A 144,179-nucleotide genomic window follows, 5' to 3' on the forward strand; every position below is an offset into this window, starting at 1 on the left:
TCGAATACAAAGTACAAATCTCCCAGGAGTGCTTTCATGTGGAGGCTGCAGATGTGTTACTCCCTAGAATAAAACCCACCCTTTAGCCTATAATACTCTATCTCTACGCAATTACTGTGTCGCATCCTATGTATAGTGGTGCGTGGGCTGCAGTAAATGGGCAGTAGTGCGTCGAATACAAAGTACAAGTCTCGCAGGGGTGCGTTCATGTGTAGGCTGCAGCCGTGTTACCCTCTATAATAAAACCCGATCTGTACCCTATAGTACTCAATCTCGACGCAATTTCTGTGTCGCATCCTACGTATAGGGGTGCGTGGGTTGCTGTAAATGGGCAGTAGTGCGTCGAATACAAAGTACAAGTCTCCCAGGAGTGCTTTCATGTGGAGGCTCCAGCAGTGTTACACTCTACAATAAAACCCGATCTTTACCCTATAGTACGCTATCTCGACGTAATTTCTCTGTGGCATCCTACATATAGTGGTGCGTGGGTTGCATTAAATGGGCAGTAGTGCGTCGAATACAAAGTACAAGCCTCCCAGGGGTGCTTTCATGTGGATTCTGCAGCCGTGTTATTCTTTAGTTTAAATTCCGCCCTTTGGCCTATAGTACTAAGTCTCTACGCAATTTCTGTGTCGCAACCTACGTATAGGGGTGCGTGGGTTACTGTAAATGGGCAGTAGTGCTTCGAATACAAAGTACAAGTCTCCCAGGAGTGCTTTTATGTGGAGGCTGCAGCCGTGTTACTCTCTAGAATAAAACCCGATCTTTACCCTATAGTACTCAATCTCGACGCAATTTCTCTGTGGCATCCTACGTATAGTGGTGCGTGGGTTGCAGTAAATGGGCAGTAGTGCGTCGAATACAAAGTACAATTTTCACAGGGGTGCTTTGTTGTGGAGGCTGCAGCCGTGTTACTCTTTAGTTTAAATTCCGCCCTTTAGCCTATAGTACTCAATCTCGACGCAATTTCTGTGTCGCATCCTACGTATAGGGATGCTTGGGTCGCAGTAGATGGGCAGTAGTGCTTCGAATACAAAGTACAAGTCCCCCAAGAGTGCTTTCATGTGGAGGCTTCAGTCGTGTTACTCTTTAGTTTAGAATCAGCCCTTTAGCCTATAGTACTCAATCTAGACGCAATTTCTGTGTCGCATCCTACGTATAGGGGTGCGTGGGTTGCAGTATATGGGCAGTAGTGCTTCGAATACAAAGTACAAGTCTCTCAGGAGTGCTTTCATTTGGAGGCTGCAGCCGTGTTACTCTCTAGAATAAAACCCGATCTTTAGCCTATAGTACTCAATCTCGACGCAATTTCCGTTTCGCATCCTACGTATAGGGGTGCGTGGGTTGCAGTATATGGGCAGTAGTGCTTCGAATACAAAGTACAAGTCTCTCAGGAGTGCTTTCATTTGGAGGCTGCAGCCGTGTTACTCTCTAGAATAAAACCCGATCTTTAGCCTATAGTACTCAATCTCGACGCAATTTCTCTGTGGCATCCTACGTATAGGGGTGGGTGGGTTGCAGAAAATGGCAGTAGTGCGTCGAATACACAGTACAAGTCTCCCAGGAAAGCTTTCATGTGGAGGCTGCAGCCGTTTTACTCTCTAGGATAAAACCCGCCCTGGAGCCTACAGTATTTAATCTCGATGCAATTTCTGTGTCGCATCCTTATTAAAAGAGTGTGAGTGTTTCAGTAAATGGGCAGTAGTGCGTCGGATACAAACTACATGACTCCCAGGAGAGCTTTTATGTGGAGGCTGCAGCCGTTTTACGCTCTAGGATAAAACCTGCTCTGGAACGTATAGTATTTAATCTCGACGCAATTTCTTTGTCGCATCCTTATTAGAAGAGTGCGGGGGTGTCAGTAAATAGGCAGTAGAGCGTCGGATACAAACTGTATGTCTTCGAGGTGGGCTTACATTTGGAGGCTGGATCCGTGTTTCTCTCTAGTATAAAAGCCTACCTGTAATCTATAGTAATTAATCTGTACACAATTTCTGTGTCGCATCCTTAGTCGAAGGGTGTGAGGGTTTCAGTAAATGGGCTGTAGTGCGTCAAATACAAGCTACATGTCTCCAAGGAGGGTTTTTCATGTGGAGGTCGCAGGCGTTTTTCTCTCTAGGATAAAATCCGCCCTGGCGCCTGTAGAATTTAATCTCGACCCAATTTCTGTGTCCCATCCTCAGTACAGAGTGTTAACTGTATGATTGGCGAGTTGTGAGGGGAGAGGAGGAAGTAAGCATTGGCTGGCGTGGTGAGTTGAGCCTTTTGGGGGGGGGGGGGGGGGTGACAAGGCACGCTTACCAGTTGCAGTGCTGGCACTACAAATTGCGCGTCATTCTTATACGAAAGGAGACGAAAAGCTTGGAAGTAAAACTCGCTTTAAATGTTGTCCGTAAACGAAACTGAAGTCGTCATGTACATTAAAATTATATATATATATATATATACATACATATATATATATATATATATATATGTATGTTTGTCTACTATGCGCTCCCCCATCTTGTGACACCAACGACACTCTCTTCACGTAAGTCACTCTTCCTTTGCCAACATTTATTAAACGTTAAGTTATTATCGATCCACGATTCTTCGAGATAAAATATTTCTCTGCCTGCTTCCCTGAAGTTCGTCATGTCAACAATGAAACGAGATCGCCAGTGCACAGTGTCTGTACATTCTAGCAAGACATTCCTCTTGCTTTCCACCCTACGCTATATGAATCCGATAGACAAGAGTACTATTCTCAGCGAGACAATACTCCACTTCCAGCCTATTTTGTCGTGCAAAACTGGAAGCAGTGTTCGCAGGCTCGGCACAATCTTCCACACTGAATAAAATTCCGTTATCGTGTCGCGAATGACTCGCTGGTTGAAATCATCGATCATTACTTCGATTTCTCCACTTCTTTTCCTAAGTTAAGAGAGAGAGAAAGATTTATAAGAAAATGCCTTCTGCACTGCATGTATTTTTTTGAATTTGGAAATGTACTGTAATATGAATGTGTTTCGAAATAATACAGTAACCAGTGATGTTTACATACAAAGCAATACAGTAGCAAGGAAAAATGAAATATAAGGTAATGCGGACGAAATAGGGGGCTCCTTCAAAGTGATTGCGAACAAAATATCTGAAATGGAAACTCACCTTTTCTTGCCAGGCGTTTGTGGTGATACGCCAGGATCATTCTTGGAAAACTGTTTGAATCTTCCAATGCTACGCATGCTTTGTTCTGTGTATGTAGCAGCTCTCACTGAAGATTTGTAAATGGGATGAAGCAATCTTTTCCGCTCCCTTTCCCTTTCGCATCATTCAATCACACGCAATATAATTTTGCGAGCATCGCTACGTAATACTGGTTTCCTGGGGTGTAAAGTTAGTTCGCCTCCACGTGGTGCACCCTGGGTAACGCTAAATGAACTAACACAACTGGCGGCAGACCGAACGAAGAATTCCTGCCCCACATCACAGTGAAACAGAACGACAGACAAAGCGCTATGCAAGATACATACAACGGTCCTTTTAGGGACCAACTGACAAAGGATCTCGGACCATGCATCCGAATCTGCCATTTCAACATTGAGGGCATAAGCAGAGCAAAATGTCAAGTATTGCAGAGAATTTTACACGATAACGACATTGACCTGGTAGCCATACAGGAAACTCATGCTGAAAATAGAGCCCAACTTGAAGCTAGAGGAAGGATTCTGGGATATGATCTACTTGGAGCCACGTATGACAGACACTATGGCGTTGCGACATATGTGCGTGGGGACATAGAGGACGCCTTTCCAGTTGAAGCCTCCATTGCAAATGATATCCATGAAGTTGTCATCAAAATAGGAGAAGTTACAGTAACTAACATCTATAAACCTCCTGCTACTACATGGCCAGCTGAGGTGATAAAGATCCACCCACACCCAAGCGTATACGTTGGGGACTATAATAGTCACCACGAAATGTGGAAATATAGTACGAATGATAGCAATGGAGACATGCTGGTCGATTGGTCCGAGGAACAAAATACATATCTGGTCTTTGATGCCAAGGACCGAGGGACATTCAGATCAGCCGCATGGAACTGCGACTATAACCCGGATCTGTGCTTTGTTTCGAGGGATACAAGCGATAAACCACTGACAGCCTCTAGAAGGGTCCTGACAGACTTCCCTCATAGCCAGCACCGCCCTGTGCTTATTAATATCGGTCTATCCATCCCGATAATAAGGTCTTACCCTCGACCAAGGTGGAATTTTACAAAAGCTGACTGGACAAAATTTTCTGTACAACTTGATTATACCTTGAGCTGGATCCCTCCAACCAGCAAGAGCTATGAGAGGTTTGTGGGAGCGGTCATTAGCTCTGCGAAAACAGCGATCCCAAGAGGGTACCGCAAAAAATACATTCCCGGTTGGACAGGGATATGCGATGACCTGTACGCGGAGTTCCTCAAGAATGGGGACCAGGAAATAGCGGATGAACTATTACATAACATCGACTTTATTAGACGGCAAAAATGGGAGAATACTGTTGAAAATCTAGACTTTTCAAAGTCAAGCCGACAAGCCTGGTCCCTACTACGTAAACTTGGAGGCGCAAATCCACCTGAACGTAGAAAGGACGAAATATCTCCCAACAAGGTTGCATCCCGCATAGTTTCTGCGTCTAGAGCCCCACGAAATAGAAAGCACACAACAAAAGTGAAGAAAGACTTAAAAACATTAAAAAGGACCCGTGCAATGGACTCAGAATATTCATCAGATATTCGCATCGAGGAGGTTACCAATGCCCTGAAGAAGGTTAAATCAGGCAAAGCTCCGGGTTTCGATGGTATCCACCCTGAGTTCCTCAAACATGTTGGAGCCTACACAAAACAATGGCTGGCTAAGTTCTTTACGGACATTCTCCAAGTGGGTAACATTCCTCCCTCACTTAAACGAGCAAAGATCATCGCAGTCCTGAAACCTGGTAAACCAGGCGATAGACCAGAGAGTTACCGCCCCATTGCCCTTCTCAGTATGGTATATAAATTACTAGAAAGACTGCTCCTCAACAGAATAGGCCAGACTATACTAAAAAAAATCCCTATCGAACAAGCAGGATTCCGTCCATATCGCTGCTGTACAGATCAAGTCCTATCACTGACAACATATATAGAGGCGGGGTTCCAGAAGAAAAATAAAGTAGCTGCAGCATTCATAGACCTAACAGCAGCCTATGATACAGTTTGGAAACAGGGGCTCATGTACAAATTAATCTGTGCCGTCCCCTGCAAGAAGATAACCAACCTCATTGATGATATGTTGTCAAATAGAACCTTCCAAGTAATAATGGGGAATGAGAGAAGTAAACAGATGAAACTCAATAATGGACTCCCACAAGGCTCTGTCCTTGCGCCCCTTCTTTTCAGCCTTTACATCGCTGACATGCCTGCAACCAGATCGCGCAAATTTGGTTATGCTGATGACTGGGCTCTAGCAACAGCCCACAGAAATATAGAAACTGCCGAAGATATCCTTACGAGTGACCTAGGGATTCTCAGCGAGTACTTTAAAAAATGGAGGCTACAACCTAGTGCTACAAAGACGGAAGTATCTGCCTTCCATTTGAACAACAAAATGGCCAACAGAGAACTACAAGTCTATCTAGACGGGAAATTACTAAATCACAACAAACACCCAAAGTACCTTGGGGTTACCCTAGATAGGACACTAACATTCAAAGAACACCTGACGAAAACTGCAGCGAAACTTAAAACACGCAACAACATATTGCAGAAGCTCTGTGGCACCACTTGGGGCTCCACAGCATCTACCTTAAGAACATCCGCACTTGGCTTGGTGTATCCAGTGGCAGAATACTGTGCCCCAGTGTGGCTCAACAGCAAACACACACACATGGTAGATAGCCAACTTAATGCAACAATGCGTATTATATCAGGCACAATCAGGCCAACTCCTACAGTGTGGCTGCCCGTTCTCAGTAACATAGCCCCTCCTAACCTGCGCCGTGAACACGCTCTGGTTAGAGAATTTCAAAAAATCATGACCAACCCTCTATTACAAATCCATGAAGATACTCACGACATCCAAGGAAACCGACTCCGGTCTAGGCATCCTCCACTAAAGACCACACAGGCTCTGCACCAAACCAACTTCAAAATAAATGACCGATGGAAAGAGGAATGGGAGAGCAGAACAGTAGTAAACTGCCACAGTATGCCATGCATCTTTAGTAAACCAAAAGGATTTGATTGCCCTCGCAAAGTTTGGTCAACTCTTAATCGTATCAGAACCAACTGTGGGAGATGTGCCGACTCCTTACACAGATGGGGTAAACTTCCTTCGGCCGCTTGCGACTGTGGCGCTGAGAGACAGACGGTCAAACACATCGTGCAGGAATGCCCACTAAGGGCATACGAGGGTGACCCACAAGATTTCCTAATGGCGACCCAAGAGGCAATCGACTATTTACTATCTAAGCTGGACGTCTGCTTGTGACTGGTCTTCTGTGAGTGTAACTTTACAATTGGCGGTGTCCTTATATACAAACTGTTATTTATTGCTCTGTTTATACATATGTGATTTTTTTAAAAAAAATCGTGTTGTTTCTGTAATTTTTACTGTGATGTTATGAGCCATACGCTAAATAAATAAACTGGTTTCCTTTTAGCCGTAGGCCTACCGATAGGGGTTGTTGGCCGACTCCCGAAATGGGCCAGCAACTGCCTCTAAACTACTTTTGATAATGTTTAGCACAACTGCACAATAAACACACACAGAACAGTACAGCGCAAAACAATAACGAAGCAGACGACAATGGCTACCTTGTACAACACAGTCAGCTACGTAATGTTGGCAGCAGTCGAAACTGCGTGCCTTCCAAAGCCTCCCGACGTTTACCGACTTCTACCGATTCAGGACTAGGGAGGGGTCTGCCATCTAAAAGTTTACACACTGTAGAAGAGTGCGAGGGTTTCAGTAAATGGCCTGTAGTGCGTCGGATACAAACTATATGTCTCCGAGGAGGACTTTCATGTTAAGGCCACAGCCGTGTTACTATCTAGGATAAAACACGCCCTGGCGCCTATAGTATTTAACCTACACGCAATTTCTGTGTCACATCTTTAGTAGAAGAGTGCGAAGGTTTAAATATATTGGCAGTAGTGCTTCGGATACAAACTATTTGTCTCCGAGTAATGCTTTCATGTGGAGGCCGCACCCGTGTTACTCTCTAGGACAAAACGAGCCCTGTAGCCTATGGTATTTAATCTTGACGCAATTTCTGTGTCGCATCCTCATTAGCAGAGATCAAGGGTTTCAGTAAATGGGCAATAGTGAGTCGGATACAAACTATATGTCTCCGAGGAGGGCTTTCATATGGACGCCGCAGCCGTGTTACTATCTAGGATAAATCCGCCCTGGAGCCTACAGTATTTAATATCGATGCAATTTCTGTGTCGCAACCTTAATTGGATAGTGCAAGGGTTTTAGTAAATGGGCAGTAGTGCGTCGGATACTAACTATATGTCTCCGAGGAAGGCTTTAATGTGGAGGCCGCTGCCGTTTTACTCTCTAGGATAAAACCCGCCCTGGAGCGTACAGTATTTACTTTCGACGCAATTTCTATGTCGTATCCTTAGTAGACGGGTGCGAAGGTTACAGTAAGTGCTGAATATTGCGTCAGATAGAAACTATATGTCTCTGAGGAGGGCTTTCATGTGGAGGCCGTAGCCGTTTTACTCTCTAGGATAAAACCCACCCTGGCGCCTATAATATTTAATCTCGACGCAATTTCTGTCTCACATCCTTAGTAGAAGTATGCGAGGGATTCAAGAAATGGGCAGTTGTGCGACGGATACAAGCTACAAAACTCCCTGGAGAACTTTCATGTGGAGTCTGCAGCCATGTTACTCTCTAGGATATAACACGCCCTGAAGCCTATAGTATTTAATATCGATGCAATTTCTGTGTCGCAACCTTATTAGGATAGTGCGAGGGTTTTAGTAAATGGGCAGTAGTGCGTCGTATACAAACTACACTCCTGGAAATTGAAATAAGAACACCGTGAATTCATTGTCCCAGGAAGGGGAAACTTTATTGACACATTCCTGGGGTCAGATACATCACATGGTCACACTGACAGAACCACAGGCACATAGACACAGGCAACAGAGCATGCACAATGTCGGCACTAGTACAGTGTATATCCACCTTTCGCAGCAATGCAGGCTGCTATTCTCCCATGGAGACGATCGTAGAGATGCTGGATGTAGTCCTGTGGAACGGCTTGCCATGCCATTTCCACCTGGCGCCTCAGTTGGACCAGCGTTCGTGCTGGACGTGCAGGCCGCGTGAGACGACGCTTCATCCAGTCCCAAACATGCTCAATGGGGGACAGATCCGGAGATCTTGCTGGCCAGGGTAGTTGACTTACACCTTCTAGAGCACGTTGGGTGGCACGGGATACATGCGGACGTGCATTGTCCTGTTGGAACAGCAGGTTCCCTTGCCGGTCTAGGAATGGTAGAACGATGGGTTCGATGACGGTTTGGATGTACCGTGCACTATTCAGTGTCCCCTCGACGATCACCAGTGGTGTACGGCCAGTGTAGGAGATCGCTCCCCACACCATGATGCCGGGTGTTGGCCCTGTGTGCCTCGGTCGTATGCAGTCCTGATTGTGGCGCTCACCTGCACGGCGCCAAACACGCATACGACCATCATTGGCACCAAGGCAGAAGCGACTCTCATCGCTGAAGACGACACGTCTCCATTCGTCCCTCCATTCACGCCTGTCGCGACACCACTGGAGGCGGGCTGCACGATGTTGGGGCGTGAGCGGAAGACGGCCTAACGGTGTGCGGGACCGTAGCCCAGCTTCATGGAGACGGTTGCGAATGGTCCTCGCCGATACCCCAGGAGCAACAGTGTCCCTAATTTGCTGGGAATGGCGGTGAGGTCCCCTACGGCACTGCGTAGGATCCTACGGTCTTGGCGTGCATCCGTGCGTCGCTGCGGTCCGGTCCCAGGTCGATGGGCACGTGCACCTTCCGCCGACCACTGGCGACAACATCGATGTGCTGTGGAGACCTCACGCCCCACGTGTTGAGCAATTCGGCGGTACGTCCACCCGGCCTCCCGCATGCCCACTATACGCCCTCGCTCAAAGTCCGTCAACTGCACATACGGTTCACGTCCACGCTGTCGCGGCATGCTACCAGTGTTAAAGACTGCGATGGAGCTCCGTATGCCACGGCAAACTGGCTGACACTGACGGCGGCGGTGCAAAAATGCTGCGCAGCTAGCGCCATTCGACGGCCAACACCGCGGTTCCTGGTGTGTCCGCTGTGCCGTGCGTGTGATCATTGCTTGTACAGCCCTCTCGCAGTGTCCGGAGCAAGTATGGTGGGTCTGACACACCGGTGTCAATGTGTTCTTTTTTCCATTTCCAGGAGTGTGTATGTCTCCGAGGAAGGCTTTAATGTGGAGGCCGCTGACGTTTTACTCTCTAGGATAAAACCCGCCCTGGAGCATACAGTATTTACTTTCGACGCAATTTCTGTGTCGTATCCTTAGTAGACGGGTGCGAAGGTTACAGTAAGTGCTGAATAATGCGTCGGATGGAAACAATATGTCTCCGAGGAGGGCTTTCATGTGAAGGTGCCAGCCGTGTTACGCACTAGGACAAAACTCTCCGTGTAGCCTATAGTATTTAATTTCGCGGTAATTTCTGTGTCGCATCCTCATTAGAAGAGTCAGAGGTTTTCAGTAAATGGGAAGTAGTGCGTCAGACACAAACTATATGTCTCTGAGGAGGGCTTTCATGTGGAGGCCGTAAGTATTGGGACAGGGCCTGTCCCATTCCAGGCCGGTACCATTCCAAAATACCGTTATCCATGATGGAGGCCATGACGTCAGAGTCATTATGAACTGTTTTCATAACACCGTCACCCTTCCAAAACATCGTTAGTCGACAAGGTCGCACGCAATGTATCCGGTACGTGTTGCCTCTCTAGTCGTTATTACCGTAGCGGGTTGTGACATAGAGTGAGTCCTTTCCTAAGCATCGTTAGTAGACAACAACAAGGTCGCACGCAGTGTATCCGGCGCGTGTTGACTCTCTAGTCTTTATTACCGGCGCGGGGTTGTGACATAGAGAGAGAAACCCTTTCAGGAACTCGAACCCTGCTCCTCCTGGGTGGAAAGGCCAAGTGCTCCCACCTAACACAATTAAACCACCAGACACACATGGAATTGATGGGAAATTAAAAATGCCGGAGCCCTTTCTCGGACTCGAACCCTGGTGCTCCTGGACGGAATGCTCAAGTGCACCCCCAACACATGAAACCTGTCTAGATGCGGGAGAGGAAGGTTAGGTTAGTGTACTTTATTTATTTTGGTCGAGAAACTGACGCAAAAATCGATCCTAATTGCGTAATTAATCACAAAGATAGGTCCTAATTACACAACTATATGCAAAGCACTACAGAAGGACGGCATAAAATCGCAATACGCCGCGAAAACTGACGATACCATACAACTGGTGTTATCCTGCCAAGAAAAAAATTCGCAGAACCACTCGAAACCAGCGACAGAAACATCGAAACTCTACCCTACACCTACAAGCTGCCAGAGTCGATATTAGCTAACTTTGAGACGAGTGTATTTCCTGCTTTTCATGTATGCGTGTTTCTACTGCATTACAGAGAAGTTATTATCAGAGTTTTTTTTTCTTTGTATACGTCTACGGCATTGCATGTTTCGAATTCTTTAAGTTCAATGGGCTCCATGTACAATTAATCTTAAATAGAGTGATGGTAGTACTGCTGTCTGGACGCTTCCATATGAGGTCTACTTTTTTCGTATTTGGTCTTCGTGGTCCTTATGCGCAATTAATGTTAGCTGCAGTAGAGTCGTTTGGTAGTTACCTTGAAATGAGGGTCTCTAAATTTTGTGTTTACAGTTCCTAGGAAAGAACACCGTCCTCCAAGGACTTCTGTTTGAGTTCTGAAAGCAGCTCCATGGCACTTACAGGTAACAAATCTAGAAGCCATTCGCCGAAATTCTTCAACATGACCTGGAACGGATCAATCCCACCACTGAAGTAAGCAGGACGATAGTAATACTTCACCTGAAAGTTACTGGTTTATTATTCCTACTCATCAGCATTAACTTGCATTTTTTCCGCATTTAAGGCTAGCGACCATTCATCACACCAAATGGAAATTTTGTCTAAATCGTCTTGTGTCCTCCTACAGTCACTCAGCTTTGATGACTTATCGTAGACCGCTGCATCGTCGGCAGACTACTGACCCGCCAAATCATTTAAGTATAAAGAGAACAGCAGCTATCCAATTGCACTGGGCTGCATATTGGATATAGCCACTCTCTTATCTCTGAGCCTGTTACATATGCTCGTGCCTTCGTTAACGGGCTGCGATGGGAGATCGTGTCATATACCTTCCTGAAATCTAGAATATGTAATCCACCTGTTACCTTCCTTTATAGTTCTAGATATATCATGTGAAATAAAGGCATGCCGAGTTTTGAACGAATGATGCTTTCTAAAATCAGGCTGATTCATCAACATAAACAGCTTAGCCTCAAGAATGTTTATTATATTCGAACTGAGAATACGTACAAAGATTCGGGAGCAGTCCGAAGTTAGGGATATTGGTCTGTAATTTTGCGGTCTGTTCCTTCATCTTTCTTGTATACTGGAGTGACCCGCACTTTCTTTCTTTCCTTTATACCATTCGTTTCGATCTTCGTGTTGGACGAGAAAGAAAGAGAGAGGGAGAGAGAGAGAGAGAGGCGGGGTGATGGACCAATTCCCTGGAGTACTCCTTCTAAAATCTAACAGGAATGCCATCCGGACCAGATGATTTGTCTGTTTTTCAAATCTTGACGGTGCTTCCTTATGTCAGTTACACATCTTCCATACGGGGGTCCGTCCGAAGGTCAAGAGACTGCATGTTTGTACGGTTTTCATGCTTGAACGATGTCTTAAACGTGAAATTTTAAACTTAGGTTCGGCTTTTGCTATCTTCAACTGCCGCACCAGACTGGTCAACAAGGAACTGATTGGAATCCTTAGACTCGCTTACCGATTTTACACACGGCCTGAAAGTTCTCGGCTCCCTGCCAAATCTTTTGCTAAGTTGTGACGGTGGCAGTTACGTGCTTCACGCATTAATATTTCGGCAGCCGGCTAATGGCTTACGAGGCCTCGATTCAATCTATTAAACGTGCTTGATTCGATTATTCTATTCCCTACAGCTTACAGCCATGAAATATCGGTCAAATTATACATCATCTTCGTTTTCCATTAATGTCGATGGTACTTCATTCCTAAATATACGTCTTACAAGTAGTATTGTTTAGTGCTCGTCGCAGTTATGAGTACCGGTAACTACAAGCGAGGTTCATTACAAAAGCGATTCATTACAAAAGCGATACTGTCTGACTCGAAATAGCCAGGTATCTATGACAGGGTATGCTAATACACAGAAAATTCGGTGCATAACTGATTCTTTGTCTATGTGATGCACAAAACTAATTTCATTTTGTTTTGATGTTATTTATTTATTTATTGATTTTAGTTTCAGAAGCTATCCCCGATAGCTCCGCATCGCCGTCACCACTACCATCACTGCCAAGATGGTACTTACTTCCGGAGGAGGGGTATGGAAAAGATGATAATGATGACGATGATGATGATGTAATATTTCTCTGTGAAATAACAAATATCGACTAAAAGCACTACATATTTTGGAAGACAACCTACGAGCAGCTTAGAGACAGAAGTGATGACACTTTCTGCGGGACCTGACCATCATTTTGCAGAACAATGCTCAAGCACGTAGAGTGCAAACTGTTACTGATTTGTTTGACTGATGGGACTGCTGAGTGCTGTACCACCTACTGCGGTCCCCTGACGTAAGTCCTCGTGAGTTCAACTCGATTTCTGACTGAAGGAAACACTTCACGGCATTTGCTTGACGACTGCTGCAACTCATCGATTAACAGACCGCGCCACTCGAACTGTCGACACATGTGACACTGCAAAGAGCATCACTGGCAAGGGTTATACACTATGCTGGAGACTACTTTGAAGGTCAATAAAACTTTGAAAGACATATTTATTTTGTACGAGCTGTAAGTAAATAGTTTCCACTGTTAAATTTCCAATCCTCGTATATAAACTCTCTCCTAGTATCCACCATCTTCTACAAGACGAGTCCCTTACAACAGAGTATACCACAGAGGTGCATGTGTGTTTGATGCTTTAGAAATACGCAGTGTGTTGCCTCTACAGTTGCTAAATTCATCATAGCATCCACAGTGAGTAAATGATACACTGTCACTGTTGCGGTCAAAGATGCCAATACAGAGATAGAATGTATTGTACTTAAACTGCCAACAGCCTCGATTTTTTACATCAGTCTATCGCACACCCTTGTTCAGTCTATTTCAGTAATGTCCAGCCTCGTACCTATCCATATATCCTCAATTTACACTATAACTTTGATGCCACTGGCTGATCTCCATGACAGCAGCAATATCTCCCTCCCTGTAATACTATTACTTGGAGTGCAATAAGACTCTCTTCACCAACTGTTCGGTGTTGTAATCAAGGAAGAAATTAACCGCATATTTACCTTCTCAGAGGAACCGAAAGTATAGGACCACTCGGATTACGTTTCGCAGACTCATCCATCATTCAATTTGATTTCGTTTGGCTCCCATACAGCTCAGCTGATGACGCCATTCTTACGTGCTCTCCGTCCCACTCAGCAACTTGTGTGATGAAGACGCTCGATCTGCTCACCACACAACGAATTCAACCACTGATGGTGTTAAAGATTAATATGTTTTAGAACAGTTAGTCTAATTCTGAAGACGACGCTAGTTTGACTGATTATGGCATTGGTCTTCCGCTCCTAGTCTGCTTCTGTCTGTAACGGCAGGCTCAATTCAACGTCATGCTTATCTGTTGAACAAAACAAGAGTTAGTTTTACGCGTTACAACAAGTAAAAATCAGTGATAGTGGTCAAGGTTCATGGCTGGACTTAAGAGCATCTATCTTTTGTGGTGACCTTCATTATCATCCTTTAAACTGACTGGCGTGTTGTTTTAGCGTCTCTGCTTAACTCAAATAGTTAAGCCTAGACTCGGCTAGCGTCGCTAATACGTCTCTACAACACTCCTACGGCCCAAATCATCAATAAGCTCTGTCGATCACGCTATTGCGTGCGACCAGCCACCTGATTTACGTCTTTCTATGACGGCTCAAAACTCGTCTTTTCACACAACATCCTCATCGCACCGATTACGAATTATCCATGTTTGATGCGTCCCTATCGCCTAATTTCGATTGACTGGCCACCGGATAGTCGTTTTGATCACCGTACTCACACTATCAACACAATTGAGATAACAGGTGCGTCTCGAACACTACTGCGTCGGACAGACCACCTCATAATTATCACCCGGAACACCCACAATCGCCATACGCCGATAACGCAACGGGTGGGTCCTGAACACTACCGCATCGGACGTCATACCCTGCACTCGTCTCAAGAAACGCAACACATTCGGTGGGACGCAATATCCACCTACCACATCACAACACGCTCAACACACCCCAAATCCATCCACCACAGAGCCAGATTTTATCCTGAAAGCTCTCCTGTCCAATAGCCTTGCCATAAAATTTTGTATAGGAAGTTATCTACATAAGATAACCCCTTCTATAATTAATCTAATACTTCTAAATATTGTTTGTGTCATAGCTGAAGCAAATTTTCTATACTAAGCGACCCAGTAGTCCCCATACAACAAAATTTAACATCAAACACATAATATACACACAATCCATACCAAAATAAGACAAGCACATGAAAATAGGAAAATAAATACACACAATATAAAACAAATAATCACAAAACACAAATAAAACACTGCCTATACTAATACAAATAAACATCGCCAACAAATCACAAAAATCTGATCTAATTATACACTACTTTGTTCCCGGCCGCGTTCTTCCGCTGCCGAGTGTGCCGCCCTAGTCATTCTTGTCTGTTTTGCGCAGTTTGCGTACGGCCAGGGTTCGCCGGACGTATTTTGATTATTTGTGTAGGTTCTGGATTGTGGTCTTCACTCGCTCTCCAGTTCTGCACTGGTTGATCCCTTCCATTTTTATTGGTTGGTTTCCAGTTATTATTACCCTGGTTCCACCTACGTTCCTGTGGCGGATAATGTTTGTCCTCTATTATCGCGTCACTGTGGATTGTTTCTTCAAGTTGCATGCTTTGTGGGCTGCACCGCGGAACTTACCCGTAAGATGACAATGGTCTCTACGAGGAGTCTCAGCTTTTCTATCTAAGGCCAGCCCGCAAATATGACAATTAGCAGCCTTTTCATACAAGTCATCATTTTCCTTTGATTTGGTCATGGGAATATTGATGCTTAGGGTAGAGCCCCCCCACGGGCAAGGGGGCAGGAGGAGTTGTACTACTCATCGATCTGGCCAGAATTCTCGAAACTGATGGGGCTAGCACAGCTGTTGTAGCAGCGGCGTAGGAAGATGTCAATCTCACAGTATGTAGTCGGTCATATTTCCTTTTGCCCTCAGTATAGGTCAGTCGGTCCAGGGTGTTATATTCCACGATTTTGCGCTCTTTCTGGAAGATTCTGCAGTCTGGCAAGCAAGATGAATTATGCTCTCCGCAGTTTACACAGATGGGAGGCGGGACATATGAAATATTGGAATGTGATGTGCATCTGCAATCTCGACATGTGAGGCTGGAAGTGCAGCGGGATGACATATGGCCGAACTTTAAAGCACCGCATCGGGAGAGGGATATAGGGCTTGACGTCACATCAGTAGACCATCACCTTGACCTTCTCCGGTAACGTATCACCCTCGAAGGCCAAAATGAAGGCACCGTTACCAATCTGATTATCCTTCGGACCACGATGAACGTGCTGGACGAAATGTACACCTCGGCACTCTAAATTGGTGTGCAACTCGTCATCAGACTGCAAAAGAAGGTCCCTATGGTAAACAACTCCCTGGACCATATTTAAACTCTTATGGGGTGTGATTGTAATGGCACCATCCCCCAACTTGTCACAAGCAAGTAACCATCGTGACTGGGCAGAGGATGCCGTTTGTATCAGTAGTGACCCAGAGCGCATTTTAGACAAGCCATCCACCTCCCCAAACTTGTCCTCTAAATGCTCGACAAAGAACTGAGGCTTTGTGGATAGAAAAGACTCCCCATCAGCTCTCGTACAAACTAAGAATCGGGGCGAATAACTGTTACTGCCATCCTGAGACTTACGCTCCTCCCACAGTGTGGCCAGGGAGGGGAACGTTTTCGGATCGTACTGAGCATTAAATTGAGCCCGAGAACGGTTAGAGACTGCGGGTGGCTGGCCACCAGCGAGAGATGATGTACCACACTTCAGTGCGGGTCATCCGCCCTGATGCCACCTACTCCGACCAAGGGCCCTCCCTACGGGCGCCACCGAGCCTCAGAAAGGGCCACCTGGCAGGATGGCCATTGCCGGGAGTCCCGATACCCCAGGAGGATAGGCATCTACTCCTTGGCATACGTGGGGAGTTAACGGTGCAGGCATCAGTAGAGCGATCCCTGTGTTGTCAGGGGGCTACAACCAACAGGGTACATGGCGGCCCCACCACAATGGACTGGCTACCGTGTTGGATCTTAGGTGGTAAAATGTCCAAGGTCATCGTCTCAGCAAAAAGCAACACTGCACGGTGCATAGGTGTAATCGCACCCAGGAACGTATCCTCCCCCAAGAGGGGGAAAACGAGCGGGGCAGCATTGTGACAACGAGAAAGCCGCCTAAAGGTATCATCACATGATGGATACAGTGCACCATGTAAGGCGCCCTTCCGCAATTGGCTCGCTCTTCGGAAGAATTTAGAAAGATGGAGGTCAAACCCGGGAGGGGACCATCATGTAAGACCAAACCGTTTGAGACTCCTTTTAGTTGCCTCTTATGACAGGCAGGAATACCGCGGGCCTATTCTAACCCCCGAACCCAAAGGGGGGGGCGGGGGGCATGAGAATGATTTCCAGAATCGTGTACAGTTCTGTCAGTGGGCACAGCAGCCAATCCTCAACGACCCGAACTTCTTCTTCAGTGTTCTACTTACCGATGAATATTCCTTCTCAAAAAAAGGACAGGTAAATACAAGGAACATGCATTATTGGTCCAGTGACAACCCATGGCTTAGATAGGTGGAACATCAGTGTCAGTGGAGAGTTATTGTCAGGTGGGATGTTTGGTACTAAAATTATTGGCCCTTATTTTATCAATGGTAGTCTAAATGGCACAGCGTATGCCAACTTCCTCATAGGAATTCTTCCTCCTCTTCTGGATGTAGTGCTGCTAAGAACCAGAATGCTTATGTGGTATCAACACGATGGATGTCCAGCACATAATACCTTGTGTGCACGTCGTGTTCTGAACCAATGGTATCCTACCAGATGGATTGGTCGAGGAGAAACAGTTACTTGGCCTGCTAGGTAACCTGATTTAAATCCTCTGGAGTTTTTTCTTTTGGGGGTGCACTAAAGATGTTGTCTATAGCAATATTCCAACGACTCCAGAGGACACGCAGGAACGTATTGTGTTTGCTTGTAATTCTCTTCAGCAGGCAACACTGGAAGCAGCAAATAATTCTTTCATTCAACGAAGGCACCATTGTATGGGTATCCAGGGTCACCACTTGGAGCACCTTTGAAAGTTCTACTCCTGGGCAATGGTACTAAGTTAATTTTGTGTTATGTTTTTACTTGGTTTTCATGTCTGCCCCCGGTAGCTGAATGGTCAGTGTGACAGATTGTCAGTCCACTGGGCCCGGGTTCGATTCCCGGCTGGGTCGGGGAATTTTCTCCACCTAGGGACTGGGTGTTGTGCTGTCATCATCATCATCCTAATCGATTGCAGGTCACCGAAGTGGCGTCAAATTGAAAGACCGGCACCCGCCGAACGGCCTGCCCGACAGGGGGGCTTAGCCATACGTTAAATAAATAAATCTTGGTTTTCATTTGTTTTCTGACAAGTCCAGCAAGTGGACTAGTTTGTGATCCCGGGCTCAAAGTCAATGTTGTGTTATGTAATTAATAAGGTTGTGTTTCAGTGAATGGAACACTGTGACACATTTTTGAATAGGTCTTTAGGAGAGGAAATGAATCACTGAATAAAAGACACAGGGTGCCATTTAAAAAAAGTCATACTGCTGCACATATCATTTTAGAAAACAAAGCTACAACGAAGGCAAACATGCTGATTGATGTCCCCCTGATGGCTAAAGAACATTTGCTTGAAACATTTTGTAATTTGCATCTAGACAAACAGTTATTTAGGGTGGTCAAGATAAATGGGACACCCCGTATACATTGTACGCGAAAGCTCAAAAGGAGAGCCTATGGAAGCTTGCATCCTGGAAGTTCCAGCTGATTGAAATGGAGAATCTCTAAAATTGTTATGATTAACCTGCTTTAGCATGGGAACAAAAACCCACGTCTTGAACAACATTAAGCATTCAGTGTGCAGTGTAAGATAATATGCTCTTCTGATTAATCTTTAAAGATATAATACTTGTCTTAAGTTAAATTCTTAGTTTAGGAGGAAGGGAATACAGCCTGGAAAGTGGAAGTAAAAATGATGAATTATCACATGAAGGTTAACTGGAAACAAATTTAAGGTTTCAAGAATTTTATTTGCATTTAACTTAACCTACAACACAATGAGGTTTGTATGAACTGGCTAAATTTAATTTTTTACTTTTAGGAGACAAAAAAGGAGTGACATAATATTTGTATATACTGTGGAAAGTGCAATTTTGTTCACTTGTACGAAATGGCAAATAGGAAAAAAATATAAGGGAACAACTACAAATTAACAATTTTCAGTAATGCATGAGGCAAAGGCAAGAAACAAGAATGACATAGAAGTTCAGTAGGGATCTAAACTAACCATAATTCTCAAAATCAGCAAATCTGTAGCAATTGTTTAGCTGTATATAGAATACAAATAATCAGGTTCATGAGTGGATCCTCATCCAGAAATTTCTGTTTAAACTGTCTAAGCTGTTTCAAAAACTATGCAACAAGGAGAGAAATATTCATGCAAGTGTGTGACTGGTGTGCTATCCATCACAGGTTAAATTACATTTGGCATGGTCAATAGATTGCCTCCACAAACATTGCCAATATTTCCATCTGGACTTATTATTCAGTAGTACATAAACAGACCCGTCACTGCACACAGTCATTTTTATGAGCTCTGCCCACTCTTTAGCAATAGACTAGACCAAATTCTATCCTGCTGCTCAAGCTTTCCAGGAAATGAGTTCACAGAAAAGACATGGAAGACAAAGTGGGGCAGATAATTTCTCTTACTCAGCAGGATGGAATATCACTCTTGCCGTTATTTATCTATACTATAAGCTTCACTTTCTCTTGTGCTATCGAACGTAGCCTGTTTCTTCTTCCAGTTACTGAACGAAAGAGACAATTAGCACAGTTCTGGTGACGTCTTGTAAAATTATTCCCCTCCTGGAAAGCAGTACACTGAGAGTGAAGTTTCAGATACTCTGAATCAGGATAGAGTTCAAATCTTTCAATTCCTGCAATTCCCACTTGGAAATACACATGCTGATGAAAAAGTTATGCACCTGGAAGAAATAGTTTGATGTAGATACAATTCTTACACATATGTACCAACAGCAGGTATGTAAATGGTTACTGTTCCAATCATCTTTGACTGTTATCACAGCAATCATGCTTCAGTGTTGTCACCACACACGATATTATCAGATCCGACAAGGCATGTAATGGTTAGTGTGCACTGTGGAAGACAACAAAGACTACCATATGCTCATGCAAGATATTACCACAGAGTTTAAAAGGGCTGTCATTCTGGGTTTGCATCTGGCTGGCTAGTCAAATCTTGAAACATCCTTGCATTTATGTGTTCACCTAAGACAGTGGTGTGATATTAGACTGAATTTGAATAAGACGAAAAAAGTGTGTTGTCAAGGTTCTGGCTGACTGAACCTGAGTGCACCAACGGAGGAATTCCCTGTCACACAGCAGCACACTGTAGTGCTTCCACATCTGCACCTTTTACAGCGTAAAGTCAAGCACCAGCATGTCAGTTGGGAACGACAGGTAAGAGAAGGTTGTGAGAAGAGATCAGCCAATCGCTCCACTCACTGACTGACCTTCCTTCCAGGACAACAACACAGTAGCAGAAGTCCCTGTGTGAAGATGACGTAAGTTCCACGCCTGACTGGTGGCAGCCCACTTGCATAGCAGCTTCAAGATTGGCCACTTCGACAGCAGTTCAGGAAAAACTTTTGTCAGTTAAAGATCAGCATACACTGCAAAGACTGATTATTTCGTATGTCACCCTTTGCTTGCAACATGTGTGTAATTGCCAAAGTTAAGTATCTGTAATTTTCTTATTGTAATAAAACCCATTAATATGAGTTGTTTGATTGTCTAGTGAACCAAGTCAGTAGTATTCCTAGAAACAACAAGACTGACACCGAGGATGAACGAATAAGACTGGCCGGCAGTAGGCGGGTGATGTTTGGTCACTGTAGCATGTAGATATCTACTAATACCAGTATTGCTGGCCCCTGCTTCTATTACAAGTGAGGTAGATTATTCCTACACGTCAGTCACGGCCCTGTGCCAAAACTGGTTGCCAAATAAAATAAGGTTGAAAACTGACGGATGGAAGGTGTTTAATTTGACTTTATTTCCTATGATCAGGATGTAGATTCTTTAACTAATTATTATGACCAATAAGTGAATGTGGTGGCAGCTATTCTAGTTCAGTATGATTTAGGTGCTGTAGCATCTGATAAATTTGAATAGCCACCAATTTTTCAGGTTCCCTAACCAGGCAGCTACATCAGTGAACAGAATTAAGTCATGCCCTCGGTGCTATTCATGGCAAAAACGCCAAGACTGCCCATCCAGGCAAGCACCGTGTTACGCTTGAGGCAAGAAAGGTCACGTACAATGCATATGTTTGCAATGGAACAAACACAAGAATTCTGCCCGCTCACACAAATCTAGTCACAAGGCCCAAGTAATCAATGCAATGTAGTCAAAGCCTGCTGCAGGCATTAGCAAAACTAGCACACAAACAGTTTCTTTAGTGCTATGCCAGTCCCACAAACTTTTTGTTCATTTGCATCTTGGTGGAAAATGGGTGAAATTTCAGTTGGACACAGGTGCCTCTGTTACAGTGCTGAATCATAATACATATGAACTGTTAGGCTCCCCCACCTGTCTAAAACTAGCACGCACCTGACAGCTTATAATGGACAAGACATTCTTGTTCTCGGAAAATGTACTTTGCCTGCCATGTGTCACTCACATACGTGAACTGTGACGTTCACTGCGCTACAATCAGGCAATTTTGAGAACGTATTTGGTCTTGATTCACTTGATCTGTTTGGCTTTCAAATTCAGAACAAGTTGTTGTCAGTGACTGCATTCAATGCCACAGACAGAGTAGCTAAATTGCTGAAAGAATTCCCTGAACTCTTTTCTGAAGGTTTAGGTAAGGCTTACAATTTTGTTGCACATATTATAATGAAAGACAATGTTCAGCCTAAATTTTGAGAGGCCAGAAGTGTTCCCATTGCATTACAGGACAAAATGGCTGCTGAACTTCAAGAATTGCAAGATAGCGCAGCTATTGCACTCATACAAGCTAGCCAATGGGCAGATCAACTGGTTTTGCTCCCCAAACCTTCAAGTCGCATGTGCCTCTGAGTTGGCTTTAAGTCTACAGTCAACCCACAAACTGTGATTGATACTCATCCAGTGCCACGCCCAAAGGATCTCTTGGACAGACAAAAATTTATTTGTGCGATGCATATCTTCTAATACCCCTAGATGTAGAATCTCAAACTGTGTGTGTTGTGAACACTCATTTGGGCTTGTTTAAATATTTGCATTTGCCTTTTGGCAGTGCTTCCGCACCTGCCATTTACCAATGGTATTTGGAACAGCTGACTGGTTATGTACCAAACTGTTTCGACAATATTGCCATAGCAGGTCATAAACCTGAAGAACACACTGCAAATTTGTGTGCTTTGTTTCTTGTGTTATCTGACACAGGACTAAAGTGTAGATTGGAGAAGTATGATTTTTTTTAAAGCTGAGTTGCAGTATCTTGGTCATGTCATAAACAGTCAAGATGTGCATCCTCTTCAGTCACCTTTGTTAGCCATACGTGACCTGCCAGTTACTCACATCACAGAATTGCAGTCAGACTTAGGGAAACTGGAACTATTATATTCAGTTCATACCAAATTCTGCACAAATCGCAGCCCCAGTGCATCGTTTGAGTCGCAAGAATGTCCCCTTTGTTTGGACAGAGGAGTGCCAAGAAGCTTCTCAAAAACCTAGAGATATATTGCTCAGTGATCGACACCTGGTTCACTTTCAGTTGTGTTGCAAGTTGACACTTCTTGTTATGGAATCAGCGCAGTGCTTTTGCACAGAACTGGTGATAATGACAGGTCTATTGCTTTCGCATTTAAAGTGTGGTCCAAAGCTCGTTTAACTATTCACAAATAGAGAAAGAGGCTTTGGTTATTGTGTATGGTGTCACCAAATTCCACGACTATTTGTATGGCAGAAAATTCTACTTAGTAACAGATTACAAGCTACTGCAGTCCTTGTTTCATCCGATGAAGCCAGTTCCTGTATAAACTGCCCAAAAATTGCAAAGATGGGCTCTGTGGTTGTCTCAACACCAGTACGAGGTTGTGTATGTGCAACATCTCAACATGGTAATGCGGACGCACTTTCATGTCTTCTGATTGGCCCTGATACAGACTATGACGCTTCTGATGCACCTTCTTGTCACATCGATGCTCACGACTCTGAATTTCTTCAATCCTCACCTCTGAACAATAGGAAAATTGCACAGGTAAGGAAGCTGATTCAGATTTGGACATTTTGCTAAAATACATTCACACATCTTGGCCTCACTCACTGCATATCATAAAGAACTCTGTAGTGCGCAGATACTTTGCACGTTGGCATAGCCTCGCTATACGTCAAGGTGGGATTCTTGTTTAAAATAACAGTGGACCGTCACATGTGTTGATTCCTAAAGTTTTGCAAAAAGACATGTCACAGTTAATTCACGAAGGACACTGGGGGATTGTCTGTACAAAACTGTTAGTACATTGACACTGTATGTGGCAGAGTATGGACACCCAAATGGAACAGATGATGTCACAGTGTCATGCAAGTGCAGAAACACTTGCCATTTGTCCCTTTCCACACATGAAACAAAACATCAATATGTCTTTTTTCCAGAATAACCTAACAAATGATACCACACTGATGGTGACAAGTGTGTAAGGGAAACATAACAAAAGTAAGAGACTTAGTCTATAGTAAAAATATAAGTACAATTCATTTTTATTTGATATATACAAATTAAATTACAAAATATCTTACAGTATTTACAATTATTTGCACTGTCCAAGTCTTATTGATACAGCTTGACAGCACATTATTCAGTATGGTGATAAACTCCTATGGTGCAGTCATTTCAGGATAATTAACCTGCTCAAGCTCTATTACATCTCTCTCTCTCTCTCTCTCTCTCTCTCTCTCTCTCTCTCTCTCTCTCAACCCCCCCCCCCCCCCCACACACACACACACACACACAAAGATGATCTTTTATAATACAAAGATACTGGAACAAGTACTGTGTAGGATGACAGCTCTACTCTTGGTTCTAATAGCAGCACATTTCAAATTTTCACAGACTACTTCTGAAATCTGCCACACATAGCGACACTGATGCCACAAAGATGTGACATTATGTTCTTCTATTCAATGTCTACGACCGGCTTCCTTTTTCCTCTTCAGAAGATTAAGTTCACCCTGTTGCATAGCTGCACTTCCAAAAATTTCCTTAACCTTCTCTTTGCGTTCCAGGTCACTGCAAACAAACATTTTTCATTGAAAGCAACTTTTATTAGAAATCTGTTAAAATACACTGCACAGAATCCATATGATAAATAATCAGAAAAGCAATCTAGTAAGTGTTCACAACAGAGGCAGCAAGACTGCAACAGTAAGATTACAGCTGTCCATAACACTCAATTATCATCATCATAGCTCACTTACAAAGATGATTGAGCTGCAAAGTTTCTCTCACATAATATGATCAGCACTTGCTAACATACTACAGCAAGTGCATGAAAACATACACAAATGTAAAATGGTAGCCACATGTAGACAAAATATGTATGTATTGTACCATTTACTACGCTGTGATATCGCTTAATATTATTAAATCAGAAAACAAACATCAGGGTCAAAGAGGGAAATGCAAACACTAAACAATGATTTACTGGGAGGATTCTAGGAAGGCATGGCTGCTCAATAGGTACATAACTTACAGGATGCAAATGAGATGCCCACATGATACATCAACAAGTAGTACTCACCTGTCTGGCATCTACATTGCAATGGATTGACAGAAGAAGTCACAAAAGTTTAATCTAAAATTTCAGGATTTGTGACACCTTTATTTGGTAGAAACACACATATTGCACAGCAGTATCATACTGTGTGTTAAGGATTGATCTAAATATTTTGAGCATCCACATTTCAAGAAATTCTGAAAGCACATTGCTTGCACCTCACATAAGCTATTGTGATAAAATTACAAAAATTGTGATATGTGGAACCATACAACAGTTACACACCTACGATAACTGTGAACAGACTGAGAATGGAGAGAGTATCTACGAGTATGAGGTACCCAATGCCATACATCAAGTGCTTACTGTGTATGAATTCAGATGAAGGAGTTACACTTTCTAACACTACAGTCAGTGTAGAAAACCTAGTACATGTGGGGGGAAAAAAAGACAAAAATTTCGTTTATTATCGCAAAAGGAGGGGTAATAAAAAAAACATCAATAACAGAAGGTAATTCTTAATGTTTTGATCTTTGCACCTTTTCTTCACAAGCTCAGAGAAAAATGTATTTATTATTTATTTAATCTTGTAAATGTTTATCTAAGTAAATGTGGATAAACATAAGATAATGCTTATCACAAAAAGAAAAAAACCCAACTGTTTCTGATTACATGTTTAGTAGCAAATCTTTTGAGCACCTTAAATCAAGTAGATACTTAGCAGTACTACTAAGAAGCAAATCACATAATATCAGTAACAGAGAAGGTGAATGGTAGGCTTGGATTTCTTGGAAGAACTGTGGAAAAATACAATGCATCTGTAAAAATAACCATATACATGATGCTGGTGTTACCAATTCTAGGGGACTGTCACAGTGTTTGGGAGTTCTTATCAAATAGACTTAACAGATGTTGAATGAATTCAGACATGCGACTAGGATATTAACAGTTTGGCAAAGACTATATGAAAGAGTAACAAAATTGCTCAGGGCACTTAAATGGGACTGCTTGGAAGAAAGACGATGCAGTTCTCGAAACACCCTGGTAGGTAAATCTAGAGAACTTGTATTTGAAGTAGATGTGTGATCATTATGTTGCCACCATTACATATCTTGCACAGGGATTATAAGAATAAGATTAGAGAGATTAGGGCATGCACAGAAGTACATAGGTAGTGATGTTTCCATCACTGAATATGCGAGACAGCACCTCCTGAAATGTAAATTACATGGTAAGTATTTTCTTGATACAGAATGTTGAAAATCAAGGAAAACCGAGTTTTCAAATTCAGTTAACATGAATGATGCAATGGCAAAAGACACTACTGCAACCTTAACACCACACCTCCACCCCATCCTCCAGCCAACCAAAGCAGTGCAAAACACCTTCATCAAAGCCAAAGACATCACACAAAGTACGGTAATGTAGATCTGATGTATCAAGTGAATGTTCTGGAGATTGTGTGAAACTGTGGAGCACACAGGGCAATGCCATTAAACAAGTCTACGACTTTAAAAGTACATTTCATTGAGTGAAGAAAACATTGTCTTTCACGAGCTGTCAAAAACTGCTGTTTTTGTTGGTATTAAAAATTAAATATCATTTAAATTCATTTAAATACTGTGCTTTATTATGAATACCTAGAATGGTAACGAACGGACATAATATGTAAACTTAACAGAAATGTCCCTTCTCTGCCAAAAGCTGTGGCTTGCCCAAATATTTTAAGTAAGGGTTTTTATAAGCTTTTTCTTTCTTACCATGTCAAAGTATACACTGACAGTTGTGAAAGAATGCTTACTTATGTGCCTTAAGAATCATCGCTTATTAACAATAACAATGTCACCATTATTATGCTACATTATTCATTTTCTTTTTAATTTCCAACCCGAAGACAGCTTTAACAGTACCATTGCTCTAAAGTACAGAACACCCTTCAGCAAACCATAAGGGTACTTTTTATGTCTTATATAGTGAGTGTGTGAGATGTAATTAAATTGAAACAAATTTTTATTAATAGCAACAAATTCCACAAAGAAATAAAGGTCTTTGAAGAGGACTTTGTAAGAGGTCAGGTTATCTACTTCACAGAACATTCTTGCTGCTTGCTCGACTTAAGCCACAAAATTAAAAAAGTTAATTCTGCAAAATAACAGGGAGTGAAAGAATACCAAACCAGATAACATTATTTTGTTTGCAGGGTAACATGAGAAGAGTACAAAACATGCCAAATCATGCTTTGTGATCAGCTTATGTGTGTACTGATTCCACTTTAGCTTGTAATCCACCTGAAAAAAGATAACATTAGAGTCTGGTGTGATACTGGTCATTATATGGACCACACGGAAAGACAACAACTGATAGTGACAGCAAGCTACATCAACCATGCACTGTTTTCGAAGGAATTGTCCCAGCAACAATGTAAATGGTTTGGAGAAGCAGCACAAAATCTAAACGGTGATGGTTATTTGAGGATTTGAACTGCACTTCCCCTGAAAATGAGTCCAATGCCTTAAACAATGTGGCACCTTGTTCAGTGGGGCCTCCCTTCCATCTCATGTCCTCTTTGTTTAGATTTTGTATGGCAAATTTACCCCAATTATTTCCTATTCCTGAAAAACGAACCTATCATTCTAAAGGTGAAGAGAATGCTGTGAGTTATGCCTCCTTAAATGTAATATGCAATTTGGAAAATTATGTAAATTATTTTTGTTAACAAGAAATCATGCTGCACAGCCTTTCATTTGTTGGGTTAAAATATCCCATTATTATTTTGCATTCAATACTGCATAGCTTTGATTATGCAACAATTTTAAAGTGATTGTCTGAAAGACACATCAAGTGTGAGACAGAGAAAATATAAAACACAAAACAGCCATTCGTTGATTAGCTGAAAGAATAAAAAGAGGACTAACATGCTACGCAGTAAAATGTTTTATTCTATGATGATGATGATGATGATGATGATGATGATGTCCTTCATTACACACCAAATTTTTTCTTTATTTTATTTAATTTTGTTGAATGTCAGGCCAGCCCTGTATGTAATGTCATAAATGCTTGGCTCTATCCGAAGTCTCTCCTCATAGTGGGCTATACTATGGTAAGTCATCTTTTTCTTCTTTCAACCAAATATCAATACAAAAACAACAAAAATATTAATTTTAACACAGACAAAATTACACAGTAGTGAATGCAAAATAAAGGCATGTATTATCCAACCAATAGCAGCTGGTCTGGCAAAGTGCTGTCATTCAGCAAATTTGTTGGCCCTTAATTAATATGGCTGGTTGTTCATCATTACAGTTTTGGAACAGTTCTTTAGTATCTTTGGAAGGCCATTTATGCCGACCAAGTAGTGAATATTGCAGGTCGCAATATTAACCTCATTCTGCCTTAAAGTCAATTTTGAAGGCAAAAAACTAACCACAGAAGGGAATTATATTAATGTCATAAGATCATAGTTTCCCAAATAGAATCTTATGACCAAGACCATCATAAAATTCTCATAGTCATTAATTATGATTCTGTTATGTGTATATTCTTTTATTGTCAAAATCCAAAGAACAGGGAAATTTTATCATAAATTTTTCATCACCATTAATTATTCCTCTTGCGTTCAAATCACTGAAAAGGATTGAATTAAAAAACAAGTTTACAACAGTTGCTGTAGTAGTACAGTGCTATTCCACTGCAGCTGCTTGTAGAGAATATGGTACAGCCTTCCCTAACCACATTTACATTATGTTGGTGTATAAGTTTGTAGTGTTTCTGTTTTGTATGTTGGTATTCCATTTCTTAGGGGTTTATTTATCAATTTTCATTTTTTTATTTGTGGTTCAATGTTGTTATTTGAGTTTATATTGTCATCTGGAGATAGCGGGTGGAGCTGTGGACCCTAGAATATGGGATGCAAAGTGGAGATCATGACATTTCCAACAGCAGGGAAGAAACATTTGCACTGTGTATGGAGATAATGCCATTGGTCTGAGCATGGTGAGATAATGGTTTTCTTGTTTTAAGGAGGGTCATATTGACATTAGTGACTCCTGAGATGTTCAGGAAGGTCTCTGAGATTTGATGAAGATTATTTAAACATATTAATCCACAATGATCCACATCAGTGTACTCAGAATTGGCAAATATAAATGAACTGTGATCATTCCAGCATTGTTACTTGCAATGAGGAAGGTCTAAAAATCAAGCCCTAAGTCAAAATCACAAAAATCTGTGCACCTCTGCTTGCTTGTGGTCAATTGGCTCATGAACAACACCAGCCAATCCTATCCTCTATCATCACCGGTGACAAGAAATGGTGTATTTATGTTAATGTGAGGTAAAGAAGAGAATGGTTGAGCCCAAACAAAGCACAAATTCCCCATATAAAGACTTGATCAGATCTAAAAAGATAAGGTTACACATCTAGTGAAACAGCGACAGTGTGGCATGTCCAAAAACAACAACCAGGAAGACTGTGTGAAGTTATGCTTTTCAACAATATTGCCTACCTGCACTCTGCTGGACTGACAAAAAACACTATATAGGAGTTGGATTGGGAAATCATTCCGCAAAGATGTTATTCACTGGATCTTGCACCCTCAGATTTTCACCTTTCCTGCTCTCGATTCGACAACCTTCAAGGAACTTCCTTTCCAGATGAAAATGCATTCCAAAAGTGGCTTGATGAGTTCTTTGCCTCAAAAGCATGTGAGTTCTACAGCGTGGAATCGGAACGTTACCCCAGTGTTGGCAGACTGTTGCAATTTAGTGAAGAAGAATGTATTACTGATCATTAAATCCTCTGTTATGGATGCACAAAAAGTGTTTACCATGAATGAAAAGAAACAGTTGCGTGAACACAACTGTCAGAAAACATGTGAGGGAATCCGTGGAGGAATAGAAAGTGCCTAGCTGTGAAGATCTTTAGCAATCTCAAGAACAACATGTGGTTTGCTATGCTAAATTCATTGGTGATTGTGATTCCTATCAATTACTAACACTACAAACATTAAAATACATCTGTCATGTACAGTAAAATCTGGCAGAAGTTTTCAACTGAAAAAACTGAAGATGGCAAGACTATTAGAGGGCATTTGACAGATAAAACAATCAATCAGCTAAATGAATACTATGGCAAAGCCATTAGAAAGAATACAAATAACCTGGATGGAACAAGTAAAGCAATATTGGCAGTATTATTTTTCCACAATACATCAAGCGATGAGAAGCCACTATACAACTTGTATTCAATTGACTGGTGTACATACCACAAAGCCGAGGCAACAGGAACTGAACATACCCATAGAAACACCATCTGTCAAGCTGTCGGGGTAATAATAAAGCCAGTATGTAGAGATCTAGCGCATCCCCCCATCTTCTGAATAAATGTATTTGTGGGCTTGAAAACACTGAAGATACGGGTCACTTATGCTGTGATCACCTTAAATGATGAAAATGCAGGCAAAATAAAGGATCTGATACAATTTGGAATTAAGTCTGGCTACAACACAGAAGCAATCTTACAAGAACCGGAGATACAGTGAGTCTCCCAGGCAGAAATTATGGTCAAAAATAGAACAGAAGCAGCAAGATTCCTCAGATGATGAAAGGGATTACATTTGGTGGATCCTCAAGAAGATAATACATGACAAAACTGGAAAATTTCAGGCTGTCTCTTCACGCAATATTGGGTTTTCCTTTACTGCAACTTTCAAGTGCTATTTCTGAAAAACTACTTTTTTTTGCAAATGTTTCCCATTATCTCCGAAACTACTTAAGCTCAGCAGCCAGAAACAGTGTCATGTGAGGCTTAGTTGCATCTGTGTGTGTGTGTGTGTGTGTGTGTGTGTGTGTGTGTGTGTGTGTTTTGTCTAGTTCCAATGAAAGCCTTTATGACTGAAAGATTACTTGTTTGGCAGTCTTTTTGTTGTACCTATCTGTGAATCAGCATCTCCACTTTATGGTAAATAGCAATCTATACTTTTCATAATATTGTCATTCAGTTAGTCTGATAGTTTTACCTCTTATTGACTGTGTGTGTGTGTGTGTGTGTGTGTGTGTGTGTGTGTGTGGGCGCGCGCGCGCGCGCGCGTGCCCACACACACACACACACACACACACACACACACACACACTTTCAGTGCTCAGGTTATCAGCACCTCTTACACTCATTAAAAGAAACAAATGTGGAAAAAATTATTAAAATGTGATCATACACGCTACAACGGGAAAGAATAAAAGAACCTATACAGGAGACTACAACACCAGTAAAATGACAAAGAAGCTAAAAGGATGGCACAGGAAAATGTCACTGGCTGTACACTTGTGCAAAATATGGGTGAGCCAGTCACCTTATGAACATATTAAAATCATGTCCCAAAAATCTTGGTAAATCCTTGGACATTTCACAAAACTTTACAATTCTAACCACACTTATTTGATCACTGCCTAAAATGGATTGCAGATCCATCAGCAAATCATCCACAGCCCACTGATCAGAAAATAAAACACAGTCCAATAAAACGTGACCAACAGTGATCTGTACACAAGTGCCACACATTGACCGGTCCTCTCGCCGGAGCCATGTGTCATAGGACTGTGGCCTATGTAAAGATGAGTGAGGAGGACCTCGTCCCATCGACATGGCTGGAGGGAGGTACGCCACAGCTGAGTTGTGGGCTTTAGCACACAGCGCTTATTCTGTCACTTCCAATCAACTTTATTCGGTCACTTCCAGCCAATCATCCATTCACTGATGCAAGACTCTTGATCCCAACAGTGAGGTCATAGCATGCAGAGGGATAGCACACTAAAGTACCTGAGGATCAAGACGTGCCCCCTTGCCTGCTAGATCCACCCTTTGTTTCCCCACAATTCCCATGTGCCCTGGTACCCAACAGAAAGGCATCTCTGTTCCCAGTCATTGTAGTAGGAGGAGGACATCCTGGACAGACTTGACTGCTGGGTAAAAATGTTTCAGCGAGCGAAGGACATTCAGAAAACCGGAACAGACAGAAATTTAGCATTGGAAGAACATCTCATCTGCTCCAGTTACTACAAGATTGCATATAATTCTGTGTCAAAGACAGTAAAGGCCTGAGGCACTCAGACCTTGAGGACACAATCTGGGAAAACAACAGAGCAACCAACAGACTCCTTGTTTCGACCAATCTGTAAGAACAGCTATATAGTTGTGGTGCCCAGCTAAAATATCAAAAAATATCGCATTAAAACAAAGGCAAGAGTGCAGTCTCCCCTGTATTGCATCAACTCTAAAATCACTCTGGGCCTCTCCAGTAAACAGGGCGGCAGACATTTAAAACCCTGGATTTGGGGTTGTACTTGCTCCTCATCGAGTGACTCCAGCACACACTGCATGCAGATCCCAAACGGCATTGTGGCTCGTAAACAAAAGGTTGGAGAAAAGGCATTCCAGAAGTGGACGAGCAACAGTATGGTGTGTGGGTGAAGTGCAAGGAACTTACAAGCCTGATGCACCAAGAGGAGCTGCTGCCGGATGGTACATACTGGTTTGCTGGCCTCTGCACAGAGGCTGGGTATCGGACTGGTCCTATATGAACCCGTTGCTAGCCAAATGCCCTCATGGTGGACAGCGTCAATGTTCGTCAAATAAGAAGACACTGCCAATCCATACAGAATGCACCTGTAGTCGAGCCATGAATGCATGAAAGCCCTATAAAACTGGATGAGAGGCACCCTGTCAGCTCCCCAAAACCTGTGGCTGAGGCGACTTTCAGGTCTTCGCAGGTGTGGCAACCACGACAATTTGGAGTAAAAAATGAGGCTCAGAAATCTCACTGAGTCTCTAAAATGTAGCATACTGTCCCTATTTGCAAGTCAGGCACATTAAAAATACAATGAGAATGATTAAAATGAATACACACACACTCATTAGCAGAAAACTGAAAACACGTCTTTGCAGCCCACTCCTCTAACTCCGCACTGTAAGTTGCAACTACTGGCTCACTGTTGCAACACTAGAGGAGAAACAGAAAACAGAAAAGTCATCCACAAATAAGGAGCACTGTACAGGACTCCTTACAGTAGACGTGATACTGTTTATGGTTATGACAAAGAGGGTAATCCTTAAAACACTCACCTGAGGAACACCATTCTCCTGCTCGAAACAATCTGACAGACAGTCACCAACTCGGGTCCTAAGAAACTGCTGAGACAGGAAAGATCATATGAAAATGGGGAGGTGGCCATGTTGTGCGAGAATGCAGTGTCTCCAAGTAGTATTGTGCACCTTACTGATATGAAGAATATACCAATACAGGGATGGTTACATAGGAAAGACTACTGAATAGCTGCCTCGAGCAGAGTCAGGTTGTCAACAGTGGAATAAAATCTCCAGGATCCACACTAAGACTGGTTAAGGAGTTGCCTCGTCTCTAACAGCCACACCTGACGATGGTTAACCATTAACTCCAGTGTCTTTCCTATGCAGTTCATTAAGGCGATACTCCTGTAATTAATGGGATATGTGCAGCTCTTTCCTGGTTTTAGGAGAGGTATCAGAATTGCCTCCCTCTACAAGTTGGGGAAATTGCCTGTCTGCCATATAAGATTAAAACATTTGAGAAGGATTTCCTTTGACACCACTGGCAAATATCGAAGCATGCAGCACTGGATTTGGTTGTGACCGGGTGCAGTGTCACGAGTCTCAGACAGGCCGATTCGAGCTTCCACTTGGAGAAGGAAGAGCTGTAGGCCTCAGAACAGTCGGATCTGAAGTCCAGCTTGTCCCTCTCTATAGCTGCACAGCAGCGACAAAATGCCAAATCCTGCCTTGCATCAGCTGTATTTTGTGCAAAATGTTAGGCCAGTGTCTGAGCAATGTCTCTTAAGTGTCATTTGGAGACATCCCTGTTGCAGCACAGCTGCTGTCAGTAAATGACTGTTAACTGGAAATCCTCTGGATGGCTTCCCATACTTTTGTAGAACAAGTGAAATGGTTGAAGGAGTCCAGGAATGCTTGCCATGGCCATTTTTTGCTCCCCTTAATGGAGTGTTGAGCCTTGGCTCTCGCGAATTGATCGGCTGTGAGGTTGTCTGCTGTTGGGCAACATTTAAACTGTCAAAGAGCCACACGCCTATCCCAGATGGCTGAATGACACGCATCTCTCCACAAAGCTACAGTTTGCTTCCTCCGATGACCTAAAGACAGTGGCATGGATAGGTCGGTGGCACGAGGTATCACACGCGTGATGTGGTCTACGCATTCCTGGACGCTGGCGTGTTCAAACACACAGCCAAAGGCTGAAGAAAGCCCAATTAGCCCTGCTGATCATCCATTTTGGTGGCTTCCATTCCAGCAATCCCCCACCCTGTAGGTGGATCCACAGTGGGAAATGATCACTGGAATTAAGGTCTTCAGTCGCTTCCCACTGTGCTGTATGTGCAGGGGCTGGAGAGCGGAAAGAGAGGTCAGTGGTGGAGGATGACCCAGTAGCAGCCAAGAAATGTGTGGGACTGCCTGTGTTAAGGCTGTATAGTTCCTGAAGCATGAGATTCTCCAACACTCGACCCCTGGGGCAAGTAAAGTGTGAGCCCCATAATACATTATGGGCACTGAAACCATCCAGTAGGAGAACCAGGCAGGGGCCCGCAAGAGCCTCAGAGTCTATTGTACCTTGCAGAGGTAAGTACAGGCAGCAGAGAACGATCGTCGAACTTACATGAACTGCAACGGCTACTGCTTTAAGGTCAGTAACTCAGGAGAGAGCAGATGTATTGTGTGTGCCATTGTCAAAGCAAAACCTCCCTTGGCTCATTCCTCAGTCAGGTTAACCTTACAGTGGAGGGTATAGCCCCATAGTACAGGGGCATCACTAGCCTCGAAGTGCATTTCCTATAAACACAAGCACAGGGATTTGGCCTGTGTCAGGAGTTTCAGTTCCTTTATGAATCCTGAACCCATTCATGTTCCACTATAGTATGGGAGCCATTTATCATGGTCGTCTCTCCGCCAGGGAGGGCAGCCCACAATGGTTGGAGTTTATACTTTAGGGCAAGATGGTTGCCACGGGAAGATTCGTCGTCCATTGGCTCTGAAGCAGAAGCAGAAGAGCCATTAAGTTGAATCACATCGACCTGGTCTGATGGTCTATTGCCTGTTTATGCCTGTGACAGAAGCTTCCCATTTGCTTTCTTGGCCTGGGAGGGCTTTGTGGGAACTACCGCAACAGCAGCAGAGGCAGTGCTGGATTTTTTACAATACTCTGCCTTTGCAAGTACTGTGAGCTCTGCAAAGGTGGTAACTGTGGCTTTATATGATGTTATTGGAGGGACTATGGGCTCACAAATAACTGCAGCGTGACAAGTATAATGACAAACACAGGTACTAGTGCTGACACCAGCAACCTCCGTTCGTGTAGAACCATTGGCTGCCAAAATAGGCTTTTTAAGGGTAAAAGCAAAAGATGTAGAATGTGAGAGGCTGCATGGCCTTATAGATCTGTTGGTCTCTCCATATGATGCGCATTTCAGTCTTAATCTCCTGTACCTTCCGCACTTCAAGGAAGACACTGCAATCCCTACTTCAGACAGGGTGATCCCCAGAGCAATTTACACACTTTGGAGGGGAGGAGCAGCCAATGCCATCATGGGCGGCCTTGCCACATTTGCCCCAAGTGGTGTGCCCAAAGTGCTGGCACTTAACAGCGCATTGGGTAAGAGACATACAATTGTACACTTACTGCCTTGGTATGCCCCGGGAGTTTCGTGCTATTGAAGGTAAGGATGAAGGAGTCGGATTTTGTGAGATCCTCATCCACCCCTTTCAATATATTTTGTACATCAGCGATCCACTCCTGAGCTCACTCATCCTGCAATTACTCCTTGGGAATGTCAACAAGATCTCTATAGGTCACAACACCTTTGCTATAGTTCAAAGTGCTGTGGAGCTCTGTGTTGATGGCATATTCTCCAAGGCATTTAGCTTTTCGGAGGTGTGTTGCTTGTTGGGAACTAGCAGTTTCAACAAACAGCGTGCCATTACGCAGTTGTTTGAGATTTCAATGAACCTGCGATGCCCTCCAAACCTTTTTGAATATACGAAGGCAAAAATATTTTGAAACTTCCCTCTTTCGATTTCACAATTAAAAACACATTCTAACTGGCAGCATGCGTTCTGTTACTATTCATGGGCCAAGTCGTATAACCCCTGAGTCTGGAGAACTGGCTACACACACCCTCTTATTTGATTGGGTGTTAGTACCTACCTGAGCCCCCCATTACACTGGGAGGTAAAAGAAGAAAATGGTTCAAATGGCTCTGAGCACTGTGGGACTTAACTTCTGAAGTCATCAGTCCCTTTGAACTTAGAACTACTTAAACCTAACTAACCTAAGGACACCACACACATCCATGCCTAAGGCAGGATTTGAACCTGCGACCGTAGTGGTCACGCGGTTCCAGACTGTAGTGCCTAGAACCGCTCGGCCACCTTGGCCGGCTAAAAGAAGAAACTTCAAGGATCTATCTCAGTCCCATGAGCAGCTAGGGAAATAAAAGTCCCCTAGACAGAGCCCTGCATGCCTAGACAAGCCTTATACAACTGAGGTGTGGCAGGTTCCCCAGAGGTTGCCCACTAACAACTGTTCCACCTCAACAGCCACGCATCTCGTCAGTGAGCAGCACACCTTGAGATTGAGGTATTTTTTTTTTAATAGAGGTTTATTCCATCTTCATGATCCAGGTGGTAAAGCCAAGATCACCATTCCCTGAGACACATGACATTACACTATTGGGGAACATTATGGTTGCTGAAGCATGCCCACAGCTTACGGTGACAGGGGACTGGGGGCATTTACTAGTCCCCATCTCAGGAACCCTGGGGTTGCCATGCCCATACCCAGCAAACAAATGCTGAGTCCCTGAGGGTGTAATTGACAGTGGTATTATGTGGGTCTACAATGGTAGACACACCACAATCATAGTTTGATCATTAAAAATATATATATACATTTAAGAATTCACATAAATTTTTAACTGTCTTCATTTAAAAAACTCATCTCACCCTGAACATGTAAGTATGACTCTATATCCTGGAAAAGTTTCATTTTATTACCTTGGATAGTTCCCAAGAAATCGGGACATAAATATATTAAATTTAACATTATCAGGATATGTCATTGATACTCCATCTAAGCATGTCATGAAGTAAATTGTGCTAGTTACAAAGCAAACACATTATAAGAACAATTGCTGTCAAATAAAGGAAAAACTGAGTTTAAAATGACATTCTCATTGTTTTCCATAACCAACAGCTTACTGCACTGGCAATTGTAGATTCCAATGTTTACATAAACTTTTATTGTTATTACCAAAAATAAAAATGGGGTACATACCTCTTAAGTGTCTGTTTCAGCTTGACCTTTGTCAAGAACGCACGGTCTCGCCGAATCTCTCTAACAGCTCCTTTCAGTTCACGGCGATATTTGTGCAGCAATTTTTCACGTTCCTGCTTCTCTGGTCCCATAGGTCGACGGCGCTTGCAGTCAAACCTGTTGATGCCATTAAAAAAATTATTTCTTCAAAAGGACCACAAATAAAGCAATATGTTAAACAATGAGGACGGCAACTAAAATGAAATTTACATATGACAGTATTCCACCTGTCAATCTATACACAAAATGTGAAAAAAGTAGGAGGAAGACACACACTAAAGGATTCTATCTGATACACAGAACCATGAGAACCACTTCATCTCAGCTACAAACTAATCATCATCATCAGCAGCACCAGCACCACCAGTAGCAGCACCATTAGCCATTTAACATCCACTGCTACACACAGGGCATCTCTAGGCCTGCATTATGGTATTGAGCAGAACGCATCCCCACTGCTCTACTGTCATTACCACCTTGGATTAAGAACCGCAAAAGAAGGTTATTTACAAGGAAGAGACCTGGAGATACCAGATGGTTTCACATTACATATTGGTAAAACAAAAAATTCTGAAACCAGATCATGAACTGGCAAAATGACTGATACAACGGGCTCACTTTTTGAGCTGTCTTCTTTCTTGTGCAAGTATACAGCAGTCAAGCAAACTTTGAACTTATGAGTATCAGGGAGCAGTAAACTTAAAAAACACTACTGGTCTTGCAGAGCCACTGATAGTCGAACAGTTTTCTTTATTCCCAATTTACAATTGTAATAAAAAAAAAGTACCTCCCAATAACAAGTTTTCATTACAGAATGACTCATACTTATTTAACGGGCCAGGGTAGTTTCCACATTCTCAAAAACTCAGATTTTGCAGATGCAGATTCCACTTGCTTTGAACAGCTCCATTTGACAGCTCCCATCTTGTGCTCTTAATATACTAGCTAATTCTGGTCATGATTATGCTGCCTGATGTTGCTAATTCACATCCATCATTTGAACGGACCTCACAACATGAAAAAATCTGCCTGACCATCAATTGTCTAGACATAAAGCAGCCAAACTGTTGAATGCAACATTCAATGAATGTGAATAGCGTCGTTTTTACTGATCTGTAATGTGGTTTTCACAAAAGAGAACAAATTAAGCTCAACTGCAGCAATAACAAAAAAGGCATCACAATTGCCATTCTTTTGGTTTTCTAAGGACCCTGGGAAGTACGAAACATCACATTACAGTATTCTTTAATTACAATTCTGTTGTAACCAACAGAACAGAGTGGATGTTTCTTTTTAAGAACAAGAAATGCCTAGTATGTAGTAGAGGTCATACAATTTGGAAAAAGATAATGCAGATCCACATATAATGTCAAGTTTTGTTTGTTACACTTTTGAGTTAAGCAAGTTTATGAATGCGGAAAATAAACTGGTGTGAAATGCAATACCTACATTACTTGATGGTGAAGTAATTAATTTAACAGAATGTAAATAATTTAGGAGTAAAGGGGACCACTCACCAAACATCAGAAACATTGAGTCGTTGACAAGCAGACACAAAAGACAAAGAAAACTTGCTAGCTATCAAAATGAATCCTTTGTTGCGCTCGAGTATGGGTGTGGGTGCACCCACTAAAACACACACACACACACACACACACACACACACACACACACAAGAGGTAGGGTTCGTGTGTGTGTGTGTTCCTGCTATTCTGTGAATGGTCTCCTTTACTCCTAAATTATTTACACTGTCAGAACTTTCCTTATGATATTTGGATTAAACAGAATTATTTCCATGTTGGAAAACCTACTGAAGTGTCAGAATGTGCAACTCATTAGACATCCTAATGGCTGCAAAGCAGAATGAAATGACAAATGGTGAGATGATCCTTTTTACATGTGAAAGCGCATTTGTACGCTTCTTATGCATGAAATGCTGTGTTTACATTCGCTTGTTTTCAACAGGATAAGCTGCTCTTATACATGATAATGTTGCAAACTCTCAGGAATGATGGAAAAGGGTAAATATATCAATTTGAAGTAAGGGTCTCTTGTCCGTAAATTACAGGAATCATATTTTATAAGCAAAAATCATTCCAATACCTTTGACAATGGAATACATATACCAGTACTGTTGTTGCTAAGTTTCTAGGGTAGGTGACTTTCAGAGGTGGTAATATGGCCTAAAACAAGGAAAAAAAATTCTATTATGCATAAGACCTAAAATGCACTAGGCTATGAGCACTTGTTCAGTAGAAGAGATGAATTTCATAGCAGCGAAGGTGAATAAGTGCTCATACCTCTTAAGGTGGCATTTAAGAGCCCATTTTTACTGGACATTTTTTCTTGTTTTGGTCCATACTACCACCTCTAAAAGTTGCCTACGCACAGTCAACAGTACTGGTACATGTATTGCACAGTCAGCGATATCAGAACAATTTTCGCATATAACTTTCAGCTCTGTTTCTGGATCAGAATCCCTTACCTCAACTTGATACATTTACCCTTCCCCATCATCCTTGAAAGTTTGTAGCATCATCACAGAATTACCCTCAACTTAATTTAAAAAGTATTTGTTCATAAATATGATGTAGCTTATGTCAGTTCTTTCATGGGTTTTGGCTCTGTTTACATTTATTTTATGATAATTCACATCTCTTGATATTTTAAAAACACTTAGGATAATAAAATATAACTACTTTGTGAATTAGAAAGAAAGTGAACTAAAAACAAATATTATTCTTGTGGCACATTTTATGGCAAGAGTGTTCTCTAAATCGCAGCTGTTTTCAAAGGAATAAGTGAGACAACCTTACACTTTCTGCAGCTGGCATATATTATGAGGCTAACAGTTCACTTCTAACATACAAGGGAAGATCAGAAATTAACACACAATAATTTTATTACCAGATGATTTAATCACAAGTGAACTTATATATTTTAAGTGCTTGTCTACATAGTCACTAATGTTCTCAACAGATTTCTCCCACCGTGGTACAAATTCAATATGCCTTGCTCATACAAGACCGTTTGGTTTGAGTACAGCCAGCCATCAGTGGACTGTTGATTTCACTTCCGCATCTGTCACGAAGCGTTGGCCGGCCAGGAAGTTCTTCATGGGACAAAACAGATGAAAGTTTGATGGTGCAAAGCCCGGACTATATGGTGGATGCTGGAGCACAAACAGGAGCATCAACATGGTGGACAGTGTTGTCATGAAGAAGTTTTAAACTGTCGGCATTAATGTTGTGGAATTTGTCATGAAGGGCATGACTCAACTTGACCAAAGCTTTAGTGTACGCTGCAGCATTAACGGCAGTCCTGTGTTATGCAAAGTCCACCAATGTATCTCCCAGAAGTCTGTCACAAGCACTTTCCTAGTAGACTGAGACAATGTGATTCCCCCCTGAGGAACCAGCATGCTTCCACTCCTTAGAGTGTCATGTTTCACTGGCCATTTGGTTGTCTGTCATGTTCTTAGGCACTCAGTGAGAACTAACTTAACAAAATTTCAATGTGTCATGAACAATATACGACACCACATCACAGGAAATGTTGAACTGCTGTGATACGGTTCGCAGGTGCACATGCATGTTGTTGAGAAATGCTACCTCAATGGCTCCTACATTCTGCAGGGTTGCAGCTCTTACCAGTCGGCCAGAGCATGGCAAATCAGTAAGGTTCAGACGGCCCTCTTGGAAGAACGCACACAACCTGGAGACATTGCTACAGTCAATACAGTCAGCCCCATACAAGCCATGCATGACCCTGTGAATTTCATTCGGTACATGCCCTTTGGCCCCCAACATTGAATTTCACTTCACTGCTCTTCACAAGCCAATGACAGCAAAATGTGTGTCATATTTGTTTTGTGATTCTTTAGGCTTCTCTTGCTACAGCTATACATGAAAACAAAATACCTGGGGACTGATGCCCTTAGCAGTAAAGTCCCATAAGATTTCACACACATTTAAACATTTTTTGAAAACAAAATACCCTCTGTAACACAAACTTCAAACTATATTGTTATGAAATTTCAACATTCCACCTGCAATACCATGGGAGAAAAAAAGTATTGTGCATTACCTTCCGATCCTCTCATGCACATGTTAAAAAGGAAGTAGAAATTTCATATATCTTTTAATTTTTCCTGAGGAAAAAAATGCCAAACGAAGCTATTTGTATAAACAACTTGGTATTAAAGAACCAACCAATCACTGGTCTCAATGACTCACCCTGAAAACACTCTCGGCTGATTGGATGAATGCTCTTAAGTGAACATACTAGCTTAATATAATAAACTTTCTGTAAGTTACTCAGTGTAAAATACTTACACCTGTTCAACTTTTGGCTCGTAGAGTCTAAGAGCTTTTGGTTTCTTCTTTTCAAATATCAGATGGCAGATCTTCTTCACAGACATCTTCTCAATTTTATCATGCAGATTACTAATATCGTCTTTCAGATCAGGTGGGAACTGCTCAGTATTTAGATGATTAATCAGCACAGATACAGGTTTGAATATTTCAAAACTACTGGCTAATGGCTCTAGATTCTGCTGAAATGCACTCAATAATTTTACTGATGTCCAAAGAGCTCGTATTTTGAAGTTGTCGTCAACTGCAGCATCCTCCAACAAATCAGAGAGATTCATTTTGTGATTTGTAACGAAGTCCCTGTAATGACAACTCAGTGTAGTTTAATTATGGAAAAAAACTTCAATGTAAACAGGAAAAATCTCATATGCATTAAAGTGGTGGTACTTACTCTGTCTTAAAATCTTCTGACAGTATTAATAGTCCACTTGCTTCTCCCTTACTTTTGAAAGGTGGAACTGGTCTTACAGACTTGTATGCACTTTTGTCAACAGACAAGTACAACACACCACAGAGGAAGTTTACAGCAGCTGGTGAGAATCTTTTGGAAAGAACCGAATACTGAAAAAAAATTATGAATAGACATGAATGAAGAGTGGAGTTTCACAACACTGGTCAATCCCCTTAGAATACTGTACAATACTGTACCTCCAGCAAGAGTGTGGTAATAAAAAGACCGGTGGCTACATCTCGTCTGCTCTGGATGCGTGATTCCCACAAAATCTGTTCCATAAAGATTATAGTAGGAGTAACGACAGGATGTCTAAAGTCTGATGTGGGAAACAGATGAGACACAAGCTTCAAGAATACTAACTGTAAATGTAACAAAAACAACATATTAATGAGTGAAAATATTAATTACAAGAACAGATTATTATTGCAGAAGTTTGGAACTCACTGTGTCACACCCAGGATACGTTCTCTTCGAATTTCGAAAATCTGTCTGCTTTTCTTTGATAACTTCAAGAACACTCTGTCCTGCACTAACTGGTGACATGTGTGTAAGGTCATATATGTGTGGAATCAGTCGATCAAGCACTGAAAAGCACTGTGGTGACTGCTGATCCTGCACACAAGAGAAACCGGTAAATATCATTTATATAAAATTTTAGATTAGTGCATTCTACAGACTTAATCACCATATTTGACAGCAGATGTATTTATGAGAAGAGAAAATACTACTAAGAAGGCAAATTAAAGAGTCTTGCACTAAACAGGAAACATATGGGCAAGGGTTCTTGCTAGTAAATTGTGATGCAAGTCAAAGTACAATCCAGTACTACTACAATATACAAAAATGTCCATTTGGTGTCCTTGTCCAAGTTTGTTTGTTGCTTTAACACACTTCAGAATGAAACAGTTTTTTAGTCAATTAGTAAAAATTTTCATTCCAGTTTTTAATAGCAAGACAGTAAGACTGAGCAGCATTTGTAACAAGACTACATCATTAGTTTCTATAACAACATAAATACTGAATAGTGGAGCAAAGTGTCCTGACATTTTAATGCATTTGCTAATTGCATTAATCTAACAACACAGCAGATAATTATATACAGTAACAGCAATAATATTGAAGCTGAACCTCGTCTGGTATTGCTGAGTCATTAATATGTTGTAACAAGAACTTCAATAGTTCCTGAAGTTTCTCTCGGTTTCCCTCTGCCAGACTAGGATGATTGCATTTCAGCATTCGTTCAATGATCACAGTCTGATGGTCCAGTCCCCAATGTGATAATGTGTTTTGAAGATCATCATATGAGTCCGGCACTATAGAAATAAAACAAGTTTACTGGTTGTTTGAAATCCATAACAACTTACAATTGAAATATTACATAATCACACACAAACACAGAAACCAATATCATTTTAAATAACAACTTATAGTCTAAAAATCCCACTTAAAACTGTGAACATTAACTGTAGCCAAGACAAGAGGAGAGGGGGTTGTACTTCACAAAAACAGGTCACAAGTTAGGCAAGTAGTAAAGTAAACTATTAATATTCTTATAAATGTTGTAAGGGCAGTCTCCTTCATATACAGCACTATGGTGTTTAGAAACCTATTACACAGTTTGTCGGGCAAAACTCCAGTTTCAGTAATGAGATATGCTGCTACATATTTTCCTACCCACCACACTCCCAAGACATAGTAGAACCACCACAACACTCAACTCCAGTATTATTAGCCACAGGGAAGATATGGTGTGCCCGTGGTCTAGATGTAGTGTTACTGATCTGTAATCAAAACATTCTGGGTCCTGGTTCAATCCCAGCTTCTGCAAATTTTGAATAAAAATCATTAGCAACAGTGGCTGAAGACTTCCAGTATAAAGTATCACCCTCATTCTGCCAATGGCCTTGTCAAAGAAGTTGGAGAAGCAGGCAGAGTTTTAGGGCAACCTCTTGCCCTTGGGGTGGGAAACGCCCTTATAGGCTGGAGAATCAGCATTGATCAACAGCATGAGGATGCAGAAGGCAATGGAAACCACTGTATTAAAGACAGACAACATGTACGCACACAACCTGTGACCTGCAATTGAAAAAATGTCATGACGATCTCTCGACTGACAAAACAATCCAGATTAGCCCCTTTTCATATCATTGAGAGGGGACTGCCAGTGGGGAGGTAACTATGAGAAAAAAACTGCATAACCATCAAAAAGATAACATTCTATGAGTTGGAATGTGGAATGTCAGAAGTTTCAAATTGGTAGGGAAGTTACAAAATCTGAAAAGGAAAATGCAGCAGTTTATCTACATGTAGTGGGTGCCAGTATAGTGAAATGGAGAGAAGATAAGGATTTCTGGGGATATGAGTATAAGGTAACATCAACAGCAGCAGAAAATGGTAATTTGAGAGTAGGATTTGTTATGAATAGGAAGGTAGGCAGAGTGTATTACTGTGAGCAGTTATGTGATAGGGTTGTTCTCATCAGAATCACCAGAAAATCAACACCAACTACAATAGTTCATTTATACACAGTGACATCACATGCAAAAGATAAAGAGGTAGAAGAAAGTATATGAAGATACTTAATGGGTAATTCAGTTTGTACAAGGAGATATCATATTTACCTGATCATAAGACACATTTTTTTTCCCCAAATTCATCATTCAAAAAATGCAAGGTCGTCTAATATTCACAGATTAAACTACTTCTGCTGAGGTCAACATTTTTACATTGTTGAGTATAGTATATAGGGGTAATCTTTACATTTATCAGGGTCATCTTAAATTTAGAGATGAAGCTCTGATAACTGAGGTCATGTGCACATTTATTTTGAATTCGGAAGGGTAGTGTTTGACAAACATTACTCGCATTCCAACAGGCTCGAGATTTCCCAATACGCCAAAGCACTTGATACAGTACCGATGTCAACTATCATGTGATATGGACTCATGCAGCACTAGTGCAAGAGATAGGCGAGAAGCTATAAACTAGCCACTACAACATTCTATCACTCTGATTAAAATTTGACAATTCTGTGAAACAGAAGAGGAAATAGTATTAAATTCTATCATATTACAAACTTTTGTTGTATTTGAACAGGCTCACAACAAACGTTCTCATACATGTATGGATACCATATAGGCACATTAATGATGCTTTTCAAGTAGCCTAAAGATATGCTGTCCTTCAGAAAACACAGACCAATATTTTATTTCGAATGAGATACAGTAATGAGTTACTAAATGGATTGCAAACGAGAAATTTCCTCACTGTTCATGTATTGGAATACCGGGTAAATTACCAGCTTTTTACTCAGCTTTATAACATGATGGTGACATTCACTTGGAAAAAGAAAGGAAATTAATCCAGGATGAAATGTCTTAACAAAGGAAATAAATCATATTAAACTGACAGTAATTATTAACACGAGAATAAATTATAGCGAGAAGACCTGTCATGGAGACAACAGCAATACACATCACTAGATCGAGGTACGAGTGAAAGTTCGAGAATGGGACTGAATCTTAATAGCAATCTTTTATTTATGTAGTAGTTGGTATTGTTACACATGATATTCACACTAGAAGATTCTGCAGTCTGTTTTTCACAATTGCTTAAGTTCAGCTGTTGTGGAAGGGTTGGATGGGAAAAAAAAACTAGCCATGTTCACAGATTCCACTGTAATGACGACCTCAGAAAGAACAACATATTCGAATGAAAGAGCCAAATATTTGTGACAACGAAGATATAAATTTCACGGCTGTGCTGTTCAGATGATGAAGATTAAAAATGGTGATACCACTGACCACGTAATAGATATTTTAAGGGAAAATTCTATATGGAAAAAAAAATCACTAAAAAGAAAGTCACCATAAAAGTCAAGAAAAGTTACATTAACATTAAAACTGAAATTCTGTTTGAGAGACCACAAGTCAAACCTGTAATACGAATATTTATCTCATTTCACGAATAAGCCATTCTTTAACTTCTGGGTTGGTAAGCAAATAAGGTACAAAAGAAAATGGTCCAAAAATTATCGTAAACCACTTCTTTTTGTTTATTTTATTTCTCCTAGTATTATTAAAATGTAGACAATCTATAAATGGCATAAGTTTAGAATCGGTGTAATGTTAACTTTTCGGCAGATACATTTATCTCAATAAAACAGTTTGTAATTTTGATTAGTCAGAATATTTTAAAAATAAATTTTTCTCAGGGATCCTCTTAGAAAAAGGGGTGGGTGTTATCTTATATTCAGGGTCATCTTATACTTGGGTAAAGACAGTAATCTAGTAATCATGGGGTACTGGAACATGGTAGTAGGGAAAAAATACACAAAAGAGTTATGGGAGAATATAGACTTCCTAGCATGAAGGAAGGAGGGGAGAGACTAAAAGTATTCTGCGATGAGTTTCAGCTAGTGGTAGCAAATACACTGTTCAAAAATCACAAGAGAAAAGGTACACTTGGAAAATACCAAGAGACACATAGGAAGATTACAGCAGGATTACACCATTCAGATAGAGATTACAAAATTAGATGAAGGATTGTACTGCATACTCATATCACAATTTAGTGATGATGAAGAATACACTGAAGTTTAAGAGAAATGTCTGGAAGAATCAATATGAAAAGAAGTGGTATACTTAAATACTGAAGAATGACAAGATGTATTTGGAATGCTGTAGATACCGCAGTCATGAATACCACATTAGGCAATTCAGTTGAAAAGGAATGGATATCTCTAAAAATGGGCAATCATAGAAGTTGGACAAACAGAAACAGGGACAAAGATAGCAACAGAACACAAACCTTAGGTAGCAGAAGAATTACTTCTACTCATCTACAAAAGACAAGCAAAAGACAGCAATATAAGCTACTTAGGAACAAAATAAACAGGAAGATGAAGGAAGACAAGACAAAATAACAGCTGGAAAAATGTGAAGAAATCGAAAGAGAAACAATCATCGGGAAGACTTATTTGGCACACAGAAAAGTAAAAACAACCTTTGTGAAACTACAGATAATGGTAGCAACACTAAGAGTGTAATGATGATTCCAGTGTGCAATGCAGAGGAGATACTGATGAACGAAAAGAGGACACGGATGGTCTCTGCAGGGAGGAGGACTTGTCTGGTGACATGAAAGATGAAGAAATGGGAGTCAACATGGAAGACATAGGGGACCCAATATTAAAGTCAGAGTCTAGCAGAGCTTTGGAAGATTTCCTACCAAATAAGGAAAAGTGGATAGACAACATTCCTTCAGAATTTTTAAAATAATTGAGGGAAGCGGCATCCAAACAAATGTTCAATCTGATGTGTAGAATCCGTGAGACATGACATCCCATCAAATTTTTGAAAAAATATCATCCACACAATCCCGAAGGTAGCTAGCGAGGGCTGTAAAGTGTGAGACCTCTTGCACTGTCAGCTAGACAAGAAGAGGGGAAAAGAAAACTGAGGATCTGTAAGATCGCAATCAGTTCTGTTTTTGAAAAGGTTAAGGCACCAAAGAGGCAGTTGTAATTGAAGCAAAACTTGAATAAAAAAATCATGACACCTTCATAGGATCTGTTGACATAGAAAAAGCATTCGACAATGTAAAATGGTTCAAGGAATTTGGAAACCTGAAAAAAGTAAATGTAAGATGTAAGGGCTGTTGGCTGAATGAAATTAAAGAGTCAAATGAGTTGACACTAAGGACTGACGGTCGCCTGACAAAAGCCGAAAGTAATGAGAAGTAGCAAGAATGAGATTAATAATAAACTTCAAGAATGAGATTAACAATAAACTTAACATCAAAAATGTTGGCTGCAAATTACAGGAGGTTAAGGAATTCTGCTACCTTGGAAGCAAAGTAACATATGACTGGCAAAGCAAAGGGGACATAAAAAGCAGACTAGCACAGGCAAAGACAGAATTCTTGGCCAAAAGAAGGCTGCTAGTGTCAAAAATCGGCCATAATTTGAGGAAGAAATTTCTGAGAATGAATGTTTGGAGCATAGCATTGTATGGTAGTGAATCATGGACTGTGAGAAAACCAGAAAAGAAGAGAATCAAAGTATCATTACCAGAGAAGGAAAGTTGCTACTCACCATATAACGGAGATACTGAGTCACGATAGGCACAATAAAAAGATTCACACAATCATAGCTTTCGGCCATTAAGGCCTTTGTCAGCAGTACACACACACACACACACACACACACACACACACACACACACACACACACACACGCTCATGCAACTTGCACACACGTCTGCAGTCTCAGAGAGCTGAAACTACACTGTGAGCAGCAGCACCCATGTATGATGGGAGTGGCGACTGAGTGGGGGTAAGGAAGAGGCTGGGGAGGGGAGGGATAGTATGGTGGGAGTGGCGGACAGTGAAGTGTTGCAGTTTAGACTGAGGGCAGGAGAGAAGGTGCGGAGGGGGGAGGGGGCAAGTAGCGGAAAGGAGAGAAATAAAAAGAAATTATAAGACTCAGTGTGGCAGTGAAATGACAGCTGTGTAGTGCTGGATTGGGAACAGGAAGGGGGCTGGATGGGTGAGGACAGTGACTAACGAAGGTCGAGGCCAGGAGGGTTACGGAAACATAGGATGTATTGCAGGGAAAGTTCCCACCTGTGCAATTCAGAAAAGCTGGTGGTGGTGGGAAGGATCCATATGGCACAGGCTGTGAAGCAATCATTGAGAGGAGGGATATCATGTATGGCAGTGTATTCAGCAACAGGGTGGTCCACTTGGGCCACAATTTGTCGGTGGTCATTCATGCGGACAGACAGCTTGTTGGTTGCCATGTCTACATAGAATGCAGCACAGTGGTTGCAGCTTAGCTTGTAAATCACATGACTGGCTTCACAGGTAGCCCTGCCTTTGATGGGATAGGTAATGTTAGTGATCGGACTGGAGGAGGTGGTGGTAGGAGGATGGAAGGAACAGGTCTTGCATCTAGGTCTATTACAGGGGTATGAGCCATGAGGTAAGGGATTGGGAGCAGGGTTTGTGTAAGGATGGACGAGTATATTGTGTAGGTTTGGTGGACGGCGGAATACTACGGTAGGAGGGGTGGGAAGGATAGTGGGTAGGACATTTCTCATTTCAGGGCATGACGAGAGGTAATCAAAACCCTGGCGGAGAATGCAATTCAGTTGCTCCAATCCCAGATGGTACTGAGTTACGAGGGGAATGCTCCTCTGTGGCCGGACTGTGGGACTTTGGGAGGTGGCGGGAGACTGGAAAGAGAAGGCACAGGAGATTTGTTTTTGTACAAAGTCCTGCAGTCCGGTCATGGAGGAGCATTCCCCACGTAACTCAGTACCATCCAGGACTGGAGCAACTGAATTACATTCTCCGCCATGGTTTCGAATACCTCTCGTCGTGCCCTGAAATGAGAAATGTCCTACCCACTATCCTTCCCAACCCACCTACCGTGGTATTCCATCGTCCACCAAACCTACACAATATACTCGTCCATCCTTACACAATCCCTGCTCCCAATCCCTTACCTCATTGGCTCATACCCCTGTAATAGACCTAGATGCAAGACCTGCCCCATACATCCTCCTACCACCACCTACTCCAGCCTCGTCACTCACATCACCTATCCCGTCGAAGGCAGAGCTACCTGTGAAGCCAGTCATGTGATTTACAAGCAAAGCTGCAACCACTGTGCTGCACTCTATGTAGGCATGACAACCAACAAGCTGTCTGTCCGCGTGAATGGCCACCGACAAACTGTGGCCAAAAAACAAGCGGACCACCCTGTTGCTGAACACAGTGCCAAACATGATACCCCTCATCTCAATGATTGTTTCACAGCCTGTTCCATATGGATCCTCCCACCAACACCAGCTTTCCTGAATTGCGCAGGTGGGAACTTTCCCTGCAATACATCCTATGTTCCCGTAACCCTCCTGGCCTCGACCTTCGTAAGTCACTGTCCTCACCCATCCAGCCCCCTCCCTGTTCCCATTCCAGCACTACACAGCCACCATTTTACCGCCACACCCAGTCTTTGAATTTCTTTTTATTTCTCTCTTTTCCACTACTTACCTCCTCCCCTCTCCGCACCTTCTCTCCTGCCCTCAGTCTAAACTGCTACACTTCACTGTTTGCCCCTCCCACCAAACTATCCCTCCCCCTCCCTGCCTCAGCCTCCTCCTTACCCCCACGCAGTCGCCACTCCCATCATGCACTGGCACTGCGCAGTGTAGTTTCAGCTCTCTGAGACTGCAGGCGTGTGTGCAAGTTTCCGTTTGCGCGCACGCGCGCGCGTGTGTGTGTGTGTGTGTGTGTGTGTGTGTGTGTGTGTGTGTGTGTGTGTGTGTCTACTGCTGACAAAGGCCTTAATGGCCGAAAGCTATGGTTGTGTGAATCTTTTTGTTGTGCCTATCGCGACTCAGCATCTCCGCTATATGGTGAGTAGCAACTTTCCTTCTCTGGTATTGTTACATTCCATCCTGGATTTTCTATTGTAGAGTCAAAGTATTCTCAGACGTGATGCTATAGAAGGAAATTAGGTAGACTGATAAGGAATGAGGAGGTCCTTTACAAAATTGACAAAGAACAGAACATATGGAAAACACTGACAAGAAGAAGGGACAGGATGACGGGAAATGTGTTAAGACATCATGGAATAACTTCAATGACACTCAAGGAAGCTGTAGAGGGTCTAAACTGTAGAGGGAAGGCAGAGATTGGAATATATCCAATGAATAATTGAGGATGTAGGGTGCAAGTGGTATTGAGGACATATATCCAAAGAATAACTGAGGATGTAGGGTGCAAGTGGTATTGAGGACATAGGGTGCAAGTGCTACTCTGAGATGTATAGGTTTGCACAGGAGATGAAGTCGAGGCAAGCCACAGCAAACCAATCAGGTGACTGATGATGCAAAAAAAGTGTTATGACGAGTGCAGCCATTACTGAAAAGGCGCCAGGTTTTCAACAGCATCTTCTGAGATGCTCTTTAGCACATATTTTTGGATTTTCAGTCAAGGACAACAGCAACAGGAATCAGTGGTAATAAATGAAACACTAAAGCAGAAACACTCTTTAAACTGTTAGTGAGAGAACAGTGCCTCTACCCACTGTCTAGATGTTTGGACAGACACCTCCATTACTGTTGAACTGCAACACACAATGGATGAATATCTGCAGTCCTTTAAGATCTCATCTTCATTATTTTCTTTTCTTCAATTGGAAATGTGTATCATTGACAAGTCATACAATATGAAACGGCACCAGTGTTTAGACAACCTTTTAAACTCCCCAACAAGTCTCAAGTAATTCACTCATTACCTTACTTAATATATTCTATATTCATTTTGAAAAGTCCCAAAGGAGCACTCATTTTCTTTTTTATTTCATTTGCACTCTAGTAATGTGAAGTTAAAAATGATGCTCTATGTTCTGATGGTTAAATATCGTATTCAAGTGTCTATGATTTAATTATGCACTTATACTTAGATACTTACTAAATGAACATTTTTTTCATTTGATGTTTAATTTCTTTTAATTTCTGGAAACAGTATTTCATGGCTTTTGGCACCTACACCATTGGGCTAATTTGTTGTGTAGCTATTCAATAAACCACCAATGCATTAGACAGACTGTAGAAGATGATGTTGTATTGACAGCTCATACACCTCACACTGTGACATGATGTGGACACCTAAATCTAACAGATGTCAATATCCCACAAAAATTAAACTGTTTCTAACTTTTCTTCGAAGAACCTGTGCTTCTACAACAACTGATGCCTAAAAATAATACAATACCCTCTTTCTGGTCACAGCCTCTCTTATTTTGCCACATTTTTGCCTCCCTCTGTAGTGACAGTCTTCCCTCTACTTGACTGCCAACTCATCACGAGTGTTTTCTACATGATTTACAATATTTTCAAACCTGTACCAAACTGCAATTTGGTTTCTTCCTGTTTCTCTACAGTTCCCAAACTACACAGATTATTTCCACAAACTTAAGACTGTTCCACCTTAATCACATACTACTAACTTCATATATGCATCTATTGTTGATAGGTACAGTAATTAATTCTATGATTCAACAAATGTACAAATTGCTTTTAACGTGCATATTATTTCAAGCTGAAATTTTTACAAAAATTTTGGAGCTGATAACAAGCCTGCAGAAAAAAAGTAACACAACAACATGAGAGAAATTCAAAACTAATCTCTTTCCCTCAATATATTTGAAAGTATAAAAGTTTCTCAGCTAATGCAGGCACTAATATCCATAGATAATATGCGCAGGACATGATCAACCTATCAGTCACCTTTAAATGTATAAGGCAGTTCTTCTCTCGCCTTTTCCATCAACTTCTTTCTCTCCATTAAGATGTCCTTGATATTGTTAATATTTTGTTTCACGGTGGACTTCTGGGCACTTGTATGGTTTGGTTGCTGTGAACTGGATTTCTTCTCACTGTTTTTCTTTTCATTGCCTGGAAAAATAGAATATTACTCCAACAGAAAAATTCCTTCTTCAACTGTGCAACTGCAGTGGATATTTTATATTCACAGGGTAATAAAGGTGCATAACTGAAATTTGTTATAATAAAAAGGGAACACAGCTTTACACGTGTTTGGTCTTGACTGAGCTAACCTACAGAAACCTCAAACAATTAAGCATACCTTTGGCACTGCTGTCATCATCACTCTCACTGTCTTCTTTCAAGTCTGGTAGGTTGTCCTCTTCACTGCTATCACTTGCAACTCTTTCATCATCATCCATATTTGCCTCTTCATCATCATCATCATCATCATCATCACCATCACCATCACCACCACCACCACCACCACCACCAGCATCACTGCCACCACCACAGTCATCATCAGCACTACTTTGACTATCATCATTGCAGCCATTACCATTATCTGTGGATACAAAATATAAAAAAGGGGAATAAGCAACATCTACAATGAAATGCTGACTCAAAGGAGATTTATGTCCCACACGGGCAACACAAAAAAAGTACCAGTTTTCTCTGCAACACCTTCATCACCTTGTAGCTGGAGTTGCCCATCAGCAGTGTAGGTCAACATGGTGTCCTCGCCACTCTCAAAGTCAAACCTTTATTTTAAAAAATAAAAAAACATAGGTGAATTCAAAATTTTACTCCCGATTTGCTTAAATTATGTTTCTGACACAATACATTTTATATAAGAGAAGTGAATGTTCATTAAAGGCTGGGTTGATTTGGTGGAAGAGACCAAACAGCGAGGTCATAGGTCTCATTGGATTAGGGAAGGATGGGGAAGGAAGTCAGCCATGCCCTTTCAAAGGAACCATCCCAGCATTTGCCTGAAGTGATTTAGGGAAACCACGGAAAACCTAAATCAGGATGGCCGGATGCGGGATTGAACCGTCATCCTCCCAAATGCGAGTCCAGTGTGTTGACCACTGCGCCACCTCGCTCGGTAATGTTCATTAAAGCTTCTGCAGAAAGTTTTCAGCCACCTCAACTTCTCATGACTTTATACTGGTGTTCTCTGTTCAACAGAGCCTACAATAAAGAAGCGATCAATTTTAAGAGCCACCAACAGCTGTGGATGAAATAAACCTTTTTTTGGCTACCAGTTTTCATCAACTGATCATCACTACCTAACATTCATTGACAATATTTAAATCAATCTGCACAATATTGTTCTTGCCAGAGCACCAAAAAATAAAGTGAAGCACCATCTTGTGTCACTGAAATTGAAACAAATAGTAAAATGTAATTTTACTGCTGACAGCAGTTTCAATGACACAGGCCAGTTTCTTTTTAATTTTACTAAAATGTAATTTTAATATTGATGGCAGTTTCAGTGATTCAGGATCTTCTTTTACTATTATTGGAAAATAATTTTACTGTAGACAGCAGTTTCAGTGATGCGGGATGGGGTTTTTTAATTTCGTTTTTTGATGCCACAGGACGAACAATAGCCTGAAAGTTGATTGTATGTTCCCTAATGGTGACTGGTCGAGCAAAACCGGGAGGGAATAAAGGTTTAGTCCATCGGCAATTCTTGGTGGTCCTTACATATGAAGTTTTCAAACATTTATGATAGATAAAAAATTTATACACATTAAGAGACTGTATTTCATGTATATAATATGCGACAAACTGGTTACACATACGATAACAACAAAATGTTATTCAGATACCAAAAAGGAGTATCCCCTGACCAATGTAATGTGGTATATACCACACCATTTCCTGACAATGATTTGGAAAACATTACTCCTGTACAGCTCAAACAATTGAAACTCCAGGTAGGAATATCAACAATGTAGGAAGAAGACAGATAGCTACTTACTGTAAAGAAAACACATTAAGTTGCAAACAGTTACAATTAAAAGACACTTACATAAAGCTTTCAGCCACAGCCTCTATCAGCAAAAGAGAAACACACATCACTCATACATTGCAAGCAAGCACACCTCATCCACACATGACTGCCAACTCCAGCATCTGGGATCAGTATGCTGGCCGGAGATGCTGGAGTTGGCAGTCAAGTGTGCATGAGGTGTGTTTCTCTTCTGCTGATGAAAGCTGTGGCCACAAGCTTTATGTAAGTGTCTTTTATTTGTGTCTGTCTGCAACTTAACATGTCTTCTTCACGGTAAGTAACAATCTGTATTTTACTACATTGTTGATACTCCTGTACAGCTGCTTGATTAGATCCAGGTAACAGTGACTGGCTTTGCCAGTCCATGCTAAACTATTATTCATTACACACACACTGAACATCTCTAGTCATGTGGATGCTGTATGGTTTGTAACACTGTAGCATTTAATTAAGTCACAATGTTTTCTGCAACGTATCTTCATAAGACTATCTTCTTTTGATCCTAGTAATCATCTCTGATATTTGTTACAAATGTTTGTAAGTGCCCTGAATGCTGCATGTAGGTCTCAAGTAATTGGAGGTAATCTTTTACCTCATCAGTCAGCATTGAACAACAAAATGACAATTCTACCATTTTACAGTTTCAGTGAAGGCTTACTTGTGCTATTTTTGTAGCTTAAAAGAAAATAAGTGAGTTATTTCAATACCAAACACAATTTTTAAAAATACATAAGACATATAAGTTAACACAAAGCACAAAAGCAGTAATGTTATCCAATTAACAACTAACTATTCCTGCTCAGCTCCATTCATTTTTAAAATTCAGTGTATTCACAATTGTATAAAGACATCAAACAAACCCATCATCTAAATCATCAGCACTCCGTAGTCGTGAATTTGCAGATGTCAATGTTCCTTTTTCAGATGGATTGAGGCCATGCATTCGTTGTAAGCGTTCAGCTTCTAACTTTTCTAAACACTCCTTCTCCTCTTTTGCCAGTTCATCTTCTGATTTCAAACGATCTGATGGCTAGAAAACGTTAGATCAATTATGTATGTAATTTTGAAGTCATTATGACAGTGAGAAATAAGAGTTATGGGTGCTACATGTTAGTAACCAAGCAAATTCTGATCAGCTTTATTTCAAAAGTAAAAATTAATATGTTAATGTACAATTCAAAAATGGAAAATCCAGGATGGAATGTAACTATATAAGTGTGGCTTCAGCAGCCAGAGACTGCGGTCGTGTGTGTGTGTGTGTGTGTGTGTGTGTGTGTGTGTGTGTGTGTGAAGAAACCCTTGTTGGCTGAAAGCTCATTTTATGACAGTCTTTCTGTTGTGCCTATTTGCAAATCAGCATCTCCACTATATGGTAAATACGGTAATGTACAAACAGATTGCTGGTCTCCACATACCTTTCCACGTGCTTCAAATATGAGTTGCTTCATTACTGTATCATATGAATCAGGTTTAGAAATTTCTTCATTGTTGACTAATGCAGCTCCAGTTTTTACTGTTGTTACTATGGGAAGAAGATCTTTCCATTCACTGTCCAGCTTCTCAGTGAGCTCAATTGTTTGTTCCCTGTTCCTTTGCTTCTCAGCTTTGCGTTTCTTTGATTCAGCTATAAGTTCTTCAATTAAATCCTTCCTTGTTCTTTTGTTTTCATCAGCTTTCTTCAAAACACCACCACCAAAATGAGCATCTTCTACAAAATTAGCTGTAACAATATAATGAAGACATTATCAATCTATTTACAGAAATCTGCAACATTAAGTCATTTTGCATGTAAGTGCATAAAAAGATGAGACAAAAGTATCAATGAATCCAAACATTAAGCAACCATCACACATAATTTTGTGCATCAGCGTATCCTCTTCAAGAACTGATTGTGGTTCACTACAGGTTGACACCAAGTAGGACAAAAATGCTAGTGGTCTGACATAAGTAGCCATTTTAGAAATTGAGCCATGTGGCCACACACAATACATAGTGAACTACTGTACAATTCTATCGTGCAAAGCAATAGTGCTACTCAATATGCAATGAATACTTTTTAAATTTCTTTCATTTAATTATTTGTGTTTTAGTAAGAGAAGTCTTTTTCAATTATTAAAGTGTTTGGTTTTGGGTTGTACTAAAATTTTAAGGGTTTTGTATATATTTCTAAACCTTTTAGTGACAGCAAGTTGGGTAATTGGAATAAACTATAAATGTTTAATAAATACCTGAAAGGTAAAGATCACCACTTTTAGTACATTAGGGTCCTACCATAACTAAAGCGGAATTAATTAGGAATAAAGGAGACGACTCACCAAAAGGCAGAAGTGCTGCGTCATTGACAGATACACAAACAAAAGGTACAGAACTTATGCTAGCTTGTCCTTGTCCCTGCCCCAGTAGCTATTTCGTCTCAGCTAGTTGTCTGCTACCATCTCTCACCCTAGCCTGTGAAATTGAGTACCCAGCCGTTTGCCACTTGCCCCCTCTACCTGCACCCCTAGCTAGCCCATACGTGGCTCCCCACTCTTCTACGAGCAGCTAGACACTTCCCCTCCAACACCCTCTCTACCTCCCACCTCTCTCCATCCCTCACTCAATCATCCAGCTGGCACCGCCACCTCACCCCAGTACACTCATCGTGCACCAGGAAAGAGTTACCAGTTGACTGAGCACAATGTAGGGAGACAAATGTGTGCAAGTGTGTAGCTAGCTAAGCTCTGTACCTTTTTTTGTGTACCTGTTGACAATGCAGTGCTTCTGCCTTCTGGTGAGTCATCTCCTTTATTCCTAAATAATTCGTAATTCTCAACCAAAACTATCCATACATTATTAAAGTGGAGTTAAGATCACCATCAATTAGAGACATACGAATCACTGGCACAAGTGTAAAGAGCACTGAGAAATTAGACAGAGCAAATACCAAGTTCCGACATTAGGTACTAAGAGATGCAGCACAGTGGCACAACTCCCAATGTCCCGTGCAACAGCTGTAAACTGAATAGAATTTCCCATATTGTCATTAAAGAAATAATATTGTGTAACTGACTTTTTCCAGTTTCCAGTATTCTATACGGTACAGCTATTGTTATCATAGGTAAGACGAATTTTTCATTCATTGCATGACAATGAAATTGAAAGACTATCACATAAGTCAAACAAGGTAAAAAAAGAAAAAGAATGTATACATTCTGCATAACTGCGAAGGAATGAAAACCATGTAATTGGAGCATCAGTAGCTCTGTGAAGCTGTTCATGGGCAATTTTGTTGTGTATGGGGAGGTTGCAATGCCATAAGACTGTGGCAAAATGGAGGATGACTCAGGATTGATGCAATGGCTGGCAGCTGCCAATCAGTTTCAAACACAAATCTCTACTTTCAAGAAAGGAACAATATCTTTCTTCATGAAAAAACCATGGTGTGAAACACTGACCACTTCTATCAAATGAAACCTTAACTCAAGAACTGCTAACCAACACGCCAAGGTACATAGCAAATAGCAACAATGTGCTGCAACTGTGGGTGCATTTTTACCTATGCAGGAAACCGACAACAGAGTCAATTACAAGGTGCAGAGAATGTGACAGCTATTCCTGCAGAAAGCCAATGGATCCCTCACATCTAAAGTGGATCTATTACCAAATCTGACTGACTGGCCTCATAGAGCACACATATTACATGGACATTTGCTTGCTAAAAATCTGTTGTTCTGATGTGTCACTGTTTTTACTTCATGCTGTAAATGAACACATGCACATTTGGCACCTACTACATAACATTAAAAAACACGAAGATCAAAGAATAGGCCAATAAACCGGTATAAAGAGTGGAACAATAATGTAGATTCTGGTGACTACAGAACAACAAGGGTTTCCAACTAATGGCCTCCTTGCAGACTGGATATATGCGACACGGCTGCGCTTTTTCTAAACAGTGGCAGCATCCTTTCAGGACACATCATCCCTACCTGCCTCCTTTCCATCTAAAGAATGCATCTCCTGTACAAAAATGATTTAAAAGCCACAGTGTGGTCTTCAAATCCACCAGATCTCTATTCAGTATTTGTGGGTGCCCACCAACGATACTGATAGTAACAGTGTTTGGGAGAGATTCCACATTTTGCAGATACCGTATTTTCCAGAATATCAGATGCGCTTTTTTCTTCGAAAAATGACCTCCAAAATTCAGGTACATCTTATATTCAAAATTAATATAAAAATGTCCAGTGTTTGATTTAAAATTGCCATACATTCAATGCCACAGGAAACCTATCTATATCTGGCAATACTGGATTCAACTGGCAGCAGCAGTGCTCCCATGCAACAAACATAGTTTCGGGGATTCACCAGCTTGCTAACACTGTCTCCTCCCCGCCCCACCATCACAAGCCAAGACCACTGCCTAGCCTACGATGCATCATTGCAGTATATGGTGCCAGTGAACTTGAACTGAAAGTGATTTGTGTTATTGGTAACAGTACAATATTTTTGTTTGCAGCTATTTTTGTAATGGAAAAAACTAAAAGGTATTCATATGCTACGGGCTATAAATTGAAAGTAATAGCATATGCAGAACATGGAAACAGAGCAGGTGAGTGGCATTCCAGCCCTCCACCAACAGAAAAAAAAAATTCACAACTGGTGCGCTAGTAAAGAAGAAGAAGTGAAAAAAAATGAGGAGATTTAATGTGCAAAAAAGGACTGAATAAAAAATGGGCAAAACTAGAAGATGATGACACTGAAATGGATTCAAGGACACAGTCCAAATGGTACTGGAATTAATACAAAAATAATTCAAATTCGTGCTCGTAAGCTAGCGCTACTGCAGAACTTAACAGACTTTAAGGGTGGAGTTGGTTGGTGCTACAAGTTTATGAAGCGTCGTGGACTTAGCATGCGAACCAAAACCAAAATATCTTAGAAAATGCCACAAGAGCATGAAGAGGAAAAATATTATCTTTCCATCACTTTATTATTTAACACCAAAAGCAAACCAGTGTGGAACGAAGCCAAACAATGAGTACAGACCAAACTCCTCTGACATTTGATTGTCAAGTAACAGAACTGTTGACATGAAAGGTGCTAGAACTATATTGATAACAAGTGGACAGTACTAGACCTAATCCAGTGATCATTTTCAAGTGAAAAACAATGCCACAATCTTCTGAAATATCACAAGGCAGTGAGTGTTGTTCACATCCATGACAAGGGCTGGATGGATATGGCTGGTATGAAATTATGAACTAACAGAGTGCAGAAAAGAAGGAAAGGTGCTTTACTGAAGAAGTCTTTTCTTCTTTTGCTAGATTAGTTTAGTAGTCATTTGAAAAATTCTATCAAAGCGAAATTGAGACAGGAAAATACAGGAGCTTGCTGTTATTTCGAGAGGACGTACTTCGCAATTGTAACCTCCTGATGGCTCTACAAATAAACTATTTAAAGTGTATATGAGAAAGGAGTGGAACAAAAGGATGATGAGTGAAACCCAACACGAATTCACTTGAAAGGGAGCATTAAAACAACCTACAATCAAACACGTTTGTCAGTGGATAAAACAGTCGACTGAGAGAAGACATTATTGTTAAATATTTCAAGAAGTGTGGCATAGGTAATGTTCTCAATGGCAGTGAAGACCATCTTATATATGACGAGGACAACAATGATGACAAAGAGGAGGAAAGGCAGAAGAAGAAAAGAAGCAGAAGAAGAAGAAGAAGAAGAAGAAGACGAAAAAGGAAGTTCAAATGACAATTTTCAGGAATTTTAAAGGTCAGTTTGGTTTTATAAACTAAGAACTTCTTCTGTCTGGCTTTTAAACCTAGTAATGGAACTATGGTGCGTCCTATAGTCCATAGTGTCTTATAGTTCATAAAATATGGTACTCATGGGGACTGCTGTCCCTGCGAGTCTATCTCATAACCAACTGCAATGCCACATATGATTCAAGACCACATTCCACATACAGTCGGCCTCACAGCTTATCTGTTCAGGCATTTAAGGCCAGTGACAATCAACTATTGATCATTCAATTTATGTCTGCCTATATATAAGACATCGAGCACTCATCTGACAAACTTACCAGCTGATAATGGTCACTAACTCCAAACAGGATGTTACTAGTTGGTTACATACTTCAGTTCAGCTTGCAGTCGTCATCTTCCAAACTGAGCTCACCAGTCTTATGCGACTGGGAATATATTGGTTATTCTAAAGAAATGTAAAATTGTAAAATGGTCACATGATTTAATGTGTGTCAGTATAGTCTCGACAGAGAAGAGGTAGAAACATGTTAAGGACTTTTGAATGTGTATGACGTTACAAATTGAGCCTACAATACAGACTCCATGGTGGCAGAAGCTATAAAACAGCTGCAAGGGTTGCTCCAGCATTTGGCCGAGCAGCAGCAACAGCAGGCACAGCAGCAACAATTACAAGATCAACTTGACACGTGCCATAATCAAATGTATCAGCTACTTCATAGCATAGAATCCACAACTCCCAGTGTTCCAGCGTTCCAAACCAGCAAAAGAGGATTAGTAGTCATAAGTGAAGTGACAAATTTAGCATTCTGAATTATGTAATGTAATGAACTCAATGTGTCTGTAGCATTTTTTTTTTCTTCATTACTGGGTTGATCTGTGAAGAAATTTTGTGCTATTACAGTGTCATTAAAATTTCAAGAAACATGTTACTATTACGGTCTTATTTTCAGAATCAGACTTAGATGGTTGACCTCATGCTTAAATTTTCTGCAGTAGTGTAATGAAACAGAACAACTGTGTGAGGCTTGGGTAGCAGAGAAGTCTACATCATCAGCCACAAATGAGCCTTTACATACCAGGAATGCCATGTTTTCTATGCTGATTCATTGATTTGTAATGTACTTGGAATGCACACAAGTCTGGCTTGAGATATTAAGGGACTCATCATTAGAAGAAATGCTTACAACAGGTCAGGCACATGAAATAGCAAAGTCATCCAACAGTCAATGACAACAAATTGTAGAACTGCATTTGGTGTAATAATGTCTCATGTCCGAATGGTTTACAAAACCCTGAGTGGCACAGTTTTTTAATTCTTTACTCCAGTGTGAGACCTATCACAATCAGAGCCACATATCAAGTGTCTATAGCAAACAGTAAAACAGACAGTTGTCCACCTCCATAGCTGAATGGTCAGTGTGTTTGACTGTCAAGCAGAGAACCCCATTTCATTTCCCTGCACTGTCAGGGAGTTTTCCTTAGTGGGAGAATGGGAACAGGTTCCACTGGGCTTCATGAGGACAACTGAGGGGCTACTTGAATGAGAAGCAGTGACTCCAAGGTCTCGGAAGCTGACAACAGCACGGAAAGCAGTGCACTGGCTAGATGCCCCTCCACACTGCACCTAAATGATGCCAATGGCAAAGGGTAACATGGAAGCCAGACAGCACTGAATGATCCACCAGGGCTGGAGCGTGTAACTCTTCAGTGGAAGAGGCGAGACGGATTAAAAAAAACTGGAGCAGTTCTCATCACACATGGAAATAAAACACGTTCACAATACATAACTACTCTTAGGCCAATAGTCTTCACAAACTGTGCACAACAGTATTAATCAACAAAAATTGGTGTTCCAACAAACAGCATCTGCATTAACATATACGCTGTAAATTAGTCTCACCACTGTTGATAGTAGCAAAGCTTTGGTATTATTTTGTAAACACACAGTTCCAATCAAAGCCCTGTTTGTGGTCAATACCATGTACAAACAAATATCTTGTATAGTAATGTTTTAGTAGTGACACAAAATGCAGCAGCCATTTTTTTCCTCAATGCTTTCACTATTTTTGAGCTCACTATCCAAGACACTGTTAACCTCAGATTACACACCACCATCCACTTTTTTTTTTTTTTTTTAAATGTGCGAGCAGTTTGGAGTGCTCATCATTCTGGAGTCAATAGCTACACCAAAATTTTATAGAGTTAGGTATCAAAAATGAAATTTAGTACAAACCAGACCATCAGGTTCATCATGAAGCCTTTGAACTAGTAACCTCCTATAGTTCGGCTATGCCTCTAATGGTAATTAAGAAACCTAATGGCAACAAATCACGGACTGTGGGAAAACTGGAAAACAAGAGAACTGAAGTGATTTGAGATGTGGCGCTACAGAAGAATGCTGAAAATTAGGTAGACAGATAAGATAAGTAATGAGGAGGTTCTCTGCAGAATTGTTGCAGAAAGGCACTCTTGATATACCTGGAAGGAAGGCAACATTCTTTTCTTGAAACACTAGCAAGAAAATTTAGAAAATCAGCATTTGCAGCCAACTGCAGAACAGTTCTACTACCACCAATGTACATTTCGTATAAAGACCACGAAGACGAAATGAGGGTTTGTATGGAGGCATGCAGTCAGTCACTTTTCCCTCACTCTGTTTGTGTGTGGAATGGAAAAGGGAATGGTTCAAGGTACCCTTCACAATGCACCATATGCCACTTGTGGAGTACATATGTATGTATGTAGATGTATTCCATTGGGCTTGATTATAATGTCGGTATCATCAGCAAAGATAACTTCATATTGTGAAGACATTGTTTTATTGTCTGTAGTCTGTGGGTTTCTTAATGCATCACCCTCCATACTTCCACATAGGTAGTATGAAAAGTAGTTACTGGAAAGATCTCTGATACCATAATATTTTAGCTTCTCCCGAAGAATAGTATGAACTCCACAATCAAATGCTTTTGATAAGTCACAGAAAATACCAGTTGGCAATAGTTTGTAAACTGAAGAACAGCATGCTCTGTGGTGAGACCCTTTTGAAATCCGACATAAGACTAAGTATCTTACTTTGGTGTGTTATGCTTCTTGCATGTACAATCTTTTTCTGTATCTTCAAGGAGGAGGAAAGTAGTGAGATGTGATGGAAATCATTACTATCTGTTTTACTGCCTTTCTTGTAAAGGGAACATATGGATACTGACAAAATTGATTTTAACTGATGCAAAGAAGTGTAACCTGTAAATTATCAGCTTACCGTCTAGCTTCCCTGGCTCATCTTCTTCATCACTAGTTCGAGGATCATCAAATTTCTCTATTTCACTGAGAGTTTGTCCTCGGTGGGTCAAAATTTCATCATCTGCTAGATTAAAAATTGATTTCTGTATGTAAAACAGAATCAATATATTACAATATTACAATGAAAAAGACTGCTAACAAACTAAAATGCTACAAATGTTTTCCTAAGTTTCCTGCACATTTTGTCTTAATAGAAATTTAATTAAAGGGAATGATGACAAAATTATAAACTTTAAATTATTAATACACATATGCCACTTCTCTATGTTTACATCTACAATTTCACCTTTGAAGAAAGTTTCATTTTCAACAACCCCGGATTACAATGGCTATTGCACAAAGCACCCAATACCCAACTATGTTCAGTCTGACGATAGTAACTCTGTATTTGGGTTGTAATTTAAATTATTTTATCATTTACTCATGTACTTTACAAGCATAATGAGATAATTATTTCCAGAAATATAGTAAAATGCATGCAGTAACATATTACAAACCTTTCTATGCATCCTCATTTTTTCTGCAGCAAACCTCGCCATTATTTTGTCTTCTGCTGTCATTGCAGTATTTCGTTCTCCTATTCTATGGTCAAAGAATTTATTTGCTTTGTCCTTACCACGATACTCTTGCAGCAAAGTAGATTTTCTCTGGAAACACACAAAAAAGTTCAGAGAAGTTCAAACAAAAAAAAAAACAACAACAAAAATCTTAGCCTTTTTTGGACTCACATTTGTGGTCAATTACAACATTTTAGTATTGTTTTATGCAAAGTAATTATTAAGACATTAATAAATCAACAACATCAGCTGCTAGAGGCTCTAATGTAAATCAAGATGATGACAACCAACTGATCACTTCAGTGCAGAGGCACACCATGCTCAAACTCTTTGAGAATTGGTGAAATGCCACAAGTAACAAGGATAATGGGCAAGGTGCACTACGTTAGTAGTGTGTAGATAAGTTGAGAATTTGGATCTGATGGGAGGCAACCTAGGGCAGTCCATACAGTTGTGCTGATCACTGTGTGTGGATGGCCTAGTGGCCAGTGCATCTGCCTCGTGAGCAGGGAACCCGGGTTCAAATCCCAGTCCAGCACAAATTTTCAACTTTCCCTATTGATTTACATCAATGCCCATTAGCAGCTAATGTCATTAATTCATTTGTATATTGGCTGCAGGATCAAAATGTAGACATGTCTGAAAGAACAGACACTACATATATAAAAGTAAGTATTACTTCAGATATCCATATAAGTGCAAACCTCTAGCAATCATCTAGCTATGTCTTTCAGGTTGGTTGGCAGATTTTCACTTCAAATTACTGCATCAAATGGCCACCTCCCACTTCTCCTTGAAATCCATATCATGTCAAACAGGTGTACTCTTACTGGAACATTTTTCACTGTTCAGGATCTGCTGGCATAGTTGGGCATCAGCCGTAGGTGAGACTGCAGTCAGCAGAGGGCATGCAGCAAGCTGTCTGAAATCTTGTCACAGGGTGCTGAAATAATGCCTTAGTACTCTGCAATGCAGCACTGGGCTGGATTTTCACACGCAGTGGCACAACACTGCACCTCCACAGCCACCTATGTGACTTGTGATGGACTGATGTCACAACATGGCTGGCCAGGGTTACTATAAATTCTCCCCGCTAAACCAAGTGCAGCACTTGTTCCTGGACTTCTGACCATAGCTGGTGCCATGACAGTCTGCATGCCACCTGATGGTCCAATGTGGGGCCAAGTAGCTTCAATCTCACCAAGCATCATCATCAGCTACACGAAGCAGCTGGTATACAAACCACTGGCTAGACCCAACTGTTCCAGGTCCTGACACACCGAGGGTCCTGGGTTTTGTGTCAGGCGTCTGCATGCCCGACTGGCTGTTTGAAGAAGCCAGCAGTCCAGGGTAAGCTTGCCAACTGCCACGATGATGCCATCTTTGCATTAGCAAGGCCACTACACTGGCCAGTGCTATTTCACTGTGACAGCACCCAGCTGCTTCTGTGTCTGCACATGCACTATGGTGCCATGTGCACTGTCAGTGTTATGATGAAGTAGGTGCTGCTACCTTGATGATTACAGCCACCAACAGGATATATACAGTGACTTCTCGTATCAAATTCATCCCAAATAAGGAATGTTGATACTGATTGAGTTTTCCTGACTCCACCCACACTGTGACGTTGGTAGAACACAACCCATAGTTCCCACATGAGCCATTCTGGGGCAGGAGCAGCCTACTTGGCTAGAAATGGTGTTGACTGCCACAATTAGTTTGTATCCTGAGACGCATGTCCTCTGCCTTGAACCAGGAGGACACAAAGCTTATTAAATGCTACAGATGAAGCAAGCATCATCTGTATAAATGTAGATACAAATCAGCAAACAATGTCAGAAAATAACTACACAGCCACTAGACACAGTTCACAAATAACTTGTCATTTCTTGAAATATTGCTGGGAACAGCTGAGTAAGATTCCCACCTCACACATAAAAATTGTACCAGAGAAGGCAGTATACAATTATGAAGCAAGTATGTAAATGTGTTTTACACTTTTACAAAAGCAGCAGTGGCAAATGGGAGTAACGATCTCTCATACACTTTGTATAATCAGAGCTTCTTTTTCTTCTTTCTTGTCTTTTCCAGTTTTTTTCTGTGGGGCCAGTATTATTAAATGGGTTTCAGCATTGTTAGTAATTGTTGGTGGCCGGATGTACTTCCTGAAGCCAGAACTCTGCCCAGCACAGAATTTGTGTACCTCAGTTGTCTGTGTCCAGAGTAAACCATGTGTTCAATTGTGAGCACTGCCTAAACATCTGTGTGGCAAGTATCTGAGAGGTGGGACACAAGTACCCATTATTTGCATTCTTGTATGTAGGACAGTGCATAAAAACCACATCCAGGCTGGCCAGCTCATCTGTCAAGGCAGATCTGATCTGGGGCAGTCTCATCTCTCTGAACACCAGAAGCATTGCACTCACATGCTCAGCTTTCCAGGCGGGTTATATTAAAAACCGAAATCTATAAATCACAAACTACTAAAATCCAGTACTTCTACAGCCAAGTTGATCCCGACAGCTGTAGTGGGCTGGGCGTGGCAGCTTCACAGGACTACCTCAACAAATAATGTAAAGCAATTTTGGAAACGTCTCTATGGCAATGCCTCAGTGTTGTCAGAGATGTGGAGAGGGCTACTATTTTTGCCTGCGGCTATTAGCACTTCACAGCTGAAAAAATACAACAGCACTGCAAGCTGTCAAGGATCGTCTTAGACTTCTTGAGTATATGTAATTTTTGTAAACTTATATTCGCACTGACTGGAAGAAAGTCAGTACCGGCTAAGTTCCAATGATTCTATGGCATGAAAGAATAATCTTTCTTTTTTTCTTTTTTGAGATCACCAGTAGTTTGTATGGTTTTATGCTACCCATCATAAAGTCTTCTTATATGCCTAACTCTTCACTTCAGAGTGGCAATGACATCCTACATCCCTAATTATTTGTTAGGTATCCCAATTGGTGGAAAAATGCCTGTGTCAGAGCACAAAAAGGTGAATATTTCTAACAGAAAAGTGGGGAAACAACTGCCTCTACTCTCATTCTGCCTTCCTCACAAAAATTTTGGCATGTGAACATATTCGCACTCTTTTAACACAGATTATTTTAAATCCTTTTACTCAGTCCCTCTTTGTAGTTAAGATTTCATACTCAGCATCCTATCTCACTGCCACTGTCTGTGAATGTCTCTCTCCCACTGTCTCCTTTTCCCCCATTGTTTTACAGTATATCTCACTGCCTCCTGTCTCACTTACACTGTTTCCTTTTGTCTCCTTTCCCACTGCTACTGGCTTCACCATACTTTGACAGGTTGAAAATTCTGGGGGGGTACAACTTACATTTTCACCTATATCCACACATTTAAAATTTTGTCCAAAATGCACCCACCCTTATACCTACATGGATTGAGACCCCCCCCCCCCCCCCCCCCAAGCCTATGTATGGTCTCCACTCATCTGTATGTTTCGTTGTTTATAATTCTTCCGGGTTATATGGCCGTGGTCCATGGAATTCTTCTATTCCTAACGTTTCGTCCAATACTACGTTGGACATCTTCAGAGGTATGGCTGGTCCTGCTGAGTCCTGCCGACTCAGGATTCAGTCAGCAGAACTCAGCAGGACCAGCCATACCTCTGAAGATGTCCAACATAGTATTGGACGAAACGTTAGGAATAGAGGAATAGAAGAATTCCATGGACCACAGCCATATAACCCGGACGAATTATCAACAACAATATATCTGGTCGTGAAAGCCTTCATTGTCTGTATGTTTTATTTCCACTGTCTCTTCACTGGTCATTCCATGACAAATTAATGACACTCATCATCTCACATCTTGATTTAACTTAGTATATTTATTCCTTTTAGGGCGGGGACTACTCAAGAGGATATCGTTATCAGGAGAAAGAAAACTGGCGTCCTACGGATCGGAGCGTGGAATGTCAGATCCCTTAATCGGGCAGGTAGGTTAGAAAATTTAAAAAGGGAAACGGATAGGTTAAAGTTAGATATAGTGGGAATTAGTGAAGTTCGGTGGCAGGAGGAACAAGACTTCCGGTCAGGTGACTACAGGGTTATAAACACAAAGTCAAATAGGGGTAATGCAGGAGTAGGTTTAATAATGAATAGGAAAATAGGAATGCGGGTAAGCTACTACAAACAGCATAGTGAACGCATTATTGTGGCCAAGATAGACACGAAGCCCACGCCTACTACAGTAGTACAAGTTTATATGCCAACTAGCTCTGCAGATGACGAAGAAATTGAAGAAATGTATGATGATATAAAAGAAATTATTCAGATAGTGAAGGGAGACGAAAATTTAATAGTCATGGGTGACTGGAATTCGAGTGTAGGAAAAGGGAGAGAAGGAAACGTAGTAGGTGAATATGGATTGGGGCTAAGAAATGAAAGAGGAAGCCGCCTGGTAGAATTTTGCACAGAGCACAACTTAATTATAGCTAACACTTGGTTTAAGAATCATGATAGAAGGTTGTATACATGGAAGAACCCTGGAGATACTAAAAGGTATCAGATAGATTATATAATGGTAAGACAGAGATTTAGGAACCAGGTTTTAAATTGTAAGACATTTCCTGGGGCAGATGTGGACTCTGACCACAATCTATTGGTTATGACCTGTAGATTAAAACTGAAGAAACTGCAAAAAGGTGGGAATTTAAGGAGATGGGACCTGGATAAACTGAAAGAACCAGAGGTTGTACAGAGTTTTAGGGAGAGCATAAGGGAACAATTGACAGGAATGGGGGAAAGAAATACAGTAGAAGAAGAATGGGTAGCTTTGAGGGATGAAGTAGTGAAGGCAGCAGAGGATCAAGTAGGTAAAAAGACCAGGGCTCTTAGAAATCCTTGGGTAACAGAAGAAATATTGAATTTAATTGATGAAAGGAGAAAATATAAAAATGCAGTTAATGAAGCAGGCAAAAAGGAATACAAACGTCTCAAAAATGAGATCGACAGGAAGTGCAAAATGGCTAAGCAGGGATGGCTAGAGGACAAATGTAAGGATGTAGAGGCTTATTTCACTAGGGGTAAGATAGATACTGCCTACAGGAAAATTAAAGAGACCTTTGGAGATAAGAGAATCACTTGTATGAACATCAAGAGCTCAGATGGAAACCTAGTTCTAAGCAAAGAAGGTAAAGCAGAAAGGTGGAAGGAGTATATAGAGGGTCTATACAAGGGCGATGTACTTGAGGACAATATTATGGAAATGGAAGAGAATGTAGATGAAGATGAAATGGGAGATACGATACTGCGTGAAGAGTTTGACAGAGCACTGAAACACCTGAGTCGAAACAAGGCCCCCGGAGTAGACAACATTCCATTGGAACTACTGACGGCCTTGGGAGAGCCAGTCCTGACAAAACTCTACCATCTGGTGAGCAAGATGTATGAAACAGGCGAAATACCCTCAGACTTCAAGAAGAATATAATAATTCCAATCCCAAAGAAAGCAGGTGTTGACAGATGTGAAAATCACCGAACAATCAGTTTAATAAGCCACAGCTGCAAAATACTAACACGAATTCTTTACAGACGAATGGAAAAACTAGTAGAAGCCGACCTCGGGGAAGATCAGTTTGGATTCCGTAGAAATACTGGAACACGTGAGGCAATACTGACCTTACGACTTATCTTAGAACAAAGATTAAGGAAAGGCAATCCTACATTTCTAGCATTTGTAGACTTAGAGAAAGCTTTTGACAATGTTGACTGGAATACTCTCTTTCAAATTCTAAAGGTGGCAGGGGTAAAATACAGGGAGTGAAAGGCTATTTACAATTTGTACAGAAACCAGATGGCAGTTATAAGAGTCGAGGGAAATGAAAGGGAAGCAGTGGTTGGGAAGGGAGTAAGACAGGGTTGTAGCCTCTCCCCGATGTTATTCAATCTGTATATCGAGCAAGCAGTAAAGGAAACAAAAGATAAATTCGGAGTAGGTATTAAAATCCATGGAGAAGAAATAAAAACCTTGAGGTTTGCCGATGACATTGTAATTCTGTCAGAGACAGCAAAGGACCTGGAAGTGCAGTTGAACGGAATCTACAGTGTCTTGAAAGGAGGATATAAGATGAACATCAACAAAAGCAAAACAAGGATAATGGAATGTAGTCGAATTAAGTCGAGTGATGCTGAGGGAATTAGATTAGGAAATGAGACACTTAAAGTAGTAAAGGAGTTTTGCTATTTAGGGAGTAAAATAACTGATGATGGTCGAAGTAGAGAGGATATAAAATGTAGACTGGCAATGGCAAGGAAAGCGTTTCTGAAGAAGAGAAATTTGTTAACATGTTATGGAGTGTAGCCATGTATGGAAGTGAAACATGGATGGTAAATAGTTTGGACAAGAAGAGAATAGAAGCTTTCGAAATGTGGTGCTACAGAAGAATGCTGAAGATTAGATGGGTAGATCACATAACTAATGAGGAAGTATTGAATAGGATTGGGGAGAAGAGAAGTTTGTGGCACAACTTGACCAGAAGAAGGGATCGGTTAGTAGGACATGTTCTGAGGCATCAAGGGATCACCAATTTAGTATTGGAGGGCAGCGTGGAGGGTAAAAATCATAGGGGGAGACCAAGAGATGAATACATTAAGCAGATTCAGAAGGATGTAGGTTGCAGTAGGTACTGGGAGATGAAGAAGCTTGCACAGGATAGAGTAGTATGGAGAGCTGCATCAAACCAGTCTCAGGACTGAAGACCACAACAACAACACATGAATATAATTAAGGAACCAAAATATTTCTGCCCAGTCTCAGACTGTTTATATTTTACAGACTGTTAATTGTTTTTAATTTATTACACTTTGGTTGTCAGGTGAAGGAAATACAGTGTGTTCAAATATATATTTTATTTCTTCCTTATTTACCAATAAATACCGATAAAATTTTATTTATGTATGCATAAACACGTTAAGAGTTCAGAGAAATGTGAAATAACATCGTGAAACTTCACATGGTCAGGAAAAAAATCTTTAATTGCAGTTTTCAATTTTTCTTTAAACCGAACACAGAGACCCACTCTCCAAGCCATCATCTGGTGCATGTGGAGTTAACTTACAGCATAGCTAGTCATTTCCTTTCCCATACACGAGCAGATGGAGCAAGAGAAAACAAGTGTCCATATGCCCCCGTATGAGGCCTAATTTCACTTACCTTGTCTTCATGGCCCTTAGGCGACATGTACACTGGTGCAGTAAAATTATTATTTTTTTTTTTTTTTTGTGGTTTTTAGTGCGCAAAACTTCTATGGTCATTAGCGCCCAGCCCGTGACTTAAGACAATAAAAAACCGAAATTGAAAACCAGCAGCAATGGGAACAAAGTCATAAAATTGGAGAAACTAAAAGTAGAAGGAATACTTAAAAATCCACTACAGAAAGGGGGTGGTTGTCCCCAAAAAAAGCTTCAAATGACTGACGTCATTTCACTGTCACTAATAAACTGGAGAGCGCGGCCGGCTGAGCGCGTGTCATCTGCTAAAATCGACGATAGATCAGGCGATAGCTGTAGACGGGAGCGTAACGGGTTAAAATAGGGGCATTCAATTAAAAGGTGTCTTACTGTCCACAGCTGAAAGCAGTGGGGACAGAGTGGGGGAGGATCGCCGCTTAAAAGATGTCGATGGCTAAAAAGACAGTGCCCTATCCGGAGTCTAGCTAAAATTACCTCCTCCCGACGACGCGTTCGGGAGGAAGAGGTCCAAGCGCACGGAAGGGCTTTCACTTCCCGCAATTTATTACGGGAAAGTGTTGACCAATGCGCATGCCACAAATGAGCAACTTGGCGACATAAACCACTCCGTAGATCGGTGAAGGGAAGCGACTGAATAGCTGGCCGAGGAAGAGAGACTGCAGCCTTGGCCGCTATATCGGCCGCCTCATTCCCACAGATACCAGCGTGTCCCGGGAGCCAGAGGAACGCCACCGAGACGCCCCCCAGGTGGAGCAAGCGCAGACAGTCCTGAATCCGGTGGACCAGAGGGTGCACAGGGTAAAGAGCTTGGAGACTGAGGAGAGAGCTGAGAGAATCGGAGCAAATAATGTACTGTATCCGCTGATGGCGGCAGATGTAGTGGACAGCCTGGAGAACAGCGTAAAGCTCCGCAGTATAAACCGAACACTGGTCGGGAAGCCGAAAGCGATTTGGGGTGCCGCCAACAATAGAGGCACTCCCTACACCTAACGATGTTTTCGAGCCGTCGGTGTAAATAAATGTGGCGTCCGTCATTTCTGCACATAGAGCAGCAAATGCCCGACGATAAACAAGTGCAGGGGTACCACCCTTGGGAAATTGACAAAGGTCACGGAGCAGGAAGATCCGGGGACGGAGCCAAGGCGGTGCTGTACCCCAAGCTGTCAAGAAGGTTTTAGGAAAGCGAAAGGAAAGAGAATGGAGCAGTTGACGGAAGCGGTCTCCCAGGGGTAGTAGGGAGGAGGAGCGGCCTGCATACCCTACATCAAAGGAGGCGTCGAAAAAAAGGTCATGGGCTGGATTAGCAGGCATGGAAGACAGATGGCTAGCATAACGACTCAGAAGGACTGCTCGCCGATTGGACAGCGGAGGCTCAGCAGTCTCATCATAAAGGCTTTCCACAGGGCTAGTGTAAAAAGCTCCAGACACTAAACGTAATCCACGGTGGTGGATAGAGTCGAGACGCCGAAGAATAGACGGCCGAGCAGAGGAGTAGACTATGCTTCCATAATCCAATTTCGAGCGCACTAAGGCGCGATAGAGGCGGAGAAGGACCACTCGGTCCGCTCCCCAGGAGGTACCATTCAGGACACGGAGGGTGTTAAGCGATCGCAGACAGCGAGCTGAAAGATAGGAAACGTGGGAGGACCAGCACAGTTTTCTGTCAAACATAAGACCCAAGAATTTAGCGACGTCTGAAAACGGAAGGTTGACAGGACCTAGATGTAAGGAGGGCGGAAGAAACTCCTTACGTTGCCAAAAATTGACACAAACGGTCTTACTGGGTGAGAAACGGAAGCCGGTTTCGATGCTCCACGAGTGGAGGTGATCGAGACATCCTTGAAGACGTCGTTCAAGAAGGCTGGTCCGCTGAGAGCTGTAGTAGATCGCAAAATCGTCCACAAAGAGGGAGCCCGAGACATCAGGAAGGAGACAATCCATAATTGGATTTATGGCGATGGCAAACAGTACAACACTCAGCACGGATCCCTGGGGTACCCCGTTTTCTTGGGAGAAAGTACGGGAGAGAGTAGTGTTCACCCGCACCCTAAAAGTGCGCTCTGCCATAAATTCGCGAAGAAAAAGGGGCAGCCGGCCTCGAAAGCCCCAAGAGAACAGTGTGCTGAGGATGCCTGTCCTCCAACAGGTATCGTATGCTCTCTCCAGATTGAAAAATATTGCTACCGTTTGGCGTTTCCGGAGAAAATTGTTCATGATATAAGTGGAGAGAGCAACAAGATGGTCAACTGCAGAACAATGCTTCCGAAATCCGCATTGGGCTGGTGTTAAAAGACTGCGGGATTCCAGCCACCAAGCTAAACGGTAATTCACCATACGCTCCAAAACCTTACAGACACTACTCGTGAGAGAAATGGGGCGATAGCTAGAGGGGAGATGTTTGTCCTTTCCAGGTTTCGGAACGGGAACAACAACAGCTTCCCGCCACCGTCTGGGAAAGGTACTGTCGGTCCAAATTCGATTATAAAGGCGAAGGAGGTAACGCAGACTATGGGTTGATAAATGCAGCAACATTTGGACGTGGATACCATCCGGTCCTGGGGTGGAGGAGCGAGAAGAAGAGAGGGCATGTTGGAGTTCCCGCATGGAGAAAACAGTATTGTAGCTTTCGTGATTTTGAGAGGAGAAAGCAAGATGTCGCACTTCCGCTGCACGTTTCTTCGGGAGGAACGCTGGCAGATAATTGGAAGAGCTCGAAATCTCAGCAAAGTGCTGACCCAACGAGTTAGAAATTGCAACGGGGTCCACTAAGGTATCATGCGCGACAGTGAGCCCAGAGACCGGGGAGAAACTAGGCGCGCCTGAGAACCGTCGAAGCCGACTCCAAACTTCCGAGGAGGGAGTGAAGGTGTTAAATGAGCTAATAAAGAATTTCCAGCTTCCTTCTTGCTATCGTGGATGACGCGACGGCATCGCGCACGGAGCTGCTTATAGCGGATACAGTTGGCCAAAGTAGGATGGTGACGGAAAATGCGAAGAGCACGTCGCCGCTCACGTATTGCGTCACGGCATGCCTCGTTCCACCAAGGAACTGGGGAGCGCCGGGGCAATTCGGAGGTGCGTGGTATTGAACGTTCCGCAGCTGTAAGAATAACATCGGTAATATGTGTGACCTCATCGTCGACGCTGGGAAAGCGACGGTCATCGAATGTCGCTAGAGACGAAAAAAGTGTCCAATCGGCTTGGGCAAATTTCCAGCATCGCGAGCGCATATATGGCAGTGGAGGCTGCAGTCTAAGGACACATGGAAAGTGGTCACTCGAGTGTGTATCATCAAGGGCAAACCATTCGAAGCGCCGAGCTAGCGGAACAGTACCGACCGCAAGGTCCAAATGAGATAAATTTGTTGTGGAGGCAGACAAAAATGTGGGGACCCCAGTGTTGAGGCAAACTAGATCCGCTTGGTGGAAGACGTCTAGCAATAGAGAACCACGTGGACAAGGATGTGGAGATCCCCAAAGTGGGTGGTGGGCATTGAAGTCCCCAACCAGCAAATAGGGGGGTGGAAGCTGACCAAGAAGATGAAGGAGATCAGCTCGTGCCATTGGTGTGGATGATGGAATGTATACAGTACAAAGAGAGAACGTGTATCCAAAAAGGGAAAGACGGACAGCGACAGCTTGGAAGGAACTGTTTAAGGGGATTGGGTGATAATGGAGAGTATCATAGAGAAGAATCATGAGTCCTCCATGGGCTGGAGTGCCTTCAACAGAGGGGAGGTCATATCGGACGGACTGAAAATGAGGGAGAACAAAGCGGTCATGGGGACGCAGCTTTGTTTCCTGAAGACAGAAGATGACCGGCGAGTAGGATCGTAAGAGGACCGACAATTCATCCCGATTGGCTCGAATGCCGCGGATATTCCAGTGGATAATGGACATAGGGTGAACAGAAAATGGAGGAATGTGACCAAGGGTGCTGTCAACTCAACGACTGCTCAGAGCTTGCGACCGACAGCGTGGAATGGCATTCAGCTGAAGGCAGAAGATCCTGATCCATAGGTTGGTCAGGAGCAGCCCCTGCCACCAGCGATCGGCCGGTTGACCGGCCACCAGCAGTACGCCTCGGCGACACAGTAGACGGCCGAGGGCGATTTCCGCCAGGTGGTGCTGTAGATGGGACACGCCTTGGCGGAGAAGGAGAGGAACTGGGTTTCTTTGTAGCCTTCTTGGAAGTATGATATTTAGATGAAGGAGGAACCGATGGTTGTGAAGTTGCGGTACGTAAAAATTCTTCACGAGTATGCTCTTTTTTCGAAGACTTGGCGTCTGACTTTTGGGCTCGAGATTTAGCAGAACCCGACGAAGGGTGAGCCATAGAGTGGGCAGGCGAAAGTGGTGAGGTTGAATGAGCGATCATTGCGCTGGCCGATCTGACGACCGTGGCACTAAAGGTGAGGTCGCAAGTCTGCGTGGCCGCCTCCTTTGTTGGCCGAGGAGAAGCAAGGACAGTGCTGTATTTTCCTGTCTGAGGCACGGTGGGCTTGCGACTGGCGAATAATTTTCGAGCAGCAAAGGTCGACACCTTTTCCTTCCCTCTTATTTCCTGGATGAGCTTTTCGTCCTTAAAAACGGGGCAATCTCGAGAGGAAGCAGCGTGGTCACCCATACAGTTGATGCAGCGAGGGGATGGAGGTGGACAAGCACCCTCATGGGCATCCTTGCCACAAGTAACACATTTGGCCGGATTGGAACAGGACTGGCTGGTGTGATTGAACCGCTGACACCGATAGCAACGCATAGGGTTTGGGACGTAAGGGTGAACGGAAATTATCTCATAGCCTGCTTTGATTTTGGATGGGAATTGAACTTTGTCAAATGTCAAGAAGACAGTGCGGGTTGGAATGATGTTTGTGTCAACCCTTTTCATAACTCTATGAACAGCCGTTACGCCCTGGTCAGACAGGTAGTGCTGAATTTCTTTGTCAGACAAACCATCGAGGGAGCGTGTATAAACGACTCCACGCGAGGAATTTAAGGTACGGTGCGGTTCCACCCGGACAGGGAAGGTGTGGAGCAGAGAAGTACGCAGCAATTTTTGTGCCTGGAGGGCACTGTGTGTCTCTAACAACAGGGTGCCATTTCGTAATCTGGAACAAGACTTTACAGGACCTGCAATTGCGTCGACACCTTTCTGAATAATGAAAGGGTTGACTGTGGAGAAGTCGTGACCTTCATCAGACCGAGAAACAACAAGGAACTGTGGCAACGATGGAAGAATCGTCTGTGGCTGAGACTCTGTATACTTACGTTTGTGAGCAGACATAGTGGAAGGTGAGGAAACCATTGCGGAAGAATCCCCCATGATTACCGGCGTCTCCGATGGCGCGCTCCTCCCTTGTGGGGGCCCTCTCTGAGGGCACTCCCGCCTTAGGTCATTGTTCACACCTCAGGTCACACCTCCCGACAAACGGACGGAGGGACCAATCGGCACTTTCGGAAGGTATCAGCTCGGGTAATCACCCCTCCCTGGGCCTGGCCGTTACCAGGGGGTACGTACGTGTCCTACCTGTCTACCCGGGGCGGGGAATTACGCGTTACCCCATCACCGGCTACGCACAAAAGGCGTGGGTCGGCCTTCAGACACGCACAGGGAGGAAGAAAGAGAAAGGGAAAGGAAAGAAGAGAGGTCTCAAACGCCGCAGCGGAGAAAAGGGAAAGAGAAGAGGTAAGGAAAAAGGAAGGACAAAGGAAGGAAGAAGACATAAATGCAAGGAAGGCGAAGAATGCAGTACATTTACGAGCGTCCGTCTCCGGACGTAGGCACAAACCATACTCCCAGATGGGGAGAAAGGGAAGGAAAGAGCCAGAGGTGAGGGGAGGAGGGGCGAAGATAGGGATGGGGAAGGATGCGGAAAGGGAAGGTATGCAGCCCGGAAAGGAAGGAAGGCCACATTAGCTCGGGGTCCCGTGCTCGCTACGCACGTATCCACAAAAGAGTTGTGGACCCCCTGGGGGGGGGGGGGGGGTAAAATTATTCTGTAGTCAATTTCAAAATGCCGGTGCTCTAAATTTTATCAGTAGTGTTTTTCAAAAAGAAAGTTCTTTCCCCTCCAGAGAATTCCATTTGAGTTCACAAAACATCTACGGAATGGTGGTTTTTTGATCGACTCTGGTGATGACAAATCTCACAGCATGTCTCTCAACTGCTTCAATGTCTTCCTTTAATCTGAAATGGTGGGGATCCCAAACGTATTAGCAGTTCTCAAGAATGGGGCACACTAGTATTCTACGGGCAGTCTCCTTTACAGATGAGCTACACTTCCTACAGTTCCCTCAATAAAGCGAAGTCAACCATTTGAAATACTACCATCCTAACATGCTTTTTCCATTACATACATCTTTGCAACGTTACACCTAGATATTTAACTGCGGTGACAGTGCCAAGCAGAACACCACTGATACTGTATTTGAACATACAGGACTGTTTTTTCTACACATCTGCATTAATGTACATTTTTCTATGAGGGTGTGCTTAAAAGTAATACCTCCAATTTTTTTATTCTGTTCTCAATATTGACTGAGATATTATGTGTCATTCATATTACTCATTCAACTTTCCCAGGAGGAGGAAGAGGAGGAGGAGGAGGAGGAGGAGGAGGAGGAGGAGGATGACGACGATGATGATGATGACGAACTACATGGACTCTCGACTTAGAATATGCAGTGCATGCTTGAGTGGATGACGCATCCAATCAGCACTCAATCAGTTGAAATGAATCTTTTGCAGAGTACTGTGTGGCGAGTGTTACAAAAAATGTAGCTACATCCCTACCATACTGACAATTGCGACTATTCAGCATTCCATCTCTGGTGAAACAGGCATCATCCATAAAAGACACAGAGGCAAGAAAGTGAGGATAGACTGAAAGGTGCTGCAAGAACCATTGACTGAACGTGAGACAAGTCCAAAATCAGCAGGAGTCAAGGCATGCATGTTCAGCCGATCCTCACTTTCTTGCCTCTGTGTTTTTTATGGATGATGCTTGTTTCGCCAGAGATGGAATGCTGAATAGTCGCAATTGTTAGGTTTAGGCCATTCAATGTGTAGGCAAGCATAGTCAATGATTATGTACCATCCCCATGTCTTCTTTCTTCCCACTTAAATATACCAGTGTGCACAGTGTCAATCAGAGAAATACAGGGTGTCCCACTCAAACCTCCCCGATTTCAAAGACCCAGGAGAAAAAAAACAGTTAATACGACAATGAAAAATGCACCACATTGTAGAGCATCTGAAAGAATTTATTTATCGAGTCTATATTCAATTTCTTGTCAAGTTCTTTGTAGCATTTCCTCTGTTATTGTTGCAACCGCATTTGTGTTGCGATGTTGCAACAAAGGAATATTGTTCACTTTGGTTGCATACATGCGGTCCTTCACAAACCCCACATGAAGAAATCAAGCTGAGTAATGTCAGGCGAATGTGGTGGCCAGGCAGTGGGTCCTCCGCGTCTGATCCAACGATTGGGAAATTTCCTATCCAGGAACTTGCGAACAGCCATTGACCAATGTGGCGAAGCTCCATCTTGTTGAAAAATGATGTTGGTTTGCAAGTCTTGTATCTGAGGGTACACAAACTGCTCCAACATGTCCAGATACACTGCCCCATCACTGTTTGTTCCACAAAGATGAACGGTCCAACAATCCTGTCATGCATTAGCCCGCACCTGATGTTGAGTTTAGGGCTATCACAAACATGTTCAATGACAACGTGCGGATTTTGCGAACCTCAAATCTGAACAATATGCCTATTAACCCTTCCTGATAGATGAAAGGTCGCCTCATCTGACAATAAACATCTTTCCAGGAAGCTGGCCTCCATATCAGTACACTACAGAATATCCGCAGCAAGTTGTTGTCGGCATAGTTTGTCATTCGGCATCAGATGTTGCAGAATTTGCACTTTGCAAACACACATACGAAGACGCTGGTGAACTACACGATGCAATGTTGGTTGAAGTACATCATGTTGTCTAGATGCTTGATGAATTGACTTATGTAGGCTTCTGAGAAACATTTGTCTGATGTCCTCCACTGTCTCCTCTGAAACTCCATAACATGCACTGCCAGAATGTTTCAGAACACTTCCTGTTGCCAGAAAGTTCGTATACCATTCCTTAATTGTTTGCACATCAGTTGGATCACATTCATACACACGATGATAATTTCTTTGCACAGTAATCGGCGATTTTGTTTCTGAAAACCACACGACTGCTTGTGCGCGCTGCTGTGGAGTCGTCATTTTCACTTCATGCAACCATGCTGCACGCTGGCGACGATACCTGGCACTTCTGATGCAGGAATAGAAATTCTTTGAGAAACTCTACAATGTGGTGTATTTTTCATTGTTGTATCTACTGTGGTTTTTCTCTCCTGGGTCTTTGAAATCATGGAGGTTTGAGTGGGACAACCTGTACTACCCAGGTTCCTGAAACATACCCCACTTGCATTTCTTCATCAGATGTGGTTCCAGCATGGTGGAGCACTACCTCTCTTTGAACTGAGGGTGTGTGAACATCTGGATCCGTCACTCCCTGAAAAATGGGTAAGCAGAGGTGGTCCTGTTTGTGGCCAACATTCCTCCTGATCTCACTGCACTACATTTCTTCTGGTGGGGCCATGTGAAAAGTCTTGTGTACAAAACACCTTTCGAGACTGAAAATGATTCCTGGCAAAAATTCTCACTACCTTCAACACTGTTCAAATGGAATCAGGCATATTAGAACAGATACAGCAGAACTTTGTGCGACGATGTCACACCTGTATTGACACCAGGGGACGCCATTATGAAAAACTACTGTAAGAATTATTGTCAATGTAGCAGCTTGTGAAACTTGTGCATGTAAATAGAAGTCAAATACTTTACCATAGGCTTGGTTTTTCGGTTTCTCTGACATCAAGTTACATATGCTGTTACTAGTCTGTCAACAGGGGAAATTATTTGAGGATATTGGGTAGTGTTCTGTGGGAACTTTGTACATTATGATCAGGGTTCGGAAGTTGGGGCCATTACTTTGAGCACTGCTCTAGGCTAAGCCAGCACTTAAGTAGATTACACCGTTTGACTCTGTCGTTTCCAGACTAAGTTCCCTCAGCTCAAATTGATACACTTACTCTTTTTCATCAATCCTGAAAGTCTGTAACATCGTCATGGAATCACCCTGTACAGAAAAGAATGGTCCTACCACACCTCCCAGAGACACTCCTGATGATACCCTTGTCTCTAATGAGCACTCACTGCCAGGAACAATGTATTGGATTCTACTACTTAAAACGTCTTCATGATAATCTCACATCTGGTAATCCATTCCGTATGCTCAGACACCACAGCAAATGCTTTCCACAAATCTAAAAATGTGAGATTGCCTATTAGCCTTAATCCATGGTTCACAGAGCATCAAGCGAGAAGAGGGCAAGCTTAGTTTCACGTAAGTGATGTTTTCTAAATCCAAACTGCTTTGTGGACAGAAACTTTTCAGTCTCAAGGAAATTTATTCTATTTTTGTGGCCTGTCCTAGAAAATAGTTCAAGCATGTGGATCCACATAAGACAGATTAATTGAAGACACTGAACAATTGGGCAGCAGCACATAATGCCACTACTTTGTTTTACCCGCAGCATAACATCACAGACATATCGAGATACCTGAACTTGAAGATAGACATCCACTGGTCCACTAAAGTGTACTTACAAAGTTTCAACAATTAGTACAAAAATGTGGGCACACAAACCCATGCGCGCGCACGCGCACGCGCACGCGCCACACACACACACACACACACACACACACACACACACACACACACACACACACACACACACACAGGAATGGGAAGAAACCCTAATTTGCTGTATAATGGGAAAAATCCTCTGCCACAGTGGTTTGCGAAGTTTGGCTTTGGGTAACAAAAGCAGGATTAACATTTGCAAGGCCTACTTGTGGATTTTACAAAAAAAATTATGTTCACTGGCAAGTGATTTGATGTAAACTGGTTGGATTTTGCAAAGGTCATAAATTCATTGGGTGTAACTACAGTTCACACTCAACTTTAATGTGTTAGTATGAACTATACATCATAATTTATGACCTGGCTTGTGGTAATACAGAATTTCTTTTCAGAATTATGCAGCAAACCGAATTACTAATCCAATGCATCTGATGATTATAGCAGAAATTAAATGGGTCAGCAGACATTGCACAAGGAAAGCAAGGGAGACCAGGCTTGAATGTCGCATTGATTAGAGATGATGCTCAAGCTAGGATAGGATCTGTATCTATGCACTTAGTGGAGGAGGAGATTAGTGTATAACGTCCCGTCGACAACGAGGTCATTAGAGACGGAGCGCAAGCTCGGGTGAGGGAAGGATGTGGAAGGAAATCGGCCGTGCCCTTTCAAAGGAACCATCCCGGCATGTGCCTGAAGCAATTTAGGAAAATCACGGAAAACCTAAATCAGGATGGCCGGAGACGGGATTGAACCGTCGTCCTCCCGAATGCGAGTCCAGTGTGCTAACCACTGCGCCACCTCGCTCGGTTTATGCACTTAGTCCTCTGTGATTCTGTTACCAGTCACAGCATTTACTTACATAAGTAAGTCATCTCTAACATAAGTCATTCCTCATATATTATTTTGAAGTTGTACTAGCATCAGAACAGGATTAATGAGTGCACACAGCATGAACAATGTAAACAATGAAACAGCAACCTATTACTCTAGCCAGGAAACGGCATGACAGTTTGTAATGGTTTAACCCAGAGGCAACCAAATTTTTTTCACAGCAGTCCAGACAACAACTGAGAGAATGTCAGGCCACACCATCATTCTGTGCTATACATAGATACAATAATTTAAAACTGAAAATGTTAAGTTTAAGGCACATAGCAGGCAGGTGGTGTCCTATTATTCTAAAAATAATATTTATGATGGTCTCTTGTTTTAAAAATAATATTTAAGTTTAAATTTATGACAATATCTCATGTTCCATATGGGTCATTTCACGTCGCGTGGCCCATATGTAGATAAGCTCCCCCCTCGACCATCTGCAATTTTGATGAAATTTTTATAGGATGTACGTATAGGATTTAAATGAAGCACTGCTGAATTACAGGTCCATGTGTAGTATGGTTAGATCACTAGCCAACATTTTGTAAAGGCTAGTTTTCTGACATTGTGACGTAAATGAATGAAATCATCAACTATTTTTACCATTGCTCGGTATCTAAGAGACCTGTCATGCTGAAATTTTGTGATCCTGTTCAACTTTTTGGGTACAATAGGTCAGCTGTAGAACGAAAGTTCAAATTATGGTATATACTGAAAGAATTTGCAATATAATGATGAGTGGAAATTTTGTCAGTTTTTGAAATCTGATCTTCAATAAAACCCTCAGTGTTCATCTGCTTGGTTTCTAATGTATCTCTATCAGTGTGCACCCACTGTCTGAACTCAGTGGTATAATCTGGATCACTGTATTCAAAACTGCTTTCAAAAATTGTTGTAGAAGTTCTTTCCCTGGACAGGTTTCACACCAATGAATCATGTAATCTTTCAATTCCAAATCACACACTGTTTTAACAATCAGACTCTTGTAATTTTCTTTAATTGGACTGCTTTCAAGCATCAATTTTACATTTTGGTGTAAAGTGCAAACACAGACTGAGTGGGTTTCTGCAGCATCTACAATGATGCACCAATTTGGACTCAATTCACAAAATTTAGAAAATCCAATTTCAGGCCCATGCTGAAGTCGATATGCTGTAAACATTTATTTCAGATTATCTGGTAGAATGTATTTTTGCATCAAAACTTTCTTTCCGTCTATTCTAACTGATACACACTCCTTTTTACCTGGGCAAATTCGGCTAAATTCTTCATTTTGAAAAAAAATGTTATTAGTCTTTCTTTTACAGCATCTGGAATCTTCTTGCAACATTTGTTCCTTGGCAGAGCTAATACACTATTTTCTGCCTCTAACTTCCTAGGTGCTTTTACCATTAGTTCTGAAACACTAAATTCTTGCATTGTCTCTTTTATAGTCCAGCTTTGAGAACTAATGTCAAAATCTGCAATTTTTCAGGCTGCCTTGACAATTACAACTTTTCTTTCATTTCATTAATCAGCTGTTTATAATTTTCACTATCAGGACATGCCTTACTCGTACTAGACGTTTAAAAATCTTTTGGGTCGAAGCCTCCAGCAGCAGCAATGTTATTCACAATTGCATCTTGAGTTTCACTTATTTTTTTGTTTTGTGTAACTTTTGGCATCTCTTGTTGATACGCCCTGAAATTTTAGAGGGGAGACCCCAAAATCAATTATACATGTATCAAGTGATTCTGTTGGGTATAATTACAATGACTGAGATTTTTCTTCTTTTGTTGTTGAAAATTTTTTTCTGCGAGTTGGACAGATCTTCTGAGCAGGTTTTACATTGCTCTTTGTCACAGCCTACAATTGTTTTGCTGTTACATTAAGAACCCATAAACCCTTTTTTACAGAATGGTTCTTTGCACCAAAGGCTTACAACAGAATCTCCGTAGAACTTCATACTTGTCTGAAAGTATTGCTTTGCGATGAAAGCATATTTGTGCACTTTCAGTAAGACAAATATCACTTCTCTGTTTTAGTAATTCTTGTTGTTCTTCTGAAAATTCTTTAATATGTTTAAAGTCTTGTTGATGTGTATAAGTTTTCAGATGACACACAGAATTATCTGCAAAGGCCAATGCTACAGGACACTGAAACATCTTTGATATCCATTAAACAACAATTCAATTTTTACTTCCAATTGCCTTCGCTTTCATCATTTGATAATGTAAAAGTTTTGTATACTTCCAACTGGAAAAAACTGAACGGTCATAAATAATGAAAACTTTCGTACGGAATTTGGGAATAGAACATAGAAAAATGTAAATGACCAGATACAAATTTCTAAAAAATCAGACACCTTGAAATAATTTGTATGTATAGAAAAACATGTTTATGTAGCAACAACAACAGATTTTATATCATTTACAAAGCACACATTAAATCTGAATTCTTCAATACACAACAATGTACTTCAGAATCACTGTTGCAACAAAGTGAGGTCTTCTCAAAGGTGCCAATGAAAATCTGATTTGAGAGATCCCTTTCGAGATATCACCTCCTGAAAATAAGCCAAAACTGACTGACTAAATTTTTGAGTAGACGTTGAACTTGGACAACTCAGTTATTACTTGAGAAGTCTAGGTGCCGTTTGTGGAGTTTTTTGACAAACTGACAGGCTACAGGTGAGTAAAGAATCTGCTTCAAAAAGTTATTCTTTTAGTAGTTACAAGCTGAAAAGTTATCGTCAAAACTTGTTATGACAAGAATTATGAGCCACTCTGATAGCACATTATCATGAACTCACCATAATTTGATCTTTAGTTCTACAACTAAACTATCGTACCCAAAAAGTTGAACAGAATCACAAAGCTTCAGCATGACAGATCTCTCAGATACCATGCAATGGTAAAACATAGCTGATGAATTATTCCTTTAAGTCAAAAACCTAGCCTTTACAGTGTGTTAACTGTAAGATGGCAGAGTTGCGAGGGGAGTGCGGGGAGAGGAGGAAGCAAGCATTGGCTGGCGAGGGGAGAGGAGCCATTGGGGGGGACAAGACATGCCTACCAGTTGCAGTGCTGGCACTACAAATTGCGCGTCATGCTTACACGAAAGCAGACGAAAGGCTTGGAAGTAAAATTCGCTTTAAATGTTGTACATAAATGAAACTGAAATCGTCATGTACATTATATATATATATATATATATATATATATGTACGTATGTTTGTCTACTATGCGCTCACAAACCATTCATCCGATTGCAATGTACTGTAATATGAATGTGTTTCGAAATAATACAGTAACCAGTGGTGTTTCCATACAAAGCAATACGGTAGCAAGGAAAAATGAAATATAAGGTAATTCGGACGAAGTAGGGGGCTTCTTCAAAGTGATCGCCAACAAAATATCTGAAATGGAAACTCACCTTTTCTTACCAGGCGTTTGTGGTGATACGCCAGGATGATTCTTGGAAAACTGTTTGAATCTTCCAATGCCACGCATGCTTTGTCCTGTGTATGTAGCAGCTCTCATTGAAGATTTGTGAATGGGGGGGGAAGAAATTTTTTCTGCTCCCTTTCCCTTTCGCAGCATTCAATCACACACAATATAATTTTGCGAGCATCGCTACGTAATACTGGTTTCCTTCTAACCGTAGGCCAACCGGTATGGGTTGTTGGCAACTCCCGAGATGGGCCAGCAACTGCCTCTTCACTCATTTTCATAATGTTTAGCACAACTGCACAATAAAAACACACAGAACAGTACAGCGCAAAATAATAACGAAGAAGACGACAAAGGCTACCTTGTAGAACACAGTCAGCTACGTAATGTTGGGAGCAGTCGAAACTACGTGCTTACCGAAGCCTCCCGACGTTTACCGACTTCTAGTGATTCAGGACCAGGGAGAGGTCTGCCATCTAAAAGTTTACACACTGTACAGAAATGTGGCTAGTGGCCCAACCACCCTACTTATGGAGCTGTAATCTGGCAGTGCTTCATGGAAGTTCTGCATGTACATCCTGTAAAAATGTCATCAATATTGGAGAGGGTCCAGTGGGGACCCTCAAGCCACTTGAAATGGAATGACCCGTACATTTTATGAAAAAATTTAAATACTGTTGGTGGGATGTATGAACTGACATCGCGGGCCAGATCTGACCTGCAGGCCATTGTTTGGCAACCCCTGGTTTAACCGGAAATACGGAAGTGTCCGATCCCGCCCGTCTGCTTTGACTCACGAGATCACAAATATGGCGGAAACGGTAATTAACCACGATTCCAATATGGCGCATATAAAGTTGGTACGTACACATTATGAGGAGGAAAATACATCAAAAAAAACACACACACAATTTCCACAAAAAGCCTAATGACACTAACGGGACAAGCACGGGAAATGGGGCGTTTTTGGGTGGGGGGAGGGGGGAACTGAATATAAACAAATTTAGACACCCACCCCCATACAAAACCACACAAAACGACGAAAAAGACTGACATCGCAAAACTCCCCAAATACCACTAAACACAATGTCATCTGGAATCGGACACTTCCCTTGACCTATGTAGCTCAACAGCAGCTCCCGATCCCATGAATTAGGATCAAACACTTCCCTTGGCCTATATAGCTCAAAAACATCTCCTGATACCAATATCAACATACACAGCCACACTTTGGGATCGAACACTTCCCTTGACCTGCGCACTGTCAATTTTATCCGTTATATCCATTCCCGAACAAAAACAACAACCGATTAATTTTACTAAAATTACCACAGGATGTACAGCGAACAACACTAAATTAACCTTCACACAAAATCATTAACTCACTGAAACGAATTTCACTACAAACACGCCCGACACTCGAACAATTCTGGATAATGAGCAAAAGCAAACTGAGCCCATGACACCACACAAACGAAAACCCTGAACAAACCACCAGAGAGCACAACACACCACAACACGACGACATCTACAAACACGCCACACTCACAAACCAAACTCCGCGCCATGATGATGTCACACACGACAACACCCTTACGTCACGGGTCAATGCCGACGCGTTGGATCGGACGCTTCTGTCGACCCGTTTAACCAATGTTGTTAATCAACAAATGCATTGTGTATGGTGAATGGCATTTTCAGTGCCGTGAATTCAATCTGTACAAAATGTTCCGCATGTTGTTCTGGTATGGAACCAGCCACGAGGACAAGGGATGGCAGTAGATCTCACACAATGAGTAATAAATAATACTGAAACAAGTGTGCAAAGAATACGAGTTCCTGAAGGCATGGAATCCCCTCTGGCTTACTCAGTTCAGCACAAGCATTAACTTTGTTTATAGCTAAGCAGCTAATCTGACAGAAGAAGTAAATTATCACAACTTGATAACCATGTGTAGATAAATGGAATCTGCTGAGCAATCTTGAGATCAAGATGTTAGATTAGTTTCAGTGTCAGTACGTGGGAAGGAGTTACATGTGACAGACTCACAGAACCATACTCTCTGCTGTAAATACACTGAAGTGCCACGGAAAATGGTATAGGAATGTGTTTTGAAATACAGAGCTATGTAAACAGGCAGAATGCGGCACTGTGGTCGGCAACTTCTATATAAGACAACAAGTGTCTGGCACAGTTTGAGATCAGTTACTGCTGCTACAATGGCAGGTATCAAGATTGAAATTAGTTTGAATGTGGTGTTATAGTCGGCGCACAAGTGATGGGACACAGCTTCTCTGTGGTTGCAATGAAGTGGGGATTTTCCCAAAGGACCATTCCAAGAGTGTACCATGATTCAGGCATCCAGAAAAACATCAAATCTCCAACATCGTTGTGGCTGGAAAAAGATCCAACAAGAACAGGACCAACAACATTCAACATGACAGACATGTAACCCTTCAGCAAATTGCCACAGATTTCTATGCTGGGCCATCAACCTGAGTCAGAAAGTTAACCACTCAACGAAAAATCATTGATATGGGCCTTTGGAGCCAAAGGCCCACTCGTGTACCCTTAATGACTGCATGACACAAAGTTTACGCCTCGCTTGATCCCGTCAACACCGACATAGGACTGTTGAAGACTCAATACACGTTGCCTGGTCGGACGCATCTTGTTTCAAATTGTATCATGTGGATGGACACGTATAGGTATGGAGACAACCTCATGAATCTGTGGACCCTGCATGTCAGCAGGGGACTGTTGAATTTAGATGAGGCTCTGTAATGGTGTGGGGCATGTGCAGTTTGAGTGATATGGGACCCCTGATACGTGTAGAAACGACTCTAATGTAAGTAAGCAAGCATCCTGTCAGATCAACTGTATCCATTCATGTCCTTTGTGCACTCCAACAGACTTGGGCAATTCCAACAGGACATTGCAACACCCACACGTCCAGAATTGCTACAGAGTGGCTCCAGGAACACTCTTCGGAGTTTAGACATTTTCGCTGGACACCAAACTCCTCAGACATGAACATTATTGAGCATATCTGGGATGCCTTGCCATGTGCTGTTCTCCTCCGCCTCATGCTCTTATGGATAGCCCTGGAGAATTCATGGTGTCAGTTCCCTCCAGTACTACTTCAGACATTAGTTGAGTCCATGCCACGTCATGTTGAAGCACTTCTGTGTGCTTGCAGGGGCCTGCATGATATTAGGCAGGTGTACTAGTTTTTCTGGTTCTTCAACGTATAATTACCAATTTCTGCATGAAGAATTACCAACGCTATTGGATAATTTTACCCTTCCTGACACACAATGAACGTCATTTTTGCACAATGGGGATCAACTGAAGTGTCCAATATCACTTCACAAACTCACAAGCACACTGCCACATTTCAGCATAATGCTGCACTACAGATCCTTATGTCACCACAACTAACATTTCATATTCCCATTTGATTGACTATGCTACAGACCATTCCGTCAGGGACAAGGTACATTCCAAAATGTAACATAAATATGCAAATGAAACATTGTCAGTATTCCTTTCTCTCTCTGCCTATACACATATGACATCACATGCCACATCGTCATTACAGTTTGGAAAGAAGCCAACATCTGATTTCAGTCTGTTCCATTGACCCCATAATGGGGTACTACTACACTATCTATATCTTATACAATAGACACTAATATGAATGTTTAATGAGCAACTGACTGGTCACTGAAGTCAAGAGGCACTGCCTTGGCGTTCAACTGACGTTAATCCCTTCACAGTGCAACAAATAGCAATAATGGCAGCATTTGTTTCCAGAAGTACCGTTATGTTTATACAACTTTTTCCCTAGTTATAACCACTACTTTTATCCTGTGAAAATAAGGGACACTTAAAACAGTATAAGGCAACTTATATCACGTTTTTACATATTTATACATCAGTTGTAGTAAATCGTAACATACACCAGTATCACATCTCATTTACTTTCCTTCCAAGATTAATTGCTAATACACTGAACAAGCACATGCAAATTCTATAACGTATTTCAGCTTTTACTCTTCCGCTTCCCCACTGAAGATGAATCCAAACGCTACAAATCATAGTTTAGAAAAATACAAAATAATAATCTTTTCAAATAAACTTATGAGACATAATTAGCAATATATATTTTACCTTCTTCAGGGCTTTCGCTCTTGCAATGCCAGGCAAACCTCTATCAGTTTTCGATGACCTGCCGATGACATTACTCTTCTGCCTATTAACATGTACCTCAAATGGATTTAACACTTTCTTTTTCACTGTATCTTTCCTAGTTGTTTCAGAAAGTCCTTTCTTTTTGGCAGTCTTCTTATTCTTGGCCATTTTACACAACACACGGCAATTGAATGATCTAGATTAAAGCACTTGCTTTGCCGTCACAACACTGTACATATAAAAACCATCATAAGTTCCGTCGGTCACAATAACCCAGAAGGTTATAATCAGTCAGCAACCAACACACGCTTGCCGTTGTTTACAAAAACACACACACGTGCAGCCTTCTTCAGCAACATCAAATACCATCTCTGCATTCTGCAAAGTGGAAACAATTGACTATTGCAATTTCAGTTCTGCCAACATGTTGAATCGATATCGAAAAGTTCAATAATGTAACTACATCTACATCCATATCGACCAAGACAGTAGTTTCCATGTACTACGTATACTCCTTTCGCTTATAGAACGAGGAAAGAAGACAGCTTAAATTCTTCTCAAAGTGTTTCAATTAATTTTTTTTCTTCGTAGTCTCCGTGAGGGAGAAATTGTTCATTGCATTTCTTTATTGACGCCGAAAATCATGATTTGGTACATAGTTTTCACGTACGATACGGATCAAGATAGTGAGAGCTACATCAAACCAGTCTCAGGACTGAAGACCACAACAACAACACAATATGACTTTGCAATAATAATTTAATACATTTTGTATCTAGGTAACAAATAATATGTTTTAAGACAATAAGTATCGTTAAGAACGTTTGATCGAGTATTCTATTTTTCTAATATTGCCCCAAGACAATCAGAAACACATTGAAGCTGTGGTCAAGCTTTAGGCATACTATTTCAGTTTTACTTTCAACGTATATAAATGATATCATATGCTGGCACAATACATGCCTGTATAATGTACTCCTATTTTACAAATATTGGTAAATATTTGTTGATATTTAGGGTAGGTGGCGATTAAAGTATACATTTTTTTGATTTACTAAAAATTTGAAAAACACTTGCAGCAATATCATATCAATTACAAGTGCAATCCATGGACTTTTACTACTGCGAATTCTCCTGTCCTTATAAGAGAACTATCTTCTAAATCAGCTTCATTCACCGAAAAATTCATGTCCAGGTCACAGCTACTGTCATGCAAAGACATCTTTGTTTTCAGTTCCGACGAAGATGACGTCGTTTTAACAGTAGAAAATTTCAGCTTACACTGATTAGCCCAAACATTATGAGCAGTGCCCACCTCAACGTTGGGGGCCGCGTGGTGGCGTAGCAGACATGTGAGGTGGTAACAAAAGTATGTAAGCAGAGTAGGCACGTACAGAGGATCACCCTAGCGAAGATATGGGCTGCAAATGGGGAAATCCATTACGTAGAGTCTTTGAAGGAGTATCTTGAAAACGGTGAAGCTGGTCGAATATTCACGTGCTACTATCATGAGCTTCTATAGAAAGAGGGAGAACAGTGAAACTGCCATTTGGCGCTAAATTGTTGGACGTGTACGACTCTTCACAGAACGTGGGGTCAAGAGGCTTGTTTGCTCTGTAATGAGGGATAGATGGTGACCTGTAGCATCTCTACCGAGAGAGCACAATGCGGGTACATGCACAAGTCTTTCAGACCACACCATTTATCGTTCATTCTTGAACATGGAGCTCCACAGCAGAACACCCCTATGTGTTCACGTGTTGACCTAACGACATCGTCAATCACGACTGCAATGGGCACGAGACCATCGTTAGTCAAGTGTTGATCAATGGAAAAGGATCGGCTCTTTATGTAAATCACATTTTTGCTACACTAAGTTGATGGTCGTCTCTACACACGCCATCATCATGATAAACGACGGCTCGAAACGTGAAGCGCGCTATGGACGTAGCCTGGCGGGAATGGTATTATGCTATGGGAGACTTTTCTCCTGCACTTGAGTCGTACCTGTGGTGGTGATTGAAGATACACTGACAGCTGCGAACCACCTGCATCTCTCCGTGCTTCATGTCTTCTCCAACGGCGATGTCATCTTTCAGCAGTATAACTGTCCATGTCTCGGAGCCAGAATGGTGGTACACTGGTTTGAGAAGCACTATGGAGAACTCATGTTGATGTCTCAGCAGCCAAATTCACCTGATTTACATCCTATGGAAGCCATCTGTGTCGCTATCGGGCACCATCACAGCGTACACAATTCAGCGGTCCTTTATTTACGGGAATTACGTGAGCTGCGCGTCGACATCTAATGCCACATTCCTTCACAAACCTACCAACAAATTTTCAAATTCCTGATATGCAGAATTAGTGATATATTTCGTTCCAAAGACGGACAAACACGCCATTGAGCAGGTGGTCATAAAGTTTTGGCTTATAAGTGTTCTTTTACTCGATCTATGAAGGGCTTTCTTTTTCTTCTCCTCATCTAACGTCTCCTTTTCATCAGATTCCTCCTCCTAAATTGCCTTACAAGGGGTGGAAGTTAACCACTATGATGAATGCCCTTTCAAACTCTTCCATTTTATCTGAACTTTTGGAAGTGAAATTATTTTCTCCAGTGGTAGCAAGGACGCAATCGATGTAAGATTGGCAGAAAAAGAGGATGTGCTGGGAGAGGAGTTAGCATGGCAAGTAGCAGATTATGAGTTTGAAGAAGTTAGATGAGCAGATTTCACTTACAATACCATAGAGGTATAAAAATTATAATAAATATTGTACCTCCATCTGAAGGTCCTAGTTCAGAAGTAATGATCTGCGAATCTTGACCCACATGATCTCCCCTATCATGCTCCCTGTATTCTACAGTAATTTCCTCAGTCCTTATTGATTCAACTTTTCCGTTTCCGCCAACGACTATGAAGTGACATTTGCAAGCTTAAGAGAGACATTGTCAAAATTTTGATCAGTCACATCTGGTGGTGCAAAGTCAGCATCTGAAAATTGGTTTCAATTGAGAGGAAAAACACCAGTGGCTATAGTGTCACTTTCACCAGTTTGGCTATGTTACACAAGCTCAAGACCTGCCCACAATTAGCCGCGTTCCATGTATCTACTTCTATGTTGTAAACTGCCTTAAAAGGCCTGAAAAAATTACAGTCAAGTGGCTGTGTCTTATTCTTGCTATGGGATGGCAAATGTAGCATGAGTATGCAGATATCTTTGGCATACAAAATAGCCTCCAGCCTTGTAGAGGAGATTGATTATTCAAGATTAATAAAACCGGTTTTTTGACTGCGAGATTTGTAAATTTTTTGAAATGAGGAAGCCATATAATAAATGTTATTGTAGCCATGTAGCCTTTGTCAGATATAGCCATATCACATCCTGTTGGAGCTACCTTTTGAGTAATGGATTAAGTCACTTCCATACAAAAATGAAGAAGGTTGGAACATGGTGGTCTGTAGCACTCATGGAACAGGCAACAGTGAATATTTGTCCTTTTGTGCAGCCACTGATTTCCAGACTTATCTCTTCCCTATTAGAGCAACATGTTTAGAAAGCTTATTAGGGACAGTTTGAATGCCCGTCTCATTCATGTTGTAAACACAATCGGGAAGAAAACCATACTTTCTGAAGACTGCTTCCAGGTTGTCAAAATATTTGTTTAATTGTGTCTTTTTAAACCCCACCATGTGTGCTTCAGTGGTTTTCCGGCCCATTCTATGGGACAATTTATTTCTTTTCATAAAAGCACGACTGAAGTCTCTACCAATTAATCTTTTTCAGCTGGAGACCTATGATGTATAGGTTTTTTTTTCGCCGAATTCAAAAAATTAAAGTAATGTTCTGAAAGTGAGTGTACAAATACATTTATACAGATGATGATGATGTTTGGTTTTGGGGCGCTCAACTGAACAGTCATTAGCGCCCATACAAAGTCCCAATTTTTACATAGTCCAACTTTTTTTCACAGTCCAATGTAGCCACTGTTGCAAATAATGATGAGGGTGATGACGAAATGATGAGGACAACACAACACCCGGTTCCTGGGCAAAGAAAATCCCCAACCCAGCTGGGAATCGAACCCAGGACCCTGTGATCCTTTATCCAGAGAAATCTAGTGTTGAACAATTGTTTATTCTTCTTCACTCCTTTTGCCGGTTTTAAAACCTTTCTTAAGGCAGCCTCTTAAAAACGATAGTTTTGGATGCTTGTCACACTGAGCTCCTATTTGCAGTAATGGCCCAGAGCATGACGGTAGAGTGGCTTTGTTAATGGCTGTTGAGATTATGTTCTGGTCCGTTTTTGGGAAAAAAAATGTTGCTATGGAAGAGGTGATTATAGTCGAAATGTGTTTGAAACATAGGTTTGTTTGAGAAACCCTCTACCCAGTGAAAAAAACTTCTTGTTTAAGGTGCTTCATTTTGAGAACATTTGTGTTTCATAGATACATAGGACTACAGAAAGTAAGTTTATATATTGTCCCACGTGAAGACCATTGCACAACAAGTTAAGCACAGCCACACAGAGTGGCAGTGCGGTCTGCAGCGTCATGTCTTGGACTGTGCGGCCCTCCCGCTGGAGTTTCGAGTCCTCCCTCATGGGTGTGTGTGGTGTGTGTGTGTGTGTGTGTGTGTGTGTTTGTGTGTGTGTGTGTGTGTGTGTGTGTGTGTGTGTGTGTGTGTGAGAGAGAGAGAGAGAGAGAGAGAGAGAGAGAGAGAGAGAAAGAGAGCGAGAGAGAGAGAGAGTTGTTCCTAGGCTACGTTAGTTTAAATGGTGTGTGAGTCTAGGAACTGATGATGTCAGCATTTGGTCCATTAGGAATTCACACACATTTGAACATTTTGATGTGTCGCACATTGCCACAAGGGAATATATGTTCCATGTTACCTACAGACACTGTTCTAATGCAGTATGGAGAATAGGTGCATCACAGTGTAGGAATGAAATGCATGGAAACTGAAATGTACTCCAAAACTGAAGTACACAGGACAGTATAATTCTTATAGGTAGAAGCTCTAATTGCACAGAGTTTCACTGTGAAATTCTGGCGGTATACAGACCAAGTACAATGTTGTGTCCAGCCATAATTAATTGGTGGTGACAGTTTGAGTAAGGCTGCACATACAGGGGTGCTGCTGATCAGGAAGAAAGGCAGTCGACTTTGACCACAGAGAACAATGTCCTAGCAATTGAGGGAGAACATCTAGGTGGTGTGTGTGTGGGGGGGGGGGGGGGAGGGGAGTTTTAAATTATTATGATGTTCACTCAGCACTTCTCGAATGGCATCATGACCTACAAGTGGATCTGTATCGTTAAGGAACTGACAGTCTGGTAGAATGTTCCAACCATTGTTTATAGGGGCTTGGTTACCAACCTGATAAATAGTGTTATGTATCGGTGTCACCTTGAAGTGTAGTGTAGCATTCAGTAAAAGTTACATGGTCTGACATAATATTGTTTAACTTACTTTTTGAAGTCCCCTCTTGTATAAACAAGATGGGGCAGTATATTGAGATTTTTAAATGCAGGGAGTGTCGAAAAGATCTGATGGTTTCAAAGTCCAAATGACACAAATGTTAAGAGTGATAAAAAGTGTTTTATTGGTTATTACAGAATGGTGCTAATGGAAATTAAAGAAAATAACATTGGAACAACCAATTTCATCAGTTTAAGATTTGATGATGACATCCTTCAAATGGTGCCCTTCTATGATGAAGCACTCTTCCAGTCTCACACCAAAATTGTCAAACAGCTTTCCTAACATTGCAGGAGAAAGGTTGGCGATTTCTTGAGTTGTGGCCACCTTAAGTTCATCCAATGTGCGGGTCTTGATTATGTAGACTCTTGATTTCAAGAAACCTCACAAGAAAAAATCACCAACACTTAGATCAGGGGAGAGTGCTGGCCATGCAATATACCCAAAACGCGAGATTACTTGGCCACGAAACTTACTTTTCAAAAAGCCCATCACCTCATTGGCTGTATGGGCAGTTGCCCCATTCTGCTGGAACAGCGTTCTACTGCACACTAAGCGTTTTCTCCAAAGTTCAGGGATCAGGAAGTTTTGTACCATCAACATATAACGTTGCAAATTGACTGTAACAGTTTGACCACCCTCTTCAAATAAGTATGGCCCAATGACACAAGTTTTTCCTACACAAAACCACACAGTGACCTTAGGAATACGCAGACGACATTCAAGCAGTTCTTCAGGATTTGTAGCCGACCAATAACGAAAGTTCTGTTTGTTTACATAACTGTCCAGATGAAAATGTAACTCGTCGCTCATCATGAAAATATTTTCATATCTCATCAAATCAATCATTTGCTCTAATAAATCTTTTTGCTTTGCATTGTCATTGGGCTTTAACTGTCGAACAATACTCCTTTTGTATGGATGGAAGTGCAGAACGAACGGCAAAATTCGTCTTACCGAGAGCTCAGATACATGCAAAGCAGCAGCTTGTTTTTGGGTCGGCCGCTGAGGACTGGCTTCCACAGCTTCGCTTAGTCTATCGATATTCTCTGGCGTCCAGGCTGACCTTGGACAGCCTGTCGACTTCCGTTTCAACGCTAAACCGGTAGCTGTGAAGTTAATCACCCACAGCATAACTGTGTTGTGTGTCGAAACTTTTCCTCGTGGACCTAAATTAAAACGTTTACGGAACTGCTACTGCACATACTGCACAACAATATAGGAATCGCTATTTTTTACGCCTCGGCAACAGACACGCGATACTCAACTGACCACTGCTAAATGGCTACTAAACTATCCACATGTAGGGTCTGAAACGCACCTATCCCCACCACCTACTCGCTCAAACGAGCGGTGGCGAAAACCATTCGAACATTTCACCACTCCTTGTATTAGTCTAAGGAAGTCTTCATATTTAGCTTGTTTTATTAATCTGACAGTATTTTCTGTCATCTAAAGGATTTTCTGCTAGCTAAAGAGATGCTCCAAAAGATTATTATCAGTTGTGACTGGATATTTCCATGGTACATTGTTTCCACTGATACACATTTCGTATTTTAGCTTGAGATTCTTACAGCATGTATGAGTATATTTATCTTTCTATTTAAATTATTCAGATACAGATCCAATTTCATTTTTCCTAAAAAAAAATTTCTTACTCACTCATGAGACACATTTTACATAGATGTTGAAAACTGGTGCCGTATGTTGGATTTTCAGTGGAGAGTGAAATTTGTTTTCTTTACAGAATTTATTATAAGCCTGTTCTGAACCACTGTGTGGAATCATCTTTTACAACTCCTTCTATTTCCTGCATTCTGTCTTCATCTTCAAGTCTCTAACCAGGAACTGAGTGAGGTGTCGCAGTGGCTAGCACATTGGACTCTCATTCGCGAGGACGATGGTTCAATCCCGCATCTGACCATTCAGATTTAGGTTTTCCGTGATTTCCCTAAATTGCTCCAGTCAAATGCTGGGATGGTTCCTTTGAAAGGGCACGGCCAACTTCCTTCCCCATCCTTCAATACTCTGATGAGAATGATGACCTCGCTGGTCTCCTCCCCCAAACAACCCAACCTCAACTATTTAACCAGAATGTATGTGTTGTCTGTGAAAACTACTGTGGGTGTGTGTGTGTTTTTTTCTGCTACGTTATTAACACAACTTTAATATAGTAGTATGACATGCATCGGAATTTAGCACATGAAGAAAATACCTTTCTAGAATTACAAAACAAGTCAAATTTATAATATAACTCAGCTGAAACCAATCAGAGAATAAATGCATAAGCAGACATTTTACAAAGAAAGGATGGAAGCAAGGTCAGGTTTGAAGAATTGACCATTGTGGTACTCTGTATCTGATTTATTTGTACAGTGCAATGAAAATTAGAAATTTTGTGTGTTTCTACAACATTGTACTTCATATGAGTGATATGTTGATGATACCTGTTTCGTAGGCTTCGGAATTCCACAGTGATTTAGCTTCTACAACAGACTATCACCATCTGTACATAAAAAGCTTTGTTAAGATTAAGGGATACAGTAGAAACGTATTGTTCACTATTTCAGTTAGAAAGACAAAAACAACCCATTGGGTTGGGAATGTCAGAAATCAGTAATTATGGCAACAGACCTCAAGTCTGTATGCAATATAGTGAAATGAGAGACAGAACAACAGACCACAGAGCAGGAGGACATCAGTATTGATTGAAATGGAAATGCCAAAAGTGATCAGTCACATGTAGCAGGTACATTAATTACCATTTCTGAAATGTTGAAGAAAGTATAGGAAGAAACAACTCTAGAAAAAAATCAAAGGAGTATGTTGAAAAAGCAACTCACCCAGTTCTTCTGAAATAAGAAAATTATATATTCTCCCAAAAATAAAAGCTTATGTGGGTCTGATGATGTTTTCAACAGAGTGCTAAAGACTTGTTCTCATTAGAGAGTGCTGTCTTTCCTGAAATACGTAATGCATCACAAACTCAGAGAATTTTTGAGAGAGTTTTGAATATGTCATTGTTAAACCCTTCTATAAGAAAGTTGGCGGAGACTGTTGACCCATTTCACTATTAACATTATTTTCCAAAATTTTTGAGAAGGTGATGTACTGTGGAATAGTATCCCACACGAGCAACAATATCTTCAGTAAATCACAGCTGCATTTTAGAAGAGTTGCTCAGCTGAGAATGCCATTTACACTATCACTCACCAACTTTTACTGGCAGTAAATAGCAAAACAGCATTTGCCTGTATTTTCTGCGACCTGTCTAAGGCATTTGACTGTATGATGCACAATATTCTCCTTGATAAATTGAGGTTTTGTGGAACTGATGGCAGTCAACCAATGCAGCAAAATATACTTAATAATTCAACCAATGTTAGCTGTTGAGGTTCTTCCAGCTGAGGAGAAATCACATATGGAGTCCCAAAGACTCAATTTAGGCCCACTATTATTTCTCATATATCTAAAAGACTTTCTGTCTAATATGCAACAAGCAGGATTAGTTCTCTTTGGAGGTGACACTAGTATTGTAATGAATTCAAACATTCAAACAGAAGAAATTGTAAATAATATTCTTATAAGTACTATGAGTGGTTTCCTGTGAAAAGTCTCAGACACTGTTTTAAAAAGACACAGCACATTCAGTTCTGCACATTTAGAGGTAATACACTAACGATAAGTGTCACACATCGCAAGGAAACAACAACTAGGATGGAAACTTCAAAATGTTTAGGTGTCCGTATTAATGAGGGTTTAAAATTGAAAAAGCACATTTTTGAACTCATATAAGAATATAGTTCAACCACATTCGCACTTTGAAACATTGTAAATGTAGGAGAGAAATAAATCAGTATGGTAAGCTGAAATATTTTTCGTATTTTCGTTTAATAATGTCATATAGAATAATGTTCTGGGGTAACTCATTTCTATGAAAGAGTGTCTTCACTGTTCAAAAATGTACTGTAATAATGATATGTGGTGTTCATCTATGATCATCTGGCGGACATCTGCTTAAGGAGTTAGGCTGGGTTTACACATGCAATGAACTTGTCGCCACAGCTAGTGGCATATTACAGTTGCAATACCGTTTCATGTGTGGTACTCCCTGTTTTCAGTGAAACAGCTTAAGAGATGCAACTTATAAATAAACTTAAAATGTTAACAAAAAAACGAATCATATAAACTTTGTGATTCGTGAGACCAGGCACTGTATGAATTGCGGGCTATTTGTGAGGAATATCCCAGGAGTGCGATGCGGCAGCTGTTAAACTAAAAATTAGTCATCAGAAATACTTACATTTAGGGGAATACGATCAAGTTCTTCGAAGAGTGGAGTATCTGCAGATGATACATACAAGCCAGCTGTTGGTTGGTTTACCGCAGGAGACAGCCTTTTCGTCTTTGAATGTTATTTATATCGTAAATGTGTTAGTGGGCCCTGATATATCCCTGCACGAAATATATTTTCGGGTAAAACCGCTGTACCTCGTCTTCCTTGTAGCTTATTTAACTCTTGTTACAGCTTTAACGCTACACCCTGCACTGCAACATTTATGACGCCTGTATACAGGGTGACAATTGTTGAACTACATGCGATTAAATCGTCATAACTTCTGAATGGTTTGTGTTAGGACGTTCAAACTGCGCAGTTGGCTGCGGAGCATGATTGGAATTAGTATGGTTTGGTTTAGCGATGAAGCCCACTTTCATTTGAATGGGTTCGTCAACGGGCAAAATTGGGGCATTTGGAGGACTGAGGATCCGCATTTCACGATCGAGAAGTCTCTTCATCCTCAACAGATGACTGTGTGGTGTGCAGTGTCCAGCCAGGGAATAATCGGTGCAATACTCCATGACTGCCACTGACTACTAAACAGAATGTGAAGCTTTTGGAGGATGATTTCATCCCCATTATCCAAAGTGACCCTGATTTCGACAAAATGTGGTCCATGCAAGACGGAGCTCGAACCCATCGAAGCAGGAGAGTGTTTGATGTCCTGGAGGAGCACTTTCGGGACCGCATTCTGGCTCTGGGGTACCCGGAGGCCACTGGCACGGGCCTCGATTGACCGCCAAATTCTCCGGATCTGAACACACGTGATAGCTTTTTGAGGGGCTAAGTTAAAGACAAGATGTACAGCAATAACCTCAAAAACATTGCTGAGCTAAAACACAGCCATTCAGGAAGTCATCGACAGCATCGATGTTCCGACACTTCAGCGGGCCATGCACCACATCATAGGCAATGATGGCAGGCATATTGAACATGACATAAACTAAATCCGAGCATCTGCAGCGACATTTACATGTTGAATAAATTGTGTCCACTCCGTAGTTTGTAACTACTTTACGCTTTTTTCACATAGTTCAATAACGGTGACCATGTATTTTCAGTTGATGCCATGTTGAAAGCTGTGCAATAACATGGAATTTGTGGCGTCCTGTGTGAATGATAGCTCACGGTGCCACACCAGAAAGTTACAAGATGTGTCTTCATTTAGTTGCATGTGTGAATCCGGCTTTAGGCAAGGTAAGTAATCCAGAATGGTAGTCCATTCTCGAAAGTATGTTCTCATTGGCCAGTTGTGTGTCATGCCACTTGGCAGTCAGTGTGATCAGGGTCGTGCATTTGCTAACAGGAATCACACACCTAAAACAGTTTTTCATGTCTCTTTTCATTCGATTTTGACCGTCTCAGTTATGGGGTTCAATATGCTCCGAAAGAAACAGCATTTGAAGTATTCGAAAGGAAATGTTTGGTGGTAAAACAACTGATGACGACGCTTGTAAATATCGAATCTTAGCTGTAGATGATCGTCACTCGTGCTTAATGTTGAAGCACGTGATTATGATGAATTTTTTACAATTTTGAGCGGTTTATTTCTGACATATGGCATTCAGAGAGTATGTCAAGTATTTTATTCACTGAAGCTCAGTGAATCACTATGATTACAGTCTTGAAGCAAGTCTTTTTCGTCTGAAGTATTGTGACACGACATGTCAGATACTTTGTTGCATACCACACTAGAAATAAAATTCTCTAATTCGCCCACAGCTTCTTCTTCAGAATTTTAATCTCTGTCCTTTACAACAGAAGTACCAAGTGACAAAGGTGCATTTGTCACACTACCAGTCAGTATTAGTAGGCGAATTTTATTTTTTACCTAGAAGGGTGTAGGATTATTACAAAAGGCACCATGACCACGAATTTTAGAAAAGAAACTTTCAAGACAACCTTGTTTCAGTCCGACAGTCATGATGTATTGTATTGCCCCAACCTTTTTCCCATATGTGAAAAGTCCAAGAAGTTAATTTACGGATCTAATAAATCCTTCTTGCAATATTCGAGCATATTTCCAAAAGCTTCTCCAGGAAATTTTCTTGACTTCTGAGGTTTAAACCATAACCACTTACTAGGGGCGCTTCTGATCTTGGGTGTACATCGAGTTCAACACATGGAAAACATTAATCAGTTCGATGGCGTTTCCTTCGTGATCTTTATGGAGGACCTGCATCACAAATGGTTCAAATGGCTCTGAGCACTATGGGACTTAACTTCTGAGGTCATCAGTCCCCTAGAACTTAGAACTACTTAAACCTAACTAACCTAAGGACATCACACACATCCATGTCCGAGGCAGGATTCGAACCTGCGACCGTAGCGGTCCAGACTGTAGCGCCTAGAACCTCTCGGCCAACACGGCCGGCTCCTGCATCACAATTCGGGCAAAGTGACGCGAAAATAGCTGTGCAACCATTCTAATGTATGTCCCATACGTCTGCTCACATATACGTGAGCAACATGTGAGTTGTCGATGTGTGATGGGTGAGATGTTCCTAGACTGTCTATAATATTGCACAATGATATTGTGCAAAAATTGACGGTTGGCCTTAGACAGTGAATCGACACTGCACAAACTTAGTGTCAAGCTTCGGAAGTGCAAACATGACCGATAGGGCCGCCAATTGTTATTTGGCTCTGCGCTGCATATGGAAAAGAAAAAGCGGTATATGGATGAAGGAGTCGTATAAAAAGAGAGGAAGTCTGACAGGAAAATTTACTAAGAGAGCTGAGGTAAGCGAGGCAAATGATTATCGAAATTCTGGTTGGAGATGGACTGTCGCTCATTTGATGTACTTTTGCTCTTTTACACTTTAAATTAAAAATAAGGACTATTCCTCCAAGTCACCCTGTGTCAGTTATATTACATTACGTGGCTACAGGAGCTTCATTTGCTGACTGAAATTCATTAGTGCAATATCACCACAGTCAATAAGTCTGAACATCATGGAAATGTGCATAGCTATTACAGAATGCCTGAAACCTTACGCAATGATAAGGAAAGATATATTTAATGTTGGAATTGCGTTTGTTTTTGTGTAATATTTATTTATTTAAATAAATGTTTAAAAATACATGCAGTACACCATTTTCATATACATTGTGAAGAGAATAAAACACTTTTATTTGTACTTGCTTCTGCTATGTCCTCTTGATCATACACGTGAATCACTGGATTGTCAATTGATGTATTTTGTTTTGCAGTTGTACGTGGAGCACACTGATTTATTTGGATTGAATCTCTATCCAAAGTGCCTACTTGCCTTTCATAAATGATATCATTTATTGCTTTAATACCAAATAGCTGCTAATGTGGTCTCGTTTTTTGTAAGTCAAATATCCATGTAGCAGTACCTTTCCTGAAACATATTGTTGTGGCTGTGGTTTCAGTAGGAGCTTACATTAAAAGAGCTGTATTACCTTTCTTCTTCTTTTTCTTTATGCACCAATACACTGTAAATAAGTAATTTATAAGAATTAGAGAAATAGTCACAATTGCTCTATTGGCTGCTAATGGAATTTTCTATCATTTACTGTAGACTACAGAAACAGAAGTAGATTGGGAAGCTGTTGCTCAAGGCTTTCATGATCAACGAAATTTTCCACATTTTTTGGGAGCAGTAGATGGGAAGCATCTTTCCACAAAAAAAAACCAGTTCATGGTGGTTCCTAATGATAAAATTATAAGAAGCTTTTCAGGATTGTGTTACTGGCTGTTGTGGATCATAGCTCTGAATTTATAATTGTTGATGTCAGAATTAATGACAGAATTTCAGGCGAAAGTGTTTTGGGCTCTGCTTATTTGAGAAAAGTTTTAATTGATAAGTCACTAGAAATCTGTGCACTATGTGTACTGCTAAACAGTGAAAAAAGTTCAGTTCACTTATGTGGGGGTTAATGATATCTCCATTGTCAGAAAATTTTCTTAAGTCTTTCAGCCACACTGGATTACAAAGAGAACTGCGGATTTTCAATTATTCACTGAGTTGAGCATGTTGTGTTGTGGAAAATGCATTCGACATATTTTCAAGATTTGGTGTATTTCAAAGGCTGTGAAACTGCTTCCCAACAAAGTAAAAAATAGCATGTTGCTATCTGTACAACCTTCTAAGAAAAATTCAAGGAAACACACACATGGCTAACGACTATATTGATATAGAAGATGTGAAGCCTGTCAATGTAATTCAAAGACTTGGAGTCAGAACCAGGAAGGAGGAGGACTGCAGAGTATCTGTTGCAGATATGCACCACAGAGTGCAAGATCAGTGAGAGACAGTCACTGTTCTTACTTTAATAGTGAAGGTTGGGTTCCATGGCAAATTAAATTCATGCTACATAAACAAGGGCACTATAATACACACTACCGTTTTGATGACATGTGCGAGTACAAATGTATAATAAGAAATAAAATTAATGTAAAACTACACACACTGCTTTGCTCAGGGCACAATAATACCACTTCCTTCTTCATCCTCTGCTCCTCATCATCCACATGGCTTATTTTCTTCGAATTAAATGAGAAGTGTTTTCTTCTTCTGCCTTGAAATACCCTAGTGTTGGTTCCTGTAATTTGTCAGCACGAGCTCTGTTTTTTGACATATTCGTTATCTTTTTCCATTCCTTCCTTAATTAGAGTGCAAAAAATTCAGTTTCTTGACTAGTTGAAGCTCCTCTGCCGTTCGGTATATTTCCCTGTATTTGGCCCATAACGGTTTGTACTGTTCATTTTTCTTTTGGCTGTTACCGCAATCAGCTGATGTAAAGCAACATAGAGCTGGCAAACCCATGTTTTCCTTCAACAGCTCTAAAATGAAAGTGCGTTCTGCTAATTTAGACGCCATTTTCGCCACAGAACAACAAATTTTCACAAGGCAACATAACGAATCGAACGAAAACAAACAGTTTAGCAGATGAGTGAGCTGACGAAGATGTACAATATTATAAGAGACTGTATAATGTTAAACTTTTGCTCAACAGAATTTGATTTCACGTGACCTGTCAATATCTTGCAGAACAATCAATCTTATCTACAGACTATCAATAATATTGTGTAATATGAAATACTGCACAATATTATTTATAGTCTAGGGCCACATTACTTGTGAATACACCTTGTTGTATCCCTAGTTTTCAATTTTTCGCTGTCATATTGCATGTAACCACTACAATATGAAACCAAACTTCTTCAAATTCTATAGTAATTATCTGCAACAAAATGTTTGTCATTGCCACATCAAAATAGTAATATATTTGCAGCTTCCATTTCGAAAATAACTGATTTTCATAGCTACTTTTACGTTCTCATACAATCCAAGTAGAACATCATGTGATGAACTACAGCTTACAGGACTGTCGTTAATTTCATCAAAGCTTAGGGCAATCATAACCTCATAAAAACCTATGACACAGCACTTCCTTTTACATGGTTGACGCTTAAACAGCTTTGTCTATTTTTGAAGTATTGATTGACAGGGCAAGGGATAGAAGCTTTCGAAATGTGCTATAGAAGAATGCTGAAGATTAGATAGGTAGATCACATAACTAATGAGGAGGTATTGAATAGAATTGGGGAGAAGAGGAGTTTGTGGCACAACTTGACTAGAAGAAGGGATCGGTTGGTAGGACATGTTCTGAGGCATCAAGGGATCACCAATTTAGTACTGGAGGGCAGCGTGGAGGGTAAAAATCGTAGAGGGAGACCAAGAGATTAATACACTAAGCTGATTCAGAAGGATGTAGGTTGCAGTAGGTACTGGGAGATGAAGAAGCTTGCACAGGATAGAGTAGCATGGAGAGCTGCATCAAACCAGTCTCAGGACTAAAGACCACAACAACAACAGTTTGATTATTTACTTTAAGTGTGTTTTTTGTATTCTGTTCTGAAGCTGTTTGTTTTGACCAAGTCTGACACATTTACAGGCTTGGTCAGCCTTAAGTGTTTCCCTCATCTGGTTCTGAGTTTTGAGACATGTTCTGGATTGCTGTTACAAAATAATTTGTTATTTACCATACTAAGTATTTTTTTTTTGTGCCAGCAGTGTCTTTCCTAAACCACTTAGGCCTTGACCATGTCTTGTATGACAAGTTCTTGAACAATTACAAATGTCAGAAGGTTTACGGCTACAACTGATACATTCTTTAATATCTAACAGCAATATATTTTTAAAACTGCTTTCAGATTGTTTCAAAACACTTGTTAGCTTTCATTATTTCTTTGTTTACACATAATGATTCAATCAAATCGTAACGATGAGGTATTTTAAATAATCTAACATTTATGTTTTTTAGCTAGCCCAGTGTTGTCTTCAGAGCTGTTGTTGCTACAGCTGTTTCATTACGACATACATCATTGGCACCACCTGTAAGAACTGCAAAGTCACTCCTTGACAAATCACTGCTATCTTCAGTGTTGGTGAGGATCTGGTTGAAGCTTTCCCTTTTGTGATCCTGTGGACTAAAATGTATGGAACATAACCTTGCATTTTTAATATTAATCATGTCTTCTCGTTTACAACAGGACGACCATTTACGCTACAAGTCTTTCGGAAACAAATAGTAAAGAACACCCTTGCTCAGAGTTACTTTACTGAGGAACAGCACAATACAACGTGTTTTTGCTCTTTTTAGTTAGAAAATAATGTGAGCAATTTACAAGATTACAGATCATACCACTTTGTTCTGGAATATGCCGAAGGTCACGAATTACACTCAAGTAACTGGAAACACAACACAGCAAACAACAGAGCGAGTTCTGTAGACACTACGTAGTGGCTCCCCAGTGATGTCATGTCTCGCCAGACTGGGCGACCAACAAATACGTGAGAACTCAGAATACAACCTCCTGAAGTTATGCATTTTCACTAATGCTACATCGCAAGCTTTTCCCTCTCGAAGTTTCTTGTTAATAATCCACTGTAGTTTAAAAGGAACAATGATGTACAGTCTTAGATATAAAACATGGCTGCCAGACAGCTGCCACAGACACTAAGTCTGAGTCACTCACTGAAGATGGGCGATAAAACCGGCCAGCCCTTAGAATTCCATATGTGGACTTATGCACAGTGCAAAGTGTAGGATGCAGAAGTGTTGTCTTCTTATAGAGCTGTTGTAATGGTGTTTGAGCCTGTGGTCTGTTGACAAACGTCACATAACGTGGACACGAAGTATCGAGTTCAAGTCCACTCCTTCCTCTACTTTTTTAAACCGTATTTCGACTCTCTGTTAAAGTTATCAGTCTGAAGGATCTTCAAAGGTACTCCATTTCACTCTGTGGCCCACTGTTAATAGCAAAAACTTCCAGAAACAATTCCACAAAACAACTCGTGTCTGCATCTAGATCAGAACAGCTCACGTTCGAGAGGTCCCTCATCTTATAGTGGTCTTGGGCGACCAGCTACTGGCAACACACCACATCTGGCGCCATTTGACCAGCTGACTGTAGCATGGCGGTATGAGTGTATTTGTCACCTCTCATTTTCTTGTTTGAAGTTCTAATATTTATTTTGCAGTTATGTATTGGACTTTTCGAACTTGAAACTTGTTCTGTGACTTAGATCAGTTTTTTAAATTTCTGTATATATTGAAAGCACTGACTGATATATCAAAATTTCGATACTTTTGTCTCGATAATTTATAAATACCGATACAGTTTTTATTCTGTTCTATCACTTGAGCCTTGTCCCACAGTTACGCAGGGTCAACCATCGTTAATCGGATTTGCCATGTTAATGGTTAAGGGGTGGCTGGATGCCCTTCCTGCCGCCACCCCGTACACCCCGGGATGGAATTAGTGTACCCCAACTGTCTGCGTCGAGTGTAATCCATGGAATAGTGCGAAAGTGTTCAGATGTCTGCGAGCCATGTAACTGAGGTGGAACATGGGGACAAGCCCGGTATTCACCTAGTGGGATGTGGAAAACCTCCTAAAAACCATATCCAGGGTGGCCGGCACATCGGCCCTCGTCGTTAATCCACCTGGCGGAATCGATCCGGGGCCGGCGCGCCTACCCAAGTCCAGGAAGGAGCGCGTTAGCACTCCCGGCTACCCTGGTGGGTAAATACTGATAGAGTATATATTGATATTTTTAAAAGTTTGCCCATCCTTAGTGTAGAGCGAATGCTTTTGGTCAAATCACATTAGAAAGGAGTTTTCTTGTTTGAAGAAAGATCATTCTGGTTTGAATGATACTCCACATTTAGTTAGTCCCTATAGCTGACATATGTGTTGAACTGTGTCCATTTGACTATAGCGCTACATTTTATTTGAATAGGCAAAGTTAAGAAGTCTGTTTTAGGGGCGCTGCAAATCTCATTCAAAGCAACAAAAATCAAAGGGAACACTACTACTACATTCATGCTTGAACATCATCAACTCACTTGTTGGACAGCCCTACACTATATTCTTATCGGCGACTAGTTATGATGCCTTTATGTTAAATTTCTTAAGAAGAAACTGATGGCTGATCCTTGACAAAAAAGTATATTGGAGCAAAGGTCAGTGTGAACATATTATTTTTCACCTGGTGGCTCAAAAATGGCGTCAAGCACTATGGTCTCCTCCCTCGGTATGTGCATCATAGCTGGTATTTGTTGCCAACAACTGAGAAACCTTTTGGTCACAGTGTATGGAAAACGACTGACAAAACTGGATCATGTGTTACTACTACACACTTTGCTGATTTCACAAACAAAACTATCCATGACTTTGTTTGAGGAGCCGGCCGCGATGGCCGAGCGGTTCTAGGCGCTTCAGTCCGGAACTGCGCGACTGCTACGGTCGCATATTCGAATCCTGCCTTGGTCATGGATGTGTGTGATCTCCTTTGGTTAGTTAGGTTTAAGTAGTTCTAAGTTCTAGGGGACTGATGACCTGAGATGTTAAGTCCCATAGTGCTCAGAGCCATTTCAACCATTTTGTTTGAGGAGTAATCCCTCACACACTTATTCGTCTGACATTATGCCCTCAAATGTTATCTTTCCCTCTTGTTATTGTTCAACTGTCAAGAAAATTTGTTTCTGGATGACGATGCACTTCAAACCTGGTTTGACGACTTATTTAACTCAGGACAAATAAATATCTATGTGTGCAACTGGTAAACGACATGAGCATTGTCAGACTGTTGTCGATAATCTTAGAGACTATATACTGTCTATGACTAATTTCTCTTTAATGTTTATTATCGTGTTCAACACACAAACGGAAAAACACTATCAAAATATGATTTCTTCCAATACAAATGAAATAAAACATAACACAATAACCTTATGACGATAAAGTTTTTCAGTAGAACATAATGTATCTGTAATATGACTGTGCCTGTATCATCATGAATTTGTAAGAGCTTACTCAATTTCATCAAATTAATTCGCAACTACGAATAAGGACTACCATCAGCTGTACAATGGAATGAACCCAGATTTCTCGCTTATCGCGAGTCGTCGCTTTTCCAGTTAGCTATCTGTACACAACTCATGGTGAGAGCCAAACTTCCATATGTCGTCTGCAACCTGTACTCGTACATCCATTATGCATGTTCCTGTATAGGTCAGACGTTGTACTTGAAGGCCGCTTGCCCAGATTCGCATGATCGACGACGTATGGAAGTTTGGGTTTGGCCATGAATCGTTCAGGATAGTCAATTGGAAAGGCGACTGCTCGCGATAAGCGAGAAATCCGGGTTCAAGTCCCAGTCCAGCACCAATTTTCATTGTCGTCATTCCGTTCTACAGCTGACAGTAGTCATTCGCAACTGTACATTCATTTGATGGATTTCATAATGGCTGTAGTCTCCGCAGTGCTTGCTCTGTTGGACATGTCCAAAGGAACTTGCACCCTAATCAGAATAACACAAGCAATGCAATATCGTATTTCTCACTTTGGACTTCTAAATGGACTGTATTTACCCTCTGACCTGTGTCACACTCAAGTAGCTTGGAAATGTGGCATTTCATAAATAAAACTGTGCATTCACAAAAACTAAACATTATGTCACAGAAGTGGGAAGAGCCATTATCAGTTGTGCAGTTTCATAAGCTTTTCCCTATTATACAGGGTGATTCAAAAAGAATACCACAACTTTAGGAATTTAAAACTCTGCAACAACAAAAGGCAGAGCTAAGCACTATCTGTCGGCGAATTAAGGGAGCTATAAAGTTTCATTTAGTTGTACATTTGTTCGCTTGAGGCGCTGTTGACTAGGCGTCAGCGTCAGTTGATGCTAAGATGGCGACCGCTCAACAGAAAGCTTCTTGTGTTATTGAGTACGGCAGAAGTGAATCGACGACAGTTGTTCAGCGTGCATTTCGAACGAAGTATGGTGTTAAACCTCCTGATAGGTGGTGTATTAAACGTTGGTATAAACAGTTTACAGAGAATGGGTGTTTGTGCAAAGGGAAAAGTTCTGGACGGCCGAGAACGAGTGATGAAAATGTAGCACGCATCCAGCAAGCATTTGTTCGCAGCCCAGGAAAATCGACTCGCAGAGCTAGCAGAGAGCTGCAAATTCCACAATCGACTGTATGGAGAGTCCTACGAAAAAGGTTAGTTATGAAACCTTATCGTCTGAAATTGGTTCAAGCACGCCAGGCAGCCCGTGACAGAGCACTTCATCACTGGCCTCCAAGAAGCCCTGTTCTTACCCCCTGCGATTTTTTCTTATGGGGGTATGTTAAGGATATGGTGTTTCGGCCACCTCTCCCAGCCACCATTGATGATTTGAAACGAGAAATAACAGCAGCTATCCAAACTGTTACGCCTGATATGCTACAGAGAGTGTGGAATGAGTTGGAGTATCGGGTTGATATTGCTCGAGTGTCTGGAGGGGGCCATATTGAACATCTCTGAACTTGTTTTTGAGTGAAAAAAAACCTTTTTAAATACTCTTTGTAATTATGTATAACAGAAGGTTATATTATGTTTCTTTCATTAAATACACATTTTTAAAGTTGTGGTATTCTTTTTGAATCACCCTGTATTATGAAATACTGGAATCATCAAAACAACTTTTCATGGAGAGTTTTCTTAAGATTTGCTTATTGAACATCAGTGTGGCTCCTTGTAGCTCTATAACAAAACAGCTAAAAATCTGACCTTCAGTGAGACTGGAACCGTGAGCCAAAGCAGCCCTTACTTTATGGATGACCAAGTTTCCTCAGAGCTAGTAAAGTGTTGCAATACTGCAATATGAAACATGAGATTAGCTGCAATATCAGTGTGGAATGACATTCCTGGGCTCAAAACCAAAATCGATAAACTTATGTCATTGCGTAAGTGAAAATCACAAGGGTTATTCAATGGATGTGACATGAGAAATCAAGTAAATATAGGAGGATAATTCTGTGTCATCCAGCAAGTAACTCATTGGTCACGGAGTTGCCATATCTATTCTGTTTTGTTGCCAAGATTCTGTTATACTACCATCAGGGAGAATAGCATTCGATGAGTTCCGTGAGTGATCTCAGAAGTGACTACAGCTTGCCTCTCAAAGACGAAGTTGCAGAGGGTTAGAACACCAAAACTGTATGTCACTGACCATAAGTTTTATTCTCATCTCGGGTAACTAAGTTTTGGAGATTGGAACGGAGTTACTCACAATACTCAGATGCACCAATGGCAAACTAAATACCATAAGTCAATAACTACAACATCCCAAATTTTGTTTTTCTGTCTTAAGCGTACAGCAAACTGAATAGCTCATTCAGCAGATGGGATTCGCCTTTTTGCTTTGTTTCAGAGATTATACTGTAAACATTATAAGTAGGAAACACAACCATTGATCATATAAACTTTAAAAATATTTTCCTTAAGAATGGTGTCATTGGCGCGATTCCTAAATCAAAGGAACGTTAATGAAAATGTAAATAACACAACACCGACTGCAAAATATTAACACCAACAGACGGCCTTGTTAGCTATGAATAACACAAAGTACCAAACCAAGAAAATCTGCTGGTCACAGAAACCATGCGCCATGACCAAAAAGACAGGTTCAGAAAGGAGTGGGGAAAATCAAAGAAGCTAACATGAAAAGAGAAGCAGTTGTCACCAGAACATGGAACAAGGAACACAGAACACTGACAGTAATGTCTAAAATAAGTCATCATAAAGCAAAACAGGCATTCAGTCTGTAAATACTGAAAGAACGAAAACATTATCTACTCGTATTCTTTACAATATAAACCACATAAATATGTATCACATCAATAGAAGTAAAAGCCGTCTGTATTGAAGATAATTTGTCCCTCGATTTTTTTCGTATGAATGATGCATCTGGTTACCCCACAATATCTGTACGAGAATTATCGAGCTTTAATGCGATTTTTGTGGTAATATGGGTTTTCCTCTCATGATCCTGCTTAGATAGGCTCGTCTCAGGCAATGGTGACTCTGCCCTACACAAAAACTGGTTTTGATCACTTCCATACTCTGAGGGGACCATGCTATAAAACTCCTCTTCTCAATCCACAATGAACCACCATGAGAAGATATGGTCCAAACATTCCCTGAACGAAAAATGTCATGCCTTAAAACAAGCACACACCAGGCAAATATAGATCAAGGTTCAGATTATTGCACTGCCCCCAAGGATTCTGGGGGCAAAAAAATCGATTAATCAAACTATACAACAAAAGACACAAAAAGGAAATAGGAATAATTTTATTCCCACCATGATACTTGTAGAAAATCTCAGATGTTTGGAAAAAGAATTTCAAAACATCAAATGCGACATACTTGTAGTCAGTGAGATGAGGCTCAAAGCCAAACTGACGACTCTCCTCAAGTTTGCGCTCATTAAATTTCGAAATAACTCTAACATACATTTGCATATTAGTGGTGTAACTCTGCTAATTCACAGTATACCTTATCACCAAAACCATGTTTATTTCAGAGAGAGTTTTCTACATGACCCTCTGACTTCATAGTGAACCCTTCAAAACTCTGTGGTATAGCATAGTACACAAATTGCTAATGAGATTGTCCTACAGTGGGAGCCCATAATTAAGTGACATCAGTAATTAAGTGAACTCAAACAGCAGAAGGTTATGAGATTAAGAGATAGCTGTACAAATGGAACACATTAAGTAGAGGATTGTCCATGAAATTTGCTTTCATTACAGTACCTTCCAAATCAAAAAGCTATAAATCTCAGGAACGATGTCACTGGATGTGGACACAGCTCAGTTGTTACATGAGATGAGGGAGAGAATGAATCACCTCACCATTCGTTGTTATCATTTTTCGTGGTGCGCGGTACATCTGAGTACGGTACCCATGCTTACACATATGCGACCATCATATCACCTTTCCACATTCATACCAAATGTCCTACAGCCCATACACTCACAAAAATCTTTATCTAATCACAATGAGTATGTACTAAATACTAACATAGAAAATCTATTCACAAAATACAAAATGTTGTTAACTATCATCTACAACTGTCTGTACCACTATAGCTGAACATGCTTTATTGAGCTACACATGCCCTCAGGCTGCAGACGTTAAATATCCCAACCTCAAGCTCATCGTCACAAATAGTATAAGCATTCGGTGTTGTCTGAAGTCTTCCTAGTTTCCAAGTAAGGCATCATCGATTTTTCTAGCCACTTTGACTCATGGAAACGCCTGCAATCCTCAGAAAACCGTCTACCTTTTCGCAAATTTTTCGACCATGAGTGGAACAACATTATCTTCTACTATTAGTGAGGGGGCGTATATTAAGCTTTCTTTTGTGGGGCACTTCACAGATCTTCTCCACCATCCTGCAATCTCTTTCATATTCTCCACTTCACATGAGCTTCTCTTCTGCAGTGGGCTTTCACCTTCAACTTTTGTCTCTGTGTCGGCGCGCTTGTCGTCCTGGCATTTCACTGTGCACCCTCTCTGCATACTATAATGTTACTTTTGGAGTGTGTCATCGATACTCATTTGGATCGTGTGGGCAGTCACACTGTAAGTCGCAAGATTTTGCCACCATACATTTAACATTCTGTAAATACTTTTCGATTTGTATTATATTAGATCACTATTTACGATGTACAGTTGTATTCTTCATCATTTCATTGGCTAAAACCGGCTAGCAGTCTGGGAGTTAGAGCTGAGCGCTAACAAAAAGGGTGACATGGGTAATGTATTCCTCAGAAGCCGCTGTCGGCTAAAGAACAGCTGGGAAGCTAGTTGTCATGTTCTGCAGGCGTGGACATTTACTGCCCTGAGAGAAAGCAGAGCAAGGAGGTTGCAACTTACAATGCTGGCTGCAGATCCCCTGTAGTGCGGACAGTGTGGACCTGAGGTTGAACTCTGGTGAGCTGAAAAAAATTCAGAATTGTGTACCTGGCGAAAGAGCACTGGGGATGGAACAAGGAGGAGACACCTTTTGTAGTGTGAAGAAATGCGTGGGGTCAGAAATGATGGTCACAAGCTGACCCCCGAAGAATCTTCTCTTGAGAAGTGCCAGGGCATGTTTCCCACTGAAAACCAGAGATGTGTACTTGATTGGAGGAGTGCTAATGCTGTAGGAGGAGAAATGGAAACTTCCAGAAACTCTTCTGAAAGGACTACTGAAACGCCCGCTAACCACACAGGGCTAACAGGTAATTAGGATTGTGGAAAGGACCAAGGGAGTTGTGGTCGGATTCATTTCATAATTGTAAATTATTATCATTTAGTTCACAAATACACTTTTGAAAGAATTAAATTTGCTTCGTGGCTGAAGGCTTCCAAACACATGCCTTAGAATAAGTTCAATTTTGAAAAGATATGACACATGATTAAATTTACGAATAAGATAAATCGTATACTTATATGAGATCAGCATGTGGAGCAGCTGAAGGCCACCAGGTTAAATCTTCAAAATTCCAAATATACTATGATGATTACTGAAGGTAGAAGGCCACAATGTTTTAAGATGCTAACAGGGCTGATGACCCACAAGGAGCACAAAAAAAGATAAACAAACGCAATAAGATGGCTGAAGGCCGGAAAGTTAAATTCTGCAAATTAAGGAAATATATATTGCAACAATCGGTAAAACAATACATTAAGTTCAAAAATTTCCTTGTTGCAACACCAATGGCGGAAGGCGCACAATAACTTGCAAAATCTTTCAGAGGAAATTACAATAACCCTTCAAGAGCAGAAGATGATAATGTTTGGACTTGAAGGAAACTATGAGAACATGTTTCCAGGGCTGAAGGCCCACAACTAACCTTGCCAAAATAAAAATATAAAATACAGTTAAATTACAACAGCATTAACACTGCCAAAAGGATAATTAAGAGAACGGTACTCAGGAGTCTCCAGTGGATCGCTCTGCCCTCCTTCACTTAGGTGAGACAGGCAGTGAGCCCAACTACACTCAATTTGTCCGAACCCAGCCAAGGGACAATCACGGACCGACCGACCAACTGCTTGCTTGCCACGTCGGAGTACACGAGAATTCTAGGCCCAAAAAATGTTACAAGTATCACTATCCCCAAACAAACGTGTATGTGGACTGAGATACCAAAACTACACACCATGTTGGGCAGGAACAACCGGTGAGGAAAAGACACTGCATAAAAATTACGTTAGCGGCCAGGGCAGGTAGCCAGAACACTAATGGCCACAAGGCAGAAAATTCTGCTGGTGTACTTAACTATGGATAAATTAATTTAATGAATTCCACCTGACGGCGGCTATCTCAAACACTTCACTCATTGTTGCTCACAGGAAAACCTCCACAACAGCAACGCTGGAACCAACAACGTAATGCTCAAAACCACTTAACCTTTACGTCCTGGGTCGGCGAGCAATGATGCTCGTATCGATCGGACAGCTCCAGACACACTCTGACACTGCGCAGAGACCGCCAGTGGCTCAGTCGACTACGCCACATGGAGATGTCCTCGGACCAACCGAACCGACCAACAATCCACCAAACGTCAGGCCCAGCTTAAGTGATGCGTGGCGGCAACGGTCGGGCGGGCGATTCCATGCAGGGCTCACTGCTGCTGCAAGCCAGTGACTGGCTGGCCCATGCGGCGCTCCAGACGCGTTGCAACTCCCTGGCAGGGTCCAACTCACGACCAGAACTGCCACTGTGAACTCTCCTCCTCGCACGTTTCGACTCACCCCATGACAGATGACAACCGGGAAGTCATAGCAGCCGAGCAAAGATCCTATCAGAGGGGATATATCGATACGCGCTACTGGCGCCGATGACGGTCAGGCAAAACAGCAACTCAGTAACGCCAGTAATTTAAATCAACGTGGTGAGATGGAAATACGTTAAAACTGGGTGTAAAATATCAAATGATGGGATGGCGAGCCATGCACGGCTCAAGTATAACCTTCGAGCTATTGTCTGCAGATTCATGACCCATATAGTGGGAGGTAATGTTTTTTAATGACTACTGGGATTCGTCTCCTTAGTGCAAACTTAGATGATGCTTGTCCAGGAGAGAGCGAACACATGGTGTGGAGACACTGGCGTGTTGGGCTCGATCAAAGACACCACTGTCTGAGATCGATCTAGACACTTTGCTGGTGTGACCCACAAAGGAGAAGCTTACAGTTAGATTTTGAGAAGTGTTGATCTCGCCACAAGGAGCACGTGAAGTCGTTTCTCTGTGAACAGAGTTGCTATTCTGTATACTTGAGTGATGACTCTTTTCCTCTCTGTGGAGACTGACATGCATTGAAGTGCTTCTTTATGGAAGAATACTTGCGCCAAATTTCTGCTTCATGTTAGTGAACAAGCACAAATCTTGACCAATGTTCCATCTTGTGCTGAGGTAATTTCAGAGTTAGAAATTTGTGGATGGTAGCAAGCACAAATTGTAAGTTAATGTCTCTCCATATTACTATCAGTAATAAACTGTGCAGCGGTGACTGGGATGAAATTGATAGACTACTGCATGATACCATGGGGAAACCTATGCTGACAACGTCTAGTAGACAGAAGTAGTTTGATAATTTGCTACTTAATCAGACTGTTTGGCATTTAGACGTTTCCCGGACCGTTATCAATTTATCCAAATGTTCGTTATCTGACGATGAGACATCTGTGCTTACCAAGGGAGGAAATTTTGCTGTTAGTTCACGTTTTGTTCCCACGGAAGAAATTATAGTCAGTGTAGAAGCAGGAATTCGCAGTGTGGATTCTGTAACAGCTGAAGAAATCCGTATAGAAACAGTGAGAATATTAGCCAATGCAAAACCGCCGAAGAGTAATATAACTGTGGGTGAGAGAAGAGCTTTAAAACTCCTGAATGACGACGATAGTATTTTGATTCCCCCAGCTGACAAAGGAAGCGCAACGGTGGTTATGGATGTGGCCGACTATCAGAGTAAAATTACGGATCTACTAGATCCGCAAGCATATAAGAAGCTGAATAAGGACCCTACTAACAACGTTCTTAGAACTGTGTCGCGGTTAATGAAAATGTCCTCCATTGAAGAGAGTGTTCAGAAAGGTCTCTGCAGTTTGGTTGCGCTACCACCGAGGCTTTATGGATTGCCCAAAATTCATAAAGAAAATGTGCTGTTAGGACCGATACTAAATGCCATTGGTTCGCCCACGTACTCGTTAGCCAAGTTTTTGACTACGCTGTTAAAACCACATGTGGGCCGTTCGGGCTCTTATATAAAGAAGTCGACACATTTCATCAGCAGATTGAATGGCATAGTGGTCCAGCCAGAGGACATATTGGTCAGCTTCGATGTGGTATCGCTGTTTATCATGGTTCCACTTAATGATGTATTGGAACAGCCGGATCGAATTTTTCCTGCCGATATTTCAGAACTGTTTAAGTGTTGTTTGACGACCACATACTTCAAATGGAATGAACAGATTTATGAACAAACGGATGGCGTGGCTATGGGAAGCCCCCTAAGTCCCATAATTGAAAACTTCTTTATGGAGAAATTCGAAGAACAGGCCTTGGGTAATGCCAGCAAAAAAACCAAATGTATGGTTCTGATACGTGGATGACACGTTTGTGCTGTGGAGACATGGCAGGGAGGACCTACGCCGGTTCCACGAACACCTAAATAGTATAAACTCGAGAATTCAGTTTACAATGGAGGATAAGGTAGACGGCAAATTACATTTACTCGATGTGCTTGTTTTTAGAAACGTAAATAGTAGTTTGGGCCGTTCAGTACACCGCAAACCCACGCACACGGACCGTTATTTGCACCGGGATTCGAACCACCACCCACAACAGAAGTGGGGTGTTATCAAGACGTTAGCGGACAGAGCTAGAAATATTTGTGAACCTGAGTTGCTCGACGCTGAGATGGAACATCTCTTCAGTGCACTAGAGAAGAACGGATATTCGTCCGCCGAAATACAACGTGCGCTGAGACAGCCACACAGAAATCATAGTGGTGTACAGGCTACTGCAAAATCTAAGGTTTTCCTGTCGTTTGTTAAAAATGTAACGGAAAGAATAGGGAGGGTCTTGACGAAGCGGAATATTACCGTAATTTACAAGCCCACCAGGAATATACAGTAATACCTAAGCCTGCCAAGGAGGCTCGCAAACCATTGGAAAAAGCTGGAGTGTATAGGATCCCATGCAGCTGTGGAGATGTTTATGTGGGTACCACTAAAAGAACTGTTTCAAAACGTTTGTAAAAACACAAGGACAATTGTAGAAGAGGAGAAACGGAACGATCAGCTGTTGCGGGGCATGCTTTCCAGCCAGGTAACCACCATATTCGTTTCGATGAGACGCAAGTACTAGAGGCCACAAGCGGATATTACGAAAGGCTCTACAGGGAGGCAATCGAAATCGCCAAACACCCTAATAATTTCAATCGAAAGGAGGAGGGCGTAAAATTAAACGGTATATGGATGCCGGTGTTGAAGAAGATGTATACCACCCGTCCACTACTGGGTGATGGCAACGTCGATCGAAGGCAGCGTACAACGGCCAATTGCACTGACGTTTTCAAAACACGTGACGTCATGCCACGGCGCGGGAGGGCGCGGACACTGAATTTAGCGGCAGTTAGTAGCGAGCCAGTGGATGTGTTGGGCCTTCCATCGAGCTACAGACCCCCTTGAAGATGTCCTCCGCAGACGGGGACGAAACGTTGGGAATTGACACAGAATTCATCAACCGACCACGGCATAACAGTCCGGATAATTATAATGGACAGAAGTTTCTTTGCAAAATTATTCTTACTACTACGTCGTGAAGTTGACCAATTTACGACAAACCATCCGATTTCGGTTCTAACTTCAGTACTATTTAGCATGACAATCAAGTCTATGGAGGATGGTTAGTTTTTTGTGACAAGCTGAGCAAGAGATTACTCAAGGTTGCTCGAGTTCACAGTGGACGCAAGCTGGTGAACTAACAAGTTTACACTTCTGCTCGTGGTGTTTATCTTAGCTGCGATGAGCTGTTGGCTGCATGTGAACTTTCGTACTCTGAAATTCCTATAAAAGCTAATCGAAACCTCTGCTGATACTATCAGCAGAAAGTATCCTATGTTTCTCGTTAGGCGAGAAAACATGCACTCATCCCTAGCCTTGAAATATGGCGAAATGCAAGTACATGGCTGGAGCAGCGTGCATATAACAACGCCCTCTCAGTTCTCGCAAGAATAATTAACTATGTGGCTGGTTCGTTTCTCCACTGTTGGAGCTCAACGATGCTACAGCTAATATCTAGCTGAATGTCAGCTGCAGTGAACGCATTGTTCACACAAGACTCCTTCTCTGCATTGTACAGAGCATTATGCGCCCCATTCTGCATTTAATGCCAGTTCACAGGAGAGTTCCCAAAATTTTCGGTCTTGTCTCTCTCGTAGCAAAACTGTCCCCACAAGGGTCCGTTTGTGCTCCATGTCACGCCTTTATCCGACCAATAGCAGCGTTTCGCTTATTTTGTGGAAACCCTATCTGGCAATTGCAAAGAGCCTACCATTAAATTGCGTCATAATTTCCGCACTTTACTCCTTCCTAGATCGTGTCATCCAATCGGACATTTTGTGCCCACTCCAGACACCTAAAAGTTACATGTTAACATCACGAGCATACCAAGCATGGTTCACGTGATCGACTGTGTCACTGGTTTGTTCGTATCCATCTGGAAATTCCCCAACGCAATTTTCTAAACCTTCTTTCTGTACCATTCTGGTGGCCCGCTACTTGCTTTGTTGGATGAGTCACCTGGCCCATTCGTTGTCTCACGCAATGGGTCGCTTTTATGAGCTTTCCATTGTACTCCGTCCATGACGCTCCCGGGACGTCGCCCCTTGCATTTGTTTCCCAAACTAAATGTTTCCTACCGCAGCTTGTTTCACCTCTTGCTCATTGACATGCAGGATATAGGTTTGGTATGTTAATACTGTCGACTGAGTGTAATCCCTTTGCATTACATACTGTTCATTTTTTATAGGCAAATCTGCTCATTTTCGCTAAAGTATGTCAGGTGACATATTCATCTTCCCGTTACGATGTATAAAAATTCTCATATAAGGTGCGAAATTGACTTTCATTTAATCTCCACCTTAAGACTAGACAAGGATAACACTGTGAGAATATTATAAAAGTACATGTTTGTGTATGAAAAGCTCTCTTGTGATTTTGCTCTGTTACGATTAGGTCTCGTTGGGAAGTGGGTCTCTCTTGGTCACTGACATTGAACTGTATGACCAAAAGTGAGTTGTGTTGATTCGCTGACCATGAAGGCATAAAAAATGAACTGCATATTACAACTACGTTATTTGAAGATCCTCTTTCATTTTGGATAAAAAGCAAAAATTTATTTTATTCATAACAACTGAGGAAATTAAATGCAGAAGCATTTTGTTTGGTTTGCGATTATTTTAAAAGCTATTTCGTGTGTAATTACTAATTGCATATTATACTCAATAGTACTTGCAGTCATCTATTTTTTCTTGGAGTCTGATAATTTTTCTGAGTGTTGTTAGTATGAAAGTAGACTTCATTTCTTTTGACAGTCAGTAAAATACCAAACGAATTGTTTCCAAGCCAACTGTGGGCCATAGCTGTTTTACAGTTTTAAACTAAATGAACATTGAAAGTATTATTATCATTTTTGATTTTTCGAAAAGAAGTAAGATTGAACCAAAGTTAAAAACAGTCACCAGTTTCCTTATAGCGTTATCACCGAAGACAGAGTTCCAATAAATAATTACAAAAAACATTTAATGCTCTTCATTATCAGATTTAATAATATAAAGCAACTTTCACATAATTGCAAGTTGCTCACATAATTGCAAGTTGGAGTCCTGTCAAAGTCGCTGTTTATAACGTTACTAGTTGTAATTATGTGAAATTTGCTTTATATTCTGAATCCAATAATCAAGAGCATTTTTTTTTTACTATTATGTACTGGAACTCTGTCTTTGGCGGTAACATTACAACAAACAGGGGCCTATTTTTATCTTTGGTTTAATCTCACTTCTTTCCTAAAAATCAAGAATGATAATGAGGCTGACCAGACGTCCCAGTTTTGCCAGGGCAGTCCCTGTTTTCATGTAAATGTGCTGGTGTCCCAAGAAAATAATTTGGGACACATAATTATCTCAGCTTTTAATAGAGACAAATTATGTGCAATAGTATTTCTCATTTAATTAAGTATTTGTGAGAAACAAAATTCGTAGAAGTTGTACGTTACAGAAATATATATTTTCACAATATAGGGTAGTTATTATTAAACTTTTAGTAGTTGAGCCACTGCAGTCGGAAAGCTGTTTACCGTATCGTTACCCAGCTTTTATACAAATTATGTTCAGACTGTGCACTGCAGGATTTGCTTTGAAACATATGCATCAGTGTGCATTACAGTTGCAGACAGTCATCATTGTCTGAACAAGGTGAGAAGAGATTTACTCCTAAAGCAATAGTTCTTCTACTGCACTTCCCAAGTATCGACACATTAAAGGAACATAGAAAAGTCCACTTTCTGGAGCAGGGTTTAAGAATGTGAATCAAAAGAATTAGTTGGCTATTTGAGAATTGCTCCTGGAAGAGATCGACGGCCAATTGCGCCGCCAATCATTCAAGAAGTTACTGTAGCTATGGCTGAGAATGCTGGAATCAATGTGCGATCTTCTAGCATTGCACGATCTGTACCGTGACAGCCAAACATCCCACGGGCCACCGTTCAAAAAGTGCTGCGAACAGTTGTGAAGTGGTATCTCTAGCGCTGTTCCAAGCTGTCATTGGTTACAAGGTCATCACACTGTGCAACGTTTGTTACCTGGAACGTAAACTTAATATGCCATTAACAAATGTTACCCCTCATGTGAATATTAATGTAGTTCTTTTAATAGTTAATTCGCTATTTCTCTTGCACATGTCCTTATAAATGTTTCCACAAGTTTCATTTTCTGCGTCACGCGTTTTTCATGGGGGCCGTCCCAAGTAGGCAACATTTAGTTTACAACCACCCTGTGGATACCACCTTTAGTTTAACTCGTCTTATGCCTAAGGAAAGATTAAGAGATATGTTGAAAAGAAAAGCAGGTATTACCTACTCCTTCCCCTAACTTGCTGTTATGGACCTCGAGATATGCAAAACCAAAACCAAAGGAGGTATGAAGGAGCATGACTTAAACCATTTATATTCACAGGACTGCAGCCATATGGAAACACAAAAAAAATGTGAGCGATGTGGCATGTGTTAGCAGTGCTTATTGAATGTTGTTTCGTATTTACGAACGCTTGCCCTAATAGTTTGCAGTTAAACAAAAGGGTGACACATTGTTGACAGATGCCACCATCAGTGACAAAAATTCTAATCTACCGATTTTTGGAACAAATGACAACAGCTATGACTTAGAAGTGAAAGTCGGCGGATGACCTACTGGGCAGACAAACTTACTACCAACTATTGTTAGTTGTCACTGAATGTGACTGTGAAACTCGGAAGGTGTAGTATCTGGCGAAAATGCACAAGCAGAAGTGTTTCTGTATTGAAGCTTTAATGACAGAATATCCATTTCTCAAAGAAATGGTAAACCTCAGTATACGATATGCAGATCAGTGTTTTCAATAGGTCACGGCAAGAGAAGTGACAAAACGATCACCTCCAACAGAAGGACAAGGACGCATCATCTCCACTTACAAGTAGCAAGAATATGAATTAGCTTTCTTTAAGAGAAACATTCCAGGAATGCCAGAATTAAAACTGCCTCCTGAAGAAGGCAGGTGTACATTTGCATATCATTTCTTCTATCACATTCATAGCTTTCAATAAATGGCTGTACTTCTTTGATTCATAGCTTTTCGACAGGCTTGATTATTGATCTGCTAGAACTAAAAGTTCAGCAATTTTTTTTCATGTGCTTGTCCCCCCCCCCCCCCCCCCACACACACAGTAATAGCTAATGAATTAGCAAAAGCAAAATATATTTCTATAATGACTGATTAGTCAAATCACAAAGCAATGAAAATTATTTGATTAGTGATTCGATACTACATTTATGGCTTCAGTGTAAAAGTTAAAATTCTGGATATTAGCGATGTTCCAGACCTAACAACTTACACACAAATTCAGTTTATTGAGAATATTTTAACAAAATGTGGTTTAATGTACAAAGTAACTGCATTTTCTGCAGACAATGCAAATACCAATTTTGGGGGAGCACCACTGAAATGGAACACAGATGTCTGCCAGAAATTTCAAGCAATATGCTGTTGGCTATGGTGCTCACATTTTTTCACAGTTGAGTTCAGACAGCAACAGATGGTCTGAGAATTGATTTTTGGGTGATTCTGTTTAAAACGGTTTCGCACACTGGATTCGCATTCAGGATGACAACAGTTCAAATCCATGTTCGGCCATCCCAATTTAGGTTTTCTGAGATTTCCCTAATTTGCTGCAGGCAACTGCAAGGATGGTTCCTTTGAAAGACCACGGCCAATTTCCTTCCCCTGCTCTTGTGCTCCGTCTGTAAAGACCTTGATGTCGACAGTATGTTAAACCTAACACTTATTTCTTCCTTTTCCTTGTTCAAAAATTATAATTATTTTGAAAAGTATACTGTTAGAATCCATGCCTTAAAATAATTCTCTGAGTTTACTGGTAGTGGATACAGGTCCCTGTAAAGCAACAGCAAAAGGACTGTCCATTACTTCTGCCTTGCAGAAATTCCTGGATATTTGCCCCTGCAAAACTGCCCTCAAAAGTTGTTAAATTTGTTCACTGATAGCTCTTCCCCATTACAGTTCAGATTTGTACCAGATCAATTACAAGTTCTTGTTGCCTCTATTAAATAAATTGTGAGTCAAAATATCTCAGTCACTGAAACTTCTAATTTGACTGACACACTTAAAGGAAGTTAATTTCTAGAATGGTCAAAAAATTCATAACGACACCTGTTAAAGAATGCGGAAAAATTTTGTGGAAGACGGAATTATTACAGAAAAAGAGTTTTTCAGGTCTTTTGTGTGAATGACACAGGTCACATTCAGACATTCATGGTCTATCTTGGATTTGTTGTGAAAATCTTCCTCACCAGTCTCAAGTTCAGGATTTTCAGGTTTTTGTCTCAATAATTTAATCCTCCGTCTGTTTTAAATGAGAATTCGTTATTGAATGACTCTGAACATGTTAATAACATATTGGAAAGCATATAAAAAACTGGGTAAGAAAGTGCATCTAGAAGAAAGATGATCTGCAACAACTAAAGTATGTGAAACTTGTAATGTTTCTTTTGACACTGTAGAGAAAATTGTTAATGTTGTGTTATGCCTATTAGGTACAAATGCTGTAGCAGAAAGGATTTCCAGTTGGACTGACATGTACTGCATGATCAAAAATTTCATGCTAGTTTTAATACAATGACAGCTATTAATATTGTGAAAACTTCTTTCAGTCTGTCATACAAAGAATTTTGTGATTATCTTCTTTCTAACAAAGGCCTGCAAGAGTCAGTGCATTCTTCTGATAAATATAGTAAATGTAAATATTAAGCTGAGATGTGTGATTTGTATGTTATCACTAAATAAATTTCATACTGCTAACTGTACAACTAATAATTATTTGTATTTATTTAAATTAGTAAGTGAATAAATGTCGCAGAAAGTATATCCAGGCTATTATAGTGAAACCGATATATAAATCTTTTTTATTTCTGTAGAAAAATTTTTGATTTACTTTAATGTACTATGTTTTCCTTTCCAGTTCACAAAATGAAGGCACATTCTTGCTATGGATTTTTCAGCTGCTGCATTGTCACAGATCTGTTATCGATTTCAAAGTACCTTTGTAACTGACAAGAAAGGTACACAGTTGTAATAATGAAGTTAAGTATAAACACAAGTGTCCTGGTTTTTCGCCTTTGAAATCTGGTCAGCCTAATGATAATAATAATTTCAATTTTCATTTTCTTTAAAATCGTTAAATATTGAGGTGTTACAGAAGTTCGTAGAGTTTTCAATAAGTTCAATAAACATAACAGATACACATAACCGAGACTTTGGACATCAATAACATATTCTCCTTCACTATTTACAGCAGTCTGCCAATGCTGGAGTGACTTTTGCTTCTGTGAAGAACTCATTGAACAATATTCAGAGAGGATTTTCATCCAGAAAGAAAATTCTTCAAAGATTATTCGAAAGAGAGCAGAAAAGGTAAACATCTGAGGGCACAATATCTGGTGAATAATGTGGGTGTAGAATGACCCCTACCCAACTTTTGTATAGTGTTGTTTGTCAATCTATCAGAATGCAAGAACAAGTTGTCATGGAGTAGCACCACTTCTCACAGCCTTCCTGGTTGTTCTTGAACTGCATCTGCAAGACGTTTCATTTGTTGACAACAAATGTCACCAGCGATGGTTACACTCAGCATAAGCAGTTTATAGTACACCATGCCATCACTGTTCCACCAGATGCATAACATTATCTTTCGTGGATGTGCACAGATTGTTGTAAGGGGAGTAGTTGTTTTGTTTGGGATCATCCATTCCTTTCTTTTTCTTGTGTTAACATAACGACACAATTCCAAGTGTTTTCAGAATTATACAGGATACGAATGGTTGGTATTATTCACCAGACAATTGATGATGAGCTAGCGGATATGCACATCTGGCCACTAACTGATTTTTGTGATTTTGACTCATATCATGCGGTACCTACAGACTCGATTTTTTTTTAACTTCCCTTTGCATGCAAATGGTGGAATGATCACAGTTCATCACATTTGTCAGTTCCCGAGTACACTGACGATTGTCATTGTGGATTGAAGCATTTGAACGATTTTCATCAAACTGAAAGCCTTTGTGAATGTGGATAGTCATGAAAGTCAAAAAGAATCTCCTCAAAACGAGAAAACCGTACTTGCCCTGCTCTATCCAATGGCATTATTCCCATACTTGGCGCAAACGTTTCTGTCTAGAATATGTCGGCAAATTTTCCGGTTTCTCCCCTTGGTATTCCTTTTTCTAGAGTCCACAACTCCAGTCACTAATTGACAATATGTAAAGACAAACAGCAACAGTGAATTGCCAATAAAAATGGCAATCGATAAATGAACTCATAGTAACCAGAATACCAACACGCAAAACAAAAGAACTATGAACTTATGCGCCAACCTAATAGTATGGCCTACAGTTAGCTTGGACACAGTTAATTCTTTATTTTACTGACCGTCAAAAGAAATGAAGTTTACTTTCGTAAGATTGACAAAAAATAAATAACTACAGGTTTTAATGAACGTAATATGCAAATAGTAATTACACACAAAATGGCTTTTGAAATAATCACAAAGCAAACGAAAAGCTTCCATATTTAATTTCCTCATTTTCTTCAATGAAATCTATATTTTCTTTCTATCCGAAATGAAGGAAGATCTTTAAACAATAGTCATAAGACACAGTTTATTTTTATGCTTTAATCAACAGTCAGTCTACACAGCCTTGCTCAACAACAGTGATCAAGAAAGACTAATTCCCAGTAAGACCTAATCACAAGAGCACAAAAGCACAAGAAAGTTTTACACATGTTCATGTCCTTCTACAATATTTAACAGTGTTATTTTTAGGTAGTTTTTATCTCAGTACTTGTTACAAGGTTCATGCACTACTGCATTAAATAGATGTTGTAGTCAGTAAACTTAAATATTGTTTCACTTAAATATACTGCATGCTGTAATTTAATAATTATTTATCTTTATTTGGGGGTTATTCACTGAATATGGCTGTGACTCCACAGTGGCAGCAGATACTAACAATTTCTCTAGTACCAAATGTGTGTGTGTGTGTGTGTGTGTGTGTGTGTGTGTGTGTGTGTGTGTGGTGGGGGGGGGGGCTTCATTAGAGCTGAGCACTGACATAATGGGCGACGTAGGCAATGCTTTCCTCAGAAGCCACTAACATCTAAAGAGGGGCTGCAAAAAGAGTTATGTTTGCTGCTTCAAGAGAGAGCGGAGTCAGTTGGTGGCAGTTTACAACGCTAAAGGCAACAGAATCCCTGTAGTGTGGAATGTGTGGGTGTGAGGGGACGAAAAAAAAAAGAATCGGAATAGGTACCTGATGAAAGAGCGTCAGGGATGAAGTAATGCAAAATCGACATACTTTGTAGTGCAAAGGAATGTGCAGGGTCACAAACAATGGTCGCAATGCATTTGTTATTTCGTTTTAGAAACGTCACAATTCATAATAACTCAGTCATAAAAAAACACAGAAGTAGTATCTGGTGTTCCCCAAGTAAGTGTTATAGACCCTTTGTTCTACCTGATCTTCGTAAATGATCTAGGAGACACTCTGAGCAGTGTTCTTCGATTGCTTGCAGATGATGCTGTCATTTACCATCCTTTAAAGTCATCAACTGGTCGAAACAATGGCAAAATAAATTTAGATAAAATATCTGTATGGTGCAAAAAGCGGCAGTTGATTCTAAAAGTGTGATGTCATCCACAATGAGCACTTAAAGGAATCCGCTAAACTTCAGTTACACGCTAAGTCACGCAAACCTAAAGGCTGCAAACTCAATTAAATATTCAAGCATTACAATTATAAATAACTTAAATTTGAATGATCACATAGATAATGTTGTGAAGAAAGCAAACCAAAGACTGATTTGTCGTAAAACACTTAGAAAATGTAACAGATCTAGTAAAGAGACTGCTTACACTATGCTTGTAGGTCCTCTTCTGGAGTATAGTTGTGCATTGTGGGATCCGCATCAGATAGGATTGATGGAGGACATCGAAAAAGTTCAAAGGTGGGAAGCTGTTTTTGTATTATCGCGAAATAAGAGAGAGAATGTCATAGATGTGATACATGATGGGTGGGATGGCAGACCTTAAAACAAAGTTGTTTTTCACTGTAGAGAGGTCTTCTTATGAAATTTAAACCACCAACCTTCTCCTCAGCGTGTGAAAATATTTTGTAGGCAGCCACCTACATAAGGAGAAATGATAATCATAATAACGTAAGATAAAATCAGAGCTTGCATAGAAAGATTTAAGTGTTCATTTTGCCATGCACTGTTCGCGAGTGGAATGGTACAGAAGTAGCTGAAAGGTGGTGCAGTGAACCCTCTGTGAATTATACCGTAATCATTTAGATGTAGTTGAGCTGCCCTCCAAGGAATCTTCTCTCAGGAAGTGTCAGGGCACGCTTCCCACTGAAAAACAGAGACATATATTCGACTGGAGGAGTGCTAAGGACGTAGGAGGGGAAATGGAAATTTATAGAAAATCTTCTAAAAGGAGTATGACCTTCAGGCGGTTGCCTGGCATATTCATGATGACCCATATAGTGGGAGGTAATGTTTTTTCAATGACGACTTGGATTCATGACCCGAGTGCAAATATACACTCCTGGAAATTGAAATAAGAACACCGTGAATTCATTGTCCCAGGAAGGGGAAACTTTATTGACACATTCCTGGGGTCAGATACATCACATGATCACACTGACAGAACCACAGGCACATAGACACAGGCAACAGAGCATGCACAATGTCGGCACTAGTACAGTGTATATCCACCTTTCGCAGCAATGCAGGCTACTATTCTCCCATGGAGACGATCGTAGAGATGCTGGATGTAGTCCTGTGGAACGGCTTGCCATGCCATTTCCACCTGGCGCCTCAGTTGGACAAGCGTTCGTGCTGGACGTGCAGACCGCGTGAGACGACACTTCATCCAGTCCCAAACATGCTCAATGGGGGACAGATCCGGAGATCTTGCTGGCCAGGGTAGTTGACTTACACCTTCTAGAGCACGTTGGGTGGCACGGGATACATGCGGACGTGCATTGTCCTGTTGGAACAGCAAGTTCCCTTGCCGGTCTAGGAATGGTAGAACGATGGGTTCGATGATGGTTTGGATGTACCGTGCACTATTCAGTGTCCCCTCGACGATCACCAGTGGTGTACGGCCAGTGTAGGAGATCGCTCCCCACACCATGATGCTGGGTGTTGGCCCTGTGTGCCTCGGTCGTATGCAGTCCTGATTGTGGCGCTCACCTGCATGGCGCCAAACACGCATACGACCATCATTGGCACCAACGCAGAAGCGACTCTCATCACTGAAGACGACACGTCTCCATTCGTCCCTCCATTCACGCCTGTCGCGACACCACTGGAGGCGGGCTGCACGATGTTGGGACGTGAGCGGAAGACGGCCTAACGGTGTGCGGGACCGTAGCCCAGCTTCATGGAGACGGTTGCGAATGGTCCTCGCCGATACCCCAGGAGCAACAGTGTCCCTAATTTGCTGGGAAGTGGCGGTGCGGTCCCCTACGGCACTGCGTAGGATCCTACGGTCTTGGCGTGCATCCGTGCGTCGCTGCGGTCCGGTCCCAGGTCGACGGGCACGTGCACCTTCCGCCGACCACTGGCGACAACATCGATGTACTGTGGAGACCTCAAGCCCCACGTGTTGAGCAATTCGGCAGTACATCCACCCGGCCTACCGCATGCCCACTATACGCCCTCGCTCAAAGTCCGTCAACTGCACATACGGTTCACGTCCACGCTGTCACAGCATGCTACCAGTGTTAAAGACTGCGATGGAGCTCCATATGCCACGGCAAACTGGCTGACACTGACGGCAGCGGTGCACAAATGCTGCGCAGCTAGCGCCATTCGACGGCCAACACCGCGGTTCCTGGTGTGTCCGCTGTGCCGTGCGTGTGATCATTGCTTGTACAGCCCTCTCGCAGTGTCCGGAGCAAGTATGGTGGGTCTGACACACCGGTGTCAATGTGTTGTTCTTTCCATTTCCAAGAGTGTAGATGTCACACGCACAGGAGAGAGCAGACGCACTATGTGGAGATTGATCGAAGACACTACCTTCCAGGGATCGACATAGAGACTTCGTTGGGGGGACCCACAGAGGAGAATCTTGCGATTAGATTTTGAGAAGCGTTGATCTAGCCACATGGAGCGCATGAAGTCGTTTCTCTGGGAAGAGAGTTGTTATTCTGTTTACTTGAGTGACGATTCTTCTCCTCTCTGTGGAGTCTGACACATATTGAAGTGTTTCCTTAAAAAAGAATACCTGAGTCGAATTTCTGTGTTCGTTCTTGCACTGAAGTAATTTGAGCACTAGGAATTTGCAGTCGGCATATTGTGTCCACTGTGTAGGCAGAGAACATTTAGGGAACAATCTGATCATATGTACATCATATTTACGGTATCCAAGTTTTGATTTATTCTAGTAGCACCCTGATAGGAATAACTGGCTTGATTTGCTAACCTGAAGTGAAGTAAAACCACAATGCGATACTTTGTTTTATGGAAACCTTAGATGCAGGTAGTCAACAGCATGATCTTTTTAACCATTTGTAGGTGTGAGAATTGCTTTGTGGTGGCAACACTGTGTAACAACACAGACAAGTGCTATATGTTACAAACACCATGGGGGTTTACAATGGGAGTATACTGATTAACACAACGTCAGCATACTCATTAAAGTTGTCTGACCCTCCAAATCCTAATAGTACAAGTGTGAGTGTGTCTAATCCATGAGCAGTCACATCATGTCTGTCAGACACTCTTCTGTTGGCTACGTGCTTGGTATTATCACAACTTGCAGATGACAAACTGACTTCGTCTGGAATCCCTGTTCCTTCTAATAAATCACCTTTTAGCTCCTGTGACCCACCTATAAAAATTACCTTGTTCTCTTTACATTTTACTAAATTGTGTCTTTAGCGCTCTCTGCACCCCATCTGACTGGATATTTTGACAAATTAAACACAGTTTTAATGGTCCAGTCTATGATAATTAATCTACTCGAGAGTAAGCCATTACCGATTATAAAATCTATGATAGCACACCGATGACAATGGCTTTGATCACAAAGACCTGGTTTTCTACCTTCTTCCTTTCTTTCCACACTATAAGTGTGAAGTAGTGAGATTCCTTTTACAAGTATCTCAGATAATTTACTACCAGTTTCCACTAGTTTTGTGTAAAAGGCCATCGGTAGTGCTGTCACTTCCGCCCCATAATCCAGAACTGTTCTTATCAGTTCCTTCCACGGTTATCTCAATGACGGAAAACCAATTGTTTGACTTTCCAGGTACATCTGGGTCATTACAGCAATGGTCAATATCATCTTTCATTTGTGATTGCCAGTATTGAGCATTGCGTATACGATGTGCCTTCTCTACCAAGGCATCCATTGTGATACCCCAATGTCTTCGGCCATTCGCTTGTGTGATCTCACGCACCTCTGCCAGAGGTGGGATTAGAGGTAATGACCTCCATGACTCTCACAGCCTCTCTCATTATGTGACACTTTCAAACAGTTCACTTGGCATTCGAGGTTCTGGCGCTTTAATACTGACGATCCCACTCTCGCCTACTCCTTTCTTCTCCCATTTGTCCATTCCAATTGTGCCTCTCATTGTGCTGCACAAACCCTTGTAGGGTCAATATCGTCCAAAGACCTTAAAATATCAAGGAACTGTTCTCTCGACAGTGCCTCTACTAGTGCACACTGTACTTGCAGAGGTAAATGTGAGTACATCGCATTACATCATTACTCTTATGTCATTTTCTCGTCCAAGTATCCTGCCAGAAAGATAAAGCGAGCAGCATACATTTCTAATGATTGGTGAGACTGTGGTGCATAACTGTCCTCGATATATGCTCACCTTTGCACTTTCCTGTGTGGGCACGTTGAAGTACTTTGCCATTGTTACGTCAAACCGGCCACCCTACTTCTGGCCAAGCTTCTGCCTTGCAAAAGTAAAGCATTGCATTCTGCCACTCCTTTTGCTTGTAGATATGTGTCTAAATTCTTTAAGCATGTCTTGGGATAGATAGCATGCATTCGACTGAACTTATGCATTGGCATGCATCGGGAAAGTGGTATGCAAACTCTATGGCATGACCTGTGTTACAAGGATATTACATTATTGTTTCGCAGACACTTCTTACTAGACAACTGATACTCTTGTTTGTGTTTCCTTGGACGATCTACTTTCCTGATCTATGTGCATAGAAATCCAACCATCTTCGTGTTTATCCGCGTTGTTCTAGGTTGTCAACCTTCGTTTCACACGCTTTTTTCGCCTCATCCACACTGTTGGTGACCTCCATCTCTATCTTTTTAATTTTGGTCCCTAATTCGCGCCTAACTTCAGCGACTGGTCCATCAGTCTTCTGATTACAATGTTTTAGCATGGCTTCCTGTCCTTTAAATTGTGTTTCATTCCCCTCGTTCATGTTGGTTAACTGAGATTGCAGTTTTCTAAAATCGCGAGAAATCGATCTAATGGATTCTGACTTCACGAATCTCCTACAGACGTGCCTTCCATTTCCTAGCTCATCATTAAACTTTCCTCAGTTGGCCTGTTGATTTCTGATAGACTCTAAAGTTGTGCACTCGTCACAGACGTGCCTGACATTTCTTCACTGTCCCTCAAACTCTCCTCAATAGACCAGATAGTTTCCTTATTTATCAACCTCTGAGACTACATTGGCATAGAAAAACGCGACTGCAAACCGCAAGTACTTCACAGAATGGACTGAGACAGACAATATTACACTGGTGGAAGCAATGGTAGCAACAAAACGAATAATGGAACATATTGTGAAACAGAATATTTACAACAACGAACTACAAATTCTAAAACTGATTCACAATATATGGGGGAGTCTGTGGGAACTGAAATTAAATACACTAGCTACAGCTATCACTACATCATACTACACACAACACACACAGCACATACAAACACGCCATCCATGCACCTGACATCTCACACAAAGGATTTAGTGTATTTTGATAAAGGTATGGAAAAATATTTCTTCTTGAGTTAAGTCTGAAATTTAGAAGCCATCACGCTACCAAACTTGCGAGAACGAAATCGAATGGAAGATGGGCGCCTGAAAATGTAGTGAATCCCTCAAAACTCTGTAATACAACGTAGTATGCAAATTACTAAAGAGGTTGCCTCACATTAGGCATCAAAATTAAGTGAACTCAAACAGCACAAGATTATGAGATTAAGAGATTGATGCACAAGTGTAAAGGATTAATTTGGGCACTAAACATGAAATATTTACTTTTGTTACAGTACCTTTCACCAAAAAAATTACATATCTCACGGACAATTTGACTGGGCATGGACACAACTCAGTTATTAAGGTGATGAACATGGTAAATGAATCATCTCAACATTCTTCATAGTCATTTGTCGTGTGGTGATGTTGGGTGCAGACGTTGCATCAGGATGGCACTTTGCCTCATAGCTGTGTAGTAGTGCGTGGGCAGCTGTCATCAGCGAGGCTCCTGGAATAGTCTCCACATTGATGCTCCCTGTGTGTTGTTGAGACTGAAGCAGTGATATCAAGGTGTTATGAGGTAAATGATAGGCAAGGTTATTGTAACATTCAGTAGAATGTGTCATTTCCAAGATTAAAATGCTACAGATTGACTTTGATAATTCTCTATATGATGGGCCCATTTAAATAAAAAGCATATCACCATGATTTTTTCATTCATTATAACAAGATAGCTATTAACTTTCAAGGTATTAGTATGGCAGTCAGCATATTATTTTTTAATTGATTGATCAGCTACACCAGATACTCTGTTCTGTTTGATCGAGTTGTGTTGAGTTATATTTTATGATTTATAATTTTATTTTTAGTTTTTTGGGTCTGAATTGAGAAGTAAGTTACTGGTTTTTCAGTTGAAATCACAATGCCTCCCTACATAAGTGAAAGCAGTGGACACCTTTTCTTTCATATTCATGCAGCAACAATGCGAGCAGTTAACCCACATCATCTGTAATTGTTTGCAACACACAAGCTTGCAGCTTCTTACTTCATATGCAAAATATAACTGCATTCACATAGCTTGATCATGGTATATGGCTTTCCCAACTTTTCTTGAGGCAAAGCCCTCTAGTACTGCTCAGAATTCAATGAGAGAATTCGAAAGTTTTCATGATACCTGCCACTGTGCTTGCCAGTTTACACAAGCTGACACTAAATGGCGTTGCACAAGCCACTGTACAGTGAACAGCTTGACCTTGAGCTCTGGCATTAATTTAACGTAATTTCATCGTCACAGTTACAAAATAAGTAGCACATGTGAACATTAATGTCGCTATAACAGGCTATCATGAAACTTTGTTACTTCCGAGTATTATTTCCACCACTGCAAGTGGTCAAGTCGCAACTTGAGCTGTAGAAGTTGTCAGGACTGCAGGAGATTCTCCCCATAACACACCACTGACAAGCTCTACTGATATTTGCTTACGGCAGAGAAACAGATTCGCCCTACTGGATTTTTGTAATTTTGTTATTTTCAACAGTTTGTTTCCTCCACCATGTTATCAATTTTGTAATTACAAGTCTGTAATTAAGTGAGCAATGAAAGATTTTTCTGTTTACTTACAAACATTATTCTACACATTACAGTACATATAAAGTCACTTTTTTGCTCTTTAAAGTAGTTTCCCCCATGGATCTATCTTCTGGAGCACTATCCTTATTTTTAATGCATTTAAAAGACCACTAGAAACAGACTATTTATGGTCTATTTAAGGGATGCCAACTAAATATTAAATGGACGACATAAGCTTTGTTTATTGTCATGTAAGTTTAGTATGATTAAGTTAACAAAATTAATTAATGACATTTCACTCTTCCAAAAATAAATAAAATCTATGATTAAGTAATGTGGCCTCTCCAAGCAGAGTTCAGATGCATCTCCAACTTCAATGAACAACGTTTTTGGGCAGTATTCAGCCAGTTAACTCCAGTGATTTTCTGCACTTTTTGGTCCCACTGGTCTATAGTCGCCCTTGTGGTTTGTCCCTGTCTCCTGGACTCCATTCCAGCACCACCTTTGTCCTGTGGTCATTATATCTTCTGACATGGAGTTTAAAATCCGAGAAAATAAGAAAGGAATCATGATTTCAAATGTCTCTGAGAACTATGGGACTTAACATCTGCGGTATCAGTCCTCTAGAACTTAGAACTACTTAAACCTAACTAACCTAAGGACATCACACACATCCATGCCCAAGGCAGGATTCGAACCTTCGACCATAGCGGTCGTGGGGTCCCAGACTGAACTGCCTAGAACCGCTGGGCCAAACCGGGAATCGTGAAAGCAGAACATGGCATGCATGTTGTGCAAAGTGATGATACGAAAATCGACAAAACTGAAGCAGAAACACACAAGGTAAAACACTTTATAACAAAATGGAAACAGAGAGGTATGATATCGCCAAGAACAATAACAAAATAAAAAATGCCATACACAAATGCATTTGAAACGAATTGAAGCAGAGTGGCAACATCTGTACAATGGAACCACAGTTGCAGTGTGTCACAGCTCTTGGTTAATTGGAACTGACAGATTTTATGCTAAAGGCTAATCCACTCTGTCACATTTTTAGCAAACTCCAAAGAATTCTGGCCAATCGACTGGATGGAAGAGGGAAACATCTGTTTTGTACTATGGAAGACAACAAGAGATGTAGTTGGAGTACATATGTGGAGGAAGCTACGCAGTTTTTGAGGTACTATTCCTGGAATAATAATCGTCTGAAGAGATGAGAGATCGAAATAAAGCTGATGTTAGTAAGTAGACTAAAATACCAGAGAGTGAATGGAGACAAAGGGAATATGTGGCTACAAAAGAAGAGGAATACAATAACAGAGTGGCAAAGAAGGACTAAACCAAAGATTCACATCTGTCTCAAGAACATGAAACGCATATGGAAGAAGATTAAATACAATATAGTTTATGATGTGACAAATGAAAGAAAGAAGTAAAGGACAAACCATAAGCTTTGTTATGGAGTAATTACATAAAGCACATGAGGATATTTGAATTAAAAATAAAAGAAGACTTTGCCAGTGCAAACGAGTTTATTAACCTTCAAAGTGACTTTTTGAGTCATCAGTCTTCTGACTTGTTTAATGTAGCCGCCACAAATCTCTCTCCTGTGCCAACCTCTTCATTTTTGAGTAGCACTTGCAACCTATGTCCTCAGTTATCTGCTGGATGTACTCCAATCTCTGTCTTCCTCTACAGGCTTTGCCTTCTACAGCTCCATCTAGTACCATGGAAGTCAGTCCCTGATGTCTTAACAGATGTCCTATCATCCTGTCCCTTCTCCTTGTCAGCGTTTTCCACACATTCCTTTTCTCTCCGATTCTGCACAGAACCTCTTCATTTCTTACTGTATCAGCCCACCCAATTTTCAACATTCGTCTGTAGCACCACATCTCAAATGCTTTGATGCTCTTCTGTTCCAGTTTTCCCACAGTCCACGTTTCACAATGCTGTGCTCTTAATGTGTGTGTGTTGTGATCTTCGGTCCTGAGACTGGTTTGATGCAGTTCTCCATGCTACTATATCTTGTGCAAGCTGCTTCATCTCCCAGTACCTACTGCAGCCTACATACTTCTGAATCTGCTCAGTGTATTCATCTGTTGGTCTCCCTCTACGATTTTTACCCTCCACATTGCCCTCCAATACTGAATTGGTGATCCCTTGATGCCTCAGAACATGTCCTTCCAACCGATTCCTTCTCCTAGTCAAGTTGTGCCACAAACTCCTCTTCTCCCCACTTCTATGCAATACCTCATCAGATGTGAGATCTACCCATCTAATCTTCAGCATTGTCCCAACTATTTATCGTCCATGTTTCACTTCCATACATGGCTACACTCCATACAAATATTATCAGAAACGACTTCCTTCTTTAGAAACGCTTTCCTTGCCATTGCCAGTCTACATTTTATATCCTCTCTACATCGACCATCAGTTATTTTGCTCCCCAAATAGCAAAACTCCTTTACTACTTTAAGTGTCTCATTTCCTAATCTTATCCCCTCAGCATCACAAGACTTAATTCGACTACATTCCCTTACTCAGAAATTTCTTCCTCAAATTAAGGTCTATGTTTGATGCTAGTACATTTCTCTTGGGCGGGAATACTCTTTTTGCCAGTGATAGCCTGCTTTTGATGTCTTTGCTCCCTCTGCCATGGGTTATTTTGCTGCCTAGGTGGCAGAATTCTTTACCCTTATCTATTTTGTGACCATAAATCCTGATAAGTTCCTCACTGTTCTCATTTCTGCTACTTCTCATTACTTTCGTCTTTGTTCTTTTTACTCTAAGTACATATCCTGTGGTCAGACTGTTCATTCCATTCAGCAGATCATGTAATTCTTCTTCACTTTGACTCAGGATAGCAATGTCATCAGCGAATCATATCATTGATGCCCTTCCACCCTGAATTTTAATTCCACTCCTGAACCTTTCTTTTATTTCCAGCATTGCATCTTCGATATACAGATTGAACAGTAGGAGTGAAAGATTACATCCCTGTCTTACATCCTTTTTCATCTGAGCACTTCGTTCTTGGTTGTCCACTATTATTATTCCCTCTTGGTTCTTGTACAAATTGTAGATTATCCGTCTCTCCTATAGCTTACCCCTATTTTTCTCAGAATTTATAACATCTTGCACCATTTCACATTGTCAAAGGCTTTTTCCAGGTCGAAAAATCCTATGAACATGTCTTGATTTTTCTTTAGCCTTGCTTCCATTATCAACCATAATGTCAGAATTGCCTCTCTGGTGCCTTTGCCTTTCCTGAAGCCAAACTCATCGTCATCTAACACATCCTCAATTTCCTTTTCCATTTTTCTGTATGTTATTCTCGTCAGTAACTTTTATGCATGAGGTGTTAGGATGATTGTGCGATAATTCTCCCACTTGTAAACTCTTGCAGTCTTTGGCATTGTGTGGATGATATATTGCCAGAATTGTACATCCTAAACACCAACGTGAATAGTCATTTTGTTGCCACTTCCCCTAATGATTTTAGAAATTCTGATGGAATTTTATCGATCCCTTCTGCCTTATTTGATTTTAAGTCCTCCAAAGCTCTTTTAAATTCTGATTCTAATACTGGATCCCCTATCTCTTCTAAATCGACTCCTGTTTCTTCTTCTATCACATCAGACAAATCTTCCCCCTCATAGAGGGCTTCAATGTACTCTTTCCACCTATCCGCTCTCTCCTCTGCATTTAACAATGGAATTCCGGTTGCACTCTTAATGTTTTTCGATTTCTTCACATTTTTCATGTAGCCATTTCGTCTTAGCTTCCCTGCACTTCCTATTTATTTCATTCCTCAGCAACATGTATTTTTGTACTTCCTTCTTTCAACAATCAGCTGAAGTATATCTTCTGTTAGCCATGGTCTCTTTGTATTTACCTTCTTTGTAACTAAGTTTTTCTTTCCATAGTCTGTGATTGCCGTTTTTAGAGATGTCCATTTCTCTTCAATTGTACTGCCTACTGAGCTGTTCATTATTGCAGTATCTTTGCATTATCTACAGCATCAGAGAAATTCAAGTGTACCTCTTCATTCCTTACTATCTCCAAAACCCACTTCTTTGGGCATTGTTTCTTCCTGACTAGTCTCTCTAACTTCAGCCTACTCTTCATCACTACTACAGTGTGATCTGAGTCTGTATCTGCTCCTGGGTACCCCTTACAATCCAGAATCTGATTTTGGAACCTGTCTGACCATGAAATAATCTAACTGAAACCTGCCCATATCATCTAGCATTTTCCAAGTGTACCACCACCACCACCACCACCACCACCACCACCACCACCACCACCACCACCTCCTCCTCTTGCTTGAAAATAGTATTCACTATTACTAGTTGAAATTTATAACAGATCTCAATTAGTCTTCTTCCTCTCTCATTATTAGTCCCAAACCCGTATTCTCCTGTAACCTTCTCCTCTACTCCACATACAACTATGTTCCAGTCCCCCATGACTATTAGATTTTCATCTCCCTCTGCATATTGTATCACCCTTTTGACCTCATATACTTTTTGTATTTCTTCATCTTCAACTTGCAACATCAGCATGTATACCTGATCTATTGTTGTCAGTGTTGGTTTGCTGTTGATTCTGATGAGCAGAAACCTTTTGCTGAACTGTTCACATTAACACACACTCTGCCCTACCTTCCTATTCATAACAAATCCTACTCCTGTTATTCCATTTTCCACTGCTGTTGATCTTACTCTATACTCATATGACCACAGATCCTTGTCTTCTCTCTGTTTCACTTCACTAACCCCTATTGTATCCAGATTGAGCCTTTATATTTCCCTTTTCAGTTTTTCTAGCTTCTCTACCATGTTCAAACTTCTGACATTCTACACCCTGACTCGGAGAACATTATCTTTTCGTTGGTTATAAGTGCTTTTTCTTATGGTCACCTCGCCCTTGGCAGTCCCCTCCTGGAGATCCAAACAGGGGACTATTCCGTAGTCTTTTACGAATAGAAAGATCATGACACTTCTTCAATTACAGGTGACATGTCCTGTGGATACACATTATGTGTGCTTAATTCAGTGGTCTCCATTGCCTTCTGCATCCTCATGCTATTGATCATTGCTGATTCTTCCACTTTTAGGGGCTGTTTCCCACCCCAAGGGCAAGGGAGTGCCCTGAACCTCTGTCTGCTATTCCACCCTCTTTCACAAGGCCGTTGGCAGAATGAGGTTGACTTGTTACACAGGGAGTCTTCAGCCACCAATGCTGATTATTAATCAAAATTTAAGCAATGCTGGGTTTTTGAACCCGGGACCAAGGGCGTTTCGATTATGAATCGAAGATGCTACCCCTAGACCACAGGCACTCAGTGACATTGCAATGGAAAAGAATTAGGACTGCAGCCTCACTAGGTCAAAAAGTATTGTGTGTGAGACAATTAAAAAAAATGCAGAAGCATGGGCAGAGGTGTGGCGTAGTAATGCCCTTTCTCCAATACAGTGAGCTGCACAGGAACAGGGCGAATCTGCTCACTGCCCACCTTTGCAGCAACATTTCACGTTAAGCACCACAGGACATGAGCAGGATGAAGTCATTGATGTGACTCTATTCAGTTTTTGTCGAATCTGTTGACAATGTTTGTCAACAAGCATCATGTTCAAGTAGTGTGGGTGCATATGCACACCCACCCCAATGGATGATGAGGCATATCATCATTCAAATAGAGGAGGAGACATTCTGTGTGTCAAAGTGAAGTTTACCCTGTTTTCCAATTTTTGTTTTGTTGGTTTCTGTTTATCAGCAGGCATTGTAGTAACACAGTTCATAAGGAGTTTGTAAAAAATGTGAATATGAACAAATGAGAAAGGGACAAAATTATAAAGAGAAATGGAAAGATTTATGGGAACAGTACTGCTTTTATAAATTCAGTTAATTTTACCCCTTTTCCAATATTGACCATGGAAATCCATCTAATGCAGTGGTTCCCAACCTATCTTAGAGCATTACCCAAGTGCAACCAAACATTAGCTAGTATCCCCACTCACCCGTCCCTCCTACCATATGATGACCCCCTTCTCCCCCATCATCACCAAATTCAACACCTAATTAAACTGTAGAATGGAAGACTTTTCTTGGAACTTTTTAAAATGATGAATGACAAATGGTGTGTGTGTGTGTGTGTGTGTGTGTGTGTGTGTGTGTGTGTGTGAGAGAGAGAGAGAGAGAGAGAGAGAGAGAGAGAGAGAGAGAGAGAGAGAGAGAGAATTAATAGCTTGAGTAATTTGTGGTACATCACAAATGCTACCCACAACTCTGTCTTAGAAAAGAAAGCTAACTATCCACAGTAAGGGTAGACACTTGTTACAAAACATGCTTCCCCTGCATGACTCCTCTCCATTGTTGCGACACATGCTTGACATGCACACTACACTGCAATTTAAAATAAAACTAGTTCAGATGTATGCACTATACTAACTGTTCTTAATACAGTTCATTGGTGCACACTTTACTTCAGAACTGGCAGAAACAAGATGACTTCAGGCTGTTAAAGCTTTATGTATAAACACTCCAATAATAATAATAATAATAATAATAATGAGAAGAAGAAATCTGTGTACAACACAATATTAGCCCTTATATATTTACTCCTGTGTTGTGCTGTCAATTCATTTACCTGTTTCCAAGTGAGTAATGATGCTGGACTACAGCACGTACTGTCAACAACTTGGAGAAGACATTTTCTTGGGATATTTAGCATTTCTTACGTATATGTCTCACTTTTATCATGAGCAACATACAGAACAAAGCACAACATGTGTGTGTAATGGGTAGACTATGTGAGGAACTTTTAACTTCCGCCACATTAATGTTGCTATTGAGAAAAAGTAACTACTGATAATTTATATAATCAGTATTAGAGTCTTACAAAACCGTGACAATAGTAATGACAAAACAATTTAGTTTTGTTACAAACAGAATCGAATCGTTTAGTTTTTGCCCATCAGAAAATTTGATTTTACCCCTCGGGGGTAATTTCGACCAGGTTGGGAACCACTCACCTAATGTAATAGAGCAATTAGGCAATGAATATATTTTCCTAACATAGCAATGTATCCTAAGAATACTACATCAATAACAGGGCTCAGACCAAGGTTCCTTAAATGGGTAAAATATAAGTCGCTAGAAAAATAATAAATACGATCGCCAGCTCAAACTGAGCACCTGATTAAAGCACAAATAGTAGTCACATTTACACTTCTTGAATGAAACATAAGATATACACTTTCTTTACGTTAAACAGCAGAACAGAAACAGACAAGAAAGTGCTAGCAGTATCAATTATGTATTACAAAAAATTTCTAAAAATTGCTTACGTTTTTAACCATATTCAGAACATTTCTACACAGCTTATTCTGAAAATTACATCCTTTTTTTCCTTCATCAGGTCAAGTTTGTGTGCTAATTAGATTTTAAAAAACGCCGGAATTTGAAAGAAGTCTGCTGAATTTTACTGATACGACTTGCGTATTTTTAATGTTTCTTTTCCAAATTTGGTTTTTCAGAGGCAAAGACCTTTTTATAAATACGAAACAATATGACAAAAACACCATTGATTAATTAAACATTTAATAGCGTACATTTCATAGCACAGATTGGTACATTTCAATAAGCTGAATGTGTAGCCATAATTGCTCAAAACTCGGGGCTTGATTTTAGGTTTCCTGGCACATCTAGAATTCTCAACTGCAGTGACACCTCTCATCAAAGTCCATCAGTAATCTGCCATCACGACTGCATCCAATTGTCCCAGACAGCTAGTCTCCATAGCTTTTATATCCTGGTGGAATCGCTCATCATGCTCATCGCTCCCAGATTCATAGAAAATCGATCTATTTGCAAAAAATTAGTAATGCCTTTTAAAATTCATGCTGTATCCAAGGTTTATGAAAGTGGTCTCCATAGTTGTAACAAGTTCTATGTGGTTCTTTGACTTATAGTTGCCCTGAAAATTCATCACTAGAACAAAAGCCATCCACATTTCTAGTTTCAATGTGTTCATAGAGTTTTCGAATTATGGATCTCAGACAAGCTTATGGATCTGAGGACCATTGAAGACACCAGCTTTCCATTCTTCCACGGTCATTCCTGGAGAAGCCTGAAGCAAGTGAAACATCCACTATTACTGTCTAGAGCCTTGATTAACTATTTCATCAAGACAAGCTTGATGTGCAGTGTTAGGAAGAGTATCTTACATCTTCACCAGGGCGCTGTACCATTTCCGCCCACAGAGGCCAGTACTTTGGACAATTTTGAGACCTGTCCCACATGCAAAGAAAGTATGGGTACTTTATGTATCTCAACTGTTGTCCCAACATAGTGTTCACCATCTTTCGGTCTACACAAATCAACCATCCATTTTCACCATAACAAATTTTCTCCAACACACACTTCATCGCTTCATACTTCTTCAGTGCAGGTATAGGTGTGTGCTGGTTGCCACTGTGCAGCAATATATATTTCAACAATCGTTTGCTGTTGTCAATGGGAGCAGTTTCCAATCGTTCGGTTCGTATTTACGCAATCCAAGCCTGTGCAGAAGCAGCTCACCTATGTCTGAAGTACACGAAGTCCTTTTCTTGTGAACAAAAATTGAGAAATAGTCTGTTGCGATAGAAAGTGATTTGAATGTTGTCAGGCGGTTTTTTCTTTTAATCTTGATACCAATAGTTTGACAGAGGATTTTGACAAGCTGAGATCTTGAACTAGAACACTAAGTTCCGATTTAGAAAAGGAATTAGAGGACAATCATTAAAATCATCTTCTCTTTCTTCAACACTGGCGGAATCTTCATTAGTCATGTCAAAGTTCTCCAAAGACCAGCACTTGAATTTTCTCACAACTGCAAGACAATGTGTAAATGTAAGAACAGGCTGCGCGAGACTGCTCATGTTCTTTCTGTTGATCACAGCCAAATCAGTAGTGCTAGTGGCAGTATGTGATTTATTGGCTTCCTCCAAACTACGGGAATTCCAAGTTTCAAAAAATTCTTGATTCTTGGTCCATTGATGCAGATGTGCAATGCATGACACACACACACACACACACACACACACACACACACACACATTTACATGCACAAGTTTCACAAGCTGCTACATTGACAATAATTCTTACAGTAGTTTTTCATAATGGCGTCCCCTGGTGTCAATATCAGTGCGGTTTTCGGGCTGCAAATTTTCTTGGGGTACCAGTATCTAATGTTTGGTTCTTTATTATGGCATAATAAAAAACGGGACAAAAACGGACACTTAATTCAGCAAACACCTGACACTAGCCAATACTGTAGAATAACCGCTTCGTTTCAAATAAACTGATAAAATTAATAAAAGCAAAATTTCTTTAGCAAATCGACAAAAATAACTTCAGTATTATGAAAGGCAATTACAGCTTGACTACCAAAAACCTGGAATTAAAATAAAATCAGGAAGCTAAAACTAATAACGTATCAGTCTTTCGTAATTATATGACTATTTTAATGCACTTGCTAGTTCTCGGCCACAGAAATTAGTTTAGTTTTCATCTGCGTGAGAATTGTGAACGAAGAAGAAACAGCAACACTAAATCTAAACACGGGTTGCGTGAAGACTTACCGTCCTCTCCACTGCTACTTGAAATGCCCTGCGCATGCGCGAATTTTGCAGCTTGGACTCGCCAGAAGAACTTTTCCGGCTGTGTGTGACTGTTTGTTGCTCCCGCTGATACAGCTAACAACAGGCGTCTAAAGCTAGCGAAATGAGGGATGCTCAACTACTGGACCTACCGATAGATGGCTCTAGCGCGTGCCGGTCAAGAGATCATATCATTGAGTGTCCGCCATATCTGAATTTGACAAAAAGCGAAGTGTCAAAACACGGATGAAAATGTTTTTCGTTCTGTGCCCTCATAAGTATTTTATATTGGTGTTCTAGATATCTAAACATCAACATAATGAAGTGTTTCTAATCTAGCGAGAAAAAACAGTGACAGTTCTGCTATGAAATTCCTAAATTCGAGTGTGTTTTGAAAGATTGACAAGCTGACCTATAAATTGTTCACTATTAATTTTACGAGTGCTTTACTTATTTGCCCGTTTTAAAACACTATTTAAGATTCAATGGAGGTCAACAAATTACCTTACTTGCCAAAGCTGTTAACTACAGGTATAATTCGGAAAGTCAAGTGTGGAAAACAGTGAAGACGTCTCTTGAAAAAAAGTTGACATCTTTTGCTTAGGGGTATCTTTACTGACAACAGAAATTACAACTGAACTATTAAAGTATTACTTACGTATAAACGGAAAAAAAATCATAATTTTTTTCTTTATC

General features: G+C 41.2%; 1 protein-coding gene across 1 annotated transcript; it reads right to left on the reverse strand.

Annotated features, from left to right (window-relative positions):
- Positions 1 to 23,738: 23,738 nt before the first annotated feature.
- On the reverse strand, positions 23,739 to 89,582 carry LOC126175717 (nucleolar protein 14 homolog). The gene is made up of 15 exons (XM_049922649.1): positions 89,195 to 89,582; positions 63,686 to 63,835; positions 63,148 to 63,271; positions 55,542 to 55,846; positions 54,987 to 55,156; positions 52,770 to 52,864; positions 52,426 to 52,668; positions 52,068 to 52,235; positions 42,898 to 43,082; positions 42,214 to 42,381; positions 41,964 to 42,128; positions 41,707 to 41,876; positions 41,277 to 41,615; positions 36,904 to 37,059; positions 23,739 to 24,042 (listed from the first exon to the last, which is right to left on the reverse strand). Exons 1-15 carry the CDS (start codon positions 89,381 to 89,383, stop codon positions 23,934 to 23,936), a joined length of 2,736 nt encoding a protein of 911 aa, XP_049778606.1. The 5' UTR covers positions 89,384 to 89,582; the 3' UTR covers positions 23,739 to 23,933.
- Positions 89,583 to 144,179: the final 54,597 nt, after the last annotated feature.

The sequence above is a fragment of the Schistocerca cancellata genome, chromosome 3 (genome assembly GCF_023864275.1).
Source record: "Schistocerca cancellata isolate TAMUIC-IGC-003103 chromosome 3, iqSchCanc2.1, whole genome shotgun sequence".
Taxonomy (NCBI): Eukaryota; Metazoa; Arthropoda; class Insecta; order Orthoptera; family Acrididae; genus Schistocerca; species Schistocerca cancellata.

Excerpts from the sequence above, each read along its gene's own strand:
- LOC126175717 (XM_049922649.1), bottom strand. The coding sequence starts at position 89,383 with ATGGCCAAGAATAAGAAGACTGCCAAAAAGAAAGGACTTTCTGAAACA. Across the intron at positions 55,847-63,147 it reads TGAGCCAGGGAAGCTAGACG|CTAATTTTGTAGAAGATGCT; the intron begins GTAAGCTGATAA and ends ATATTGTTACAG. Across the intron at positions 43,083-52,067 it reads ACTGCCTTATACATTTAAAG|TGCCGGACTCATATGATGAT; the intron begins GTGACTGATAGG and ends TTATTTCTATAG.